At 36.5% G+C, this 130,672-nt stretch overlaps 1 protein-coding gene across 18 annotated transcripts; it reads left to right on the top strand.

Annotated features, from left to right (window-relative positions):
- Window positions 1–22,057: 22,057 nt before the first annotated feature.
- Window positions 22,058–106,302, top strand: LOC108040062 (hemicentin-1). 18 transcript variants are annotated; one of them, XM_044458347.1, is made up of 30 exons: window positions 22,058–22,295; window positions 39,385–39,767; window positions 47,345–47,516; window positions 47,571–47,719; window positions 51,307–51,315; window positions 51,722–51,892; window positions 52,684–52,842; window positions 53,854–53,930; window positions 57,611–57,709; window positions 57,787–57,946; window positions 58,831–58,942; window positions 62,915–63,096; window positions 63,152–63,327; window positions 63,777–63,908; window positions 63,963–64,078; window positions 64,514–64,898; window positions 70,418–70,547; window positions 70,600–70,695; window positions 70,753–70,911; window positions 70,972–71,054; window positions 77,588–77,774; window positions 82,467–82,496; window positions 86,996–87,136; window positions 89,671–89,704; window positions 90,270–90,916; window positions 91,032–91,277; window positions 93,063–93,157; window positions 93,933–95,423; window positions 100,391–101,354; window positions 105,475–105,491. In XM_044458347.1, the coding sequence occupies exons 2-29, from the start codon at window positions 39,635–39,637 to the stop codon at window positions 101,306–101,308; spliced, it is 6,489 nt and encodes a 2,162-aa protein (XP_044314282.1). In that variant the 5' UTR covers window positions 22,058–22,295; window positions 39,385–39,634; the 3' UTR covers window positions 101,309–101,354; window positions 105,475–105,491. The 18 variants fall into 18 exon arrangements, 16 of the variants coding, with proteins under 16 accessions (XP_044314282.1, XP_044314280.1, XP_044314284.1 ...); XM_044458345.1 differs by having other exon boundaries at window positions 100,388–101,354; XM_044458349.1 differs by lacking the exon at window positions 82,467–82,496 and adding an exon at window positions 82,689–82,700 and having other exon boundaries at window positions 22,059–22,295; window positions 100,388–101,354.
- Window positions 106,303–130,672: the final 24,370 nt, after the last annotated feature.

Below are 130,672 nucleotides of genomic sequence, written 5' to 3'. Positions count from 1 at the left end.
GTAACTAATTCCATTCCATTTTTTTTGGACACGGTTCAGCTCCCGATTGCACGGTATTCTTTTTACTATAATAGAATGAAGAAGATTTAATAAAAGTTCAAATGGTTTTGGACAATTAGAAAGTCGACTGTAACGTGGTGTAATTAGGGGTCGCACCTCTGAACGTTTTAGTTAAAGTCTACGCGATTATCAACTAAGTTAAACGGCGCCATATGGTAGCAGGCACAAGGCAATAACCAACTGCCCAAAAAGGGTTATAACCTAAACAGACCAAAACAAAGGCACATAACTTCCGCTTGGCGGCACGCACATGGGGCGCGATGGTGTGGGGGGCAGTTTAAACATTTACAAACACATACGAACTTGCAACACCTAGGCTCCATTATGTTGTGCCTTATCAGATTTGCAGAATTCTACTACCCAATACTTTTTATCACACGCAAAGGTAGTTCTAGCTGCTAAGCAAACAAGTTGAAGGTGCATTCTCATACTTTTTTATATGCTTTAAGTCTAGTACATACATTGACGTTAAATTTTGTACATCCAAGAAAGAGAGCGATAGATAAACAACTGGTATTGTAGTCTTTTCTTGGCCTAGTACTTAGATCGAAAAACAAGTTCGCCAACAAAAAAAAATAATCTTTCCAGGTGACCGAATTTGTAAGAGTACGATCTGGATCTACTGTCCATAGGCTGGGTTTTTTGACGAAAGCCTAGTACTCAGATCGACGAAATCTGTACTTGAGAAAAACTTAGCTGACTGACAGTACGACCGTATCACACTAAATTCTAATGAACTCTCAAAAATGCTGTCACACTGAAAATATTTAACTTTTTCCGCTGGCGAACGGGGTTAGATAAGGGGGTTGATTATTTTGCAACAAAAGCCTAGTACCAAGGATTATTCAATACATTATAATCATTGTGTAAAGTTCAGGCGATAAGTTTAAGCTACAAGCTTAAAATAGTCAAAGTTGTATCTCTTTATTTCAATGAATTTATCTTAATGGTGTAATGGCTTATAAGTTTCAAAATAATTAACAGATTTAAATTAAATCAAGCAAGAAAACGAATTTTAAGGAAATCAAAACACAACATACCCCTTCTTGAAAGTAACGCTGAGATTCACTATCAAATCGTAGCTGAAGGAGCTTAGATACCGTCCTCCGCCGGATATAGTTTAGTAAAACGACCTCTTCTTCACCTACTTTGTGGTAAGGCAGGATCTATAATATGAACTTCATCGCCACTTCTGTCAAAAGATTAACTGAGGAATGTATTCCTTTCTCCAATATTTCGGTCATTTAAGCCCTGTGCCATATTCTCCTTCTTAGAATCTACCAAAACGGTGTTTTAGACTATTCATGGTGAAAAGGAATTTCCTAAACTATTGTCTAATTATTCTTCAGCAATGATATCTCTTCTGCGAAACTTTCCTCTTTAACCCATAGGGTTATTTTAGCGGCTATTAATTTGTTGACTGTTAGTGTACTTTTAGGACAGTCTTGTATAAGCCATTTACTTTTTGCCCTAAGAAAGCAATGCAATAACTGATATTTGATACTGATATTTTCTGTAAGATGAATATTTAGTATAGTTGATAATCGGGACACTTACTTTGCAATTTAAGTTTGTGTTTACTAATTTCTTCTTCCATCAGCTTCGCGCTCTAAAAGTGTTCTGTAGAAAGACACTCTTTTTAGGGTAAGTTCAAAAAGGTTGGACCAGTTTACCAAACAGTGTTTCTTGAGATTTTCGATGCTAATGATTGGCGAGTGGTAGCATCAACAGGATTAAGGGCGGACTCCATCTCGACTGCACGGCTTTTGTAATGGTTAAGATTTCAGCAATCTGACAACTTACAAAAGGCTTAAACTTACGAGAACTTGAGTGAATCCACTGCAAAACCGTCTTTCCACAGTAAGATTTAATTGTGGGAAGCTTATGTTTTTCTTTTATTAAGGTATGTACTATATATGAACACTGCCTGCTCGGTGGAGTTCTGGGCATAGACAAAATCTTTTTCGGATTCAAGCATATTTTACCTAAGATAAATACAGGTGGTTGGCTGGTATTTACTACGATATGTAGTACCTCTGAATACAAACAATGAATGTAGAAACCCTTCTTGTTTTTTAGCTCTATCCACCAGCATATTTATACCCGTTACTCGTAGAGTAAAAGGGTATATTGTATTCGTGCAAAAGTATGTAACAGGTAGAAGGAAGCGTTTCCGACCCTATAAAGTATATATATTCTTGTTCAGGATCACTAGCCGAGTCGATCTAGCCATGTCCGTCTGTCTGTCCGTCTGTCTGTCCGTATGAACGCTGAGATCTCGGAAACTATAAAAGCTAGAAGATTGGCATTTTGCATGTAGATTTTAGGAGTTCCTACGCAGCGCAAGTTTGTTTCAAAATGGTGCCACGCCCCCTCTGACGCCCACAAACCACAAGCAGTGGCCACAGTTTTGATGCTATTATGAAAATTTTAATTGATATGCATTTATTTCGTCAATACCTATCGATTAGCCTAATAAAAGTTTGCCACGCCCACTCTAACGCCCAAAAACCCATTAAACGCTTAAACCTAGCTAGCGCCTACATTTCCGCCTTTCATGGCCCGTGGTACCACGGTAGCGCCATCTAACGGATGACTTTGGAACAGATAGCCAAGGTGCTAATTCGAGCGGCGAAAAACATACAAGAAGGCATATTTATATTAAGTTGTTTAGCTGAGTAACGGGTATCTAATAGTCGAGGCACTCGACTATAGCGTTCTCTCTTGTTTGTGGGATTGTTTCGTCCCAACCAATCTCGTAATTACATTATTTGCAAACGTGTTTTTGAGAAAATAGTAATGTCCGCAATTGAACCAATGGGATTAAAATGGCCATTATTTTCCCAAGAAATTCTCGCTTGGTTGGTACACGAACATTTTTGTATACCCTTGCAAAGTTTGCAACGCAGTGAAAGACACATTTCCGACCCTATATAGAGTATATATTCTTGATCAGGATCACCAGACAATGTCAGTCTGCCTGTTCGTTTCTACGCAAACTAGACCTTTAGTTTTTGACGTTTTTGAATGAAACTTTAAATCGGCCTACTATATTATATAGCTCCCATGGGAACAATCGGAAAAAAATTTTTGCTTCGTTGTTTTTTAACATATATCCATCCATTCAAAGGTATAGTATTTTTCAGTAATTTCATATATATGGTTTTAGTCTTATAAAAATCTGGGGGACTGTGTTATATTGTTTCCATAGGAAAAATCGTAAAAAAGGAAATGAAATTATAATTTTGATCTTGGCCTACTACGGTTTTCGTCTTAAAGTAATCATGAATGAAAAAAAAATTAAACTGATTTTGGCTCTTGCATCGAAAACAATACGAAACTTATCAGGTTTGTGTACTGTTTGTACAGCAAAATGGGGCAAGCACCAAACGTTTTGCGTGTGATTAATCAAAGACTTTGTCAATGTATTTTTGCATTTTTCGTGTATACTTTTTGAAATTTCCAGGTTTCTTTGTTTTTTTTCTATACCCACCAATCTTCTATCTTTCTTAAACTTTTCTTGAAATGATAAAATAGCATTAATGCCAGTAATTGTCAAATCATTGAAGAACAAGTGTATTTTCAGTACCGATTATTCTTAATTCGTCAGCGACGTCCAATGGCATTGTCGTTGTCGAACAAGGCAAATGTCTTAATTTTAAGAAGTGGTCCATATATATATAATGATTGGAACAATTTTAAGCACGTAATTATCTGTATTTATTTAAGCAAATGTGTTCTTTCAGATTTTTGCTATAAGTACCGTCTTTGTAGTTCTGTGATTTGGTATTTTTAAATAGTCGACGTTAACGAAAGATAGACGACCTATAACTTTGCCTGTGGTGCACAGCCATTTATAACTATTAGTTCTTTCAACAGAATTTGGTTTGTTAAGGTTGCAAATATGTAAGACAATCTGTTATAGCTTACCGAAAGATATCTAAGGAAAATCTTTAATCTTGCACAACAGCGTCCTTATTAATAATTCTAGTCTTCCAAACTCAAATTCTTCAGTTTCCTTCTTCATGGTATTATCATCATGGCTGACACAATTCCTTTGCCTCCATTAAGTTATTGAGTTTTACCTGTTGTCATTCTGAATGTGATTAGTGGAGTCATCAAAACTATTCTTAAAATAATCTTTCGCTCTTCGTGAACGGTCGTGTTTTTGTTTTGCATTCCGAATTTTTATTTTCTTGTTGAAACCACCGGAGGTAAAGTGTCTTTAACAGCTTTCACTTCGCTTCCCAAGTGCATCGGGATTAACTAGTGTTTAGAAAAGAAAAAAGTTTGAAACATTATTTCGGTGATGGTTTGTTGTTCTTGTTTTTCTTCCTTTTAATTTCTATCTCTTCGTCGCTGTTGAAACGGCACGCACTTTAACGGTAATATCTCTCTCTACCTCTTGCATTTATCTCTGATGAGTACAAAAACGTTTCGGAGTTGTTGAAACGGCATAACTTAACGTTGTTACGCACCCGACCAATCACTTTCTCTCTCTATCCCGTTCAGAGGTGTCTATTATCGGAGTTAATCGGCATGTCTTTATTGACGGATTGCTTGACATTGCGCTATCCCAAGTAAACCATGTTAAAGACTTCTTAGGACGTTTACTGGACTTGTGATTTATTTCAAAACTTACGCAACCGGCAGATCCCTATCTACCAACTCTAGAGCTGACTGTAGATGCAGGAACGGAGCTGAATAAAAATCAGAAAAGTCTGTTTAACGAGTTTGCTGCTTTCGTAAGGCAAACTTTCATGACTGGTCCGAACTGAGACCGTTTATGTCTTTTACAATGCACTGAACTCCTTCCTTTATCTGTGTGTTTCGTTATACTATCCGTCAATTTCCAATAAACCTCCAAGGTTTACTAAGTTATTGTCCCACCTAAAAAATGTTTAGTCCAGACTTTTTAGTAAATTTAAAATGTGCGGATTACAATCTCTCTTTTCTCGATACCTAAAAGATCGGTTACATATTACCGAACTTACCATTTTTCAGAAGGTCTAAAACAGTTTTTTAATTTTGTGAACACTAAGCGTAAATCAGCCTGTTACCCAGCATTGCTATCATTTAAAAATTCTACGCAAATACTGATCAGACAATTGTCGATCTATTTACCCAGTTTTTCCAGACATCATATGCCATATCCAAGTCAAACATAATTTGTTGTCCAAGTTTAAGCGAAAGCTTCCTTCTCTTGGTTCTCCATAAAGTTAAACAAGTCTATTTACCGGGTCCCGACGTAGTTCCAGGCTGCGTGCTAAGATACTGCGCTGAAACTCTATCTATCTCTCTCTATCTTTGGAGTCATTTGTTATTCCCCTTTATAATAAAGGAAATAAATCGAAAACAAGCAATTACAGAGGTAAATCCAAGTTACCCGCCATCCCAAAGCTTTTTGAAAACCATCATTTTACACTTCTCGCGATCTCGTTTGGCGCCCATTGGAAAAAGGGCTCCGTGCGTAACAAGCATTGCTTGATTTCGTAGGGGCCACTTGTTTGTGGCGAACAAAGTGCATATACATACATACCTCCGAATAAAAAAAAAAGCGCTGGCACTCATCGACAACACCAGAAAATTACAGTAGGACCTCGCTTTTTGTGCTATGCCGAATTTATGGGCTACGTTCGTCAGATTTGATGTTTGGATTTACGTGCTGATGAATATAATGGCTTATATCTGATTTATTTTCCTGTGTAAGCATCTCTTATTTATCTTGTGGTTAAAGATTTAAATTTCTTTGTCTGAAAATGACGCCAACTGAACGTTCTTCTCGTTATACAGCGAAATTGAAAGATGAAGAGTTTCGGCGATGAGTTTAAACAAACATACAAGTTTTCAAAAGCCAAAGTTTTACCTTCCCATATGGTATTTCCTATACACATCATATTATATTCGCACTAATTATATTCTTGGTTACAGAATCCTTTCAGAAAGAAAAAATTAAGCCCGGGGTCCGAAGTACTCTAGATATAAGCCTAAGCCATTTGTCCATCGTCTTGCTTGTCAATGACCACAAGAGGCAAAAATATTTTTATGGAAAATATGAACTCGAACTTGAGCAAAATTTTTTAATTTTTGAAATGGTAACCGGCTTATCATTTTCCGTATGCTTGCGAAAGATCTCTTAAATTATCGTAGGAGTCAATTTAACTAAAGTGAGGCAATCTTTGTGTTTTTTGTCGAATTCTGGATCTGTTTCTACAGGAACTGCGGCTTTATCTGCTTTAATCGATATTGAAATTTATAAATCATAGGCATTGAAATAGATAGCCCAGCGTTGCATCCTGTATGACGTCGTGAATGAAAGATACTTCCCTGTATTCAAAATATGTATGGTTAATTCGTCCAAAAAAAAGGCAGTTATTCATGAATTTTTTACGAGATACGGGTAATGTCAATCAATTATTTTATAACCATATTAAAGTACAACATTTAAACTACGTTTTCACAAATTTTCAAAAAAAAAATGAGCCGTCCCCAGCAAAGCTCCGTAGGCGCTTCCAAGAAAAAAGGTTTTGCGGTTAACAGCAGAACTCGTTACTGGATCATCAGAAAAAACTAAAAAAAAAATTGTTTTTTGGATTTTTGGTAACACTTTAAAGTCAAAAACGTGATTTTAGCCTAAAAATTCGATATATTTGTTATTATAAAATGAAAAATAATAAGTAAAAAAAAACGTGACGTCAGTACCTGCGGATTTAGGTACAGAAATTGTGTGCAAAATTTCAAAACGATTCGTTTAGTAGATTTTGCAGGATCGTGTTCACCGACTTTGAAATTGCAACTTTTCAGGAGTGTTTTTAATGTTTTGGACATCGAAAAATCGAATGCCCATAACTTCGCAAGTTTTACTCGGATGAAAATTTTAACTCAATATTCTTCAAATGTTGTGCATTCCGAAAAAAAAATTTAAAACAAGAGAGGAAAGCTAACTTCGGGCGGAGCCGAAGTTGAAATACCCTTGCAGAATATTCTGTAAATTATATTCTCCAAAATTATTCATATGATGCATTCTTAACACTCATAAAAATCCCAACTTCCTAACTTAAAAAGACACCAAAGTTATGGCATTTCCAATCGTTCAGTTATATGGCAGCTATAGAAATATAGTCGGCCGATCCTTATGAAATTTGATATGTCGGATTGATTGGACAAAAATAAAACCCATAGAAAATCCCAACTTCCTAACTTAACAAACACCAAAGTTATGGCATTTCCGATCGTTCAGTTATATGGCAGCTATAAGATATAGTCGGCCGATTCTCATGAAATTCGGTAGGTCAGATTGATTGGCCAAAAATAAAACCTATAGAAAATCTCAACTTCCTAACTTTACAAACACCAAAGTTATGGCATTTCCCATCGTTCAGTTATATGGCAGCTATAGGATATAGTCGTCCGATCCCGGCCGTTCCGACTTATATACTGCGTGCAAAGGAATGAAGGGTGTGTGCAAAGTTTCAATTCGATATCTTTAAAACTGAGAGACTAGTTTGCGTAGAAACAGACAGACGGACAGACAGACGGACAGACGGACATGGCTATATCAACTCAGGAGGTGATCCTGATCAAGAATATATATACTTTTTAGGGTCGGAGATGTCTCCTTCACTGCGTTGCACACTTTTGACCAAAATTATAATACCCTCTGCAAGGGTATAAAAAGAGGCCAACAAAAAATTTAAATACCATACCCCCCTTAATCACGTACTCGTCGTTCTCTAATTTTTCGAATTTCGGATTTCTGGATTTTTTCGTCCTGCAGCTGTATAGAAAATAGCCAATTTTCCTCGTCAATCATGGTTTTTTATACCTTTTGGTATGCTGTTTTTATCTGACGTGCTTCCTCATAGGGAGCGCAAGTCAGCGCGTCAACGTGGTTCATTTGTTATCCGGCTCGATGAAGAATTTCTATGTCAAATTCTTGCATTCTTAACCACCATCTTGCTGTTCGGGGAATAAGGTCCCGATTTTCCATTGACTTTAATAATATAGCCATTATTGTAGCCTTTAACTCCTAACTAAGGTAGTTTCTCTCCGGCTTTGAAGTAAGCAATGACTGATGCCGTCTGAACTGGTGATCGTATCACATCGTATCTGGTGATCTAAAAATGTGATAGACTTCTTATATAACTCACATTGGCCCATGCTCAAGGTAATTCCGCACTCTTGCGGGACTTGAAGGAATTCGCTCAAGCCTCTTATACATCTTCCTAAATGTTTGGCTACCAATAATTATGTCATCCATATAGTGAATCATGTCGCCTTTGTGTACGCCCTTTTTTTAGTTCTGCCATGTGTCGATTGAAAACAGCAGGAAACGTTCTTCAAACCAAACGGGAGCCGCTTGGCCTCATAAAGACAATCCATGGTGATGAATGCTGTGATTTTTCGGGTTCTGGGATCATTTCGATTTGGTAATAGCCACTGTTGAGGTCCAGGGAAGAAAATAATTTTAATCGCTTCTGCTGACGGTCTTCGACATTTGGTACTTGGTAATTTTCCTCTTATTTAGTATTCGGCGCTAATCGACGCACATTCGATCACTACCTTTTGCCTTTTTGATGAGCACCACCGGGCTGGCATATTCTGATGTGAAAAGTATAATAACATCCTGATCCAAAAGCTAGTCGACCATTTTGCTTAAGAAACTGCTTGACTACTTCTCTTGTAGAGAAAACATCGGCGAACTTCTCCAATAAACCGAGCATTTCGTCTCCTTCTTTGTCGATTTGACTATTGGCAATGCAACATTTTTTCGATGGACAAAAATTGAGTTCAAAGGAGTCTTGTGAAAATCGAATGGCTGAGTGCGGTCGCGAAATATAAGTTTTTTTCTTTAAATTGTTTTATGTTATTTTAAACAGGTGACACTACACTTTTTTTGATGTAGTTATGGTTTCTAGGCAACTATTCTTTAAAGGCATCTGTCCTTCGAACGTAAGTCTTACAATTAAAAAAAAACCAGGAAAACATTGGCAGGTGTTATTTAGCTTTTCGCTAGTTTTTCCATATCTAAACTGATTTTTAAGGCCTTAAGAAAATAAGAGAGAAAGAGTGCTATAACATTAAAATGCCGCAGCATGGAGATGCTGGTCAAGAGTCATTACAAGCATAAGTCGAGACAAACATGTTTCCTAGTACTCACTTGAAATAAATTACGTTTTACTTGTAGGTGACTATGCACCTAAAAAATCGGTAAAGGTACCGTCACCAGCCCACTGGTTCTGCCTCTGTCACTGGATCTGTACCACTCTTATGGGCATGCATATGAATAATTTACCTAAGTAGGTCGCATCAAACAGGAAGTAAAGAAGAGGGAGGTTTCCTTCCCTTCTTCTTCACACTGCACCTTCACCTCAGCTAACGTCTTCAAATTAATGTTTACATTTGAACCCTTGCAGTAGTTAAAACAAAAAACTAGCCTTGGCATCAAGAAGTTAATATGCCCTTTATTCTAACTTAAAAAAGAAAGGAAACTAATTTTGGTAAGACAAGGTTAATACACCCTTTTTTTCCACCATGCAAATCAGTGTTTCTGTTCTCAAAAATTAATACAAAAATTTTAAGAAAATTTACGATTTCCATTTTTATACCCTTGCCCAGGGTATTATAATTTTGGTCAAAAGTGTGCAACGCAGTGAAGGAGACATCTCCGACCCTATAAAGTATATATTTTCTTGATCAGGATCACCTCCTGAGTTGATATAAGCATGACCGTCTGTCCGTCTGTCTGTTTCTACGCAAACTAGTCTCTCAGTTTTAAAGATATCGAATTGAAACTTTGCACACACCCTTCTTTCCTTTGCACGGCCGACTATATTCTATAGCTGCTATATAACTGAACTATCGGAAATGCCATAATCTTGGTGTTTGTAAAGTCAGAAAGTTGGGATTTTCTCTGGGTGTTATTTTTGGTCAATCAATCCAAACTATCAAATTTCAGAAGGATCGGCCGACTATATCCTATAGCTGCCATATAACTGAACGATTGGAAATGCCATAACTTTTTAAAATTTTAATAAGTATCGAAAAATTTTGGAGAATATAATTTACAGAATATTCTGCAAGGGTATATCAACTTCGGCTCCGCCCGAAGTTAGCTTTCCTTTCTTGTTTATTTAAAAAACGAACATTTTGTATAAAACAACTTCTTGAGATTTGAGCAGTAGAAAGAAAGTTACAACGCTCTTAGCCTCGCGCCTTGTCCCCGCCCAAACCCAAACTAAAAACTTTAGACGCAAATATCTCGAATTGGTGTTTTTTGAAAAATGACTGCGGTGATATGGATGGCGAAAAACTACTGAACCGATTTTTCGAAGTCTAATTTATTTACGCATACCTTGATCAGTGGCGGATCTAGGGGGGGGCGAAAGGGGCAAGCGCCCCGGGCGCCAAATCTAAGAGGCGCTAAATCGAGTCCGACTAGCAATATATGTTTCGAGAATTCATATTTTCCCGCGGCGCTGCGCATGTAACGCTCCCTATAGAATACAAGTGTAAGTGTTTTATGATGTGATCAAAAGGAAAAGGGACGCTCGAAACGTCATAATAAACTTTCTTGCTTAGAGAGAGAGAGAGAGAGAGCGAGCAGTATACGTGTTAGGTTATGAGCGCGTTTGTTTACATACATTCCAATCAAGGCAGTGTTTTTCTATAGCAACATTTAATCAAGGTACTTATGCTTCGATGTTATTTATCAAATGTTATTCACTGAACCTTCCAATTCTTGATGTTCTAAAAATATATTACTACTATTTCAAATTGGGCGTGGAAAGAACAAAAATGAAACGAATAAAACCAAGTGGTGCCCAGTTCAAAAAAATCCGGTCAAAAAAACAACACACCGAAACGATAAACGCAAATCATTAGCTGAAATTTATTCTAATGATTTAAATGGTACGGAATTGTATCACGATATCAAAGATGTAATTTTTCTTCTGAAAAGGGCCAATAAATAGGGAGAAAGTCTTGATCTCACTCCAAAAGGAATACTATTGTATATTTCATCGTTGGGGTTAGAGGAGTACAAAACACTTGTGACAGCATTGAAAATTTTGCTGACTCTACCATTGATCACATGGCTTCGTGATCATTCAGTAAACTGAAATTGATAAAATCTAATCTCCGCACAACCATGAACCAAGACAAGCTGTCAAATTTATCTATACTATCTATCGAAAATGAAGTAGCAGCATCACTCGACTACAATGATATTATTGCTGAATTTGCGGCAATCAAGGCCAGAAAAGTTATATTCTAAAAGTAATATTTTTTTGTCTTGCAAAAACACAAACTGACAAAAGAATCGATATGAAATACAATTCTTCAAACATATAAGCTTTTAATAATTAATAACCTATTTACACTTAAAATACTCCTAATGTTATTCGTACAGCAAATAGGGAGGGGGCGGAATTTTTCGCTTTGCCCCGGGCGCCAGCAACCCTAGATCCGCCACTGACCTTGATCAGGGTAAAATCGCTTGCCAATCGGACGTCTATATCTAATAGCTTCCGTAGAGAAAATTTTTTTTCTATTTTTATATGACATTATTGCAGTATAAAAGCTATTAAACTACGCAAATCTAATTTATTTATGTATAACTTATTCTTTTCGCTACTTTTTCAGTTTTAGCAATTTCGGCAAAGTCTGCAAGGGTATTAAAACTTCGCCTTGCCGAAGTTAGCTTCCGTCCTCGTTTATAAATGATGTCAATATATAAGTAATAAGAAGAAAATTTTTGTTAAATTTCCTAATTTGTATATTGCGGAAAAACCGTACCAAGTAAGTCGCCTTGATACGCAAAAAAGAAGTTCAATTTGTATACCCTTGCAGAGGGTATTATAATTTCAGTCAAAAGTTTGCAACGCAGTGAAGGAAACGTTTCCGACCCTATAAAGTATATATATTCTTGATCAGCATCACCAGGCGAGTCGATATAGCCATGTCCATCTGTCCTTCCGTCTGTCCGTTTTTACGCAAATAAGTAAAACAGGAAAGGCTAAACTTTTTCCGCTGGCAAACTCGTTTTTCAATCTGAATACTAGCCCTAAACGATTAACGTCCAATTAGTTCCCAAGAACCTACTAAACAATTATTGTTATGTCTCGACATTATTTTCGGGGATCCAACAATCGGATTCCGGCTAGCTATCGGATTTCTCAAGTGTGAGTATGACCACGATAGTTGGATTTGTCGGCATACAGTAACTATTTTTTTTGTTTTCAGACAAATTACGAAAAACAAAGACTGTTAACCTGCTGTCGATGTCCGCGAAATACACCCCCCATCCTTGAACTGCTGGACCTTTTGTGGCACTCCCCTGACACTGGGCACTGGGTCTGTTATTCATCACCTCACCCCATTATAATATTTCCTTTTCTTTCTTTTCCACTTTAATTTACAAAATTTTATAATTAACATTCAATTCATTTCACAACTTCCTAACCCGGGTACCGCAGGAACGAATACACAACACATAGATAAATAATAATAAGTATAAAAAAATAAATAAATAGATAAATAATAATATATAAATCGTTTCATGAGGTAGTTTGGTATTGTGTAAATGTAGATATTATAAATGATTTTAAGCAATAGGATCATGTAGTTTTATTATGTAAAGAAGTATATGTGCATTGAAATTATTAAAAAATAAAACATAAAATAATTATATTAGGTTTTTGATTAAATTTTTTTTATATTGCTTGAATGCATATTAACAAAAAAATAACAATATATTTTTCGTAAACGTTTAGATTAACTTTAAATTAAATATAAAACTTTAAAACGAACGTAAATTCGAAATACAAGTAGAAAAATTTTTTAATAATTTTAAATATACTTCTTAATAATTTATATGATTTCCTTTCTTAATAAAAATTGATTAATCCGATTGGGCATTAAAGTTGCCCAGTTTTGCAGAGTTGTCGGATTAATTTCATCCCATTCCTTGATCAAAGCCTTTTTGAGGTCACTAACTGTGTCGAACTGGCGGCCAGTTTTGTAAACTTTATTAGAAAGTATTCCCCAAAGATCTTATATTGGGTTTAGGTCCGGGCTGATCGCTGGCCACTGCAATAGCGGTATTTTTTTAGCTGCCAGAAAGTCTTTAGTTTTACGAGCTGTGTGGCCATAAATGTCTCCAGCAAATTCGATGAGCACTGTTTCTAGTAACTCTATATAAATTTCTGCATTTGTTCTAGTCGGTATAAAACAAAGTGGAGGCTACCCAGCATACCCAAATCAGGCCCAAACCATTAATGATTCTCCACCGTGGTTTCGTTTATGGATGACCTGTCGTGGTTGCCTTTTGTCGCGCCAGTACTTTTGACGGGAGTCAGAACCGTCTAAATTAAATTTTTTTTCGTCCGAAAATATAACTTTTTCAAACTCCTCCGTCCAAAATTTGTATTGCTCAGCAAATTGTAGACGAGCGGTTATGTGATGCTTTAATAGCCTTGGTACAGCGTCGCGTGAACCATATGTAACCATTTTGTTCTGGTTCAAAATTTGGTTTATTCGTCTTTTGGATACGTCAAGATTCAGTTGACCTTTTACCTCCATGCTAGACTTGTTGTCTTGAACAGCTAGACGCCGAATTTGTCTCTTGAACCGCTCGCCGATTTCAGTGGGCCTTCCGCTTCGCTTTATTTTTCCATAACTTTCCGGATTTTTAAGGAAGTTACTAATTGTATTTCTGTGCCTATTTAATATGACAGCAATATAAGAAATGGTCTGGCCAGATTCAGCCAGCCCTTTGATCATGCCGCGATCTTCCTCTGACAGATGTAAACCACGTGGCATTCTACCGTAAAATCAAACTTAATATTAATTATTTTATTCCACAAGGACAAACAATCTATTTTACTTACGTTCGGCTATTAAAAAATATTTATAGATCACACTTCTTAGCTTACTCGCTATCAATAACACAATAATCTCAATTTGCACATTTGTATGTATACTTATTTCCTATCAAAAACACAAGTTTCAGCACATGTTATTTAAAACGGAACAACGAACAAGAAAGGAAAGCTAAAAAAATCCCAACTTAATAACTTTAAAAACACTAAAGTTATGGCATTTCCGATCGTTCAGTTATATGGCAGCTATAGGATATAGTCGGCCGATCCCGGCCGTTCCGACTTATATACTGCGTGCAAAGGAAAGAAGTGTGTGGGCAAAGTTTAAGTTCGATATCTTTAAAACTTAGAGACTAGTTCGTGTATTAGAATTTCGCGTTTAGTTTTATCAAAATCGGACAACAATATCTTATAGCTGCCATAGAATCGATGGCAAAATGCAGCCCGACTAAAGGAACAATCGGAAAAAAACAATTCAAAAAAATTATAACTTTGTTGTTTTATATTTTTTATTGTTGTTCCTTGGGATTTGGTAATATTTATTTATTTGCTTCCTTTTTTGTTGTATTTGGCATTTGTATCCTGCGTGCTAAACTGAAGAGGCAAATCTTTCAGTCCGACTGTGGTTCCCCTTAATAAATGCAGAACTTTTCCATCAAAACCTGGCAAAAACAAGTAACACTTAATATTCCGTCTCATAAAAAATTTTAAGATGATTTCCAGTTTGTTATCCGGTTTTTTCAATATTAATTTTAACTAAGTAGTCTTAGGTTCCTTTAAAAATAACTATTATGGACGACAAAAACGAATTTATCTTCTTGCAAGGATACCATTTGAGCTGCTGTGCGGAAATTTAAAAGTACAACACAAATTGCTTTCGGTTTGCTTCCTGATTGCGCAATATGGTTTCTTTGGTAACACTTATCATGAAGGGAGAGTTAAAGCCACTTTTAAAATTTACTGTTTTTCGGACATAAAGCCTACGATTTCCAATAAGGATGCTAGAATTATAGATTGTTTTTTTTTAATTTGAATTGTTTAAACGATTAGTAAAAGTCACAGTTGTATGCGAGATTAGAAGAATAAATTCGTATGAGATGCTTAAAATTTTCTTTTGGACTTAACCCAATTCGCTGAAATTACTTTTATTCTTTGCAGCTAAAATTATCTTATTCTGTCAGAACAATGTTCACGTATTGACGCTTATTTAAAATTGAAAATGGCTATCTCCTTAATATTTTTCATCGAAACCGATATGCATACGTCAAAAAAAGCGCTGTTTGAAAATGTAAGGTTGGAACATAACAAGTCAAATTTCAGACAAAGTGCGCAAAAGTGCTCTTTTAAGCGAACAGAGTATAACATGACCTAAATTATCTATAACATATAATATGTTTTAATGTGCTGGACTTACTTTGTAGATTTATACATAAATAACAATTCACTACTAGTTTTTAGTTTGTTTTAAGTACAAACTTATAAAAGATTGTAGGGACACCACAGTCAATATCTAAAGTTCACGATCGCAAAAACAAACAAAAAAAACCAACCAAGAACCACTTTGATTGGACTGCATTTTTAAAATTGCACATCAAATATTTAATGTTACACTTATTAAAACTTTAAACTTTTTTAGGATAAATCGTATTTAACAGCCCTCGTTGCGTAAAAGGGAATATTATATTCGTTGAAAAATATGTAACAGGTAGAAGGAACGTTTTCCGACCCTATAAAGTAAATATACACATACTACTGTGGGCAAAAAGTAAGGTGAATTTTTAATTACAAATTCGCGGGCTTAAGATGGCGGACTAGTTCTTTTTTTCTTGAGTTGGCAGGACTGTTGATGACATATGGGACTAATTTCATGTCAATGTCAGTATCAGTACTATATTTACGCTTGTGTTCACCGAACGAGCAAGAGTGCATTTTTCGATTTTTACAATGTCTGATTTAATAAAGCAGAGATGTGCCATCAAATTTTGTTTGCGGAGTGAAATTTCGGCTGCGGAAGGGTGTTGATGATGTGGCGGAAGGCCTTTGGTGATTCTGCCATGTCCCAGAAAAATGTTAATAAGTGCTGATGACTTGGAGCGCTCCGAACGACCATCGACGTCAACAGATGACCAACACGTCAATAAAGTGAAGGAATTAGTGCTCAAAAATCGTCGGTTGACTGTAAGAGACCTTACTGATATGATCGGAATATCAGAAGGATCTGTGAAAACCATTTGAAAGCCCATTTGGGCCTACAAAAAGTCAAATCTCGTTTGGTACCGAAAACGCTCAATTTCTGCACTCGTTCTTTGTAACCAAATCGCCAAGAATTCGACGCATATCGTTCCGCAACCACCGTATTCTCCTGATTTGGCTCCGTGTGACTTCTGGCTATTCCCAAAACCACTCCGGGGAATGCGTTTCGAGTCGATTGAGGAGATAAAAGCGGAATCGACGAAGGCGCTCATGGCTATACCGGAAAGGGACTATTTGGCCTGTTTCGAGGATTTGAAAAAACGTTGGCATAATTTTTTGTTTTTCGGGATTACTTTGAAGGGGATGAAATTGATTCAGGAGAATAAATAATGAATTTTCACTTTACAAACAAATTTAGCTTACTTTTTGCCCACAGTAATATATGTATGTTGATGAATAGCCGAGTCAATTATGCCATGCCATCTCGGAAACTACAAGTGCTTGACATTTGGGATTTAGCATGAAGATTCTATGTTTTCTTTCACAGCTCAAGTTTATTGAAAAATGTCCCCTTTAAAAACCTGGTAAAACCCAATTGTCCCCGATCAATTATTTAGATAGTCGGAATTTTGATTTTGTTGCGAGATACACCGCGTTTGTAATTTCAATTATCCTTAAGGAAAATGAAATAAAGCAGTGTTAGTTGCCGAAAACTAGTTGTTGCAGGACCAGCAGCCGATATACAGGTTCAAACTATGGGCTGTTCATTTTTCACATTAAAGGCAAAAAGAATTTAGTTATTAGCGGCAGTTCATATGTCACGTAATCATTGTGGGGTCAGCAGGACGAATTGATTACATGGGGTGAGGGGGTTCAATTCTTACATAAAAGAAAATTATTTAAAGTTTCAAAATGAAAAAGTTATTTACAATAATTTACAAATATACATTTTGAGCATTAGGAGGCAGGTGGAAAGGCACAAGCTGGCGAGCGAGGTTCGTCAGGTAGGAAACCTGGCCAGCCGTCGGTGCCATGCTCACCTGCCCGTAACATAAACAACCCTATGCCTCATTAATAACAGATCCCGCCACCTTGCGTTCCGAGACTGCCATACGCTCGTTCGCTGTTCATCCCTCCTTCTATGAACAGCTGGCGCTCTGTCAGGCCTTTTGGAGACTTCACAAACATTGCTCGTCATCAGATCAGCGCCCAGTAATATAAAAATGTTACTTCTAATTAAAAACAAGAAAGGAAAGCTAACTTCGGACGGAGCCGAAGTTGATATACCCTTGCAGATTATTCTGTAAATTATATTCTTCAAAATTATTCATATGATGTATTCTTAATACTCATAAAAAGTCCCAACTTCCTAACTTTAAAAACACCAAAGTTATGACATATTCAATCGTTCAGTTATATGGTAGCTATAGGATATAGTCGACCGATCCTTATGAAATTCGGTAGGTCGGATTAATTGGCCAAAAATAAAACCCATAGAAAATCCCAACTTCCTAATTTAAAAAACACAAACGTTATGGCTTTTCCGATCGGTCAGTTATATGGCAGCTATATGATACAGTCGCCCGATCCGGCTCGTTCCGATTTATATACTACCTGCAATAGAAAGACAACGTTTGGGAAAGTTTCAAGCAGATAGCTTTAAAACTGAGGGACTAGTTTGCGTAGAAACGGACAGACGGACGGACAGACGGACATGGCTAGATCGACTCTCCTGGTGATGCTGATCAAGAATATATATACTTTATGCGGTCGGAAATGACTCCTTCACTGCGTTGCAAACTTTTGACTGAAATTATAATACCCACTGCAAGGGTATAACAAAACAAGAATAAACACTGTCACATGTGCAGTAGCATTGTTATGTATTTTTCTATACAAAAATAATGCGGATTGAATTCGGTCATCAGACTGCATCTTCTATACTGATTTAATTATTATACCCTTTGCAGAGGGTATAATAAAAAAAAAAACTTATATGATTCAAACGTATATGGATAGTGCGTCTTCCGGATTCTACTGTATATTATTTGCAAAACGTATTATTTCCTTTTTAGTTGAATACACACCTTGTTTGAAAATCTTGTATTTTTTGTGGACATAAAAACAAGTCACTCATCAGAATTTAGCAAAAAATTAAAAAATATATCAATTTTCAATTATCCTTCAAGAATATAAACTTTTTTTGGTGTATTAATATGTAATATTAGTTTAAACAAAAAGGTTCAAAGGGTATAACTAATACCTTGATCCCAATTTTTTATTTTTAAGTAACATTATTTGGTTTTAATTTAATTTCCTGCACAAATGTGAGAAAAAGCAGCTGATCAACTTAAATCTTAAAACAAACAAGAAAGGAAAGCAAACTTCGGGTGGAGCCGAAGTTGATATACCCTTGCAGAATATTCTGTAAATTATATTCTCCAAAATTATTTATATGATGCATTCTTAATACTGATTAAAAATCCGAACTTCCTAACTTTAAAACAAGAGAGAACGCTATAGTCGGGTGCCCCGACTATCAGATACCCGTTACTCAGGTAAAGGGAGTGCGAGGGAGATGGAGATAGAAACTTTGATCACGCATAACTTTTTAACGAATGGTCCAATTTGAAAAATTTATTCTACATTTCGATAGGTATTGATAAACACAATAAAACTGCATTTTTACTTTTCCGAAATATTTAAATTTTTAAAATCGTATATAAGCGATTGAGGGCGTTAAAGGGGGCGTGGCACCTTTTTGAAACAAACTTGCGCTGCGTAGGAACTCCTAGAATCTGCACGCAAAATGCCAATCTTCTAGCTTTTATATTTTCCGAGATCTCAGCGTTCATACGGACGGACAGACAGACGGACAGACAGACAGGCGGACAGACGGACAGACGGACATGGCTATATCGACTCGGCTAGTGACCCTGATCAAGAATATATATACTTTATAGGGTCGGAAACGCTTCCTTCTAGCTGTTACATACTTTTGCACGAATACAATATACCCTTTTACTCTACGAGTAACGGGTATAAACACCAAAGTTATGGCATTTCCAATCGTTCAGTTATATGGCAGCTATAAGATATAGTCGGCCGATCCTTATGAAATGTAGGTAGGTCGGATTGATTGGCCAAAAATTAAACCCATAGATAATCCCAACTTCCTAACTTTACAAACACCAAAGTTATGGCATTTCCGATCAATCAGTTATATGGCGGCTATAGGATATAGTCGGCCGATCACGGCCGTTCCGACTTATATACTGCGTGTAAAGGAAAGAAGGGTGTGTGCAAAGTTTCAATTCGATATCTTTAAAACTGAGAGACTAGTTTGCGTAGAAACAGACAGACGGACAGACGGACATGGCTATATCAACTCAGGAGGTGATCCTGATCAAGAATATATATACTTTATAGGGTCGGAGATGTCTCCTTCACTGCGTTGCACACTTTTGACCAAAATTGTAATACCCTCTACAAGGGTATAAAAAGCTTCAGTGAAACTTTAAGTTTTTTTTTGTAATTTATATGCATTTGTATGATGTTTGTATGATCAAAAACATGAAATATTCACAAAAAAATTCTTCTAAACTACAGTGTGCTGACCAGATGCTGTTTTGGTCGGCTTCGTGCTTCGCCAAAAATAAACAGCGACCTTAATGCGTAGTCGCCCACATTCGTCTATATCTTAACGGCAATAACACTAGCTCACAAAATTTCAGTTTATTTCAATAAGTTCATGGCTGTTTTTTTCAATTTGTTAATAAAATGTTTTTTCTTTCTCCCAAAATCACAAAAAAGTTGTTATATTTTGTGAAATTTTCAGTCTAGACAAAATCTCCAAACAGGAGTTAAATGGGGAAACAATGAATGAAAATAATAAAAAACTGTGATTATATAACAGAAAAACCACAATTGTGTTATAATTTACATTTTCTAAAAATAGACAGTTTCCCTCCAATTGTTGCTTGTACAGCGACAAGCAACGCTATTTGCCAGAACAAAAGTTTTGCAAATTTTGACATATATATATATTAGTTTTTATTTTTCCTTCTTATATTCTAACCAAAAACTTAAAATAAATTTACCGAATCAACCAATTGAATGTAAAAACATGCAATTGTTTGCCTTTGATAAAAAAATATTAGGAGATGTCCCGTAATATTTTTGTTTAAATCATTTATATTTATTTATATTGCATGAAAAAATTGCACATTGTCATAAGTTTTTATTTTTTCAAAATTTAAAAAGATGGTCAACGTGGACAAACAATGCTTTATCGAATATATCAACATTGAATAAAAAGTAGCTTATTGCCATACATTTTTATTAGGTTAAACATTTCAAACATTTCTTTAATTTTCAAAATGTTTTGAACATTTCATATTTTTGTTGTGAACCCAAAAAGCAAAACAGTTCAAAGACCTTCGAAACTGAGTTGACCCTTTTTGACCCAAAATTCAAGAAGCTTACAAAAACCATACATACTAAAATAACATACATAGTAGGTTAGTCTAAAGAAAATTTTAACAAAAATTAATTAAACAAGAAAGGAAAGCTAACTTCGGGCGGAGCCGAAGTTGATATACCCTTGCAGAATACTCTGTAAATTATATTCTCCAAAATTATTCACATAATGCATTCTTAATACTCATAAAAAATCCCAACTTCTTAACTTTAAAAACACCAAAGTTATGGCATTTCCAATCGTTCAGTTATATGGCAGCTATAGGATATAGTCGGCCGATCCCGGCCGTTCCGACATATATACTGCGTGCAAAGGAAAGAAGGGTGTGTGCAAAGTTTCAATTCGATATCTTTAAAACTGAGAGACTAGTTTGCGTAGAAACAGACAGACGGACAGACGGACATGGCTATATCAACTCAGGAGGTGATCCTGATCAAGAATATATATACTTTATAGGGTCGGAGATGTCTCCTTCACTGCGTTGCACACTTTTGACCAAAATTATAATACCCTCTGCAAGGGTATAAAAATGTATACACCTTGTGTATATACAACCATCTTTAAAGTCTCGAAAAATACATTAGTGTGAAACTGAAGGTGGTCACCACCACTTTTTGAAAAAAGATACTTAAAACTTTTAGTAGAAATTATGTGCTTGAATTGGCAGAGTTTAATATTTTCATACATGTTTCTTAATTTTTTAGAGCAAAGGTAAAAAGACAATAAATAAATATCTATTGACGTATGAATAATATTTCCTAATCTTGAGTGCTTTTGTTTGATATTACTGACAAATAGCAAACCTAGCTCCATCTGCAAAAAAAGGTGGATGCCAATTCACCCTCACCCTCCCTAACACTTCTCCATTTTTGCTTCCAACGATTTTTCTCCATTATTAGGCTTTTTTGTACCGACAACAATGCAGGATACCCATAAATAATACCGGAAAACCCATAAACCCCCGCAAAAACATTATGGAAAAAAACAGTATGTTACAATCAAAAAACCATTAAGACAGACAACATCTAATCGTGCCACTATAGCATTTTTTTATTTATTAATTATAAAAAAAATTGTTTTTAACTAGTTTCGATGAATTCTAACAGAATCCGAAGTCACTTAAAATCATTGAAGAATGTTCTCCTATCTATCAAATAGGCTTCAATCATGAGGTAATAACGTGAAGCCCTTTTCAAAATAACATTCTAGTTCTTCGCAATTCACGCCAATCAGTTGGTAATCTAATTACCAAATCGGGCAAGAGTCGTGGGAAATGGCACCCGCAGATTCCCCGTCGAATCAACAGCAACAGCCGCTGAATAGTCTGCCAGAACCGGCTTGCATGTGGCCGACGCACTTGTCCCAAACACTTGTCCGAAACACCAGCAGCTGCAAAGAAGCCGAACGCCGACGCCACTTTAGGGGTTGTTTTCCCTGCCTCGCTGTCGCTTCTGGCTGGCATGTGGCTCTTTGGCGCTGACTGTCTTGCCACCTTGAGGCTTGCTTCAGTTTCATTTCGAACGTCGGACGCCGAGAACGCAGGGATACCGCTCTTGCAAACGACCCGCTGTACCAACCGGGCTGAAGCCATTGAAACGCGTGTGAACGGGAGTCCAAATAAATATTCATAACTTGGGCGGTTGCTTTAAGTGGAAACGCCAAAAAGCCAACTCGAAAGCAACGTGAGTGAAGGAGAATTAAAGCTGAAAAGGAAATCGCTGCCTTGATTACAATAAAATTGCCATAATAACCACTTGTGAGAAAATGAGAGGAAAAATACAGTGCAAAAGAAAACATAAGAGAGAGAGAAAAATGAGCCAGCGAAATAAATATTAAAAAATATATTCCTCTTGTGCTTAATTACTGCAAACAAAAAAATAAATTTGTAACTTTCTTTAAAAATTAAAGCCTACAAAACAGCTCCCAAGCTTATCAATAATAAAATGTTATGAATGTGTTTTAAGACTGTTTTGATAATAATAATAATAAGCTTAATAGTCATAGCAATCAAACCATGGGTTATGTGACAGCAACAAGTAAATTATATATCAAAAGTTTTATTTATTTCTAAAAAAAAGTTGTCTTGGGAATAACTTGGACAACATGTGAATATATTTCGAAATGAGCGAATGCTTTAAAATTGTTCAGTAGAAGCCAAATAGAGAATATTTTTATACCAATGAGTGTACACATACAGGGGGTACATACATATATAAATGTATGTATGTACATATATCGGGCGTATGTGACGGTATATATGCATCAGTGCCGGCCGAACAGAGGTCGAGCTAAAATAAATTATATCACTGGCCGAATCCACTTTTAGAAATAGCGCGCAATGAAATTTTCTTATTTGTTTTTTTATTTTTCCGAAACTTGCATATATATGTATGTGCATACATACAACGTGGTACGTCTGTAAATAATTATAAAAGTACATATGTGACATGCCTTCCATTAAAATAACAAATTCAGATCAATCGTGTCGAAACTACTTATCTTAAATACAATCCTCACAATTCCACCAATGTCCAATGTGTCTCAAAATGTATTGTTCGTCATGCAGGAATCGCACCTTAGGTATAAGAATTACGTGTTAACTGACTGATTTGCACAGCTCAGCCGCTGTCGTATACTTTTACTATGTTTATACGATAGCCGTATCATGCAAACATTTCTTAAATAAATACACGAAAATTACCTATGAATTTACGGCCAGCATTGCCGGCAGAGCTCGACCTGAAAAACTCTAATTGTCTTTACTAAGCCTGTTTTTCCTGTAAATTTTACGGACAGAATTTTTATTATCGTTTCGTGAATTTGTTTGCAACGCATGTAAATGCAGGGAATGTTTTGATTTTATGTATTCAAAAATTTCCTTAAAAAAGAATATATCTTATGAGGTTATATTTAACATAATTGTTTCACTAAATGGGATTGCTCATATTTCTTTTTCCATTGCTTCATCAGTATTCTTCCAAACACATGAAAATATTTGTCACCCCACCCCGTTTTCGAAAAGAGGCGATGATACGACGGAGAAAAGGGTGCATGTTGTGCACATTTTAATTTACGGTTCGGTAACCACAGCGGAAATTTCTTTAATGGCCACATGCGACAACACGGACAATAATGGCCGATGACCAAAGACAAATGCTCTTCGGCCAAATTGGGTGATGCTAACCTGAGGCATGGGTTCCATGAGTAAGCCAAAATGAGTCCAACAGGATGTCCGGGCTGTACTTGACTAATTGCTGACATGTCTGAGAATGATCCACAGTATACTTAAAAGCGGAGTTTGGATATTAAAGCCAGAGAAACCAAGGGTGTTGTTATAGATTTAATTGGTACTATTAAGGACAATGGCGATTTTATAAGGATATGCCAAGAATCGTATACCTTGAGGAAAAGGACATTGTAAAATTAATTAATTTAAATAATACGAATGTCCTACCAGAATATATTATGTATTGATCAAAAGTTATTGGTAGGCTCTATAAATTGACATTTTGCTCTTTTAAATGATTTTTGAAAATTCAATTGGGTTAAACGAAGTTACATTTTGAAATTGGAGGTGATTGAACCAGTGTTGCGAAAGGCAACTTTTCAAGTTTTTATTCAGTTTTTAAATAGAATTTGTGTCTGTTTGTTTATTACAGTTTTACCAATCGCATCGCTACAAGTTCAAAACTTATATTGTGTTTCATTTGGTGCTACAGGTTACAAAAAAAACGCTTTACTTGTAGACAGTCATACATTATAACAAGAAAGGAAAGCTAACTTCGGGCGGAGTCGAGTTGATATACCCTTGCAGAATATTATGTACATTATATTCTCCAAAATTATTCATATAATGATTTCTTAATACTCATAAAAAATCCCAACTTCCTAACTTTAAAAACACCAAAGTTATGGCATTTCCAATCGTTCAGTTATATGGCAGCTATAGGATATAGTCGGCCGATCCTTATGAAATTTAGTAGGTCGGATTGATTGGCCAAGTATAAAACCCATAGAAAATCCCAGCTTCCTAACTTTACAAACGGCCGGGATCGGCCGACTATATCCTATAGACGCCATATAACTGATTGATTGGAAATGCCATAACTCTGGTGTTTATAGGGTTAGGAAGTTGGGATTTTCTATGGGTTTTATATTTGGCCAGTCAATCTTAACTACCAAATTTCATAAGCATCATATCCTATAGCAGCCATATAACTGATTGATCGGAAATGCCATAACTTTGGTAATTATTAAGTTAGGAAGTTGGGATTTTCTAAGGGTTTTATTTTTGGCCAATCAATCCGACATACCAAATTTCATAAGGATCGGCCGACTATATTCTATAGCTGTCATATAACTGAACGGTTGGAAATGCCATAACTTTGGTGTTCTTAAAGTTAGGAAGTTGGGATTTTTATGAGTGTTAAGAATGCATCATATGAATAATTTTGGAGAATATAATTTACAGAATATTCTGCAAGGGTATTTTCTTTCTTGTTATAATTTTTTTTGTGCATAATTAAGTTTTTGGTCGCTGGAATTCTATTTCTATTTCGGCGAAATAAAAATTTGCTTGAAAATAAATCGTTCCAGTACATTACGAACATTAAAAAAAACAAGAAAGGAAGCAAACTTCGGCAAGCCAAAGTTTATATACCCTTGCAGTTATTACAAAACAATTAGCTCAAAGAAGTTTGGTCGACTTAAATCGAATTTTTGAAATTTGAATAGCTTAATCATTGGCCCATTTTAGCCCTTTTTTTTTTTTTGCATGCCTTTAGTTTTGAAAATATGGACTTTTTGAAAATTCTTGAACTTTTTCGAAAAAATTCAAGTTGACTTTTTCCAATTTTTTTTAACGTATTTGCCTGCAAATATGACCATGTTTGCCCATCTCCTAACAAGTAAGAATAAAAAAAATCGTTTGCCCACCGCTTAAAACAGGCATTTTTAACATAAACTGGGGGCAAACCTATTTTTGTAAAGAATGCTATTTTAAAAGACTTTTGCTCAGCCAAGCGCGCAGAATCTATAAAATTATTTTATTTTACTGGAATTACTTGTTATCCAATTTGATTGTAGTTTGACATAAAAATTAACCATATGGTTTCTTTTCGCTTCCATAAAAAATTAGAGATTAAATTTATGGAATATTTGGGCAGAATAAGTTTTGTTTAGCCAACATCTGGTTTATTTGTATGTCAAATTAAAATCATGATAAGAAATCTATACGAACATGGCGCGGTTTTTATAAAAGCGAAAAAGAAACCATAACAAACCATAATTGATAAGAAGCGATTTACAAACACTAAAGTTATGGCATTTCCGATCAATCAGTTATATGGCGGCTATAGGATATAGTCGGCCGATCCTTATGAAATTTGGTATGTCGGATTCATTGGCCAAATATAAAACCCATAAAAAAACCAACTTCCTAACTTTAAAAACACCAAAGTTATGGCATTTCCGATCGTTCAGTTATATGGCAGCTATATGATATAGTCGCCCGATCCGGCTCGTTCCGACTTATATACTACCTGCAATAGAAAGACAACTTTGGGAAAGTTTCAAGCAGATAGCTTTTAAACTGAGGGACTAGTTTGCGTAGAAACGGACGGACGGACGGACGGACAGACGGACATGGCTAAATCGACTCTCATGGTGATGCTGATCAAGAATATATATACTTTATAGGGTCGGAAATGTCTTCTTCACTGCGTTGCAAACTTTTGACTGAAATTATAATACCCTCTGCAAGGGTATAAAAATTGAAGAAAATCGGTTCAGTAGTTTTTAGCCAATCCATATCACCGCAGTCATTTTTCAAAAAACACCATTTCGAGATATTCGCGTTTAAAGTTTTACGTTTGGGTTTGGGCGGGGACAAGGCGCGCGGCTAAGAGCGTTGTAACTTTCTTTCTACTGCTCAAATCTCTATGAAAATTTGGGGAAATGCTCTCAAGAAGTTGTTTTTCAAAATACAAGAACAAGAAACAAAAACAACAAAGTTAGATTTTTTAGAAATATTATTTTCAAAAAACGAACATTTTGTACATGTTCGATTTTGAAAAATTAAAAAGAAACTAAAATTGTATGTTTTTTAATTTTTCTTTGTTCTTTGGGATTTGGTAATATTTAAATATTATGGAATTACGGTTTTAATTAAATTAAAATTGGATAACAATAGCATATAGCTGGCATTGTCCGTCCGATTCTGGAGTATGGGTCTCCCGTCTGGAGTCCACAATACGGAATACATATTGGTCGTAAAAAAAACTTCCTTCTTTTTGCTTTACGGCGCCTAAACTGGGATGTAAATCTTATCTTACCTTCTTATTCTAGTAGACTTCTTATTCGGTCGACTATATCCTATAGCTGCCATATAACTGATTGATCGGAAATGCCATAACTTTGGTAATTATTAAGTTAGGAAGTTGGGATTTTCTAAGGGTTTTATTTTTGGCCAATCAATCCGACATACCAAATTTCATAAGGATCGGCCGACTATATTCTATAGCTGTCATATAACTGAACGGTTGGAAATGCCATAACTTTGGTGTTCTTAAAGTTAGGAAGTTGGGATTTTTATGAGTGTTAAGAATGCATCATATGAATAATTTTGGAGAATATAATTTACAGAATATTCTGCAAGGGTATTTTCTTTCTTGTTATAATTTTTTTGTGCATAATTAAGTTTTTGGTCGCTGGAATTCTATTTCTATTTCGGCGAAATAAAAATTTGCTTGAAAATAAATCGTTCCAGTACATTACGAACATTAAAAAAAACAAGAAAGGAAGCAAACTTCGGCAAGCCAAAGTTTATATACCCTTGCAGTTATTACAAAACAATTAGCTCAAAGAAGTTTGGTCGACTTAAATCGAATTTTTGAAATTTGAATAGCTTAATCATTGGCCCATTTTAGCCCTTTTTTTTTTTTGCATGCCTTTAGTTTTGAAAATATGGACTTTTTGAAAATTCTTGAACTTTTTCGAAAAAATTCAAGTTGACTTTTTCCAATTTTTTTAACGTATTTGCCTGCAAATATGACCATGTTTGCCCATCTCCTAACAAGTAAGAATAAAAAAAAATCGTTTGCCCACCGCTTAAAACAGGCATTTTTAACATAAACTGGGGGCAAACCTATTTTTGTAATGAATGCTATTTTAAAAGACTTTTGCTCAGCCAAGCGCGCAGAATCTATAAAATTATTTTATTTTACTGGAATTACTTGTTATCCAATTTGATTGTAGTTTGACATAAAAATTAACCATATGGTTTCTTTTCGCTTCCATAAAAAATTAGAGATTAAATTTATGGAATATTTGGGCAGAATAAGTTTTGTTTAGCCAACATCTGGTTTATTTGTATGTCAAATTAAAATCATGATAAGAAATCTATACGAACATGGCGAGGTTTTTATAAAAGCGAAAAAGAAACCATAACAAACCATAATTGATAAGAAGCGATTTACAAACACTAAAGTTATGGCATTTCCGATCAATCAGTTATATGGCGGCTATAGGACATAGTCGGCCGATCCTTATGAAATTTGGTATGTCGGATTCATTGGCCAAATATAAAACCCATAAAAAAAACCAACTTCCTAACTTTAAAAACACCAAAGTTATGGCATTTCCGATCGTTCAGTTATATGGCAGCTATATGATATAGTCGCCCGATCCGGCTCGTTCCGACTTATATACTACCTGCAATAGAAAGACAACTTTTGGGAAAGTTTCAAGCAGATAGCTTTTAAACTGAGGGACTAGTTTGCGTAGAAACGGACGGACGGACGGACGGACGGACGGACGGACGACACAGACGGACAGACGGACGGACAGACGGACATGGCTAGATCGACTCTCATGGTGATGCTGATCAAGAATATATATACTTTATAGGGTCTGTCTTCTTCACTGCGTTGCAAACTTTTGACTGAAATTATAATACCGTCTGCAAGGGTATAAAAATTGAAGAAAATCGGTTCAGTAGTTTTTAGCCAATCCATATCACCGCAGTCATTTTTCAAAAACACCATTTCGAGATATTCGCGTTTAAAGTTTTACGTTTGGGTTTGGGCGGGGACAAGGCGCGCGGCTAAGAGCGTTGTAACTTTCTTTCTACTGCTCAAATCTCTATGAAAATTTGGGGAAATGCTCTCAAGAAGTTGTTTTTCAAAATACAAGAACAAAGAAAAATTAAAAACAACAAAGTTATAATTTTTTAGTTAGCTTTCCTTTCTTGTTTATTTTCAAAAAATCGAACATTTTGTATCATGTTCGATTTTTGAAAATAAACAAGAAAGGAAAGCTTAACTAAAAAATATAACTTTGTTGTTTTTAATTTTTCTTTGTTCTTTGGTAATATTTAAATATTATGGAATTACGGTTTTAATTAAATTAAAATTGGATAACAATAGCATATAGCTGGCATTGTCCGTCCGATTCTGGAGTATGGGTCTCCCGTCTGGAGTCCACAATACGGAATACATATTGGTCGTAAAAAAACTTCCTTCTTTTTGCTTTACGGCGCCTAAACTGGGATGTAAATCTTATCTTACCTTCTTATTCTAGTAGACTTCTTATTCGGTCGACTATATCCTATAGCTGCCATATAACTGATTGATCGGAAATGCCATAACTTTGGTAATTATTAAGTTAGGAAGTTGGGATTTTCTAAGGGTTTTATTTTTGGCCAATCAATCCGACATACCAAATTTCATAAGGATCGGCCGACTATATTCTATAGCTGTCATATAACTGAACGGTTGGAAATGCCATAACTTTGGTGTTCTTAAAGTTAGGAAGTTGGGATTTTTATGAGTGTTAAGAATGCATCATATGAATAATTTTGGAGAATATAATTTACAGAATATTCTGCAAGGGTATTTTCTTTCTTGTTATAATTTTTTTTGTGCATAATTAAGTTTTTGGTCGCTGGAATTCTATTTCTATTTCGGCGAAATAAAAATTTGCTTGAAAATAAATCGTTCCAGTACATTACGAACATTAAAAAAAACAAAAAAGGAAGCAAACTTCGGCAAGCCAAAGTTTATATACCCTTGCAGTTATTACAAAACAATTAGCTCAAAGAAGTTTGGTCGACTTAAATCGAATTTTTGAAATTTGAATAGCTTAATCATTGGCCCATTTTAGCCCTTTTTTTTTTTTTTTTTTGCCTTTAGTTTTTGAAAATATGGACTTTTTGAAAATTCTTGAACTTTTTCGAAAAAATTCAAGTTGACTTTTTCCAATTTTTTTTTAACGTATTTGCCTGCAAATATGACCATGTTTGCCCATCTCCTAACAAGTAAGAATAAAAAAAATCGTTTGCCCACCGCTTAAAACAGGCATTTTTAACATAAACTGGGGGCAAACCTATTTTTGTAAAGAATGCTATTTTAAAAGACTTTTGCTCAGCCAAGCGCGCAGAATCTATAAAATTATTTTATTTTACTGGAATTACTTGTTATCCAATTTGATTGTAGTTTGACATAAAAATTAACCATATGGTTTCTTTTCGCTTCCATAAAAAATTAGAGATTAAATTTATGGAATATTTGGGCAGAATAAGTTTTGTTTAGCCAACATCTGGTTTATTTGTATGTCAAATTAAAATCATGATAAGAAATCTATACGAACATGGCGCGGTTTTTTATAAAAGCGAAAAAGAAACCATAACAAACCATAATTGATAAGAAGCGATTTACAAACACTAAAGTTATGGCATTTCCGATCAATCAGTTATATGGCGGCTATAGGACATAGTCGGCCGATCCTTATGAAATTTGGTATGTCGGATTCATTGGCCAAATATAAAACCCATAAAAAAAACCAACTTCCTAACTTTAAAAACACCAAAGTTATGGCATTTCCGATCGTTCAGTTATATGGCAGCTATATGATATAGTCGCCCGATCCGGCTCGTTCCGACTTATATACTACCTGCAATAGAAAGACAACTTTTGGGAAAGTTTCAAGCAGATAGCTTTTAAACTGAGGGACTAGTTTGCGTAGAAACGGACGGACGGACGGACGGACGGACGGACAGACGGACAGACGGACGGACAGACGGACATGGCTAAATCGACTCTCATGGTGATGCTGATCAAGAATATATATACTTTATAGGGTCGGAAATGTCTTCTTCACTGCGTTGCAAACTTTTGACTGAAATTATAATACCCTCTTCAAGGGTATAAAAATTGAAGAAAATCGGTTCAGTAGTTTTTAGCCAATCCATATCACCGCAGTCATTTTTCAAAAAATACCATTTCGGGGACAAGGCGCGCGGCTAAGAGCGTTGTAACTTTCTTTCCACTGCTCAAATCTCTATGAAAATTTGGGGAAATGCTCTCAAGAAGTTGTTTTTCAAAATACAAGCGATACAAAATGTTCGATTTTTTTGAAAATAAACAAGAAAGGAAAGCTAACTAAAAAATTATAACTTTGTTGTTTTTAATTTTTCTTTGTTCTTTGGGATTTGGTAATATTTAAATATTATGGAATTACGGTTTTAATTAAATTAAAATTGGATAACAATAGCATATAGCTGGCATTGTCCGTCCGATTCTGGAGTATGGGTCTCCCGTCTGGAGTCCACAATACGGAATACATATTGGTCGTAAAAAAACTTCCTTCTTTTTGCTTTACGGCGCCTAAACTGGGATGTAAATCTTATCTTACCTTCTTATTCTAGTAGACTTCTTATTCGGCCGACTATATCCTATAGCTGCCATATAACTGATTGATCGGAAATGCCATAACTTTGGTAATTATTAAGTTAGGAAGTTGGGATTTTCTAAGGGTTTTATTTTTGGCCAATCAATCCGACATACCAAATTTCATAAGGATCGGCCGACTATATTCTATAGCTGTCATATAACATAAAGTTAGGAAGTTGGGATTTTTATGAGTGTTAAGAATGCATCATATGAATAATTTTGGAGAATATAATTTACAGAATATTCTGCAAGGGTATTTTCTTTCTTGTTATAATTTTTTTTGTGCATAATTAAGTTTTTGGTCGCTGGAATTCTATTTCTATTTCGGCGAAATAAAAATTTGCTTGAAAATAAATCGTTCCAGTACATTACGAACATTAAAAAAAACAAGCCAAAGTTTATATACCCCTGCAGTTATTACAAAACAATTATCTCAAAGAAGTTTGGTCGACTTAAATCGAATTTTTGAAATTTGAATAGCTTAATCATTGGCCCATTTTAGCCCTTTTTTTTTTTTTGCATGCCTTTAGTTTTGAAAATATGGACTTTTTGAAAATTCTTGAACTTTTTCGAAAAAATTCAAGTTGACTTTTTCCAATTTTTTTAACGTATTTGCCTGCAAATATGACCATGTTTGCCCATCTCCTAACAAGTAAGAATAAAAAAAATCGTTTGCCCACCGCTTAAAACAGGCATTTTTAACATAAACTGGGGGCAAACCTATTTTGTAAAGAATGCTATTTTAAAAGACTTTTGCTCAGCCAAGCGCGCAGAATCTATAAAATTATTTTATTTTACTGGAATTACTTGTTATCCAATTTGATTGTAGTTTGACATAAAAATTAACCTTATGGTTTCTTTTCGCTTCCATAAAAAATTAGAGATTAAATTTATGGAATATTTGGGCAGAATAAGTTTGTTTAGCCAACATCTGGTTTATTTGTATGTCAAATTAAAATCATGATAAGAAATCTATACGAACATGGCGCGGTTTTTATAAAAGCGAAAAAGAAACCATAACAAACCATAATTGATAAGAAGCGATTTACAAACACTAAAGTTATGGCATTTCCGATCAATCAGTTATATGGCGGCTATAGGATATAGTCGGCCGATCCTTATGAAATTTGGTATGTCGGATTCATTGGCCAAATATAAAACCCATAAAAAAACCAACTTCCTAACTTTAAAAACACCAAAGTTATGGCATTTCCGATCGTTCAGTTATATGGCAGCTATATATATAAGTCGCCCGATCCGGCTCGTTCCGACTTATATACTACCTGCAATAGAAAGACAACTTTTGGGAAAGTTTCAAGCAGATAGCTTTTAAACTGAGGGACTAGTTTGCGTAGAAACGGACGGACGGACGGACGGACGGACGGACGGACAGACGGACAGACGGACGGACAGACGGACATGGCTAAATCGACTCTCATGGTGACGCTGATCAAGAATATATATACTTTATAGGGTCGGAAATGTCTTCTTCACTGCGTTGCAAACTTTTGACTGAAATTATAATACCCTCTGCAAGGGTATAAAAATTGAAGAAAATCGGTTCAGTAGTTTTTAGCCAATCCATATCACCGCAGTCATTTTTCAAAAAACACCATTTCGAGAGACTCCGCGCGAAAAAAAAAAAAAGTAACGATGGCAAAATGCAGTGCAAAATCGACATATCTTCATTGTGTTTAATAATATAGACATAGAAATCGAAATGTAGTCGATTTGTAACAACTGCAAGGGTATATAAACTTCGTCTTGCCGAAGTTTGCTTCCTTTCTTGTTTGATTTAAGAGTACTTTTTGAAACAATTTTTAATTGATTGATGTTCATTTGATGAAACTAATGATATGCTGTATTTAAGCCAATTAATACTATTACAGTAATTAACAAATAAAAAAAAATTGTTTTGTTCTAATGCTCTAATGTTTTAATAAACATTTTTAAGGTCATATGTAAATGAATTCACATGGTGTGGGTCTGTGAAAATGTTCAAGATAAATGCACAAATATAAATCTGTCTTCATGACAACACAACCAAATATTTCCCAGCGGTTTTTTGGCTCAGCACTATCCAATTTTATTTTATACATTAGACGATTTATTTAGTTTAGAAACAGAAGCAAACACATATTTGAGTTAACAATTTTTTAACAATATGATACTGTCGTCCGATTTCGTTAAAACTAAAACCGTAATTCTCAAATTGCTAAAAAATATAATATCTTGGAATATATGGATAGATGTTTTTCACTTCATCTAAAAATATGTTAACAGAAAAAGGCTTTTAATCGGGGACTAGTTTACGTAGAAACGAAAAGACCCTCTGCAAGGTTATTCAAATAATAATAACAAATTCTCAAAATGTTGCCATGCCCACTCTAACGCCAACAAATCACAAAACACTTTAGATACTCCGTTCTTGAAATATGCCAAAGCTGGCACTAAAATCTATAAACATTGTAAACATTTTCCGAATCGCACCATTACTTTACAAGTTATAGAATACTTTATGTGTAAATTATGACGTCATTGCATATTTCGACTAATTGAGAGAGCGGAAGAAAGCGGGAAAACAGGTAGCGGAGGGCGGCGGGGCTGCTTGCTCTCAGCTTGTGGTGTTGGCCATGCAATGGAGCAGATGTCCCTTTCTAAAATTGAAATATTTTGTAAGCTGAGTAACGTTTATAGCGTTTCTCCTTGTTTTGTTTTTAAAAAGTTCTGGGCAACTATAGTTAATACCTCCTCTTCACTGTAAATGTTATATTTTATGCTAGCATTATTTATTACATTGTTTCCAATTCCGTTCATAAACACTTTACTCGCTGAGTAAACGGGTATATTGCATTTGTTAAAAAGTATGTAACGGGTAGAAGGAAGCGTTTCCGACCCTTTAATGTACATATGTTCTTGGAAAATAGAGATCTAGCAAGCAGAATTTAGTTTAGTCAATATCTATTGCTCCATTATATAAGAATTTATTAACAATTTTAGGTGTTAATTATACATATTACATATTCAAGAACATTTATTTGTGAGTGTGATAGAAGTGTTAGCGGGAAACGCTTTTAGCTTGTGGTGTTGGACGCAGTTCGGCGACGGGGCCACCTAAAAATGTCGAAACGAACCATCTGCTGTGATCATATTTATTTTGAAGTTGATTAGCTAGGTAACGGGTTTGGAAAAGCGTTTCTTCTTGCTTTAAATATTTTTCAGAACGTACTGGAGTTCGTAACTTACTATAATAACTTTTTTTTAGAGATTCAATTTATGGAATATTTGGGCAGAATAAGTTTTGTTTAGCCAACATCTGGTTTATTTGTATGTCAAATTAAAATCATGATAAGAAATCTATACGAACATGGCGCGGTTTTTATAAAAGCGAAAAAGAAACCATAACAAACCATAATTGATAAGAAGCGATTTACAAACACTAAAGTTATGGCATTTCCGATCAATCAGTTATATGGCGGCTATAGGATATAGTCGGCCGATCCTTATGAAATTTGGTATGTCGGATTCATTGGCCAAATATAAAACCCATAAAAAAAAACCAACTTCCTAACTTTAAAAACACCAAAGTTATGGCATTTCCGATCGTTCAGTTATATGGCAGCTATATATATATAGTCGCCCGATCCGGCTCGTTCCGACTTATATACTACCTGCAATAGAAAGACAACTTTTGGGAAAGTTTCAAGCAGATAGCTTTTAAACTGAGGGACTAGTTTGCGTAGAAACGGACGGACGGACGGACGGACGGACAGACGGACAGACGGACAGACGGACAGACGGACAGACGGACGGACAGACGGACATGGCTAAATCGACTCTCATGGTGACGCTGATCAAGAATATATATACTTTATAGGGTCGGAAATGTCTTCTTCACTGCGTTGCAAACTTTTGACTGAAATTATAATACCCTCCAAGGGTATAAAAATTGAAGAAAATCGGTTCAGTAGTTTTTAGCCAATCCATATCACCGCAGTCATTTTTCAAAAACACCATTTCGAGATATTCGCGTTTAAAGTTTTACGTTTGGGTTTGGGCGGGGACAAGGCGCGCGGCTAAGAGCGTTGTAACTTTCTTTCTACTGCTCAAATCTCTATGAAAATTTGGGGAAATGCTCTCAAGAAGTTGTTTTTCAAAATACAAGCGATACAAAATGTTCGATTTTTTGAAAATAAACAAGAAAGGAAAGCTAACTAAAAAATTATAACTTTGTTGTTTTTAATTTTTCTTTGTTCTTTGGGATTTGGTAATATTTAAATATTATGGAATTACGGTTTTAATTAAATTAAAATTGGATAACAATAGCATATAGCTGGCATTGTCCGTCCGATTCTGGAGTATGGGTCTCCCGTCTGGAGTCCACAATACGGAATACATATTGGTCGTAAAAAAACTTCCTTCTTTTTGCTTTACGGCGCCTAAACTGGGATGTAAATCTTATCTTACCTTCTTATTCTAGTAGACTTCTTTTGATTAATTTACCATCCCTAGCCAACCGTAGAACGATGCTTGATACTATCTTTATTTATAACCTTATACATGGTGATATTGACTGCCCCGACTTGTTAAGTCGGCTAAACTTTTCTGTGCCAAGTAGATTAACTAGAAATTATATTCCCCTAATTTTAAATCATTGTAGATCTAAGTATGCCTTGCATGAGCCTTTCAGAGTATTATGTTCTGACTATAATAGACTTTTTCCTGTAATATCAAATCTTGACTCTCTGCCGCTCCTAAAGCGATTAATACTTGCTTCATTGGCACAAGATTGATCTAACTATTACTTTTTTCCCCGGACCTTTACCTTTATTTTCCTATCTCGCGTCTATCTTATCGCGAATTGTGCCGTACGATACACGGCTGCGCCCCTCGGTCGGTTGGGCGGGTAAGTGAACCGTGGGACTCCGCGCGAAAAAAAAAAAAAAAAAGTAACGATGGCAAAATGCAGTGCAAAATCGACATATCTTCATTGTGTTTAATAATATAGACATTGAAATCGAAATGTAGTCGATTTGTAACAACTGCAAGGGTATATAAACTTCGTCTTGCCGAAGTTTGCTTCCTTTCTTGTTTGATTTAAGAGTACTTTTTGAAACAATTTTTAATTGATTGATGTTCATTTGGTGAAACTAATGATATGCTGTATTTAAGCCAATTAATACTATTACAGTAATTAACAAATAAAAAAAAATTGTTTTGTTCTAAAGCTCTAATGTTTTAATAAACATTTTTAAGGTCATATGTAAATGAATTCACATGGTGTGGGTCTGTGAAAATGTTCAAGATAAATGCACAAATATAAATCTGTCTTCATGACAACACAACCAAATATTTCCCAGCGGTTTTTTGGCTCAGCACTATCCAATTTTATTTTATACATTAGACGATTTATTTAGTTTAGAAACAGAAGCAAACACATATTTTGAGTTAACAATTTTTTAACAATATGATACTGTCGTCCGATTTCGTTAAAACTAAAACCGTAATTCTCAAATTGCTAAAAAATATAATATCTTGGAATATATGGATAGATGTTTTTCACTTCATCTAAAAATATGTTAACAGAAAAAGGCTTTTAATCGGGGGACTAGTTTACGTAGAAACGAAAAGACCCTCTGCAAGGTTATTCAAATAATAATAACAAATTCTCAAAATGTTGCCATGCCCACTCTAACGCCAACAAATCACAAAACACTTTAGATACTCCGTTCTTGAAATATGCCAAAGCTGGCACTAAAATCTATAAACATTGTAAACATTTTCCGAATCGCACCATTACTTTACAAGTTATAGAATACTTTATGTGAAAATTATGACGTCATTGCATATTTCGACTAATTGAGAGAGCGGAAGAAAGCGGGAAAACAGGTAGCGGAGGGCGGCGGTGCTGCTTGCTCTCAGCTTGTGGTGTTGGCCATGCAATGGAGCAGATGTCCCTTTCTAAAATTGAAATATTTTGTAAGCTGAGTAACGTTTATAACGTTTCTCCTTGTTTTGTTTTTAAAAAGTTCTGGGCAACTATAGTTAATACCTCCTCTTCACTGTAAATGTTATATTTTATGCTAGCATTATTTATTACATTGTTTCCAATTCCGTTCATAAACACTTTACTCGCTGAGTAAACGGGTATATTGCATTTGTTAAAAAGTATGTAACGGGTAGAAGGAAGCGTTTCCGACCCTTTAATGTACATATGTTCTTGGAAAATAGAGATCTAGCAAGCAGAATTTAGTTTAGTCAATATCTATTGCTCCATTATATAAGAATTTATTAACAATTTTAGGTGTTAATTATACATATTACATATTCAAGAACATTTATTTGTGAGTGTGATAGAAGTGTTAGCGGGAAACGCTTTTAGCTTGTGGTGTTGGACGCAGTTCGGCAGACGGGGCCACCTAAAAATGTCGAAACGAACCATCTGCTGTGATCATATTTATTTTGAAGTTGATTAGCTAGGTAACGGGTTTGGAAAAGCGTTTCTTCTTGCTTTAAATATTTTTCAGAACGTACTGGAGTTCGTAACTTACGATAATAACTTTTTTTTAGATTTACAAAATTTCACGATATTTGAAACGAAAAATAAAAAATGAATGGGAATTATATTCAACAAGAAAGGAAAGCTAACTTCGGGCGGAGCCGAAGTTGATATACCCTTTCAGAATATTCTATAAATTATATTCTCCAAAATTATTCATATGATGCATTCTTAATACTCATAAAAAGCCCAACAAAACAAAACTTAAAACAACAAAGTTTTAATTCCGATCGTTCAGTTATTTGGGAGCTATATGATATTGTCGCCCGATCCGGCTCGTTCCGACTTATACACTACCTGCAATAGAAAGACAACTTTTGTGAAAGTTTCAAGCCTTAAAACTGAGGTACTAGTTTTCGTGCTTTTATTTAAGTACTATTGAATTATGGTTTTTAATAAATTAAAATCGGACATTTATATAAAATTATATAGGAAAAAATTGTTTTTTGTCTATTTATCAAAATTTGTTTTTGATATATAGTAATTATTCATTAGTTTTGTCAAAATCGGACAACAATATCATATAGATGCCATAGAAACGATAGCAAAAACAGCGCAAAATCGACAAGCTTTGTTATACCCTTACTCGTAATAAAACCGTAAATATTATATTCGTACAAAAGTATGTCCAACAGAACAAAAAAAAGGAAGCGTTCCGACCCAAAAGTTATATATTCTGATCAGGGTCACTATCCGGGCTATATAGATATTGTCCGTCTGATCCGTCTCGTTCCGTCTGATCCGCTGTCCGTCAATAGACTTTCTGAAAGTTTGCAAGCCTTAAAACTGAGGTACTAGTTTTCGTAGATTTCAAGATATCTGCTTAAAACTTTCCCAAAAGTTGTGTTTTTATTGCAGGCGTATCATTAAGCTCCCATAGGAAAAAAAAAAAAATATTTTTTAAGAATAACTTTGTTGCTTTTAATTTGTCTATTTGTTCTTCGGGATTTGCTTTTATTTAAGTACTATTGAATTATGGTTTTTAATAAATTAAAATCGGACATTTATATAAAATTATATAGGAAAAAATTGTTTTTTGTCTATTTATCAAAATTTGTTTTTAATATATAGTAATTATTTATTAGTTTTGTCAAAATCGGACAACAATATCATATAGATGCCATAGAAACGATAGAAAAATGCAGCGCAAAATTGACATAGCTTCATTGTTTTTAATAATATAGGCATAGAAATCGAAATATAGTAGGCTTGTAACAACTGCAAGGCTATATAAAATTCTTATTTTCTTATATATTTGTTGAACACGCCACACAAGGATGGACCCTGTTTTCGTGTATTGTCAAATGAATTACGTATAAAGATTCCAAAAAAGCGGTTTGCGGGTGCTCCATTCTTGTCCAAATCAGGCGTGGCTATAGCCGGTCATAAATTAATCGGGATGTGTGGTCATAGGAGAGCTATTTTTATAAAAATATTAAAAAAAACAACTTTATTTTCATGATTACTTTTTTTGATTACTTTCAGCATAAGCGAAATTTCTCTATGGCTAAAGAGGAAACCCAGGAATAATAACAATTATGGAATAATCAAATAAAAATATAAGACGATCCATATAAATTAAACTCAAGGCTACGCAACGCTATTCGAAACTTTGAATGAGCCAAATCGAAGAAAAGTTCACAGGCGTTAAAAATAAAGTCTTAAAAACCACTTAATACAACTTTGGTTAAGTTTCGTGCGACAAGCTTATCCTACAGTTTGCAACTTTGCGAATATGTTGCTGGGACGTTTAGGAGAGGGTATACGTATACCCAAGCCGAAAAGAGTGCAATTAAGCGCTCCCGTATCCGTATCACTAGTGCTTCTGCTATGTTTGTCTCTTGTTGGTCACACCAGTGCCCAAGTTGGTAAGTCCGAACGATTGTAAATAAAGAAATACCACAACCTAATTGTATACAAAAATCTAATTGGGGAACAGAAGGGCGTTACAATCTCCTTACTGGAACGTCCATCTGCCAACATACAAAACATGAGTGACTTCGAGTAAAAGGAGTTTTCATTCAGGGGGAGTTTATATTTTTTTAAGGGTTAATATACCCGTGCAGCTAATAAATATAAACCATTCTATATTTCGATTTTTATGCGTATATTTTTTTAAAAAATAAAGTTTTTTCGATTTTCCGATCAATTTTTTGATGGTTCCTATATGATATAATCGTCCGATCCGGCCAGTTTCGAATTATATACTAACGGCAACAGAAAAAAATTTTTAGCAAAATTTCGGACGGACAGAAGGTGATGCTGATCAAGAATATATATACTTTATAGGGTCTTAAATATAGTTCTTTAAGCAATTTCAAAAATAAAACCGTTTTTTTTATAAAAAAGAATATATACTTTATTGGGTCAGAAATTTCGCTTCACTGCGTTTTAAACTTTTGACTGAAATCGGGTTACCGGAACTAGAAAAAAGGAAATATTGGCAAAAAAAAATTATTCCTTAAAAAAAATTGTGATTCTAAAAAGAGTTTAGTGTCATCTTCTATATCTGGAAGTCCAACTGCACTGAAAAACCAAGATGTGAAGTCATGCGTATCTTTATAAAGTAATGCTTAGAACGCTAGAAGTAATAACGCCAAAATTATTTTAATTTATTAAGACATTAAAAAATTTCACAAACAAAGCCGAAAGAAAACAAGAAGATTTTTAGATAAATTTGTGATAATGGCTAATTAAAACAAATTACAATTTTGATAAAGTCATTTCTTACACTTTCAAAAGTTCTGGCATAGTCTTAAACGAGAAAAGAAACCCCCGTTAAGCCGAAGCAGCTTGAATTTTGGACTTTAAATATTATTTTCAGACTTGTGTAACATTTCCATTTTTTTATTTGGTTAAATAAAAAATTTTTTATTTCAAAGGCACCATTAATTTTTTGTTTTCTTTAACTTTATTAAAGATATTTTAATTTTAAATGAAAAACATGAAAGGAAATATTACCAATTCCCAAAGAATAAAAAAAAATAAATTAAAAACAACAAAGTTATAATTTTTTTTTGCATTTTTTCCAAATGTTCCTATAGGAGCTATATGATATAGTCGCCCGATCCGGCGCGTTCCGACTTATATACATACTACCTGCAATAGAAATACAACTTTTGGGAATGTTTCAAGCAGATAGCTTTACTACTGAGGGACTAGTTTGCGTGAAAACGGACAAACGGACAGACGGACGAACAGACGGACATGGCTAGATCGACTCTCCTGGTGATGCTGATCAAGAATATATACACTTTATAGTGTCGAAAATGTCTCCTTCACAGCGTTGCAAGCTTTTGACTGCCTAATTTTCTTTATCCAATGAAATTTTGGGCTTTCTCCACACCTGCTGACGGCCATCGTATCGAAAAATATTAAATTTTCTTTCGTCGGAAAACAAGACCTGATTCAATTGGCTTGCCCTAAAAGTCCATGGCTTTTGTTTTTTATTGACCTCTAAGATCAATGGCTTTCATCTAGCTGTACGATTGTGGTAGTTGGCTTCGTGCAGGGCTTCGTGGACTTCCCAAACTCATTCATAACCTCTGCAGCAATCTGGGAAGAGTTTATTTTCGGAACCACCTTCTCTTTTCGAATCACTTGGCTGCGTTCCCGGTCAGTCAAAATCATCGCCCGTCCAGATCAGGGTGTATTCGCCAAACTGGAAGCTCCCTTAAATCGTTGCACGATGATTCGGATGGAAAATCGGCTCATTTCCATTATGTTGGCGATTTCTCCATAGTATTTTCCTTCGTAGACGAGATGCAGGACAATTTTTCTTTGAGCTTCGTTGGATTCCTTGCGATTAATGTCCATTTTTCAAAAATTCAAAAAAAATGCATATAAAAAAAACCCAACACACCAAACTTTCTTTGAAACTTTGATCACATGTTTTTTAACGGGAAGCTTGTTATATATTTTATAAAAAAGGAGGACCAGATCCGTATTAATATAGAAATAATTAAGAAATATATTTTAACTGTGCCAAGACTTTTGTGACACGAAATAGGTTCCTTTTCATTTAAAATTAAAAAAGCTTAAAAAACGTTAATAGAAGAATTAATAGTGCCTTTCAAATAATTGTTTAGTTCAGCGTTACCACTTACGTACCGAGCTACTCTGGCAACGCTACAATACTTCACGAAACTACGCTAATTAAGCCTAGTATTCAGATCGACAAACGAGTATGCTAGCGTAAAAACTTTAATCTTTCCAGTGTGACCAAAGTTTCGAGAGTTCATCAGATTTAAGCGTGCTACGGTCGTACTGTCAATCAGCTGGGTTTGTAGACAAACAGTTAAAATTCAAATATCGTATTTGCGGGATAGGGCCTTTAAAAGATATTAAGCCTAGTATCCAGATCGACAAACGATTACGCTAGCGTAAAAACTTTAATCTTTTTATCAGATTTAAACGTGCTACGGTTGTACTGTCAATCAGCTGGGTTTGTTGACAAGCAGTTAAAATTCAAATATCGTATTTGCGGGAAAGAGCCTTTAAAAGGTATTTGAGTTTTTCCCTCCATTTCTTATAATGTTCAGTGAGAAGCGCACGCCAAAAGATTAAATTTTTTAATCTTTTCGCTAGGGTTCACCCAAAACTCATTTCCGCAGACTGGCAACGCTATGGAATTTTCTGGTATTGTTTTCGTCGATCAGGGGACCGACGTGAAAAAAAGGCCCGACGAAAAGTGAACACCAGCTGTTTGCCTCTCGCTCTCTCTCATGACTGGCGTACGGTTTTCGTCGATCTGGATACTAGGCTGATTAGTCAACTTTCTTTTGCAATCAAATATATGAAATGGTGTTTATGCACAAACTTTGCCACCATTTTATGAAATTACTGTTTGCTTGCAAGTTTGCAGCAACAGACTACGCTTCTGACTTTATGCTTTACCGCGTGATTACAATTGCTGGCGCCATCTGCTTTAGGCATATGTGTTTTGAAATTGGTGAACAGTGTAACAGGTATCTAATAGTCGGGGCATTCAACTATTTCGTTTCTTTTTTTTTTGCAACACTTGTTGCTTCCGTTTTCTTTTTCTGCTTTTCTCCACATTCATGGGAAATGCATCTGCGGAATGCTTTCTGCTGAAAAAACATTTCCCACCTTTGTTTAGTAGCTGACCATAGAATACCATGGTTGGTTGCCTGAGAAAGAGAAATTTTATGAGGGCCCTATTGCACCTGTGGAAAGGGCGTAACGCAATTTTAATTCTTTTTGGGATCTCAAGCTTATTTATCGTGTTATGGTGGAACCAAGAAATATATATATATATATGTTACTGCAAAAAATAGCTTCTTTATGCAGTTTTAAAAGGGACGGCTCGACAGTCTGACTTGGCCAGACCGATTCTTTTGGTCATGCTGATTTGAAATAAATGTACTTCCTAGGTTCTGTAATGTCTTCTTAACAGCGTTGCAAACAGCAAGGGCTAATTAATTTGTAAGAAAATGTCCAATTAATTTAAAGGGAATTTAAAAATTATTTTTCGCTTAATTTGGTTTGACAAAATGTCTAGTCAAAAGAATATTAAAATTTTCAGGGTAATATATATTTATATATACTATATATAATATTATTATACCCTTGCAGAGGGTATTATAATTTCAGTCAAAAGTTTGCAACGCAATGAAGGAGACATTGCCGACCATATAAAGTATATACATTCTTGATCAGCATCACCAGGAGAGTCAAGAGTCGAGAGTCGAGAGTCGAGAGTCTGTCCGTTTCTACGGAAATTAGTCCCTCAGTTTCAAAGCTATCTGCTTGAAACTTTTCCAAAAGTTGTCTTTCTATTGCAGGTAGTATATAAGTCGAAACGAGCCATATCGGGCGACTATATCATATAGCTCCCATATGAACAATCGGAAAAAAATTTTAGAAAATTATAACTTTGTTGTTTTCAATTTTTTGGTTTTGTTCTTTGGGATTTGGTAATATTTAACTATTATGGAACTACGGTTTTAATTAAATTTAAATCGGAAAACAATATCATATAGATACCATAGAAACGATAGCAAAATGCAGCTCAAAGTCGACACAGCTTCATTGTTTTTCGTAATAAGGCATAAAAATCGAAATGTAGTCGATTTGTAATTACTTTCTTTTTTTTATATATACAAATAATATCATAGTTCAATCTAGTGTGAAGGTTGATGTTATCAAGAGCAATATCTACAAATCATAGAGTAAGAATCTATGTAGAGGTAATGAAACCTCTGCCAAGCCTCTTCTGAGAGCCATGTTCGATGCTGACTTTGGTTTCTGACCAAATCTAACATATCCGAAGCACCAGCAATAGTTTTCGCACCAGCCCTTAACAATAAGAGCGACCAGTGAGGCAATAAGTATTTTTCACGGGCATAGGGTTAGAATAAGTGTAGGCTAGAAATTATACGTCGATCATTTCAAATATTTGGAATCACAGCATATTCCTTTTATGACAAAATTGTTAAGTAAGAGAAACTCCATAAGATACTACTTTATCTGGAAACCAATGCATTTAACCAAACATGGGCCTCACCTGGACAATAACAATTCAGCGGTCCAGTTTCGCCTAAGCGATGATGTGACGCAGACCTTGAACTTTATCTATGGGAAAAAATCAGGCAGTGGTCAACCCACTTTTTTTGCGGAAGCTTCAAGCTCACTCAGTGGAAGAAACAGCCATTTTAAATCTAGGAAGTTGCAAAAAAGCGTTGATCATATCTTTTCCGGTCGGTACGTAACCAGCATGTCGTTATCCGCCCCCTTCAAGGTCTGCAAGCGTTTTCTAAAGCCGAAAGTAGCAAGAACACTTAATTCTCGGTTCATCGCCGAACAGATTGTTCGAAAATTGAGTGGCAATCTAGTTCTGAATAACATTGTTTTATTTATTACGCCCATGTCCACGCCGGACCATCCCAAACGCCATAAGCTGCACAGCTACTGCCGAGACAACCAACAGCATCTTGGAACAACTACGCTGACCAACGAGGAGTTAGAGCTCATTAAACGCTATCACAGGAAGGACAACTACACGATTGTCTATTGTACACGGCACATTGAACTAGAGGAGGCTGCTAGAAACACCTCCATCAAAGCTCACATTTTTGAGACAGTTGAGAAACATTCTCAGGCTGGACGTCATACTTGGTATCAGGATAGTGCCATAAGTCTTTCAAACCAATTCGGTAATTTAGTGCCCTTGGCCGTCAGTCCGACAAGAGACTTAGCTGGCTTTCAATCTCTGGAACAGCCCAAGATTCCAGATCGCTTGCAACACCACTTAGGAAGCGATGCAAAAAATCCCAAACGAATGACTAGCGATGTTGAAAACAAATTCAGCACAGGCCTAATTCAATTGTTTAAAATCACGATGCAAGAGCGAGGTGTTGCCCTCTGTAAGGATCATCGGAAGGGAAATCACCAATGTAATAGGACAGTAGGGACCATTAAAGAGAGGTGTACGCGCGAGGCTAAAGGAAGACTAAAGTCGAATGTCACTGGTATAAATAAATATTTTCCTGCTCCAATGCCGACCATGCTTTCGAATTTGTTCTGTTACGGCTACGTCACCTTTAAACAGTATAAAAAGTATGGAGTAAATGAGCACGCTAAGACAAAGGATTCATCTGATCAGACCCAACGGAAAATCATTCGGTCTAAGAAAAGAGCCGACCCTCTTCAGATTAAAAAGCTGAGAAGTACTTCGAGTGGGTCTACACGTTGCGCAGTGATAAGCATTCTTAAAGCCACAAGCCCCTCTGAAAGGAATATGAATGAAATGCCATCGGTTGTAAACGCTCACCTTTCTGCTCGAAAACTTTGTCTTCAAGACCCCTGTAAAACCAAAATCAGTCCAGCCCCTTTGGACAGCAGCGAGGAGATGGCCCTTCCAAAGACAGTTCGATTTGCCGACTTCATAAAACTAACGGTCAGGAAAGGTGTACGGAGGAGAGACCCCCACGGTAAGCACGCCTTTGGTGTCGGTGGGGTCTCTAGTCAGGACGACAATGGAGTGCAAATGTTAAGAAAGCCGACAGAACTCCGGGACTCGGTGGGTCACGTCCCACTGCCATCAATGATCCCAAGCATTGCATCTCTGGACTCGATAATCCATAAGTCCTCAACGTCCTTTGCTAGTTTGATGGGTCCTGCTCTGTTTCCGGCAAATTACTCGCTCGGTGCATGCCTTCAGCTGGAACGAAAGCTGCGCAGCCTCAGCGTGAAGCAGGCTTTCTGCAAGTTCGGCCGTCTGGTGGAGCTGATTAATGAGCAAATCTGCCCTCGGCAAGAGCATTTGCTTGCTTTTTTTCAATTTGCTGAGATTCTAGACTTCAAAATGTTTGTGAGGCGTGAGTACACCTTCATGGGCTGTCCTACGACCACGGAACCGCGCTATCGGATTGAATGCTACGTTTTCGATGATCGTCGCGACTACTTGGCATCGATTGCCCTACTTTGCCGTCAGCTGCATAAGTTTGCGGAACTTTGCCCCAAAGCAACTGGTAACTTTCGCTTTCTTGATAGCGCCTTTGAGCTGACTCACATACCCTCTGTGCTGACCGGATGGTTAAAATCGGCTCTGAATGCAATTCATGCTCGACCGCTCTACGACCTTCTGGGGGAACTAACCTATGAGTGGGTTCAACCGCCACTTACTCTGTTGGCTCTCACTAGTGATAACAAGCAGCAAAACTATTAAAAACTTCAGTCAAAAAATGTCACACAAAATATTATTAAACTGTTAATATACATAATTTCTTAAGTTAAGTTTGCTCTACACCTGGGCTTTTATAATAATAATTTGTTTAATAAAAAATAATATTTAAACTTAGTTTTATTATAATAGATTTAAGAAACTATTATCATTAGTTTTATATTCATTTCTCGGAAAAAAATCCTTAAATTTGTATTTTTATTTTTTTAGTGTTCGTGGAGGTCAAAGTACTTCATTTTTTGTTCTGAATTACATTCACAATTTTCGTTTCCACCATCAATTTTTTCGATTTGTCTCCTTCAGTGCGTGGCAAACGTTTGACTGAAATTATAATACCCTCTGCAAGGGTATAAAAGGATTAAAACAACAGTATACGTATTTTTGCTAAAATTTTAAACCAAAGAATATTTGTATATCCTTGCAGAGGGTATTATAATTCCAGCCAAAAGTTTGAAACGCAGTGAAGGAGACATTTCGACCCTATAAAGTATATATATATAGTATAAAACCTTGTGGTGAAAATGACCCACAAACTAGTTAAAATTTCTGACCTATTTTATAGTACCTTCGCAAGATTTAAAAAATGATTATAACAAGATTCCAGCAGATGGGCATACCTAGATCCTATATTTAAGCTTTGTGTAATGCACAATTACCTAAAATAAAACTATACAACAATAAATACTTTTAAATAAATACATTCTCATGTCAAAATTATCCGTTTTTCCCATTTATTTTCAGATACCACTATTAGTGAACAAGAAAGTCATTCAGTTTTTCTACCGTGTCCCGTTAATGTGGACAAGTGCGGAAAACTGCACTCACTAAATTGGTTTAAGGGCGATGATCGCATTGCTGCAATGCTCTTGGGAGACAATAATGTGACAAGCGTTAATAAAGAATTTGAAGAAAGGTAAGAAGAGATCATATCAAACTAATGGAAAATTAAATGTTTTTTCGTTCATAGAGTAACTGTTGAGCAAAACCCATACAGGCTAGTTATTAAGGACTTGAAAATTGGTGATGAAGATATTTATCTATGTGATACTACATTTTTTATACCAGAAGAAACGTGTGATAACTTCAATGGATATCGAATCGAGTTGAGGGTCTTAGGTAAATTAACCAAATAATAATAACTATATTTTTTTTAATATTATTTATTGCAACCATCAGCTTCTTACTTGTAAAGTATTATATTCACATGGTTCATTCTCTAGAGCAAATAGGCAACCTCAAAAAAATGTCAACATTTTTATACCCTTGCAGAGGATATTATAATTTCAGTCAAAAGTTTGCAACGCAGTGAATGAGACATTTCCGACCCTATAAAGTATATATATTCTTGATCAGCATCACCAGGAGAGTCGATCTAGCCATGTCCGTCTGTCCGTCCGTCTGTCCGTCTATTCGTCTGTCCGTCCGTTTCTACGCAAACTAGTCCCTCAGTTTTAAAGCTATCTGCTTGAAACTTTCCCTAAAGTTGTCTTTCTATTGCAGGTAGTATATAAGTCGGAACGAGCCGGATCGGGCCACTATATCATATAGCTGCCATATAACTGAACGATCGGAAATGCCATAACTTTGGTGTTTTTAAAGTTAGGAAGTTGGGATTTTTTGAATAACCGATCCGATTTTGGCGAATATAATGTACATAATAATCTGCAAGGGTATATCAACTTCGGCTCCGCCCGAAGTTAGCTTTCCTTTCTTGTTTGTAATTGTATACATATACATATACGTAAAAGTCTTGGCCATAGCTATGGCTATGCATAGCTGCCCGGAAAGGGGCCTTTCATAGGTGATTTATGACCTTTTTTATTTCATGTGTTTTGACATTTTCAAGTTTTGACCTTAAATACACCCTAGCAGACAGAATTTCAGACAAAAGTTTGCAACGCAAGAAGAAGCCACTTCATACCCGATAACGTAAAAACATTGTTGATCAGCATTACGAGGAGAGTCCATCTAGGCATGTCCGTCCCTCTGCCCGTTTCAGGCAACAATTCTCTTAGTTTTTTATATGGATGAAACTTTCCCAAAAGTCTCTTTCATTGCAGGTAGTATATATGTCCGAACAGGCCGCATCGGATGACTATATCATATATCTACCATTGGAAAAATCGAAAAAAAAACTCCACAATCTGTGATCAACATAATCACTGTTCACTGATAGATTTCCTACAATAGTTGTGGAGATCGCATGTCATGGTCACTAATCACAATTTATATAAAGTATATATATTCTTGATCAGCATCACCAGGAGAGTGCGTCCGTTTCTACGCAAACTAGTCCATCAGCTTTAAAGCTATCTGCTTAAAACTTTCTCAAAAGTTGTCTTTCTATCATTTAGCTCTCATAGGAACAATCGAAAAAAAATTTTTTAAGTATAACTTTGCTGTTTTTAATTTTATTTTGTATTCTTTGGGATTTGATGATATTTAAATACTATGAAATTACGGTTTTAATTAAATGAAAATCGACAATCTATATCATATAGCAGAACAACGTAGCAGATTTTTAACTATGTGTCGAGACATAGTTTTTTTCAATATATTGTTTATTTTGTTTTATAGCTTGTAAGTGTTAGACCTTACTTAATATATATATATTATTTTTTTTCATTTAAAACTTCAAGCGTTTCACACATTTGAAGCCAATAAAGTTAAAATTTGTATAGATTTGCAACCCTTCATGAAGCAGTTCTGAAATCTTACTTTTTACACGCATAGGCATTAAAAAATGTTCAAAAATACATATGTAATAAATGTTTGTTGAGGTGGTCTTACTTCCGTTCTAGAGAATGAATTTTATTTAATTTTTTTTATACTTTAGTTTTATTATCAGCTTACTTTTAATGTTAGCACAATGAAAATTTATTATTCCTTACAATAAAAAAATGCATGCTCTATTTTTAAGCTGTAATTTAAATATGTACTGTAATATACATGTGTACTGGATAACCAAGTAATACTTTTAAAGCTTACTATTATATTTACATGTCTGCTTATTTGATTTAGGTCGGGAATTAACACCGAAACCGTTCGGTTTCGCCCAACCCTTTTTTCAAAACTCTATTTTTATACCCTTGTAAATGGTATTATAATTTTAGTCAAAAGTTTGCAACGCAGTGAAGGAGAATTTTCAGACCCTATAAAGTATAAATATTCTTGATCAACATCATCAGGGGAGTCGATCTAGCGATCTAGAGTCCGTCCGTCCGTTTGTTCGTCCGCCTCGTCTGTCCGTCCGTTTCTACACAAGCTGGTCTCGCAGACTTAAAGCTATTTCCTTGAAACTTTCCATGTCTTTTTTATTGCAGGTAGTACATCTGTCAGAATGAGCCGAATCGGGCGACTATATCATATAGCTCCCAAAGGAACAATCGGGAAAAAACAATTTTAAAAGGAATAACTTTGCTGTTTTTAATTTTTGTGTTGTTCTTTTGGATTTGGTAATATTTAAATTTAATACGGAATTGCGGTTTTAAATAAAATAAAATCCGAAATCTATAGTATATCATATACTACACTTTGATTTCTATGCCTATACAGTAGAACCCCGTTTATCCGAGGTAATGTGGAGAAGGGTGCCGCGGATAATCGAAAATTCGGACAGCAAGGAAGACATAAGGATTAAAAAAAATTCAATTATTTCTACGTATTTTGAAAGGTGAAATCAAGTTTAGTCGTAGGAGGTATACAAAATGGGAAATGTATTGACATAGTCTAATATTTAGTATACAAAACATGGCTGAATATAAAGGGCAGGTCACTGCTGAGGTTTAAGAAAATCTGTAATTCAGTAACCCGGATAACGCAAAGGGCCGGTATTACAAAAAACAATGAAACTATGTCCATTGGGCGCTGCATTTTGCCATCGTTTCTATGGCAGCTATATGATATTGTTGTCCGATTTTAATTTTATTAAAACCGTAATTCCATATTATTAAAATATTTCCAAATCCCAAAGAGGCCGTTAAAGTGTGCGCACGAGAAAATTGGATTTATCTGTTTATTTTCATCCGTCTTATGCACTTTGCAGTAAGGATGATAGGTTTTAAACTTTAAGTGTTATACGGTTTTTTGACTTTAAAGCTACCTTTAGCTAACTAACTACTTACTTTTATATAGAAGTGGCTTTGTATTTATTAAAGAATTTGACGTTTACGAGGCTTATGTGTACTAGACTGATAATTTGTTTTGTAATTTGTATTCATCCCAGGCTGTAATTTCCAACTTGGTTAGAGCAATCTGTTTTAAAACCAAATTATTATATTATCATTCAATGTACCTTTGACTCCCAACCTCCTTACCGTTAACCATTCTCTTTCTCTTTCTTTTATATTTACACGCGTCAAAACTCATAAAAATATTAATCCAAACTAATTTACTTCTTAAACAAAATACCACAAACTGTATCAAACCGATCGTCAACATCGACTTGGAAACTCCTTGTAATTCGTATAACCCATAACTACATATTATTAACTGAAATTTAAACAAATTGCTCGAAATATATGAAAATCACCAAAATAACAAATATCTCATTTCTGAACCACAATTAATTTTCTTATTTTATATTCAATTGCGAATTTCTAAAACCAAAACTTCATATGGACTCGAATTGCACCCCATTTAAATTGTGATAATTTATTTTATCTTTCTGGTATAAATAAAATATCTACGTGATAAAAACGTAGAAAATATTGGTAAATAAATTTCATAGCTAACCAATATATATATATATATATATATTGGGTGTGTTTAGTTTTAAACTTTCATAAAGCAAATAATCTTAGTGAACTAATTGAGACAAAATAAATAGTTCAATTAAATTATTAATATCTCTTACAAAATTTTTATTTAAGTCTTGAATTTGTTGTTTCTAATTTATTTTACTTTAAACAACAAATAAATCGTTAGTATTAATAGTTTTAGTTTATTTTAAACTATATTTCTTAAACAATTTTGTTATTTGTATTCAACACAAAATCATTTATTATACTTTTTATTAAACATTTCTACCCTCTAAAAATTAAACGGCACTTACATACAAACAACACAAACCGACCAACTTTCTTATATATGCCGGATCTTAAACACACACGTATTTAGTGCCACCCACTGAGGTTGTTATTTTGGATGCCAAAGGCGATCGAATCGAGAACGGCAGCATCGTGGGACCCATGCAGGAACGTCAGTCACTCAAAGCAACATGTACTGTGAAGAACACCCGCCCACAACCAGAGGTGGGATGGTTCCGCGGAACCAAGCGACTAACAACTTGTGAGTATTTATAATATTTGTTTACTTTGTTATTAAAGCTTGAAATCGATTATTAATATCGGATCATTGTTATGACAGCTATTAAATCAGTCATCCAATTCGCCAGATTTACTGTTGCGATTGTGCAAACACCTTTTGAGCTGCGTTGTACCACTAACCATACAACATATGTTGTATGGTTACAAACGTTCTGTATGTCAGACAAAAGATATAGTCATATGCATAAAAACAACAATTTGACAGAAAACAGGAAATTAATTAAAGAAGCTGAAAAAGAAATCTTGAAACGAAATAGATCTATTTTGGCCCTATCGTTTTTATTTTGTATCATTATTATTATTTATTTATTTCATTAATTGAGTAACATATATACATTTAAATATATAAACTGATCCAACATCTTGCAACAAATCGTCTTCTTGAAACACAACGATACAAATAAAAAATCAATTATTTTGAAAGTTAATGAACACATTTGTTGTTATCAAATAAAATTAGCAATTGTTGTAATAGTTTTTTAAGCTTACAGATAAAAGTTGCCCTAAGATTAATCACAATAATAAAAGTCCCTGCTTTGATATTTGACGTTTATTTTAAAAGTCTTCGATAGCATTTAAATAAATATCAAAAGCTTTTTTTTTACCAATAAATTACAGAGTTTCTTTATTATAAAAACGATAACTGTACCTATACCTGGTCGAAATAGAAGTAATTCAAACCCGATTGACACAAGTTGAAATAACGTATAGCAATACCAATTGCTTGTTCATGCTGTATTTTGACTCCTACAGATTCCCCCACTCATGATTTAAACGATGGTCTTTATACGTCAACACTCGAGCTGGATTGGCCATTGTCCCGCGAAGATCTTGCTCAGGATTTTGAATGCCGCGTGACATCTGCAGCCATACCAAATACAACCGTTACTAAATTTAGCGTGGATTTACAAGGTATTTGAATAAAATGGAACCGATAATATAGTTAATTATACCCGTTACTCGTAGACTAAAAGGGTATATTGTATTCGTGCAAAAGTATGTAACAGGTAGAAGGAAGCGTTTCCGACCCTATAAAGTATATATATTCTTGTTCAGGATCACTAGCCGAGTCGATCTAGCCATGTCCGTCTGTCTGTCTGTCCGTATGAACGCTGAGATCTCGGAAACTATAAAAGCTAGAAGATTGGCATTTTGCATGTAGATTTTAGGAGTTCCTACGCAGCGCCCACAAGCCACAAGCTGTGGCCACAGTTTTGATGCTATTATGAAAATTTTAATTGATATGTATTTGTTTCGTCAATACCTATCGATTGGCCTAATAAAAGTTTGCCACGCCCACTCTAACGCCCAAAAACCCATTAAACGCTTAAGCCTGGCTAGCGCCTACATTTCCGCCTTTCATGGCCCGTGGTACCAATGTCTTGGGGTAGATGGCGCAATACAATAGCGCCATCTAACGGATGGCTTTGGAATAGCCAAGGATTTTTAGAGGGCATAATTATACATCAAATTTATGATTGTGTTTCCTAGGCTGGGGTCTTGTGTTCCTGTCAACGTCCCAGACAGCTATCTCTCCGAAAAATTTAAAGACCAGATTAACTTGTCGCGAAAGCAGATCGGTTTTCTCGGCGTCTGTGATTTATTTTAACGAGAAAGCATTACAGACTGCTGTCAGCCACATAAGCTCAAATCTTGATTCAATCTTCTCCATCTGGCTTCTAAAATTCACTGTTATTTTGTAGAGCCGAAAAAGACTTAACAGGGATTCTGGTTACTTGTTAATGTTAGCTTTCAGAAAACCAGCTCTGTCCGAGAATTTTGACAGAGGTACGAGAAATAGGTCTTAGAAGGACAAATAAAGACGCATTTAGTTGGATTTTTACATTTCCTGATAATTCATAAATTTAACAAAATATTCGTGTTTGAATAACAAGCTGTTATTTTTTCTTTTTCTTATAACAGTACGGCCGACAGGTATTGAAATTAATGGAGTGCAACATCATACAGTACAAGGCAGCAAAGTGGTTTTAACATGTGATGTAAGTAATGATTATTAAAGCAGATGAACATACAGTTTGTCGAGTAATTGTTTGCAATATGTAAAATTTCGAAGAAACTTAACTTTATGTTGAAGATTTCGCAATAAAAATTGAACTTTCCGACTTATGTATATGCCTACAACTTTTGGGAAAGTTTCAAGCAGATAGCTTTAAAACTGAGGGACTAGTTTGCGTAGAAACAGACGGACAGACAGGCGGACGGACAGACGGACGGACGGACAGACGAACATGGCTAGATCGACTCTGCTGGTGATGCTGAAACTGCGTTGAGTGTAAGGTGTAAGGGTATAACAAATAATCATCAAATATTAGTCGGTCAATTAATTCTTTGCAACATGCAAGCACAAGGCACAAAGAGACGCATACAAAATCTACGGTTAAGTAAATTTGCTCCCTTTTATTTTCAATCATTCATTTCTATTACAAGGGTAAATCGGCAAAACAATTTGCAGAAACCTTTGATATTAAATTAAGGACAGTATACCAAATAAGAAATCGGCTGCGACATTCCGACTCTGGAGGCCTACCAGAAAAGCTTACCGGAAACGCGACTAAAACAGTTGGCATTGGACTTGAACACAAGTATTTATCACATGTAGCCAGAAAGAAGCCAATGCTTTCTGCTAGCAATATACAAATACATAGAAAGACGTCTTCACTTTTCTATTGCCCACGCTAGCATGCCGGCTGAGGTCTGGGACAACATAATTTTTTGTTACGAAACTAAAATAATGTTTTACTATCACGATGGACCCAGCAAAGTTTGGAAAAAGCCAAACACAGCATTCCATCAGAAGAATATAATACCAACAGTAAAGTTTGGCAAGCTTTCTGTAATGGTATGGGGTTGTATTTCATCCAAAGGCGTTAAACAGATCAGAATTTTTAATGATACAATGACGAAAGAATTTTATTTGGACATTTAAAAAAACGAGTTGACAACAAGCGTATTTAATTTTGGATTTGTTAAACGTCAAAATCCAAATCAACTGCAGTACAAGCTATATTAAGATGATGATCCCAAGCATAAATCCTTGCTTTACAGGACCTGGCTGCTGTATAACAGCTCAAAAGTTATAGATACTTCTGCCCAGAGTCCAGATCTGATCCCCATGGAAAATTTGTGGGCTTTATTATAGAAGAAGGTCGCAAAAAGGAGACCAACCAGCAAAAAAAACCCTAATTAAAAAAAAGAAGGAAAAATCCGGAATATTACGACTTAAATGGCCTTATCCTGTCCATGTCTCGACGCCTTGGTGCTGTACAGGATGCTGCGGGACATCGAACTAAATAGTACCCCAAAAACTTATATAGTTTTTAAGTTATCAATAGTTATTAACATTGTGCATGCGTTTTGAAATCAATTAATGGACAGCGAGTTTTTGTTTTTTTTTATTTTTTACGTTTTTATACCCTTGCAGAGGGTATTATAATTTTGGTCAAAAGTGTGCAACGCAGTGAAGGAGACATCTCCGACCCTATAAAGTATATATATTCTTGATCAGGATCACCTCCTGAGTTGATATAGCCATGTCCGTCTGTCCGTCTGTCTGTTTCTACGCAAACTAGTCTCTGAGTTTTAAAGCTATCGAGTTGAAACTTTGCTAACACCCTTCTTTCCTTTGCACGCAGTATATATATATCCTATATCCTATAGCTGTCATATAACTGATTAATCGGAAATGCCATTACTTTGGTGTTTGTAAAGTTAGGAAGTTGGGATTTTCTATGGGTTTTATATTTGGCCAATCAATCCGACCTACCAAATTTCATAAGGATCGGCCGACTATATCCTATAGCTGCCATATAACTGATTGATCGGAAATGCTATAACTTTGGTGTTTGTTAAGTAAGGAAGTTGGGATTTTCTATGGGTTTTATTTTTGGCCAATCAATTCGACCTACGAAACTTCATAAGGATCGGCCGACTATATCCTATAGCTGCCATATAACTGAACGATTGGAAATGCCATAGCTTTGGTGTTTTTAAAGTGAGGAAGTTGGGATTTTTTATGAGTATTAAGAATGCATCATATGAATAATTTTGGAAAATATAATTTACAGAGTATTCTGCAAGGGTATATCAACTTCGGCTCCGCCCGAAGTTAGCTTTCCTTTCTTGTTTGTTATGATTTATACTGAAATACGGTACTTTTTTATAAATAATTGCCTACTATAACAATGTTACAAAAGAAAAAAATGTGAAAACCTTGTTTTTGTTAATATAATACATTTTCGCTTTAAACCTATCTATGACATTTTTCATTTTGCAAACAATTACTTGACAGAGGTCTCTAAACACGCTAGAAAAAATGTGTAGATTCAATTATCCCAAGAAATGTTTGCAGAGTGTTCAGTTACCGCAAATTAGTCTAAGATAAAATCGTTTTGAAACAGAACTTTAAAAAAATTCAAAATTGATAAATATTAAAAATAATTACCCTTAAAATGTTAACCAAACGATTTCAGCTTTGTATCTTTTTATTAAACTTTTCGACATTTTCTGCGAAAGATTTTCGGCCTAACGTTGCGTTTTTTATGTTACCATAGAAAACAAAATTTGTTTTTTTTTTTCTTAAATATGTATTATGTACAGTGGCTCACAGCTTATTTCGTGCAGACGTAAACCTAAATATCAAACTCATATATATGAACAAGATTCAAGTGCAGGTATGGTTGGAAGTTTTTTGGCATTTCTTAGGGCACTTCAAAAATAAAAAATTCCATTAAATAACACTTAAAAGTAAAAAAAATAAAAAAAACTGACATTTTTTATGTCCAGCTTTTTTTGTGAAGATCATTAAACTTAACTTTTTTGTTTCTACAATTAAGTATGAAGACTTGGCTTGTCTGGAACTGACCTCTCGTGGTCATTACGCCAGCACAGTCCACACACAAGGATCAGGATGATATCTAGCAATAAAGACCTAAAAAGTTTTATCTTGCAAGAATGGGGAAAAATTACAGTGGAAACCAAAAAAAAAAGGAGTTTCCTTCATGGGAAATCGTCTCAGAGGTGTTCTGAACCAGAAAGGAGTACACACAAAATATTAGCTGTAAAATTAGTAACAAAAAGTTAAGTTGAATGAACTGCACGAAATAAGCTGTGACATAAAAGAAGTGAGTATTTTTAGTTTTTTATGTATTATTTAAAGGAGTTTTATTATTATTGAAGTGCCGTAATAAATGCCAAAATACTTTCAAACATAACTGCACTAACATTTTGTCCATATTCCGTATTGTTTGCCACCTATATGAGTTAGAATTTCAAGTTTACTTCTACACGAAATAAGCTGTGAGCCACTGTATATACCCCGTCTTCGGAAGCTGCTGGCCTAATTTAATAAAACATAGAGAGCAAAAGAGAGCCAAAATGTCAAAAACCTAAAAATATATAAAGCTCACTTATACAAACAAATTTAATGGGTTCTCTTTTTGGGTACCTATGCCTTGAAATCAATACAAAGATTTTTTTGATATTTTGGAAAGAAAAAAAGTATAATTTCGATATTTTTAAGCATATACCGATATACTCCGAGATATTTACAATTTTATATCATATAGCTGCCAAAGAAACGATAAAAAATTTAAAATTGTTTTTTCTGGCTATAATATTACTACATTTTGGTTTGAATTAATGTACTATTTTATATTTTTAGATTCACGGCGCTCGCCCAGCTGTAAATCTTACATGGTATAATTCAACTAACCTAATAAGTGCTGATGAAAATGACCTAACTGAAATTCGGATTAAAGCGGTAAAAATACGTTTTATAATCGTTTTATAATAATAATATTAACATTTATATTTCCGCCTAACATTATTTTTCCATAGTTTGAAAAAAATGATGGCACTTATCACACCCAATCAGAACTAATTTTTATTGCAACTCGCTTTGAGAATGACCGTGGTTTTCGCTGTGAGGCTGAAAACGTTGTTTTGCAAATCAATCGAGAAAAACCAATTTCATCAGCTCTAACATTGGAAGTTTTATGTAAGTATATCTACCCTTTTTCTTCAATTCCATGTTCCGAGCTTCACTTCCGAAATAAATTTTTATTAAATAAAAAACTGCAAAGTTAAATTTTTTTTTCATTTTTATTTTTGTAAATTTTTTTATTTTTCTATATGAAATAGATGTCCGATTCTAATTTAGTTAAACCGGAATTCCATAATATTTAACCCGTTGAGGACGGCGTGACCCACCGGTGGGTCACGAATTAATGTTTCATCTGGCTGAACACCCACTGTGGGTCACGCCGGTTTTGATTCAGAACTATTTTTTGTTAAATAAAATAAAGCTATTTGGTATCAAAAGAAATTTTTAAATATATTTGTTAATATTTATGAGTTTTTTTTAAACGTTTTAAACAAAATGGTGGTTTGTTTGGCCCATCCTCGTGTTAAATAATACCCAACCCGAAAGTACAAAAAAAAACATTTAATTTTATTTAAATTAAATTTATGATACCTTTCAACTCAAATATAGTGAAACATGTTGTTTGAGAAGCCTTGCCACTGATATATATGCCGACAGTATCGAATAAAAAAGGAATATTTAAAACCTAAGAGTTTTAAATGTGTATTTACAAGCTTCCTTTATAATATTTTGACTTACAAAAAAGAAAAATGCATTCTACTTTGCTCCTGGCTTTATAAACTAACAAAACATTGAAGTACCATTACAAATTTTTAAAATTAGTCGACTACCGGATCTTTAAGCAAGGGTATACAGGATTAGATCAAAAAAATTACCCCTTTTTTTTTACCAGTAAAGTGAGTCCTGCACTAGTTTTCTGTAAGATTCTTTTGACTTCTCCTTAATCAACACAGCACTGCTTGTAAATATAATAATAATAAAAACGTATTCTTCAATAGATCCCCCGGTTGTAAAAGTCAGTCCATCTGATTTAATTGCCAATACAAGTCAAATAGTTCTTCTTAATTGTGGATATGTTGCAAATCCTGCTTCTCTAACCCAAGTTGAATGGTAAGTACAGACCAATATCTCTGACCAACAGATATTTTCTGCAAGGTTAATAGCATATTTTCATATTTCCACCGGCTTTTTGTCTTATTTCAAGTTTAGGAACAACATTTTGTTATACCCTTGCAGAGGGTATTATAATTTCAGTCAAAAGTTTGCAACGCAGTCAAGGAGACATTTCCGACCCTATAAAGTATATATATTCGTGATCAGCATCACCAGGAGAGTCGATCTAGCCATGTCCGTCCGTCCGTCTGCCTACGCAAACTAGTCCCTCAGTTTTAAAGCTATCTGCTTGAAACTTTCCCAAAAGTTGTCTTTCTATTGCAGGTAGTATATAAGTCGGAACGAGCCGGATCGGGCCACTATATCATATAGCTGCCATATAACTGAACGATCGGAAATGCCATAACTTTGGTGTTTTTAAAGATAGGAAGGGATTTGGGATTTTTATGGGTTTTATTTTCGGCCAATCAGTCTGACCTATCAAAATTTCATAAGGATCGGTCGACTATATCCTATAGCCGCCATATAACTGATCGATCGTAAATGCCATAACTTTGATGTTTTTAAAGTTTAGGAAGGATTTTTTTATGAGTATTAAGAATGCATCATATGAATAACCGATCCGATTTTGGCGAATATTATGTACATAATAATCTGCAAGGGTATATCAACTTCGGCTCCGCCCAAAGTTAGCTTTCCTTTCTTGTTTTTTAATAACATATGCTAAATCGTCTAAATTGAAACCCTATCTTTGAAACACACTTATTTTGTTGAACTTATGTATCGTTTTGAGTTCATTAGAACTGGATCTGGCTTGGGAAATTCGAAGTTTGCCAATTTATTTTTACGGATTAATGCGTAATGGTAAAATCCTAATCCAAGTATTTGCACACTTTTGACTGAAATTATAAAACGCTTTGCAAGGGTATGAAAAGTCTACGTAGGGGGAGGAAAGCATGCCAAATTTTTGATAGCTTTCAACTCAATTATAGTAAACACCATAAAACGAGCTTTGTAAAACATGTTCCTTGAGAAGCCTTGTCACCGATATATTTTCCGACAATATTTAATAGAATCATTTAAATGATACCTAAGGATTTTAAATGTGTATTTACAAGCTTCCTTTAGATTATACCGATAAGCCCTTCGTTCCGATATGCAGACCTTAGCAGGTACTTTCTGAGTACTTATTAGCAATCTTCCGATTGAAATACTATAAAATTTTAAATGGTTTTAAAAACATTTTTATTTTTAAATCTAAATGGTTTTAAAACTTTTGAATGTTACACCAAAAATTACAATTTTATTAGAAATATTCACACACTCAACATTATTTACCACTTTCCAAAAAATGTCATTTTTTACCCGTTATTGCGCAAGTATTATCTTCCGTGAAATTTTTGCACTGAAATCGTGTTTTTTACTGTATGTCTTGCAAAAAATAATATTTAATTTTCCAATTTTTAATTTTTGATCAAGCAACATAAAAATTGAGAGTGACACGCAAATTATTTCGGTTAGAATGTATATGAAGTATATCACAAAAGATATTTTGGAGTGACCCCCGAATAAATTATTTTTCGGTGAGCTTTTATTCCGGCATATGGAATGTGTTCCATTTTGGAAGAAAATCATCCAGTCTAAGCAAAGGTGTCTGAATCTAATAACATTTTCATAAAGAAGTGCTTAGTACTTTGGATCCCAACAACAAAACGAGTTGTTGAATTTGGCTGCGTTTCGACGGAGATCCAATCTTCAGAAGATTAAAATGCGGCACACAAAATAATGGTGCCGACGCTGTTAGTTTGTCGGGCTGGCAATCTGTTTTCAAGGTTCTAAAAGTAACTATTTTTAAAATGACGAAAAAGCGCAAAGGGCGCGCCTATCTGCTTTGACTGTCGACAAGGCTGCCTTTCAAGGAACACATAAATTGACTGTAATCCAGGATTAAGCCAGTTCAAACGATCTCCTTTCGAATGTTTTCTTCGGTCGGGATTGGCCGACTATATCCTATAGCTGCCATATAACTGAACGATCGGAAATGCCATAACTTTGGTGTTTTTAAAGTTAGGAAGTTGGGAGTTTCTATGGGCTTTACATAATATTCTGCAAGGGTATATCAACTTCGGCTCCGCCCGAAGTTAGCTTTCCTTTCTTGTTGGAATTATATTGGTAAGATGATGATTCAAAAGTCTTATAAAATGGGCGGCTAAATACAGGGATGCCAAATTAGTAAGTGCAACGTCGTATCAAGGTGCTTTTAAAGGGCTTTGCCAGTTAGACAAGCGTATACCGAACAATGCCCACCTGAAGGAAGTATTTGAGTTGGGTCAAGTGAAAAAGGTTCTACCAGAATTTGCTGAAACTAGACACTCAGGCTAGCCGGGGGAGCCACAGATTGTTATCGAAATTGCACATGGAGCTTTCAGCGGTACTAATTAACTGGGTGGCAATAAAACTCGCATTTATTGGTGACTTTTGAGAAAAGGTCTAAGTAAATCAATGTATTTGCCCAAATTAAAAATGATTTTGTGGAAACCGGACGACAACAACCAGATTTAGGAGTATGCTTGTTGCACGCCGATGATTGACATGAGCTGTGCCCAGTATTTGGCTATAAGTCTATCGTAAGAGGAAGTGCAAGATCACCTATTGACAGTCAATGAGCTCGAACGTGAAATGTATGTGAACGATGCAGGTCACTTCTTAGTTGAGGACTCTCTTCTCGACCTGCCAACAGAAACAACTGAAAACCGATAGTGTAACTGTCAGCATTTAGTTTAGCAATTCTGGAAGCACTGGTTGCCAGGATGAGCGCTTCTCATCCAATCGTTGGGCTCTCGGTCGGATTATTGACATATTTCATTTTGGACCAGCATAAAATATATATATATATACTGCGTGCAGAGGAAAAAAAGGATGTGTGCAAAAGTTTCGATTCGAGATACTGAGAGACTAGTTCGCGTAGGAACAGACAGACGGACATGCTTATATCAACTCAGGAGGCGATCCTGATCAAAAATATATATACTTTATAGGGTCGGAGATGTCTCCTTCACTGCGTTCCACACTTTTGACCAAAATTATAATACCCTCTGCAAGGGTATAAAAACAATTAAGCTATGTCGATTTTGCGCATTTTGCCTTCGCTTCTTTGGCAGCTGGATGATATTGTTGTCCGATTTAAATTTAATTAAAATCGTAATTCTATAATATTTAAATATTACGAAATCCCAAAGAACAAAAAAAAATTAAAAACAACAAAGTTATAATTTTTTGGAATTCTTTTTCTCCGATTGTTCGTATGGGAGTATGATATAGTCGTATGATATAGTCGTTCCGACTTATATACTACCTGCAATAGAAAGACAACTTTTGGGAAAGTTTGAAGCAGATAGCTTTAAAATTGAGTTTGCGTAGAAACGGACGGACGGACAGACGGGCAAGGTTAGATCGACTCTCCTTGTGATGCTGATCAAGAATATATATACTTTATAGGGTGTATATGGTACGGAAAAGCCTCCTTCACTGCGTTGCAAACTTTTGACTGAAATTATAATACTCTCTGCAAGGGTATAACAAGGGTATACAAATGATACTTTGTGTAGTACTTTTCAAATAGGGGCACAATTGATAGAAATACTAAATCACACCTGCTAAATAGGCACTCAGATATTTTGTGTGAAGATGCTTTTTGAAAATATTTGTATATTTACAAACGCCTTTGGGCCTAAATTAAACCAATTACCCTTAGTGCCATTTTAGTCCATATAGAAAATCACCTTTTTCGTAATGTGTCCTGTTACTTTGTAAATATTTGAATTTCCCAAAACTGTTCAAATTGTTTGTTTGTTGATGTGAACACAAAGAGCTAAAAAGTTGTAAGAAAATCCGGCCATTGGTCGTCTACTTGTCTTTCATCGTGTAAGGAATTTCCTTATATTCAAAACTATTTCTTCTTTTATTCAGGTATCGCAATGATGATTTGGTAAACGTAAATGACACAGATCGTTACACTGGCGGCAATTCGGAGAATGTTGCTCTCGTTATTAAATCTACAGAAAAAGAAGACATTGGAAATTATTCTTGCCAATTGTCAAATAACATTGGAAAAGGAATTTCTGATCAGAAAATTAATCTTGACGTGCAGTGTAAGATAATCTTATATTTTGGTAACAATACTTACATTTCCATTTTCAACTGTAGATGTCCCAAGTGTCGAGATTCTAATGATACCAGAGGGTCCCGTAAAGGAAAGCGATGAATCGAACGTCACCCTTTTTTGCAACATTTTGGATGCAAATCCTTCGATTCTCACCAAAGTGAGGTGGTACGCTAACTCTACACTGCTTAAGGAGCTTCCGGACTGTGAAGAAACAAGAGTAAGTAATTTTGTTATTTTTAAGATCAAAATGGCCGATAAAAAATCTTAAATTTAGCATAATTATAAAGATGACGTTAGTATTAAAAGATAATCTTATTGTTTCTTAAATTATGAAGAACCATACATTTTAGATGAAATGTATTGTTGTTAATATCCCTGTTTCAGTTTTATTAGTTCTTGCGAGAGCTCGAAAAATCTGTTTTAGTGCGAAAAATTACATTTTCAGTGCGTTAAAATATTTCAATTTAGGTTAGGAATTTTACTTGCAGACCTATTGGTTTTTATTTAGGGATATTTGGTTCCTAACATTTGTTTTCATTGGGATATTTAACTTAAAGATATTTAAGAAGAAACATTTCTTATTAGAGATGTAAATGATAATTGTCTTAAAATCCATAAAATACATTGTTTTTAAGCATCTAACAACTTTACTCTATTTATTATTAGGAGGATCTATGCCATATAGACCCAAGCAAACTGTTACTGGAAAGTATTGGACGTGGCTTTTTTTACAATTATTCCTGTGAAGGATTCAATTCTGCCGGCTGGGGTCCACGCAGTGAAGACAAAGAATTAATGGTTTGTTAAGTTAGTTTTGTTAACATTTCTTTTTGCAACGTATTTTTTTAACAGGTACATTATGAACCGGGATCTGCTGCATTATCTCATTTTCCCACTGTCGCTGTAAAGAAAAAGAGTGTGACATTCTCTTGCTCCGTAGATGATCCTGGCTATCCAGACTCAAATAGGTTTGTAAAACAACAAGCCAACCAGAATCACAAAATTACGAAACCCAAACACGCACCACTTATTGATATCTATACCGTCCAAGCACTGCAACAGCACGAAGCGGACGTTGCTTTCGAAACGCTGCTGCTGCATAAACATCAAGAACTGCTCCAAACCAATGCTTCGTCACAAATATCATCACGAACATTAAAAGCCAACGCATCCCACCTAGCTCACGAAATTAAAGAAACTCATGCTCTAATTGATTTACACTTAGACCAATCCCCTTGTACATTACTCACAATCACCACATACATGCCAAAACCGCAAATCTTAACTCTTTACACTGGGGCACAACCAAAATCCGATTCGTACGCCTCTACATCGTCCTATGCCCTTTACCGAAAAATGGGCAAATTTTCGTTTGTTGCTCAAATAGTTTCAAAACCCAACAGATTTCGTTGGCTTCGCGGCGGTCGGGGTCCTCTGCAGGACATTGTGACGAAAGATTGGACGGTGGAACCAGTGGGCCTAGACAGCCGCACCAATTATTCTTGCTACGCATTCAATGAGGGGGGCAAAGGCGTAATGGCTACAGTCAACTTGGAGGTACACGCACCACCGTTTTTTATCAAGAACTTGCCACCCTATACGGGAATACTGCACTCCTCATCCAATGCCAATTTGACCTGTCGCATTGAGTGTGTCCCGCGCTGTGACATATCATGGCTAAAGGATGGTAAGCCAATACAGAAGAACGATTCGCGATATTTTGTTAGGGAGAAATACATGGATTCCTCCCCCGCCACGGGCGATTTTGAAAGCATGCTATCAGTTTTGGTGAGTACGATTTATTTTTATTGAAAATATTCCTAGTCTCATTTTTGTCAACTCTGCTATTATAATTTCAGTCAAAAGTTTGCAACGCAGTGAAAGAAACATTGCCCATAAAATACATACCTTCTTGATCACCAGGCAAGTTGATCTAGCCGTACCCGGATGCTCGTCCGTCTGCGTAGGCAAACTAGTCTTTCACTTGTTAAGCTATTTCTATAAAACTTTCCAAAATGTCTAGACCAACTTGCCTGGTTATGTCATAGAAAAAAGACGGAAGGTTTCATGGAGATAGCTTTAAGACCGAACGGATGGACAGAACAAATGTTGTTAAAGAATATATGAAAATGTCTCCCATCACTGCGTTACAAATTTTGCCTAAATTTATAATAGCTTCTATTTACAAATTCTAAAAAGAACCGATGAACTAAAAATGTATAGGTAATTCTACTTGTTACCGCAAAAGTTAACTGTTTTCTAAAGGTGTATTTTATATATACAGTGATTATAGGATGGACATTTCATGCAATCATTTCATCAAATGAAATTAAAATCTTTGCCTGAAATTACTCCAATCAAGAAAGGAAGTTTATATACCCTGCAGTTATTACAAAACGACTACATTTCGATTTCTATGCCTATATTACTAAAAACAATGAAGCTTTGTCGATTTTGCGTCCTTCCGACTGTCCGCACGTCCGTTTCTACGCAAACTAGTCCCTCAGTTTTAAAGCTTTCTGCTTGAAACTTTCCCAAAAGTCGTATTTTTATTGCAGGGAGTATATAAGCCGGAACGAGCCGGATCGGGTGACTATATAATATAGCTCCCATACAAAGAAAATAAAATAATTCGGCAAGCCGAAGTTTATATACCCTTGCAGTTATACACTGATATAAGAATATATTTACTTTATAGGGTCGAAAATGTATCCTTAACTGCGTTGCAAACTTTTGACTATTTAATTTGTCGTAAATTCATATTTGGACTTCTTATTTGCAAATTGAATGCTTTTAATATCTATTAAGAAATATTTGTTTGACACGACTATAATAAAAAAGACATGAGTTAAGGACTAAAAAATCGTCAAGTTCTTTAGACGATGATAAATATTGCGAGAAGGCAGTTTCTTAGGTTTACTCCAAATAAGAGAAAAGATATGTGGTTTTTTTTAAGTAGAATGTATCTATTTAAAACTGTCCCACGTGGACAATTATTAAATTATATTAAACAAGAAAGGAAAGCTAACTTCGGGCGGAGCCAAAGTTGATATACCCTTGCAGAATATTCTGTAAATTCTATTCTCCAAAATTATTCATATGATGCATTCTTAATACTCAAAAAAAATACCAACTTCCTAACGTTAAAACAAGAGAGAACGCTATAGTCGAGTGCTTCGACTGTTAGATACCCGTTACTCAGCTAAACAACTTAATATAAATATGCCTTCTTGTAATAAATTGACTAGAAATATTAAACATACATATTTATATTGGCAAAACACATACATTCTTAAATAGTATTATGTATATTAAAGTCTAAATGTTTGCACAACACGAGTAACGGGTATAGTAAATAGCTTTCTTTGAAAGGAGTTATCTTTGCCGGGCAATTGCAACTGTGTACAATGTAAATACATACATATGTATCTGATTACATACATACACACATACGCCATTGTTTGACTCAGACCTCCAATTTGGCTAACTAGATTTGATTTGCATAGTTCTTGGGATATAGTTCGGTATTGACAAATGAAAACCATCGCAATTTCCTTTAATAGAAATCCTTATCGAGAATTAACGTTGACGCTGTTGAGCACCTTGGCCACATATCAATTAAAATTTTCATAATATCATCAAAACTGTGGCCACAGCTTGTGGGCGTCAGAGGGGGCGTGGCACCATTTTGAAACAAACTTGCGCTGCGTAGGATCACCTAAAATCTACATGCAAAATGCCAATCTTCTAGCTTTTATAATTTCCGAGATCTCAGCGTTCATACGGACAGACAGACGGACAGACGGACATGGCTATATCGACTCGGCTAGTGATCCTGAACAAGAATATATTTACTTTATAGGGTCGGAAACGCTTCCTTCTACCTGTTACATACTTTTGCACGAATACAATATACCCTTTTACTCTACGAGTAACGGGTATAAACACCAAAGTAATGGCATTTCCAATTGTTCAGTTATATGGCAGCTATAGGATATAGTCTGCCGATCCATATGAAATTTGGTAGGTTGGATTGATTGGCCAAATATAAAACCCATAAAAAATCCCAACTTAAAAAATACCAAAGTTATGGCCTTTCCGATCGTTCAGTTATATGGCAGCTATAGGATATAGTAGGCAATCCGCTGTTCGACTAAACACCGCAATAGAAAACAACTTGAGAAAGTTTCAAGCAGATATCTTTAAAACTGAGGGACTAGTTTGCGTACAAATGGACAGACGGACGGACAGACGTATAGAAGGACATGGCGAGATCGACTCTCCTGGTGATGCTGATCAAGAATATATATACTTTAAAGGGTCGGAAATGCCTCCTTCACTGCGTTGCAAACTTTTGACTGAAATTATAATACCCTTTGCAAGGGTATAAAAACTGGGCATTAGTTTCTCCATTTATGGTAAGTTAAAGTTGCATTGTCCGGTTAGTCCCAAAAGAGGTCAAGAGGTTGGCACAGGAGCAGCCTTCTGGTCCGTTCACTGTTAACCAGCTGGTTGATCGGGATGGTCGTGTAGCCTCTGCATGAACCGCTTGCTGCTTCTGTTAATTTCGTCCTTCACCCACGGGAAGCTGAAAACTTCATGAATTGTGGCGTTGTCGTGCAGAAGGTGAGCGCTTGTGGCGGTGCGGAGAGCTCTGTTCTCGAATGCCTGATGTGGATATTGGGTTTACAGGCGGTGCCCCACAATTGGAAGCCATATGTCCAAATTGGCCTGATGATTGCCTTGTAAATAAGTAGGTTCGGTGACGTCAGCAGTTTATATTTTCTACACATCATGCAGTAGAATACTTTAGCGCAGGTTTCTGCCTGGCGGCGCTTTTTCAGCAGATGCGGTCTCCACGTGAACCTCCTGTCAAGGGTGAAGCCGAGGTATTTAGGAGTGGCTACATTGGAGGGCAGTTGCCACGGCGGACGGAAAAAGTGCGAACTTATCGCCGTTGACGGACATATTCCTCTCTTTGCGCTAGGAGTTAAGCAGGTAGAGTTGCTTTTGCATTACCTGGGAGTCCTCTGATGGGGTATCTGCTACGATAAGGAAGGCCGTGTGGTCAGCATATGTGGCTGCCATTAAGTTGGGGCTCAGCAGGACCGGGAGGTCTTCAGTGTATGCGTTGTACATAAGCGGACCGAGGGCTTTTCCACATTTGACGTAAAACGTAAAGTTTCAGGAGGAGTCAAGAGTGCAAGACTCGATCAAAGGCATGTTTGCCTACTTTTTATTTTCAAAGGCTTCCAGGATGTATTGAACCACGGGATGGTATAGCTCCGGGATTCCATAGAAGCTCCTGAAGCCAAACTGGATCAGACTAGCCTCGTCCATTACCGGCAGTACCTTACTCAGAAATACTTTTGCAAGTATCTTGGAGAGCACTGGCAGTAAGCTGATCGGACGATAAGTGGCAAGATAAACTTCAGGTTTACCAGCCTTAGGTATCATAACTACTTCAGCACGTTTTCATGATTATGAATAGTGCACCATTTGCAATTATTTGTTGAATGTCGCCGAGAATAGATATGAATTTTGGATTGCTTACGAAAACACTGATAAACAAGAAAGGAAAGCTAACTTCGGGCGGTGCCGAAGTTGATATACCCTTGCAGAATATTCTGTAAAGTCCATAGACAATACCAACTTCCTATCTTTACAAATACCAAAGTTATGGCATTTCGATCAATCAGTTATATGCGGCTACAGGATATTGTCGGCTGATCCTTATTTGGTAGGTTGGTTGGCCAAAAATGAAACCCATAGAAAATCCAAACTTCCTAACCTTAAAAACACCAAAGTTATGGCTTTTCCGATCGTTCATTTATATGGTAGCTATAATATATAGTCGGCCGATCCTTATTAGTATGCCTTAATTTTTTTCCGTGTTCAACCAAATATTCTTGGATGTTCGAGCCGTAAGCACTTAGCATACTAATTGTCTTCGGCAATTGTGCCGAAGAAATGTAAAAAAAAGTTTTTTATTTTTAAAAAATTAAAAAATAAAAATTTTAAAAAGAAAATCGAAAGTAAGCAATTAAAATACTTTATTCTTGTTAGTAAGCTAATGGTTGGAAATACATTACCATTTATAACAGTTTATTTTAGTAAGTTAGCTATTCGTTGAATATATATTAAGAGATCGATTGACTGGTCCAAAGTGTTGCAAGTGTTAAACCAAAATTTAACATCATGTGGCTGTAAATGTTATTTGGTAATAGGTCAAGTTTGGTTCTGATAAAAAGTCATATATCTCAGAGCGAAATTTTAAAAAGAACTCAAATAAAATGGTTTAAAAAATTAAATCGACCATTTACTCCACAGAAGAAAGTTTGACATAAAAATCATAATTCTTCCATTCTTAAAAAACCAAATAAAATCGATTTGTCGGCGAATCGTTCCGTTTGAAAGCTTGTAAGCTTTCTTCAACTCCTATCTTAGATTTGAGCGATAAAATTAATTTTAGTTTTTATGCGTGCATTTTTTTAAATACAATTTTTGGAGGCATTTCTTGTATTTTACCTATTTGTTTTTTATTTTTTTAAGATTTAGCATCTGTAACGAACCGACCTCTTTAGCGTGTATGGTTATATAGACGAAAGATCTATTTTTACTAAAATGAACATTGGCCAAAAATTCGTTTACCAAAACCCGACAAAAAAACTGTTAAATTTTTTGTTTTTTAATTTCTGTGTACCTTGGCAAGACAAGTCTGTCCTGTCATAGTACTTGAGGATATCCTTTAATGGGCCTTTCATGCAAATAAGTTATTCGAATTTTAACTGTTTGTCCACAAATAAAGCTGGTTGACAGTGCGACCGTAGCAATCCTGTTGAAATCGTTTTTATTTTTCCGCTGGCGAACTAAGGTTTGGATCTGAGTTCTAATAAGCCTTAATGTTTTAGCCACTTATGTTTTGCAAAAATGTAAAAATAAGTACTCAGATCAAAAAACATTCAAATCGTTTTTAAAGAAAATTTGTCCTTTTTGGATCCGAAAAATACTTAAAGGAATTACATTTTTTTTTCGCTAGTCCTTAGCAAGCTCTATATAACTTTCTCGTATTTTTTTCGCCGATCTTATTATTGGGGTAAGAAAATTGCACGTAAAGTGTCCGCAAGCTATTTAACTCTCGCTTTCTCTCATAGCTGACGAAAGGAGTTCGTCGATCTGATGCTTTTGGTATAATTTTTCAACGTACTCATGTTCGGTTGGATTTTAAAGTCTGTTTACTAAGATTTTATTTTCAGTTGATATTTGGGCATAAGTGTTTTTATTAATAACCGAAACTGCAATTTCAGCACTTTAATATGTCGAATTGGCCTCTTGCCAAGTTCGATATCGAGGCTGATAATGCGGACTATACTTGCGTCTCAACAAATAATACAGTGGGTTCTAGCATCAGGAGTCGCACTTATTTCGGCATCGAATGTGAGTAAAAAAATTACGCTTAGCTATTTAAATTATATACGTTTCGCAATAGACGCACCTGACAACACAACCGTCTCGGAAAACATTGTTTATGTGCAGGAAGATACCATACCAGGACGTGTGATATGCAAATCTCGAGCTAATCCAGGCTAGTTTTTTAAACCATTTAACTTTTTTTATATATCATTACATGTCGCATTTACAGAACCTTCATATATTTGGCTTTTTAAGAACAAAACAATAGCCAATGGAAATGCATTAATTATTAATACTGCTATGAAACGGAACGACAATGGAACCTATACCTGTTTTGCATATAATAAGCATGGTAGTAGCATTGCTGAAACCGTGATCAAAGTGCAATGTAAGTAATGTAGTAAAATACGTAAGCATTTTAATATTATATTCTTGAATTATTTTACAGTTAAGCCACGATGCGAAATCGAAAGACGGGAAATTAATGATCAGGATACTCTTGTTTGTACTGCTTACGGAGATCCCATTGAGGTAAGTTTGATACCAATTAGCTTCTATGCTTGAACTGTGTTACTACTGTGGGCAAAAAGTAAGGTGAATTTGTTTGTAAAATGAAAAATCTTTATTTATTCTCCTAAATCAATTTCATCCCCTTAAAAGTAATCCCCTCCCGATAAAAAAAATTATGCCAACGTTTTTTCAAATCCCCGAAACATGCCAAATAGTCCTTTTTCGGTATAGCCATGAGCGGCCTCTTCGATTAAGCTTTTATCTCCTCAATCGACTCGAAACGCGTTCCCCGGAGTGGTTTCTTGAGTTTTGGGAATAGCCAGAAGTCACACGGAGCCAAATCAGGAGATTTGCCTTCTGCAACATCATCAACATCCTTCCGCAGCCAAAATTTCACTCCGCAAACAAAATTTGATGGCACATCTCTGCTTTATTAAATCAGACATTGTAAAAATCGAAAAATACACTCTTGCTCGTTCAGTGAACAGAAACGTAAATATAATACTAATACTGACATTGACATGAAATTAGCCCCAGATGTCATCAACAGTCCTGCCAACTCAAGAAAAAAAAACTGGTCCGCGAATTTTAAATTGAAAATTCAATTTTCCCAAAATATGAAATTTTAGAAAGTAAAAAAGAAAAATGCTTGTTCAAATGTAACTATTCGTTTTTTTTAGTTATAAAAAAAAGTGTAGGATTTATGGGTAATAATAATGTTTAGCTGCGCCTGAAACTTACTAATTGAATACCTATATGGCAAGTTCCAAAAAGAATTAAAATACAATTGTTATCTATGTTCTTGGCTTGGGGTAACTTTAAAATTAAACAAAAAAGGAAACAAACTTCAGCAAGGCGATGTTTATATACCCTATTACTACGAACAATGAAGCTATGTCGATTTTGCGCTGCATTTTGCGTTTCTATGGCAGCTACATATATGATATTGTTGTCCTACTTTGAAAAACTAAAATCGTAATTCAGTGTAAATAAATAAATAATTACTATATCTCAAAAAAATATTTTGACAAATAGAAAAACAGCAAAATAAAATATTTTGATTGATAAATGTCCGATTTTAATTTATATAAATATTAATAAATATTATTAAGTCCCAAAGAACCAATAAAAATAAAAACAACAAAGTTATACTTTCAAAATTCGATTGTTCCTACGAGAGCTATATGATATGGTCGGCCGATCCAAAAGATAACTTTTGGGAAAGTTTCAAGTTTGCGTAGAAATGGACGGACGGACATGGCAAGATAGACTCTCTGGTAATGCTAATCAGGAATATATGTGGGAAAAGAAAGGAAAACAAGAAGTGGTCATGTCTACAACTGTTCTGCATAAAACATATAAGATTTATTTTAGTTTATTTACGTTAACATTATCTTTACATTATTTTAAATCTGTTGACGTAAGCTTATCATTAGCAAGTCTGTCGATATCTAGAATATCGATACTGCACGAAAAGAATCGTGGCACGAAGTATTCGCTTTTGCTTTCTGTGTTTTCGGGAGAGAAGATGTAAAACCACAAATCCCTTTGTTTTTTCATTTCAAATAAAAATCATTAAATTATATTTGGAGTTGTAATTGAACCAATCACCGGCGATCCTACAAATTTGGTGTCAGAAGTGGGATTTACTTCGAAAAACAACACAGAAGCGAACGTGGCACAAAGATTCACTAAAGTCTGAGTGTGTGTAATTGCGCAGCAGCATTGTTCATCGTGGAGGCGTTTTACGCAGAGCAGTTCACTGGCAGATCGTGTACACCTGAGAGGTGTAGCAAGGTGCGCATCGTGCGCAAAGGTCCTGCAAGGAGGAAGGAGACATCGAAACTTGGCTTTGGGAAAGCGGAATTCTGGTGAAAAAGCCTGGAAAAACAGCGTCAGCGTAGGCACAGGGTGTGTCGTGTCAAAGAAGGAAGGAAGACCCGATTCAATAAGCGTGAGCTCAGTTTGTGCATTGTTTGCAGAAGTGGAGAGTGAGCGAACTGTATCAATATTTTTCAACTATTATATTTAATCAAAATTCATTGTATTACCTAACCACTAAGTTAAGTTCAAGAAATCGTTTTAATTTGTCAAATTTTGTAAACAGAGAGCAATAACGAGTACAGAATGCAGAGGGCAGAAATTTTGTCGTTAAACGTAAACGCATTGAAAGAGCAATTGTCACAGCTAAATTTAGCTACAAGCGGTAGGAAGCAGACATTGCAGGACAGACTTCTTGACCACTACAACATAGCAGCTGAGGAAATCGAGGATGAGGAGTCTGAGTACGGGGATGCGACGACGATGCACAGTTCAAGATCTACACCAGGCGACGGTCGCAGTTCATTTACACTACGCGACATAGAGGACTCCCTTTCTCAGTTCAATGGTACGAGCCAGCCGTCTGTTCACAGCTGGATCCAGGAGTTTGAAGATAATGCAGCAGCAGTCCAATGGAATAGTCTTCAAATGTTCATCTACTCGAAGCAATTGCTAAAAGGAGCTGCGAAAATATTCGTTCGAAGCCAGTCAGGCATTTCCAACTGGTCATCTCTAAAGCGAGCATTAGTCGCTGAGTTCGGATCTGAGGTTTCGGTAATTGAAGTTCACCGAATGTTAAAAAATCGCCGAAAGGGCCCAAAAGAGGATTACAAGGAGTATCTCTATTCGCTCATGGAAATAGGAAAGCCTGTTAATTTGGATGACGCCAGTCTTATAGAGTACTTCATCGAAGGTATACCCGACTCGAGAACCAACTTATATCAGGCCAGGACTCTGCAGGAGCTTAAGGAGCAAATAAAGGTATATGAGAAAATTCGTAGCAGTCGCCCTCAAGTGGTTAATACGACAAAATCTTATATTACCAACGAAGACAAAAAACCAGATGTGACCAAACAGCACTTCAAAAAATGCTTTAAGTGTGGTGATCCTTCACATTTTGCACGAGAGTGTAACCAGCAAATTAAATGCTACAGGTGCGAACAGCCTGGCCATAAGGCATCGAATTGTCCGGTTACTAGGGCAGCAGATAGGAAGGAAGGAATAAGTGCGAACTCAATGACGAACCATATCAGCAGCAGTGGCAAATGTATTTTTAAAGAAATTTCATGTAATGGCGTTCGATTTTCCGCTTTGATCGATACAGGCTGTGATCTCTGCCTTATCCGTGACGACTTGGTTGAGATGTTGGGAAATATCGAGCTTGTTGATGAAAAGCATTGTCTGGTCGGCATTTGCAACAGTGAGCTAAATACGCTTGGCAGTTTCGTAACCCAAGTTTTGGTAGACAACACTTATTTGGACTTAAACTTTCATGTTGCTAGCAGAAATGATATTAAGTATTCAGCAGTCATCGGAAATAGCGTACTGAAGCTAGTGGACTTGATATTCTCAGAGAAGTCGGTAAAATTTCAACCAAAAGAGAAACTGAATATCCAGGAATCGTTTACCACAGAGCAAGAGGTAGAGTCAGAGTTACAGATATTCCAGGAATATCCTGAAATGTGTCTTTTCGCCGAAAGTGAGGAGCCCGAGATTGACGTTGCTCACCTGGATAGACCAATTGCTGAAACTGTGAGAGATTTGATCATTAACTACAAGCCAGAGAAAAAGAAGGACAGTCCCATTCAAATGAAGATTTTGTTAAATGACGAGTACCCAGTCTATGAACGTCCTCGACGCATTTCACATGCAGACAAGTCAATTGTAGACAACCAGGTTGAGAAATGGCTAGCAGAAAAGATTATTCAGCCAAGTTCATCTGAGTATGCCTCACCTGTTGTCTTGGTACCAAAGAAGGACGGCAGCAAGCGGCTTTGTTGCGACTATAGACGGCTAAACGCGAAGATTGCCAAAGATCATTTTCCGATGCCACTTATAGATGATGTCATTGAAAGACTGCAGGGAAACAGCTTCTTCACAACACTTGATTTAGCGAATGGATTTTTCCATGTACCAGTTGACCAGAATTCGACAAAGTATACATCTTTCGTGACGCATGCAGGGCAATTTGAATTTTTATATGTCCCGTTTGGAATTTCAAATTCACCAGCCGTATTTTCAAGATTTATTTATGCAATTTTACTGGATATGGTGCAAGATGGTACAGTTGTAACATACATGGATGATCTCATTATTCCCTCTAAGGATGTAAATGAAGGAATCCAAAAGCTAGAGCGTGTCTTAAATCGAGCTTCAGAGTTTCTCAAGAGAAAGGTTGACTTTTTGGGTTATATCGTTGAAGGAGGGACTATAAGACCATCGGAAGCCAAAACGCAAGCAGTCAAGAACTTTTCGATTCCACATGATCGGAAGAGTATTCAGCGTTTTCTTGGATTAACATCCTATTTTAGGCGATTCATTGCTGATTACGCGATGAAGGCGAAACCACTTTCTGACTTGTTTCGTAAGGAAGTTCCCTTCCGATTCGATGAAGACCAACGCCTAGCATTTGAGCAACTAAAGGTAGCGTTGATATCTGCACCGGTGCTGCGATTATACAATCCAAAAGCTCAAACGGAGATACACACAGACGCTTCTATGCACGGCTACGGAGGAGTTCTTCTCCAAAAAGATCCGGACGATCAACAGTGGCACCCTATCCAATATCTTAGCCGAAAAACGAAACCAGCTGAAGAGAAATACCACTCTTACGAGCTCGAAGTGTTGGCCATAGTCGAAGCTTTGAAAAAATGGCGTATCTATTTATTGGGTATAAAGTTTAAAATTATAACCGACTGCAATGCCTTTGCGTTAACAATGAAAAAGCGCGGCGAAATCCCTTTAAGAGTGTCACGGTGGGCATTGTTTCTCCAAGACTATGACTATGTCATCGAACATCGAAGTGGCAGTAAAATGCGGCACGAAGATGCCTTGAGTCGTGTTTCATGTCTAAAGCTGGAAGACACACTGCAACATAAATTGCAGGAGCCACAGTCGCAGATGAATGGGTTCGCGCAGTAATAGCCGCCTTCGAAAACAGCACTTATGATGACCTTTTCGTAAGGCATGGTGTTTAATACAAGGATCCTGTCAAAGAGTTGATCGTGGAACCGAGTCTGATGGAAGAGGAAATCATTCGTATGGCCCACAAGCAAGGAAAACTCAAGAAGCTATTGACATGACGTTTTACATACCGAACTTGTCGAAGAAAGTAGTTAGAGTGGTAAAAAGCTGCGTCGAATGTATTGTTTCTGAGGGCAAGGATGGTTTCTTAACACCAATTAACAAAGCCAATAAGCCGTTGGAAACATATCACGTTGACCATGTAGGTCCAATGGAACAGACCGGCAAGAACTATAATTACATTCTCGTGGTGATCGATGCGTTCTCTAAGTTCGTCTGGCTCCACCCGACAAAAACTACAACGGCTGAAGGAGTTATCGATCGAAACCCTAGGCGCATAATTTCAGACAGAGGGGCTGCATTTGTTGCAAATACATTTAAACAATACTGCGACGAGAACGGAATACAGCATCTGATGATTACCACCGGAGTTCCCCGAGGAAATGGTCAAGTGGAGCGGATCCATAGGATCGTGATTCCGATGTTAGCCAAGCTTTGTCAGGAAAAACCGTGTAGTTGGTATAAACATTTAGAAGTTGTACAGCAAGTAATGAACAGTACACCCCCAAGAAGCACGAGATTCTCACCTTTTAAGATACTGACAGGCGTTGAAATGAGAACTAACAAAGTATCAGAGCTGAACATGTTCCTTGAAGACGCCGCTATTGAAGAGTTAGACCAGGAAAGAGAAACTATTCGTATGGAAGCGCAGGATAACATTGCCAAAATTCAGCAGGAGAATCGTAGATCCTTTAACAAGACGCGTAAGAAGGAGTTACATTACAAATTAAACGAGCTAGTAGCTATAAAGCGCACGCAGTACGGCACCGGCTTAAAGTTGAAACAAAAGTTCTTTGGACCTTACAAAATAGTCAGGACTTTGCCCCACGGCAGATATGATGTGGAAAAAGTTGGTGACCATGAAGGCCCAGGGAAAACATCAACCGTTGCAGAATATATGAAGAAATGGAGTCATCAGCCTGAATCTGCAGAAGAACCATCATTCGAGCCGAATGATAATTCAGGATGGCCGATTGTGGGAAAAGAAAGGAAAACAAGAAGTGGTCATGTCTACAACTGTTCTGCATAAAACATATAAGATTTATTTTAGTTTATTTACGTTAACATTATCTTTACATTATTTTAAATCTGTTGACGTAAGCTTATCATTGGCAAGTCTGTCGATATCTAGAATATCGATACTGCACGAAAAGAATCGTGGCACGAAGTATTCGCTTTTGCTTTCTGTGTTTTCGGGAGAGAAGATGTAAAACCACAAATCCCTTTGTTTTTTCATTTCAAATAAAAATCATTAAATTATATTTGGAGTTGTAATTGAACCAATCACCGGCGATCCTACATATATATATACTTTATAGGGTCGAAAATGTCTCCTTCACTGCATTGAAAACTTTTGACTGAAATTATAATACCCTCTGCAAGGTTATACAAATTAAATATTACAACCTATTATTTTACATATTTTACAGGCCGATTTTTCTTGGTCAATTAAAGCTGAAAATGAAACAGTTGAAAATTTGGGCAGCGGTGACAAAAACGAATTTGTTGAAAAAAGCTTTTACGTATTGCAAAAGGACTATGCAATTTCCAGGACTTACAGATGTGTGTCCAATAATACGGTTGGTTCTGGACCATTTTGTGAAATTGAAGTTGCTGGTACGTATATTACAAGCTTTGACCTTATAATTAATTCTGATTAGTCAGATATAAACAATTTAATACATTATTTTTTTTATTTCCTAAATGGCAAATCAGGGAATCGTTTAAAAGTCAACAGAAATTTTCAGCAATTGAGGGAACGCCCCAAAACTATCCTTGTTGAATTGTCAAGCAGCTATTATTTCAAATTTTAGAGACTTACAAATTGGTTTATTTTACTTTTTGTTGTTAGTTACTTTCGTATGTCGGCCTAAAAGTATTCTCCTTGAATTGATTTAATAGAAACAAGAAAGAAAGAACTTCGGCAAGCATAAATTCCATCTACCCTTGCATCTGTTTCAAAAATTGCATATTCTAAAGTTTGTTCAGCAATCCGAAGTTTATATACCCTTGCAGTTATTGCAAATCGACTACATTTCGATTTGTATGCCTATATTACTACAAACAATAAAGCTATGTCGATTTTGCGCTGCATTTTGCCATCGTTTCTATGGCAGCTATATGATATTGATCTGCGATTTTAATTTAATTAAGTCCGTAATTCCATAATAATTAAATATTACAAAATCCCGAAGAACAACAAAAAAAAATTGGAAACAACAAAGTTATAACTTTTTTTAAAATTGTTTTCTCCGATGTCTCCTTCACTGCATTGCACACTTATGTGTGTTATAAAAATTGGTCAAAGATTTTTCGGCTTTAAAATTTATGAAGTTTCTTTTAATTCGTATGGAACAGTTGGTAAACATCTGATCAAAATTTGACGATTCTTTTGCTTATGGAAACTTAGAAAGATTCTTTCTCTCGAGCTGAAAACAAAACACGAAAAAGAGTATACTTATACCAAAAAAAGAGAGAACGCTATAGTCGAGTGCCTCGACTATTAGATACCCGTTACTCAGCTAAACAACTTAATATAAATATGCCTTCTTGTGTTTTTTTTTGTTTTATTTTTTTAACATAATGTGAATTAGAGTGACCACAGGAAAAAAGGACAAAAAGTTCAAATTATCAATTTGAATTCGGCGATCTCTTAGTGCTGGCGAGCATCAGCACCAGCGCTGCTTTAGCGCAGGCAGCTTTTGTCCTGCACCAGCAGCTGTGTTTATGTTTATGTTTTTGAGTGCAATAAATGGACTAGAAATATTAAACATACATACTTATATTGGCTAAACACATACATTCTTAAATAGTATTATGTATATTAAAGTCTAAATGTTTGCACAACACGAGTAACGGGTATAGCGAATAGCTTTCTTTGAAAGGAGTTATCTTTGCCGGGCAATTGCAACTGTGTACAATGTAAATACATACATATGTATATACTTACATACATACACACATACGCCATTGTTTGACTCAGACCTCCAATTTGGCTAATCAAATCTATTTGATTTGCATAGTTCTTGGGATATAGTTCGGTATTGACAAATGAAAACCATCGCAATTTCCTTTAATAGAAATCCTTATCGAGAATTAACGTTGACTCTGTTGAGCACCTTGGCCAGCTGTTCCAAAGTCATCCGTTAGATGGCGCCATGAATGGCGGAAATGTAGGCGCTAGCCAGGCTTAAGCGTTTAATGGGTTTTTGGGCGTTAGAGTAGGCGTGGCAAACTTTTATTAGGCCAATCGATATTTATTGACGAAACAAATACATATCAATTAAAATTTTCATAATATCATCAAAACTGTGGCCACAGCTTGTGGCTTGTGGGCGTCAGAGGGCGTGGCACCATTTTGAAACAAACTTGCGCTGCGTAGGAACTCCTAAAATCTGCATGCAAAATGCCAATCTTCTAGCTTTTATAGTTTCCGAGATCTCAGCGTTCATACGGACGGACAGACAGACGGACATGGCTAGATCGACTCGGCTAGTGATCCTGAACAAGAATATATATACTTTATAGGGTCGGAAACGCTTCCTTCTACCTGTTACATACTTTTGCACGAATACAATATACCCTTTTACTCTACGAGTAACGGGTATAATTAACCCTAACGAGAAAGGAAAGCTATTTCGGGCGGAGCCGAAGTTGATATACCCTTGCAGAATATTCTGTAAGTTATGGCATTTCCAATCGTTCAGTTATATGGCAGCTATAGGATATAGTCGGCCGATAAAATTTGGTAGGTCGGATTGATTGGCTAAAAAAAAAACCCATAGAAAATCCCAACTTCCTAACTTTACAAACACCAATGTAGTGGCATTTCCGATCGTGCAGTTATATGGCAGCTATAGGATATAGTCGGCCGATCCCGTTCCGACTTTAATTGTCCGATTTTAATTTAATTAAAGCCGTAATTCCGTAATATTTAAATATTACCAAATCCCATAGAAAAAAAAAAAAAATCAAAGTTTAAATATGTCTTTTTCACTGCGTTGCAAACTTTTGACTGAAATTATAATACCCTCTGCAAGGGTATATCCAGAACATATGATATAGTTGAGTACCTCTACTAAGAGATTCCCCTTACTCAGTTAACCAATTACTGTTTAAAGCCTAGTACTCAGATCGACGAAAACTGTTCGTCGGTCATGAGAGAGAGCGAGAGGCAAATAGCTGGCGTTCACTTTTCGTCAGGTTTTTTTTTCACCTCGGTACTCAGATCGACGATAAAAATGCCAGAAAATTTCTTCGCGTTGCCAACCACCTGGAATGAACTTTTGGTGAACCCTAGCGAAAAAATGTAATCTTTTGGCGTGCGCTTCTCACTGAACATTTAAAAAAATGAAGGAAAAAAGTCAAAAAAACCGGCAAAAGTCGATCGCAGGAGTTTACATGTGAGGAGAAAATAACATTAATACCATCTGGGGTGCCTCTTTTCAGAGCAAAATGTTTCTTGGGTCAAAAATTTACTAAAAAACACAATAAAAGTGCAGCTACGAGCTTTAAATAAGCAAATAATTATCAGTAAATTAAAAAAAACAACTGTTAAATTTAAATTATATTGTTTTTAAATTTCTCTGTCTTGCTGGCTTTAAACAAGAAAGGAAGCTAACTTTGTCAAGACGAATAAATTGTTTTTTAAATTCTGGTATAGTAAAATATTTATATAGTATTTATTTATTATAGCAGAATTACGCTGCTAGATTTGTACAAATCGGACAACAATTTCATATAGCTGTCATAGAAACGATATTAATATTTTAATAAATAGAAAAACAAAATAATATTTATTTCCATTATTATTTTTTTTAATTTTTTGATTTTTTATGGGAGCTATATGATATAGATGTTGTAACGACCTGTTTCTTTATTTTATGCTCGCTACGTAAACGTGCGGCTAGCTCAGAGAGGTTGTGAGTTCGTTCCACCAAATTTATATTGAGGGACTGCCCGTGACCAAAGGTGAACGCCAGAAAAGATTAGGTTAGTGCTGGTTTATTGTTTCTCAAGATATAGCCTTATTGCTACTGTTTTGCTACCCGTTGTCCTAGCTCGCTGCTGCACTGCTCCTGGCCTGCTACTGCGTTCGGCTTGCTGCTCCAGGTGACTAAGATCAGGACGGCTCCACCAAATTATGTTATGCGAACCTACCTACCGGGGCTGGCAAGGTGTATCGCCTAGCAGGTGAAACGGTTTCGCCTTATCGCCTTGCCACCTTTATTGCCTGGCTCCCGGAGTTCAGCCTGGACTTTGTCAGCAAGGTGTATCGCCCAGCAGGTAGAACAAAGTTCTCCCCTATCGCCTGACACCGCGCAAGGACTCCCTAAGTTTGATTTGACCACGACCTAGCACCGTTGGATCTCAGCGTTGTAGCCTCAGCCTTGTAGACTTGTCGTCGTTCGGCGTCTCGACTTTGCGATCTTGATCCTTGGGCACTTCGGTTTCGATTTACTTATTTCGCACTCGCTCTGATTCTCGCACTCGTACTGTCCCGAGCTGCGCTTGCGCCGTCCTTTTATAGTCGCTGTAGGTGCCTTTTTTTTCCTCGCCAAGCTCGGGTCCAAGGTCCACTGAAGTAAGGTTCATTCACGGTGTGTCCTCTTCATCCGGGTCCGAAGTCGGCCAATTCACCGTATGACCTCGTTGCCCTTGCCATATGAGGGTCCAAGGTCCGAATATTTCCCGGTCGACCTGGATGCCCTTCATCTCTCCGGCTTTCTCGCCTCCTCCGCTGTTACTAGGCCGATCTCCTGCATCGGGATTTGTGGGGAGTTTAAGACTCCTCACAATGTCCGATATTATTTTAACGTGATTCTTAAATATTACCAAATCCCAAAAAATTAAAAACAACAAAGTTATACCTTATTTAATTTTTTTTTTCGATTGAGCTATTTTATATATTCGCCCGATCCGGCCGGTTCCGACTTATATACTACCTACAATAAAAAGACAACTTTTGGGAAAGTTTCAAGCAGATAGTTTTAAAACTGAGGGACTAGTTTGCGTAGAAACGGACGAACTGACAGACGGACGTGGCTAGATCAACTCTTTTGGTGATGCTTATCAAGAATATATATATTTTATAGGGTGAGAAACTAGCAAACTTTTGACTGAAGTTATAATACTCTCTGCAAGGGTATAAAAATCACCCGCAAACACTCAATTCAGCGGAAAACTTTGAATTACTAAAAAATTATCAGTTAATAAAAAAATACGTATTCAAGGTACACAGATTATTTCAAATGTATATTTATTCAAGGAAATTGCCATTTAAGTTACATTTATTTTTTATTTTGACAGCTGCTTCACCGCTTATAATTTGGTGGCAAGGTAAATGCCATAAAAAAACTTATCAGCCCATTGTTTGAAATGATTAATACCAAATAAAGTATTCTAACTGAACATTAATTACCCTATTATAGTTGTTAATCTATGCACTAATAATACCCTTAATGTGTTTTTTCATTAAATTGTTTTAATGTTTCAATGCAAAACTAACTGAATGAATAATAAATTATAAAGTGCGGCCAAAAAGTAAGTAAATAAAATTATATTGTACTATGTTTTAGTGTCCCTTAACATATATAATTTAATCAACATACACAATTTTTTTGCTGCAATCGAAAGCTTTCTCTTTTAACTTCCAAATTGTTCTTTTAAAATTTATAAATTTAAAATGTGTTAAATTATTTCATTACGAGACTAACAATAAGTGTATCAAATCTTACCATATTAACCTAACTAACAGTCATTTTGACTGGTACAGAGTTATCCGATCCTCAACACTATTGCTGGGTTGGGAGGTCGTTGCGTCGCAGGCGGGTTCTGCTGAAAACCGGAGTTAATCACCGAGGGAGAGAAGAGAAGACACCTTTTGTTTCTGAATTTCGTCTTTTACTGCGAGGATGCCAAGGCCTATGTGGATGTTATTGTTCCAAACATACCATGGTGCCCCAGTGATAGTTCTAAATATGGGGACGCATATGTCCAGATGGTCTAAAGAGTTGAGTTGAAATGCAGGATCTTGTAGTCCAGGCTTAGAGGTGATCGAGCGTTTATAATCCAGAGGAGTCCGCTGGCTTTTAGTTTTAAGTGCAGCTACTTACATTCTATGTGTCTACGCCAGGTTAATCGCCTGTTGCGGTGGACGCCGAGGTACGAGGCATCTGGAACTACTCAGGATCGCAGTATCGTCGGCAAACGTAGACGTTGTTAGTATCTCGTTCGTAGGGATATCCGCAGTATATAGCACAATTGAGGAACTTGAAGTACTCCAGCTTGAATCATGTATTTGTCCGATGTTGCTGTTCTGCATCTCACTGAAAATACTCGGGGGCAAATGCATTTTGACTTTATGCATGAGACTATGATGTACCGCAGCTGTGCAGTTTCTGCCTGTTCCTGGAGCGCAAGGTCGAGAAAGCGGGTGGCTTCCTTAAGGCGTTGTTTTGAAGATGGCGATCTGCTGGTCTGCCAAGCACGTCGCATGCGCATCTTTTCTCGCACCAGCTGTTAAATTTTATGATTGGATCTATAGTATTTATTTGATTGTACTTCCTTCGCGTTATCCAGGGCTTCAGCAGTGCAGTCGATGTCCTATTCCACATTAAGTTGAGGGGCGAGTTCTATATGAGAACTCACACACTTTTTGTATTGAAGCCAGTTAGTTCTTTGCGACGTCAGCTTGAAAGGGTGTTCGATTATTTCAGGGCTTTGAATTTGTGTTATAGGGCGAGTGGTCTGAAGAAAGGTTAGAAAGCGTTTTGGCACTTATTAGATATGGGAGCTTTAAACATAGTCAAATTTGTTTCTAACATTTATAATTTCATTGTAAAATTATCTTCCTTTGGGAGCCACAAGACGTGATCCCCAGTTCGTATGTTTGGCATTTTAGTCTCCTGCGTCTATAAAACGATCCCCAAGTGAGTTGTAGAAATCCATGAATTGTCCTTCCGAGATTGTAAAGCGAGGCGGGCAGTAGACGGCAGCAAAATATAGTTTCCGTTACTGGATTCCATTTTTATAGATGTGGCCTGCAAGGAGTTTGTTGCAAACCTTTGGTGAAGGTGGTGTTTGATGCGTTCTCTGATTAAGACTCCAGTTCCGCCGTGGGCTTTTCCATCCGGATGATTTGTGCGGTAAAATGTATAACCTCTTATTTGAAAGTTGTATTTGCTTGCGAAGTACGTTTCTAACACGAGCATAACGTCTATATGATTTTCGTTCAGGAATTCTGTTAATTAAAGTTTATGCAGGGAGACACCATTGGCGTTCCAAATTGTTGTGCTACGAACAACTGTATCGGTTTTGAACAAGTATTTGCATTGTCGTTTTCATGAATGACATTTGTACCATCATGCTTTGTTGCATAGTTTCCATTTTAATATTTGGCTGTCCTGGGGCCTGCTGAGAGCTTACTTGGGGAGGCTGGAGTGGATTTTCCATCCCAGATCATAGATCATCAGCATAGGAGATGCCGTTGGAGGTATTTAAGGGACCGTATGAGGATCTCGCAGCTTTAGCGAAGAACACTTCTGGCGTTGTTTGCGATGCAGTATATCCGTTCGGTGCATTTTTATGGCGCGTTGCTGCCACTTGTCGCAAGCGACGGCCCGAAGTGTGTCTCCCGGATATTGGTGCGTTGCACTGGACGATTACGTTTTTGCGACGGTGCAATCGATATTGCAGCTTGTAGATCGGGTGCACATCGTTTTTCTTCAAGAATTTCTGTTGCTCAAAAATAAAAAATATTTTTTTTTTTTTTTGTTTTTTTTATGGGGTTTTTTTTTGTTTATTTAAAAAAAAAAATTTTTTTTGTTTTTTTTTTTATTTTTTTTTTTTTTTGTTTTTTTTTTTGGGGGTTTTTTCTTTTTTTTGGAGGGGGGGGGGGGGGGGGTGTCCCCCAATTAGTTTTGAGGTCAAATAGCAGCTTTGTAATTCTTCAAGAATTTGCTGTTTGTCTCAAGCTTGACCTTGAAGATTTGCTGCGGGGGCTTTTTGTTTTTGTTGAGAATGTTAATAACTTTCTTGGCGGTTAAACCCTTTTATTTTAGGGCATATGTTATCTCGGTGCTGCTAACGTCTGGTTCGATTCCCTTTATTACTGCTTGCAGGCCTTACTGCTTTTCAGTTGATACGTGTAATAATTTGTCTTTTCGTCTGTAATTGTTTGGTGGTCTTCATATTTCGTTTGTACCTTTGATTCATGAATATTCCCTTTAATAAGCGGAACAACATGGAAGTTCCCATTCCCGACCACCACACCTATTTTGTTGACCAGGGCTTTAGAGCATTTCTCCCTGATATAGATTGGTGGAGGCTTTGGTTTCTTTAGAGTATCTTGCGCAGATTTGTTTTCCTCAGCGTCCGCCAAAAGAGCAAATCTGTTGTTATTGGTTCTATCTTGTTCTTCATTGGTCTTCTGGAAGCGATTTATTTTTGTTTTGTGCTCGCTGGATTATTTTGTGGGCTAAGCTTACGTTTTATCTAAATGTAGCGCTCCATTCCGGTCTGTGTGGCCGGGACCGCATTAGAGCTTTCAGAATTTGTTTTATTTGCAGTCGCTGCAATCGTTGACATCGCGATATTGGCCGCTGCTGAAGTTGTTGCTGTTGGATTTGCTGCGGTTGCGGGAAATTTAGCACTGCTAGTTGTTGGTGCGCATTTTGTCGAACTCCATGACGTGGGAGTGGGAGTGAGGAGAGCGGGTGAGCAAGACCGTGCCCTTTGGCTATCAACGGTCAATAGAGCCGAGAGGAGCACTTTAACGACGATTTTTCCACTTCGGTCTCCCGGCTTAAAAAGTAAGATTCGAAGCCGTTTCTTTGGTTTACTGAGCTTCTACGCTCATTCTTTTGTTCGTCGCTCATTTGAGCTGTTTTGCGTGGGACTTATTTATTAATGTAATTATGCACCTGTTTTAATCATGTCACAATTGTAGTTGGTTTAACGTCTCTTCGAAGATCTTGTATTACCCCAGATTTTTTGCTTTAATAACTTTGAATTTTAACAATTTCCGTAAGTTCTGATCAAACTGCATTACTTATGCAATTTATCTTCTTCGCCAGTAAATACGGTTTTCGATTGAGCTAATACGAAATTTGGGGTTGAGTCCACTGTTGCGCATATAGATTGAAATTTGAGTCGCACTTAGATTAAATATCATTTATTATTATATTAAATGCTTTTTTGCTGTAATGGTGGCGTATATTATGCGTATGAAATGAAAAAACTTTTTTGGTATGCAAAAACGAATGGCTTGTGAAACTTAATTCACCTTCACGCTTTGTAGTGTTTACAGGTAGCTTACCAGAAAAAGTTATCTTACAATATAGAGGTGCGGGCAGAGCAAACAAAACCTCTATATAAGTTCTTATTCTATGATCTTGATTCTTACTCTGTGTCGCTATTGATATTGCTTCGCACATGATAGATTTGGTGAGCAATCAAAATTAGCTTAAAACACGGCTCTCAGCAACATTTTGTTAGATTTAATTTCGTTTTATTTTTAATAAAATAAAAAATAAAAGTCTTACCATTCTAGAAAAGATATAGTGAAGTAAATAAAAAAATGGGTTTCGGAGCTTTTAAATTTTTAACAAGATAAACTCATCTTCTAAGATGGTTTTTATCTTTAACTTTTATTTAGGGATCTATAATTTTTTTTTAGTTTGTGTTTGAAATTTAAATTTATATATTTTTTGTTTGTTTAGGCATACACATTATAATACAAATTGAATGCATTTTTTTAGGTGACTACTTTTTTATGTTTATTTTCAATATAATTAAAAATAAATAATATTTACATTATATATCTTTTTTAACGTTAGAACAACTGGCATGGTGGCAACTCTGGGAAAAAACCACACTTATCATATTAATTGCTGCTATATTAGGCTTGTTGCTGACCGTCGTTATCATTTGCTGCATAATTATATGCATTTGTCGTCGTCGACGGCGCCAGGATAAATGTAAGTATCTATGGATAATAAATAAAAAATAATAGTGATATTTCAAAAAATGTGATTTACAATAAAAAATCAGTAAAAATATTTTTAAGCAAATATTTAAGCGAACAACAAAAAAGCAAAGTTGTTCATAATAAATTTGTTGGGTTCAAACTTATATATTTTTTTTATGTTTTACTTAAGTATTTTAGTTGTTCGCCAAAGCATGAAATATTTTTTTTTAATGTTCTCGCATGAGATACAACACGAGCGTAAAGTAGGCGTTCCTGAGATCTTGACTTTCATGTAGCCTAGTCAGGCTTTAGCGAAAAGATTAAAAAATTTAATCTTTTTTGGTGTCTGTTGTCAGAGCAGAGTTTTTCTTAGGTCAAAAATTGACGGCAAAACAAAACAAAAAAACCCAGAAAAATGGTCTGCAAAAACTTTCGGCATATATTATATCTAAATTACCAAATAATTATCAATAATTAAAAAAAAAAACAACTGTTAAATTAAACTATATGGTTTTCTAATTTATTTGTATAGAATATCCTTTAAAGGCTCTTTCCCGCAAATAAGGTTTTTGAATTTTAACTGCTTGTTAACAAGCCCAGCTGATTGACAGTACGTCCATAGCACGCTCAATACTGATGAACTCTCAAAAATGCTATCACACTGGAAAGATTAAAGTTTTTCCGATGGCGAACTTGTTTTTCGATCTGAGTACAGATACACTCGGCTGACAAAATAATTAACTCGAAAACTCAACTCACTTGAAATCGGATGCATCGGTTTTTTTTTTAATAATAAAGCTTACCACTTTATTCCACTAGTTTCCTGTCGAGTCAGCTATTGATTTTTTAACTCGATTGTCCTGCCCACATTAGACTAAATAGCAGGAGATATGTTTTTATACCCTTGCAGAGGGTATTATAATTTTGGTCAAAAGTGTGCAACGCAGTGAAGGAGACATCTCCGACCATATAAAGTATATATATTCTTGATCAGGATCACCTCCTGAGTTGATATAGCCATGTCCGTCTGTCCGTCTGTCCGTCTGTCCGTCTGTCTGTTTCTACGCAAACTAGTCTCTCAGTTTTAAAGCTATCGAATTGAAACTTTGCACACACCCTTCTCTTCTTTGCACGCAGTATATAAGTCGGAACGGCCGGGATCGGCCGACTATATCCTATAGCTGCCATATAACTGAACGATCGGAAATGCCATAACTTTGGTGTTTTTAAAGTTAGGAAGTTGGGATTTTCTATGGGTTTTACATTTGGCCAATCAATTTGACGTACCAAATTTTATAAGGATCGGCCGACTATATAGTATAGCTGCCATATAACTGAACGATCGGAAATGCCACAACTTTGGTGTTTGTAAAGTTAGGAAGTTGGGATTTTCTATGTGTTTTGTATTTGGCCAATCAATTTGACGTACCAAATTTTATAAGGATCGGCCGACTATATCCTATAGCTGCCATATAACTGATTGATCGGAAATGCCATAACTTTGGTGTTTGTAAAGTTAGGAAGTTGGGATTTTCTATGGGTTTTATTTTTGGCCAATCAATCCGACCTACCAAACTTCATAAGGATCGACCGACTATATCCTATAGCTGCCATATAACTGATTGATCGGAAATGCCATAACTTTGGTGTTTTTAAAGTTACGAAGTTGGGATTTTTTATGAGTATTAAGAATGCATCATATGAATAATTTTGGAAAATATAATTTACAGAGTATTCTGCAAGGGTATATCAACTTCGGCTCCGCCCGAAGTTAGCTTTCCTTTCTTGTTTTTTGATACGATGGTTGTTGTCCGTCAACCATATATTGCAAGCAATTTGGTATTACGCTTAAAACAGCTTTGCTGGTGGTGATAGTAGTCTCAGACCAAAACTGTCCTTAAATGTCGGTAATTCCCTGAAAAAATACGTCAACCCTACAGGATATTCACTTTTCCCCATTACTGGCTTCTTATGCAGAAAAAATTAAGACCTTTACTTTTTTTTGAGAAAATTTAAACTGTTTTCTTTAAATATGCCAGATTTCGCAGAAAATCAATAGCAGTTGATATCTAGAAAACGACTAAACTTAGTTGTTATGTTCAGGTAAAACCTTAAGTATGTTATTTATCCGGCCATTAAAATTAAAATATTTTGAGTTACTTAAGTTTTCCCCTTAAAGACTTACATGGGTTTCATAATTTAAAAATGTTTGTTTTATTTACTAATTAAAATTAGTACATAAAATAAAAGTAATAGTAAGAGTTTTAAATGTTTTCAAGTGAGAATTAATATTAATATATTATCAAAAAAAAAAATAATAAAAAAAGGCTTGTTTTCGACTTAACTTCTTAAAAACCTACCACTTATTTCGCTTGACTTCTTAATGTATCTATTGCATATTTACGCTTTGCTTCACAATTGACTGGTGCGACATCATTGTACGCTGCATTAAACGCTAATAAATCGCATGAATCCTTAATTATTTTGTGCTTCAACAACAATTCCACGAACATCGCACATACACAACAACACCAACATGTACAGATCTCACGGAAGTCTCTATAAATGCTACCCAAAGGTAAGTCAGGAATTATTATCTTTTTAATATTGTCAATGACATTCAATAAGTAGCTTACCGCAAATGGATATTTAATACGTATGTATGAATGAATTTAATGCATTAACAACGTATTTCTAGAAATAACTTTTTAAGGACAAACTTTTACACACATTTTTAATTAAATAATGCTTTAAACTTGTCTTTAAATAGTTAAAAAAAAGATACACTTCCTTTATGAGCAAGACTTTAAAGAAATATTTATAAGTTGCTTTAGATTAAAAATTACAATTTTTTATATTCAAACATTTGAACTTCTTAACTTAAGTGTATACTTAAAACTGATTCTGGAAGAACTTGATCTTTCAACAGATAATGTTAAACACAGAGTTCAAAGCATGAACAAAAAATGTGTGCATGCTGTCCGTTACATAGGGTAAACTTTGTTTGCATGTCACCATATGTAACTATTTTTGTTATCATACTTTACTAAATGCTTTTTATTTTCAAATAAATACACTTAATCGCTTTTTTACCCGTAACACATTACCGTCATACGCAATTCAATCCAACACATCACCCCCAGTGTACTATCTAATCGACCGGAAATCACAGAAGCGGGTGGGGGCCTTTCAATACTGGATAAATATGCAGCCGCCTTGGCAAAGCCACCTTCCACGCGATTCAGTGGTAACGCACCAAAATCGCCACCGCGCTGGCCAATTCGTCCTGGGGTAATGCTTCACGTAAGCAGTAATACAAAGGAAAATCTGACTGTAAATCGAATGACATTAAAAGCGAACCAATCTGGCAATGCAGGCAATATGAGCCTGATGTCGGATCAATTAAGTGCGGATTTAAGGAAGAGCCAGGCTAAATCCGATAGTACCATACTTAGCGAGGTGTCAGTGGCTTCAGAAAAAAATGCAGGACCAGAGTTAACTTCTGTTGCAATACCACAATCAGAGGATAAAGAGTCTGGAGCAGAAATAGCACTCTTGGATAATTTACCTGCTAAGACATCAGGGGCTAGTTCTGGCCCAAAAAAATTAAATAATTTTTTTGAATTGATTTTTAAGCCGTCCAAAAAGTTTTCTGGCGATTGCACTCGGGATAGTCAGCGAAGCCATGTTGGTCTATTACAGACCTTTTGGCGTGGACTGGCTTCTAGCGAAAGCCCCTCCCAATTCGGAACTCAGCATCGCCCAAAAGGAATACGCTGCAGTGGAAGTGGTAGAGTATTTTAAAGTTAAGTTCAACAATATTGGTTGCTCCGTAAAATTTATTTTTCCTTTTTTATTTTTTTTGCTCATTGTTTTGCATTGTTGAAAACATATTAATAATATAGTAACCTACAAAAAGGCCAAAGACAATATTATTAAAAGAACAACCGCAACACCAATTGGAGAACCATGTTTAACAAACAAACCCAGAAGTTCATTACACAAAGATGCTGAATCTGCTAATATAGTAACTACAGGCGCTGAAAACATTAACATTTCATTACCATTGCGGGATGTGCATAATAAAATCAGATGGAGCTGTTCCGCCGATTCAACGTTGGTCCCATCTAGTACACTACCTCATGTTCAAAGTAAGAATACATTAAATATCATCATTGTCTAAGTCGCTCATTTCTATGTTAATAATTCATCATTTTTTGTTTATTTGTTATACCCTTGCAAAGTCAGGCAAACGTTTGATTCGCGGCGAAGAAATAATTCCGTCGACAAACAGAACGAATTTCAATATAATTTGGACTATATTATTTTCAAATATTTTATGATATTTGTACCAGCTTTTATTATCCCTCCTTTTTTTCAATATTTTCAATAATGTTATGAAATTTGAACTACCTGATCTGCATAGCGGTATAAAAAAAACATGAGATAAGTATTTTTTCTTTTTAGAATTTACTATATATTTACTTTTAGTTGTTGTTTTTTTAATTTTTAATTTTTTTTTTTATTTTTTGATTTTTGTCTCGAAAGAAATTTGATTTCGATATTATAAAAGAAAATTATCTAATAATAATGAAAGTTTTTAGCAATTTACACTATTCTTCATTGAAAGTATCCCCAAAGTATAAAAAATGATTCAATGAACAATATGTATAAAAAGAAATTAGAAGGAATTTTTTTTTTTATAAAACTATTTGTTTTAACCTCCTGTTATTAATATGCTTACGACCAAAAAGGACAAAGTCAATACTCTTTTACATTTTATTGAGTTTGTCGTCCCTAGATTGAGCTTCCTTTCCCATGTTTATATCCTCTTATTTCATTACATTGTATATTTATTAAAATATTATTATACCCCTGCAGAGGGTAGCCGGCTTTCCGTCCGTCCGTCCGTTTCTACCATAACTAGTCCCTCAGTTTTAAAGCTATCTACTTCAAACTTTCCTAAAAGTTGTCTTTCTATTGAAAGATCGGGCGGCAATATATATATAGCTCTCATAGGAACAATCGGAAAAAAATTGTTTTTAAAAAAGTATAACTTTTTATTTTTATTTATTTTTGTACTTTGGGATTTAGTAATATTTAAATATTTAAAATTAGAACCGGATATCTATATCATATAGCTCTCATAGGAAAATAAAACATTTTATTTTGTGTTAAATATAATATAATATATATAATATGATAGTAATTATTTACTATATAAGAATTAGGTTCTTAGTTTTGTCAAAGTCGGAAAACAGTATAATATAATTGCCATAGAAACGATTTTGAAAAAACTGCAAGGGTATAAAAACTTCGGCTTGCGAAAGTTTGCTTCCTTTCTTGTTTTTATTTAGTTCATATCAATTTTGATTTCAAACTATTAGTAAGCTTAGCCTCGTGTTGGACAAGCTCGTACATCTTAATAAAATGGTCGTAACAACAAGCAAATCGTAAGTACTCTTTAATAAATTCAATCCGGAGATAGTCTTATGGGGCGTAACAAATAAATATTAAAATTAATTTTAAATAAATTGTAACCGAAGAGATCGCTGTCACCCCCGATAGTATATATTTTAAAATTCAATGTGGTTGTACCTCCTTAGCAATTATGTAATTAAGTTACTTTATGTTCTCGTCCGCATGTTCATGAAAAGTTAATTATTTAAGCAGTGATTTGTTGAAGTTTTAAATATAAAATCAATTCATCTTTAAACATGTTTATTAACAATATTAAATTGATTAATAAAGATGAATTTAAAATATACTTTAAAATTACTTTATACATTTTTAAAATTATTTGTCTATACATTTCTTTCTAATTATTTTATTTTATTTTTTCTTCATTTGCTTCCAAAAAAAATATACAAATTCGTGGGACTAAAAATATCGTCGTGATCGTTTAAAAAAAAAATCAACCAATATGCCTCAAACAGTACACGACAAGTCGTCTTCACTGGGGGAACCATTGACGGAACCTGGCGAGTATGAGAATCTTCCGTTTCATGGTCTGCAAACGGCACCTAACAAGGTATTTTAATTTTCATATATTTTACCTTCTTAACACTGCGTAAACATCATCGTTCTCTAGACTTACCTCAAAAAAACGTAATTTTACCAATTTTTGTATAATTTTGTTTACTTATTTTTCGTGATGGTTTAATTTTAAATTCGGAAAATTATTTTGTCATTACCCTAAATATCCTTTGTTTTTAGTATAATTTATAAAATCGTTCATTGTATTTATTACATTCATGCTTAACTTCGATTACACACCTGCATTTATACATTAATTACTTTATATACTATAGCAAAGTTTATAAATATGTATAAGCGCTGCCGCCAATGAATTATCGTTAGGCCATTATACTAGTTCTAGTTTGTCTTTATAAATGTTTTAAATATTTTTGTAAAGGCAATGAAAAATTGTGATTATAGTTTCTTATGTTTTGTATATGATTTTTTTAAGCAAAAACAAAATTAATTAAAGCTGATTTAGTTTCCAGAAATTAGGTGCATAAGCTAAAAAAACACTGAAAAATGTGTAATAAGTACGCATACACGATATAAAATGTATGTAAGCGAATGCAGTTATTAAATCTTTATTGTTGTTCGCTAGCAAACACATTAAAACTGAACAGTATAGAAATATTATAAAACTTATACATTTTATAGCTCCTCAGTTGACTAATATAAAATAAAAATATACACTAACATCCAAACTAATAACGTTTTTTCGCTACTTTGCTTTCTTCATTTTCCAACTAACTAACTAATGCTGCTCATGCCATGGATTCATGTCCCAGTTCTCTACTACCCCTACAAATTTTAATAACAACACAAATGCGGTGCGCGTTGCTCCACGACCCAAGAGACTCAATGGAAATATCAATCAGTCATCCGTCAACCATCAGCAAGATGGCCAGACCATTCAACATCCACATTTATACCAGCAGCAACATTTTGTCGACCAGGATCTCCAACAAACTCAAAGATTACAGTACAACAGCAAGCACCGCCCATCAACTACTGATCAAGTTCAACATAAGCCAAGCAATTGCTTTCCGAACAGTTGCAACGAGTATTACCAGCAGCATCAGCAACAGAATCAAATCCAAATACAAGTTCCAGTAGGTGCAGCTCAGCAGTTGGACACCAATTCCTTGTCCAACATTGATTTGTTAAATGCTGTAGATCTTGATTATATTCCCACCTACGCCGTGATGGACCGACCACCTCCAATTCCACTATCAGCACTGCCTAACACTAACCCCTTTCTGGCTGCTAGGAACTATAAGAAGCACGAAAAAGCAGGTGAAGAGTTGCTAAGGAGTATGCCACGTGTAGGGCACAGCAAAGGTCCACTGGATACGGAGAATAAGTTTTATTCGCTAAAATTCCAAGAGAGCAAGCTAAGAAATAAGGGACATAATGTAAACTCCTTATTGGGATCTACCACATCACCCTCATCCTCCGCTACTAACCTTAACTCTTCGTCTACATGCAAAAGGCATAATTCTTTTGCTGGCAATGTCCATAGCGATGTTGACTCAAGTGCTCAGGGCTTATGCCTCTATGATACACCTGCTTACGAGAATATGGTGGTTACAGACTCAGCCGGCCAAAAAAATGAATCAAAAAATGGCGATTGCAATCGAAATTCTAACCAGAACCTGGCCACCGTTCAGCTGCACACTCAACCAGGCGAAGATAAAATGATAAAACATCATCGTCATAGTCACCACCAGAAAAAAAATGATGAAGGGATCTTTGCTGAGTTCCCGTTAATGGAGCCCGAGTGCATCAGCATTTATCGAAGTGACTCTGGAATATCCAATAGCTCTTACGAGTCCCAATTCCCTATAGCGTTATCACAGAAGCGACAAGTAAAACCAAAAAACGGAAATCTAAACACATCGTCCGGCCCAGCTGTTCGAAAACATGTTTACAAAAATAAGGAAGCTCAGAATAATGTACCGATTCAGGTCGATTCAGCTTGTGATAACCTTTCTACAAAAAAATCTTCTGAAAGAGGGACAGAATTAGTAAATGATCGCACACCGCTTTCAACGTGTGGAACGCCTTATAGTATTTCTGGAACTGCATCCTCCTCGCACTGCAACCGTCACCAGCCTCCAATTCAGTACACTGGAAATGACATGACTAGTCGAGAAGACTTTGAACAGTACCAACTTGGTAACCAGTCAGCAGATTCCATCTCAACGCCAGTTTCAAAAAGTCCGAACGCCACCAGATCGAGAGCAGTGGAGTGCAATAGTGTTCAATCAGCCAACGAGGTGCGTATTAAAATAATGGCACAGTCCCTTAGATATTACAAAGTACTCACATTTTGTTAAACATTTGTTAAACCATTTGCGCTTATTCTTTGAAACTGGAGCAACACAAGCATTTATTTAAGAAACATTTTGTTGATTTTCTTCATCATTGTTGTATGGTTAGTGGTCAAACCAACCCTGTGATTGCGCTGCAGCACAATAGGGATTCCTTGTCTGAAACACGATACAGTTGTCAGGTAGTTTGAAATATGTGCCACCTTTTACTTGCTTGCTTAGTTTGTAGCCCGTTTTGTTTTGTTGATGGTTTTGGGGTCCATTTGTTAAATCGGGGAATTATCCTTGGATCGCTAAGGGACTGGTGCGTTTTGCTCAACCTGGGTCCAACCTGGACTGCTGGAAATTCGAGATGATCTCTTTCGCCCATCTAATATGGGAGCCATGTTGCTTGGAGAAACCACCGTCATGGACAAAGGTGGATCTTGTTTGCCCTCGCGATCTTGGCATTCTGGCAAATAGCATTACAATTTATTTTAGACAGTTTTAGAAGCAAGCTTCGGCAAGCCGGGAACGTCTGCTCACACAAGCAAACTGTCTGGCAAGACATCTTGCAACACCACTGGGTCGACGGCGTCTCCGCAGATGACACCCGGCAGACTTATGGATTCTCGGCCGTGACAGTCACGGTCGTCCTCTGTAACAACACATCCTGATTATCTTTTGACCGGCTGTGACCACACCTGATTTACCCAAGAGTGGAGCAGCCGCTACCCGCTTTTTTTTGGATCTTTAGAAATAATTGTCAATACCCGAAAACAAGGTCCATCCTTGTGTGGCGTGTCCAACAATCTATAAAAAATAAAAAAAAAATAGAAAACGACTACATTTCGATTTCTATGCCTATATTACTAAAAACAGCAGCAAATGCATTTTGACAAAACTAACAAGAGAGAACGCTATAGTCGGGTGCCCCGACTATCAGATACCCGTTACTCAGGTAAAGGGAGTGCGAGGGAGATGGAGATAGAAACTTTGATCACGCATAACTTTTTAACGAATGGTCCGATTTCTTCTACATTTCGATAGGTATTGATAAACACAATAAAACTGCATTTTTACTTTTCCGAAATATTTAAATTTTTAAAATCGTATATAAGCGATTGTGGGCGTTAAAGGGGGCGTGGCACCATTTTGAAACAAACTTGCGCTGCGTAGGAACTTCTAAAATCTACATGCAAAATGCCAATCTTCTAGCTTCTGTCCGTCTGTCCGTCCGTCCGTCTGTCCGTCTGTCCGTCTGTCTGTCTTCTGTTTCAATACCGTTTGCGAGCTCAGTTTAAAAGCTAGCGATCTGAAACTTTCACACTCGTCCTAAAACAAGTGTACGCAGATCAAGTTTGAAAACCGCCCCGATCGGATGTCTATATCCTATAGCTCCCATAGGAACAATCGGATATAACTTGCAAGAATGGAAGATATTTCGCGCAGTGTAAAAGCTATTGACATACATCTTTCCAAATCGTATTTTTTTATGCGTACCTTGATCAGGGTAAAAGCGCGTGACGATCGGACGTCTATATCCTATAGCTCCCATAGGAACAAAAGGGTAAAATCGGTTAATATTTAATGATTTTTAGGATATTTCGCGCAGTATACAAGCTATTGACATGAATCTTTCCAAATTGTATTTTTTTATGCATACATTGATCAAGGTGAAGGCGCGTGCCGATCGGACGTCTATATCCTATAGCCCCCATAGGAACAATAGGGTGAAATCGGTCCAAATTTGATGATTATCAGAATATTTCGCGAAGTGTGTAAGCTACTATCATAAATTTTTCCAATTCTTATTTATTTACGCATATCTTGATTAGGGTAAAAGCGCTTGCCGCTCGGAAGTCTATATCTTAAAGGAGATAGGAAAAATTAATTAATTAATTTTAAGGCTGCGAAAGTATCCCTTTTTTTCTATTTGTATATGACATTTTTGCAGTATAAAAGCAATTAACTTGAAACGATGCAAATCTAGTTTACTTATGTATACCTTATTCCTTTCACTACTTTTTCACTTTTAGCAATTTCGGCAAAGTCTGCAAGGGTATTAAAACTTCGGCTTGCCGAAGTTAGCTTCCGTCCTCGTTTTTAATTATTTATTAAAAGGTTTTCAAAAGAATTCGATGACACTAAGACTCTATTTATTTCACTAGTCCGCCCGATTCTGTAGTCCCATGTTAGACGGCGCCCCAACTGGGATGCAAATCTTTTTTACCTTCTTAGTCTGGCAGATTACTCTTAATTCATTTATCCTCCCAAGCCAACCGAAGAACGCTGATTGATACTGGGTTCATTAATAAAATTAATTGTGGTGAGATTGACATCGACTTGGCAGGTCTTTGACAAATTGATTAAACTAGATATATATATCCTTAATATTAAATCGTTGTAAATCCAAATATGACTTTCATGAGTACCTTCATAATCTTAAATTTTGTCTCCCTGAGATTCGATGCAAAGCTACAAACCATCAAACAAAGCACTATGGGGTTTTTGACCTGTTTTTGTGGCATTAATTAATAACTCGGTCAGTTTTGGAGATATCGACATGAAACTTTACCAATCGTCATTATTTGTCCCTAGGCACATATAGTGTGAAAATCGTTTGGATCAGGAAACAATATCCTATAGCTCCCATAGGAACGATCGGTTAAAACTAAAAAAAAATTAATGAAATTTAAAGAGCTGAAATTTGTTGGTACATGCCTTTAAAAGATGATGATAATAAGTGCAACAAAAGAAAAAAGAAAAAATTTCGTCAAACTCAAAACTCATCGGCAGCCACGGATACATATCGACTAACAATTCGCCAGTTTGTAGGCAAAATGATTCGAATTTGTCCAAATTGACGGGCAACTGACAGGACAAACATATCAAAATGATCCTCATATTATAAATAATTTGTTCATCAAACATTGTATAGCCTTTTCTTGCTCACGCCGGCCCTTCTCGCTATTCCAAACAGCAACCCTTTGCAAAGGGACAAAGATTTTCATTTTGGCAAAAATCTCAAAAATGTTGTTCATTCAATAACTTTGAACCGAACGTCGGGTTTGATGTGTATTTATACCCGTTACTCGTAGAGTAAAAGGGTATATTGTATTCGTGCAAAAGTATGTAACAGGTAGAAGGAAGCGTTTCCGACCCTATAAAGTATATATATTCTTGTTCAGGATCACTAGCCGAGTCGATCTAGCCATGCCCGTCTGTCTGTCCGTATGAACGCTGAGATCTCAGAAACTATAAAAGCTAGAAGATTGACATTTTGCATGTAGATTTTAAGAGTTCCTAAGCAGCGCAAGTTTGTTTCAAAATGGTGCCACGCCCCCTCTGACGCCCACAAGCCAAAAGCTGTGGCCACAGTTTTGATTATATTATGAAAATTTTAATTGATATGTATTTGTTTCGTCAATAAATATCGATTGGCCTAATAAAAGTTTGCCACGCCCACTCTAACGCCCAAAAACCCATTAAACGCTTAAGCCTGGCTAGCGCTTACATTTCTGCCTTTCATGGCGCCATCTAACGGATGACTTTGGAACAGCTGGCCAAGGTGCTCAACAGAGTCAACGTTAATTCTCGATAAGGATTTCTATTAAAGGAAATTGCGATGGTTTTCATTTGTCAATACTCAACTATATCCCAAGAACTGTGCAAATCAAATTAAGTTAGCCAAATTGGAGGTCGTATGGCGTATGTGTGTATGTAAGCATATACATATGTATGTATTTACATTGTACACAGTTGCAATTCCCCGGCAAAGATAACTCCTTTCAAAGAAAGCTATTCGCTATACCCGTTACTGGTGTTGTGCAAACATTTAGACTTTAATATACATAATACTATTTAAGAATGTATGTGTTTAGCCAATATAAGTATGTATGTTTAATATTTCTAGTCAATTTATTGCACTGAAAAACATAAACATAAACACAGCTGCTGGTGCAGGACAAAAGCTGCCTGCGCTAAAGCAGCGCTGGTGCTGATGCTCGTGCTGTATAGCTGCCAGCAGTAAGAGATCGCCGAATTCAAATTGATAATTTGAACTTTTTGTCCTTTTTTCTGTGGTCACTATAATTCACATTATGTTAAAAAAAAAAAAAAAAAAAAACATGAAGGAAGTTGTTTAGCTGAGGAACGGGTATCTAATAGTCGAGGCACTCGACTATAGCGTTCTCTCTTGTTTTAAACTGGAAAATCGGGCACCAACGGGCCGATTTATTTTCACCAATTAGTCCAAAAAGAAGTAAAAAATGAATGTTGTAGCCATAATTTCGTAACTATTGTTATAGTGTGAACGAAGCGTTAATAACGCGTTTCAATTTAATTTTTCAACGACAGTTTTATTAGCTAAGACGTTTTAGCTATTGATTTTTAGTTTTTTCTCCTGAGCTAGCTGATTTTCCAGAAAGTGATAAATCAAAGCTCATGCTGAAGGAGCTGTACAAGTAAAATGATTCCAGGTCATTGAAACAGCGTTTAGATTTAGAGGCAAACTTAAATTTCGATTTTCGAAGGAGATTCAAATAAAGCAAGGCTGTAAACAGGCTAAACTAGGGCATTGTACACCATCAGACCTTATTTCCTAAGTTAGTTCGATTAGCTTGTCTTAAAATGAAAAAAAAATGATACACAACTTGCTTAACGTCGTTCTTTCACATTGCTAAGCGTTTTATAACAAATGAGCATATAACAACTATATAATAATAAATCGTTGAGAAAACTACTTTAGTATTACATTTCGGCTGGCCGAAAGTATATAATGATTTAAATTATAGATCGTAATTTTCCTTTATTTACTTACATGATTTTTGTTACATTTGGGATGAACTCGGCGACACCACCATTACAACGCTTTTTTCAACATACCCCTAATGTTGCATGACTTTAACAATTTTTTATTTAAATAACAGCAGAAAAATCAATCGCTGGCTATTAATCCATTTCTAGCAAATAATGGGGATAAAAACATCATTCACAACAAAAAAAGACCGCGACTGCAAACAATCAGCGACTCATATGAACATTTTCAAAGGCAGCCAAGCGAAATTCAAGCCTACCGTTCAGAAAGAATTAATGTCAACAGAGCTGGCTCTGTGTTCGACTCGGGTAACTCACAAACAACATCAGCAGAGCAAATGCAAATTTTCAACAATGCCGCAAAAACTAGCAGCACAAAGACAAAATATTATGAACGAGTCCTAATATCTAATGAATTACGGCACCAGATGTCTCGATTAGGTTCTTTAACCGCCATCGATAATTTGCCGTCCGTGATTTCTTCAAACGTCCTGATAGGTTCTCCGTCAGATGAGGCCTATGATTGTCTAGTGGTACGACATCCGATTCGCCTGCCATTGCGAAAACATCACACCTTCCATTTCCAAAGCTCACAGACAGCAAACGGTAAGCTACAACAGCTGCGGGAGCAAATGCAACTTCAGCTCCGAGGAAGTCAGAAGTTCGACCAGGATGAGATTCCTTCGGTGCTTAGCCCTCTAGAATTAAATGAACAGCACGCCTTCAAGCCGATTTCACCCACACCTACAATGATAACTCCGGTAGATCAGAAGCCAAGGGATGAGAGTCAAATTGACCTTCTGGTTTTACAACCTGAGTGCGGACATCATGTTAAAGGGGCAGACGATGATGAAGACCTTGGGTACAGTTTCTGTGAAGAAGAATCCATGGTAGACGACGATAACTATCCCACCTCGGACAATCTTAATACTGCCCCGACCAACAGCTCCAGTACTTCAAAAGCTATAGAAAACGCAACTGCAGGTGCCCTTAAATACTTTATGTCGCAAAGCTGTTGTGAAGTACACATTTAGATATAAAATAAATTCGAAAGGAAACAAGCCTAAGTGACGCAACAAGGTATTTTGTATTAATTATATTAAGTATTTAAAAAACACAATTTAAATAAAACTATTTTTACCTAAAAACAAAACCAAAACTTTTAAAAATTGTCAATAAAACAATACAAACTAAAAGTAAAAAAAGTATTAGTTTTAGATTTAATATTTATGAGTTAAGATTTCTTTACACACCTAGAATGAAATTATTTTCAGTATAAATCTGAAAAAGGCCTTAGGAAATTAAAAAAATATGAATTTTAATGCGTGAAGGTCATGGACAAACTCTGTAAAACTCTGTTTTTATTAACTGGTAGTATTGTTATTCAAGAATGAGTATTTTTACGGAAAAATTCAAATTTCGTTATAAGCTATAAAGCAGCTAAAATTCACACATCATAATCTGAGCGTCAAACAACGTAACAAGTCAAACGCGAAAAGTCAAGTCAAAAGTGCATAAACGATAACTAAAAAAGTTATAAGTCTGTTTCCGTGAAATTTAGAAAGATTCTCTTCAATACTATTACTATGTATTTAGCTCTATGAAAAATTGTGTTTCATAATTTTGAGATTATTTCAGAGCCCCTGCAAATCTTTCCTGATTAAATATTAAAAAAAAAAATAAATAAACAAATATATAAGATACACCATTTATAATTCCATTTCTTATCACAGAACAAAATAGCTGAAATTAAATGAACATTTCGAGCGTTAGCTTAAATTTTGGTTTTTGCGTTATCTTTTCGAATGGATCGAAATCAAAAAAATATAAAACTTCATATTACTATAAAAACTTTATCGAAACAGGATGTGAGTCCCGGTCCCAAATGCAAAGACAGTTACTCCCTTGACCAAACCTAAAATACTACAAATTATTAATGTTTAAATAAAAAGGATTACATTTAGTTATTAACTATTTAAATATATATATATATATATATAATATATATTTGTAAAGTCTGGAGTAAAAATTAAATTTTTTCAGCTAATAACTATTTATTTATAACATTAACCACACCTACGTTAAAGTATTTGAAAAGAAAGGGGCAGGTGTTTTTGGGGTTAAGGAGATATTTGTTATCGCCAATTGTTTTGCTTCATTTTTCATGAATGAATTCCTTTTCGATTATTCAAAAGATTTCCCTTCATTCCATGAAAAAATTCCTTTTAGATTAGTAAAAAACATTTCAAAAACCTCGGTGCTCGACAGTTATTTTAAGTACCATCGTGAGACCTTGTAAATATGGTTGGTCAAATCAATATATCAAGAATGGTATGCCAAATTTTTGAATGGAGTTTATTTATTCAGCTAATGAAATTATGCGAATAAGTTTGGAAGCCTTGGCACTGCCTATTTTTTTGTTCAATTTCTATAAACGTGAAACATTTTCTTTTTTGATACCCTTGTATTATATTATTGGAATGCATTTTTTTTCTCATGTCTGTCCGATTATACACAAAACAGTCTCCCAGTTTTTAGCCCACTAAAGTAAAACTTTTCCAAATGTTTCCTGACTATTGCAGGTATAGAAAATAGAATAAAAATTATAAAATGGGATTTAAAAAATTTTCTTCAAAACAATTTTTTTTAATATAAGTTTTTTATTTAAACATCAACCACTAATTATTTACTGGATAAGTTTGAACTAAATATGTGATAGGTACTTTTAAATACAACATACATACTAGGAGCATTTTTTTAAAATTCTTTTCGTTGATTTGAATAATAAGCCAATTTTGCAAAATTATTGTAGTTCTCGTTGTATTTCAAAAGTTGAGTAAATTTAATTGGTAAAAATATTACAATATATGTTTAAAAAATTAACTTTTGGCTATATTTTGGTGTTTTTTTATTTTAACTTATTCTGTTTATTATGCTTATTTAAATCAATAGAACGAAGTTATCAAACTACTAAGTTTTTAAGATACTTGCTGATATCTGGCTCGCTTTTTTGTAAGGAATAAAACTATTTTGGGACAATAAAAATCATTTTTGGAATCTAAAATAAATTAATAAGCTATTGTAAAACCGAAAAGAAAAGGTACAAACATTTGTATTTTGAAATATACCAAAATATATTGTTTTGAAGGAAGTCGGGTATCGCTTAACGCATATTTTTAACAAGAATACAACTAGGCTCAAAAACTGCCATAAATACCCTGCAGTACCGTTCATCACCTTTTAATCGATGAAGCATCACCAAAAATTATTCACTGCTGACGATGAATTACTGATTAAAGAGTGATGAATTACTGATTAAACAGTGATGAATTACTGATTAAAGAGTGATGAATACATCGCATTTTCATCAGTAATACATCACATTTTCATCAGTAATTCATCATTCGATCTGTTCTCTCAAATGCAAGTGCATGTAAAAACCGCGAAAACAACTTCAAAGCAGGGTATATAAAAGCATATCCGACTATGCAAAATATTCACATAACTTAAATTCACTAAAAAAGGGAATCCATACCTTTCATAGCGATCATAATCATTTTATTTTTAAAAAGTATTTTCATAAAATAATATAATTAATAAGAATCGACGACTACAATACAAAAATTATGCTAATTTAATTTCAAGGGTGTATAAAAGTCATTGTGATTTTAATACATTGTGCTCCACCTCTCAGCTCATTTTATGGGGAGAGAGACAGAGTAAGAGAGGGAGATGGAAATTTTTCTGCTTTTCCTACGATCGGCGACTGAGAGTTTCGGCTCTGCCCATGATACAATAACATATGTGTTAACATATATGTTATTGTATCGTGTACCGACTTTGCCTTTGGCTCTGCCGGCGTCGCAGTCCGCTGCTGATGAAAGGGCGATGCATTTTTGTAGTGATGAATTTCGGAACCGCAGGGTATAGTAGTCAACTTCGCACATTCTCCGGGTGCTCATCGTCACTACGCGTACTGCCGTCCAATGTGCTTTGCAATATAAATAAAAGGGTATAAACATTTTGGCTTGCCAAAATTTAAAAAATTCTGACACTAAGAGAATTTATTTATTTAAAAATAAATATCATTTTACCTTATTTCTTAAATATCGTTTTTATCGACCAGTATTATTTAATAATCAAAGGTTATCATTTAATATATATTGCTTATAAAAGTTTATTGGTATAAAGACTTCATTTAGTATACATAAGAAACCTAGGAGATATTTAACATAGTCAGCCGATGAGTGTTAAGTTTGAAATTAATAATGTGGGGTGAAATACAAGCAATGTATTTTTTTTATAAAGGCTCTAAAATCTACTATTGCCTTTTAAGTAATAGAATGTAAAATATCCAAGTTAATATGTATTATTTCGATGTTAAAATAAAATAGAATCATTTCACGTCAAACGTGCCACCCACTTTTTTAAATAAAAAATTAAAAACAAAAATATGATTTTTTAAATAATAAAATTTATAATTTTTGTGTACAAGTATCCTACTTAGACGAACGACGCTGAAGTTTGCATTTTTGTTATTAAGCGTTGGACCGCTAGGTAATATATTTTGAAATGCTGAAAACTTGTTGTCCTGCATCGAAATATATCAATTTTTAATTTTAAAATCATGGGTGGAACGCTTGGTATGGAATGACTCAAGGGAGAGTTTAAGTTAAGAATAAAAACTTTACAAAATTCGTTTGGCGGCACAAATGCTTATATAGACACATAGTATAAAAAAGTAAAAACCAACAATCATTTACTGATAATTTTACAAAAAATAAATGAAATCAATTGTAATTTTTTAGCATCTTTCCGACTTTGAGGATCCTTACAAAAGCAGCAATACCTATATATTCTAAATTTTTATTTGAATAATTGTCCCATAACAAAGAGATATGTGTTTATTGACCCAGTAGAAAAAGGTAAATTTAATTTTTTTGTTAATTAATTGTTGTTAAATATTAAATTCCCATTTCGATTGTCCACTAAAAATATAAAAAATTGCTTTTACATGAGCGAGCACATTCCCAACACATGTTAAGCCTTAAAACTCATTATCAAAGTAATTCAAAACCAGACACAATTCGTTAGTCATTAGCATGAAAGGAGTTATGCATACCATGAGTACCATGCGTAACCCAAGTGCAGACTTTTTAAAACTATCTAACATTTATTATTTATCTTATTCATAAAACAGCCATTAAATACCGAAAGTTTTGATGATGAATTCATTTATGCTGATCTCGAGAGTCAACATTACGGACCCATCAATTACAAGGCGGCTTCATTATACTCCCAGGTAAAAAAAAACAAAAGGACGGGCGCTCTAGATGAGCTTAAATAAAATTCTGGCTTATGTCATAAGCTTTCGCAGTGCATTTTTAATTAAATATATATGGTTTGAAATGTATCATATTGTTCTTTATGATACTTTTTGAAAAAACGTTAAAAAAAATCAATTTAAAAAGAATAAAAACAAAATTAGTTCTGCAGGTTGTCAGTAAGTAAATTTATCAATCGAAAAATTTACAATCCTTTTTAGTCAATATTTTAAGCGTCAACGAGGTGTTATTTTTACGGTGATTTGAAAACATAAATTATACGTGTGTAACTATTAAATATTAATTTATTAAAAATCGTAAATTGTTTTCTTCATACCTCTAAGTTGCAAAGAATAATTTTACAATTACCATAACAAATATTTTGATTGGTATAATCATTTGTTTTTACAAGTGTAAGTATTTATTTTAAAATGAAAATAAAATGTAATAAAGTGTTCAGAAAAATGTAATTAAATAGATCGAAAGAAAGAAGCTTTGAATTAAGCTTGTATAAAAATAAAGGATAGCAATAAACCAAAATTTGTAAAACTGAAAAAAAAAATGTTTTGACACAAACTTCGGATTCGCCGACAAAAATTTTGGTAAATCAAATTGTTTATTATGCCAATAGTTTTGTGAAAAAGTAGAATTAAATAAGGTAAGATTAAATTAGACAAGGAAAGAATAAATCTAATTCTCAATGGGTTGGTGTTCTTATTTAATCCTTTTGTTGTTTCTGGCGGGTACCTTAGATAATATTTGTAATAAATTTCACAGCTTTTCAAACTAAAAAAATTGTTTTTTCCCAAATTGAATATCGCATATGCTCCCCCCAATACAATTTTAAAATGTACTTTTATTATATATACAATACATACGTAAAGATTTCTTTATTTTGCTAACTACTAACTTTTGTAGATCTCTAAAAATCGGATTCAATTTGACAACACTATTATTTTTAACAAAGGAACATAATACTGTTTTTTCGGCTGATTTCAATTAGGAATCGAACCATGGTATACAAAAATAATATTGCCCTCGTTTCCTTTTTTAAGTATTTTGAATTTAAGTCGTTATTTAAGTCGTTAAAAGATACTTAATAATGATAATAATAATATCCTTAAGTTATGGCCCAAGCTAAAAGTAATTAATAATGACTGCCTTTGCGTAATGGAGCAGAAGAGAGAAAAGGCTCAATAAGTGGTTTTCAGTCTGTTATTATATTCAGAAGTTCATGGAAGTAGGTCAGGGATTTTCATGGAAGACAAAAAATGGAAGAACCAAACAACCCAAGCAATAGCAGCTAAAGCTGAGTGCCAAACAAGGTAAGCAAATCTCCCTGAAATTTAGCAAATTTCTCCCTAATACCCCTAAAACTCCCTAGTGTTTTAAAAATAAATGTGTTTTTATACAAAAGCATGTGAAAACTTTTAACTTGAAAGGTTAAGCTCTATGAAAAATTTGGTTTCATAATTTTGAGATTATTTCAGAGCCCGGCCAAATCTTGACTGATTAAATATAAAAACAAAAAAGGGAAGCTAGCTTCGGGCGGAGCCGAAGTTGAAATACCCTTGAAATACCCTTTTATTCTCCAAAATTATTCATATGATGCATTCTTAACACTCATAAAAAATCCCAACTTCCTAATTTTAAAAACACCAAAGTTATGGCATTTCCAATCGTTCAGTTATATGGCAGCTATAGGATATAGTCGGCCGATCTTTATAAAATTTGGTAGGTCGGATTGATTGGCCAAACATAAAACCTATAGAAAATTTTAACTTCCTAACTTTAAAAACACCAAAGTTATAGCATTTCCGATCAATCAGTTATATGGCAGCTATAGGATATAGTCGGCCGGTCCCGGCCGTTCCGACTTATATACTGCGTGCAAAGGAAAGTAGGGTGTGTGCAAAGTTTTAATTCGATATCTTTAAAACTGAGAGACTAGTTTGCGTAGAAACAGACAGACGGACAGACGGACATGCTCATATCAACTCAGGAGGTGATCCTGATCAAGAATATATAAACTTTATAGGGTCGGAGATGTCTCCTTCTCTGCGTCGCACACTTTTGACCAAAATTATAGTTCCCCCTGCAAGGGTATAAAAAAACAAGAAAGGAAGCAAAGGCAAGCCGAAGTTTATATACATTACGATTTCTATGCCTGTATTACTAAAAACAATGAAGCTATGTTGATTTTCCGCTGCATTTTGCCATCGTTTCTATGGCAGCTATATGATTTTTGTATCCGATTTTAATTCAATTAAAACCGTAATCCATAATATTTAAACCAAATCCCAAAGAAGAAAAAAAATTAAAAACAAGAAAGGAAAGCTAACTTCGGGCCGAGCCGAAGTTGATATACCCTTGCAGAATATAAAACCCATAGAAAATCCCAACTTCCTAACTTTAAAAACACTAAAGTTATGGCATTTCCGATTAATCAGTTAAATGTCGGCTATAGGATATAGGTGGCCGATCCCTGTGAAATTTGGTAGGTTCCATTGATTGGCTAAAAATAAAATCCATAGAAAATCCCAACTTTCTAACTTTAAAAACACCAAAGTTATGGCATTTCCGATCGTTCAGTTATATGGCAGATATATGATATAGTCGCCCGATCCAGCTCGCTCCGACTTATATACTACCTGCGATAGAAAGGCAACCTTTGGGAAAGTTTCAAGCAGATAGCTTTAAAACTGAGGGACAGATGGACAGACGGACGGACAGACGGACGGACAGGCGGACGGACAGACGGACATGACTAGATCGACTCTTCTGGTGATGCTGATCAAGAATATATGTATATACTTTATAGGGTCGGAAATGTCTCCTTCACTGCGTTGCAAACTTTTGACTAAAATTATAATACCCTCTGCAAGGCTATAATGAATGAACAAATACATAATAACAAATTCGGAATTAACACTTTGCAAAAAAATATAAATATCCTTATTAACCAAAATAGTGATAACGCGAAATGTGACAGATAGGTCGGCTCCTTACAAGATTCAACTTAAAACTGAAACTTATAAACTACGGTGACGTTTATCAAACTTTCGATTGGGAGAATGAACGCGATTGATAAATTGAGAGTGTCCAAAATGAGAGCAATGTGCATGAGTGCGATCTAGATTTAAGCTGCGTCTGCAATTTTACAGTATTGGGGGATAAAAGCTTTTTAGAGTTTGGGTACATTTGTTTATAACGCAAAAGGATGTTTACATTAATTGGTCACTCGTGGGAGCCTATAATTTGGGGTTCATTCATTTGTTTATAACGCAAGAGGATGTTGATGCCGATGATTTATGGTTCTTTGTTTACTGTGACAAATGCGTAGTGTAAATGTGTTTATGTGGTAGATATGTGGGTGTAGATATGTTACTATATAAGATACACAATGTATAATTCCGTTCCTTAACACAAAACATAATGGCTGAAATTAAATTAACATTTCGAGAGATAGCTTTAATTTTTGTTTTTGCGTTATCGATCTTTTCGAATGGATCGAAATCAAGGTACTAAAGAAGTTACAAATAAAGTCGCCCAAATAAAAAAGTGTATAAACAAAAAAACTTTATATTACAATAAAAACCTTATCGAAATAGGATGTGAGTCCCTGTCCCATATGCAAAGACAGTATCTTACTCCCTTGACCAAACCTAAAATACTACAAATTATTAATGTTTATATAAAAAGGATTAAATTGAGTTATTAACAATTTAAATGTATTTTATTAGAAGTCAGCAAAAAATGTTATCAAATTTAAAACAAAAAGGCCTCTTTAAAATCTAAAAAGAACTACATTGATTTCAATGTTGTCATATTGATTTACGCATTACTTTAAAACATTTTTAACAAGGTTCCTGCCTCGTGACATATTCCATATATTTTCTCTTGTACTTTGGTTTTTCTTCCAATTGGGCGTTTATAATTCCCAAGTGCTGCTAGCGCTCCGTGGAGCAAGACCCACAAGTAAGAAACTAAAGGTTAAGGCTGAACTTTACTGGATCAGTTTTTATGCGTTTCCATTTGGCTAACAACTCATTTGTATACCCTTGCAGAGGGTATTATAATTTCAGTCAAAAGTTTGCAACGCAGTGAAGGAGACATTTCCGAACCTATAAAGTATATATATTCTTGATCAACATCACCAGGAGAGTCGATCTAGCCATTTCCGTCTGTCCGTCAGTCTGTCCGTTTCTACGCAAACTAGTCCCTCAGTTTTTAAGCTATCTGCTTTAAACTTTCCGAAAAGTTGTCTTTCTATTGCAGGTAGTATACAAGTCGGAACGAGCCGGATCAGCCGACTATATCCTATAGCTGCCATATAACTGAACGATCGGAAAGGCCATAACTTTGGTGTTTGTAAAGTTGGGAAGTTGGGATTTTCTGTGGGTTTTATGTTTGGGCAATCAATTCGACTTACCAATTTTCATAAGGATCGACCGACTATATCCTATAGCTGCCTTATTACTGAACGATCGGAAATGCCATAGCTTTGGTGTTTATACCCGTTACTCGTAGAGTAAAAGGGTATATTGTATTCGTGCAAAAGTATGTAACAGGTAGAAGGAAGCGTTTCCGACCCTATAAAGTATATATATTCTTGTTCAGGATCACTAGCCGAGTCGATCTAGCCATGCCCGTCTGTCTGTCCGTATGAACGCTGAGATCTCGGAAACTATAAAAGCTAGAAGATTGACATTTTGCATGTAGATTTTAAGAGTTCCTAAGCAGCGCAAGTTTGTTTAAAAATGGTGCCACGCCCCCTCTGACGCCCACAAGCCAAAAGCTGTGGCCACAGTTTTGATTATATTATGAAAATTTTAATTGATATGTATTTGTTTCGTCAATAAATATCGATTGGCCTAATAAAAGTTTGCCACGCCCACTCTAACGCCCAAAAACCCATTAAACGCTTAAGCCTGGCTAGCGCTTACATTTCTGCCTTTCATGGCGCCATCTAACGGATGACTTTGGAACAGCTGGCCAAGGTGCTCAACAGAGTCAACGTTAATTCTCGATAAGGACTTCTATGAAAGGAAATTGCGATGGTTTTCATTTGTCAATACCAAACTATATCCCAAGAACTATGCAAATCAAATCTAGTTAGCCAAATTAGAGGTCACCATTTCTTGATGTTCTAAAAATATATTTCTACTATTTCAAATTAGTTATATTCTAAAAGTAATATTTTTATAACCATTACTCGTAGAGTAAAAGGGTATATTGTATTCGTGCAAAAGTATGTAGCAGGTAGAAGGAAGCGTTTCCGACCCTATAAAGTATATATATTCTTGTTCAGGATCACTAGCCGAGTCGATCTAGCCATGTCCGTCTGTCCGTCCGTATGAACGCTGAGATCTCGGAAACTATAAAAGCTAGAAGATTGGCATTTTGCATGTAGATTTTAGGAGTTCCTACGCAGCGCAAGTTTGTTTCAAAATGGTGCCACGCCCCCTCTGACGCCCACAAGCTGTGGCCACAGTTTTGATGATATTATGAAAATTTTAATTGATATGTGGCCAAGGTGCTCAACAGAGTCAACGTTAATTCTCGATAAGGATTTCTATTAAAGGAAATTACGATGGTTTTCATTTGTCAATACCGAACTATATCCCAAGAACTATGCCAATCAAATCTACTTAGCCAAATTGGAGGTCTGAGTCAAACAATGGCGTATGTGTGTATGTATGTAAGCATATACATATGTATGTATTTACATTGTACACAGTTGCAATTGCCCGGCAAAGATAACTCCTTTCAAAGAAAGCTATTCGCTATACTTGTACTCGTGTTGTGCAAACATTTAGACTTTAATATACATAATACTATTTAATACTTAATCTTATATTAAGTTGTTTAGCTGATTAACTGGTATCTAATAGTCGAGGCACTCGACTGTAGCGTTCTCTCTTGTTTTGTCTTGCAAAAACACAAATAATAATGTTTTTTCCGTTGTAACTGACAAAAGAATCGATATGAAATACAATTCTTCAAACATATAAGCTTTTAATAATTAATAACCTATTTACACTTAAAATACTCCTAATGTTATTCGTACAGCAAATAGGGAGGGGCGGAATTTTTCGCTTTGCCCCGGGCGCCAGCAACCCTAGATCCGCCACTGTGTGTATGTATGTAAGCATATACATATTTATGTATTTACATTGTACACAGTTACAATTGCCCGGCAAAGATAACTCCTTTCAAAGAAAGCTATTCGCTATACCCGTTACCAATATAAGATATTTAATATTTCTATCAATTTATTACAAGAAGGCATATTTATATTAAGTTGTTTACAAAACGGGTATCTAATAGACCTACTCTCTTGTTATACCCCTAAGAAAAGTATATTTATTCGTCAAAAGTATGTAAAGCTAGAAGGAGCGTTTCCACTCGTGTCTGTCGCATGAACATTCAGACTTTGAAACTATAAACATAAAATTACATTTTGCATTTATTTAAGAATTGTTTCAAAATGGTGCCCCCCCCTTTAACGCCCAATATAAGTATGTATGAAATTTAAATATTTCTAAAAGTAAAAATGAGTTTTATTGTATTTATCAATACCTATCGAAATGTAGATTCAATCGGACCATTCGTTAAAAAGTTATGCGTGATCAAAGTTGTTTAGCCCTTACCGAGTAACGGGTATCTAATAGTCGAGGCACTCGACTATAGCGTTCTCTCTTGTTTTTAAGTTAGGTCGTTGGGATTTTCTATGGGTTTTATATTTGGCCAATCAATTCGACCTACCAAATTTCATAAGGATCGGCCGACTATATCCTATAGCTGCCATATAACTGAACGATTGGAAATGCCATAACTTTGGTGTTTTTAAAGTTCGGAAGTTGGGATTTTTATGAGTATTAAGAATGCATCATATGAACAATTTTGGAGAAAATAATTTACAGAATATTCTGCAAGGGTATTTCTTTTAGCTTTCCTTTCTTGTTGAAAATGGTATTTGTAAAGTCTGGAGTACAATTAAATTTTTTCAGTTAATAACTACTTATTTATAACATTAACCACACCTACGTTAAAGTATTTAAAAAGAAAGTGGCAGGTGTTTTTGGGGTTAAGGAGATATTCGTTATCGCCAATTGTTTTGCTTCATTTTTCATGAATGAATTCCTTTTCGATTATTCAAAAGATTTCACTTCGTTTCTCATGAACAAATTCCTTTTAGATTAGTAAAAAACATTTCAAAAACCTCGGTGCTTTGACAGTTATTTTAAGTACCATCGTGAGACCTTGTAAATATGGTTGGTCAAATCAATATATCAAGAATGGTATGCCAAATTTTTGAATGGACTGCAGTTTAAGGAGTTTATTTATTCAGCTAATGAAATTATGCGAATAAGTTCGGAAGCCTTGGCACTGCCTATTTTTTCTTCAATTTCTATAAACGTGAAACATTTTCTATTTTTATACCCTTGTATTATATTATTGGAATGCAGTTTTTCTTTTTTTCTCATGTCTGTCCGATTATATACAAAACAGTCTCCCAGTTTTTGGCCCACTAAAGTAAAAGGAATAAGATATATGTACATAAATAAACTACATTTGCATAATTTCATGTCAATAGTTTTTGTACTGCAAAAATGTCATACAAAACGAGGACGGAAGCTAACTTCGGCAAGCCGAAATTTTAATACCCTTGCAGACTGTGCCGAAATTGCTAAATTTAAAAAGTAACGAAAAGAATAAGGTATACATAAATAAATTAGATTTGCATAGCTTCATGTCAATAGCTTTTATACTGCAAAAATGCCATATAAAAAAAAAGGATATTTTCGCCGCCTTTAATAATTTTCCCTACGGAACCTATAAGATATAGACGTCCTATCGTCAAGCGCCTTTGCCCTGATTAAGGTATGCGTAAATAAATAAGACTTGGAAAAATGTATGTCAATAGCTTATACACTGAGCGAAATATTCTGAAAAACATCAAATTTGGACCGATTTCACCCTATTGTTCCTATGGGAGTCATAGGATATAGACGTCCGATCGGCACGCGCGTTTACCTTGATCAAGGTATGCATAAAAAAATACGATTTGAAAAGATTCATGTCAATAGCTTATATAGTGCGCGAAATATACCGAAAATCATTAAATTTTACCCGATTTCACCCTATTGTTCCAATAGGACCTATAGTATATTGACGTCCAATCGGCACGCGCTTTACCCTGATCAAGGTATGCATAAATAAATACGATTTGGAAATATTCATGTCAATAGCTTTTACACTGCGAGAAATATATTCCATTCTTGCAAGTTATATCCGATTGTTCCTATGGGAGCTATAGGATATAGACGTCCGATCGGGGCGGTTTTCAAACTTGATCTGCGTACACATCTTTTAGGACGACTGTGAAAGTTTCAGATCGCTAGCTTTTAAACTGAGATCGCAAACGGTATTGTATAATCAATTCTTTTTAAAGGTTTAAATATTTATTTTAAAATGAAATAAAATATAATATGGAATGGATAGGAAAAAGCCAATATTTGTAAAACTAAAAAAATATGTTTGGACACAACTGAAGAGCTGGGGCGTCGCGGGTGGTCGTCGATGGAAGGCAGCTTCGTCGGGCGTTGCGGCTGTTGAACGTAGCCGGGTGGCAAGCTGTGGAATAGACTGGTAAAACACTCGACGATCGCGAGAAAGAAACAAAAAAGACTCGGTGAACTTTTTTCGTATAGCGTGGACCGGCCCGTCGATGTATTTCAGTATCGTGACAAAGAAAGACTAACTTAAGCCTAATTGAGCGCTGCGTTTCAAAGCGCAGTGGAGAGATTCTGGGAGCGGGAAGACGGGAGAGCCTGGAATCGCAAGCGTCCAGTGCGGGAGAGCGGGAGAGCCTGGAGTCGCGAGCATCCAGTGCGGGCGAGTAGGCATTCGCGACGAGGGAAGCGCGGGCAGTTTAAAAGAGGGCAGAGGGGCGTAAACATTCCGCCCCCCTTGCAATCGCTAGCGTTGCAAAAGAAAGAAAAACCCACTTCTGTCGTCTAGGCTTGACTGCAGGCGCCGGACAGGATCCACCCGAATGCCGTCCTCTGGGCCACTGGGAGTCACTCGTCGACCAAATGGAAGCCCGGTCGGATGACCTTGGCGTAGACATCCGCACCCAGGACTACAGAGATGGTTGCCGGCAAGTAGAAGCGTTTGTCGGCCAACGGGAGGTCCCCGTATCTGCCGACCACGGTGTCCGAGAGCTCTCGGATGGGGGTGCGGATGCGGACGTTCGGCTCCACTTTCAAGACCACCTCTAGCTTGAAGCCGTTATCGCACTTCGACCGAATTGTCGCCGTGCAGATGCTCTCGTCGCCGACGGTCGTAGTCGGCAAGCGGAACGCGGACGCCAATGATGCGTCGATGCAGCTCGTCGGCGTACACGGGTCGATGAGGGCGGCCGTGTCGAAGGTCTTCAGCCCGGTCTCCAAAGTGACCATGGCCGTCGGCAGGACATTCACGCTGTCCCGTTGAAGGATGGACGCAAGTGACGGAGCCGGTGCCGAGGAGGCTGAGCGCGGCGGAGAGGCAAGCGCTCTGCGAGTTGGCGGATCTTGCCGGCGCGATCGCTGCTGAGAAGCGGCGGATGCCGAGCGCCTTGCCGGGGCTAGCGCTTGGCGAGTTGGCGGATTATGCCGGCGCGAACGCTGTTGAGTAGCCGACGGCAGGGGACGCTCGTGCATATGGAGGAGCGTGTGGTGCTTCCCGTTGCACGTTTTACATTTGTCGCCACTGCGACAACTCCCGTCGGAGTGCTCGTGGGCGAGACAATTTGAGCAGTACTTATTAATAAGCACTGCCCGAAGCCGCTTCTCTGCGCTCAGCTTTAGGAACCTCTGGCACTTCCGAAGCGGATGGATTCCACGGCAGACTCGGCATCGGTAGGAATGTATACCTCGAGTACGTCTGCTTTCCAATGCCTGAGCGCTGCGTGGACGAGGAACCATGATGTGATCTGGTAGTGAGTAATGGATAAAAAAAAGATGATTTGAAACTGCTTAGATGGCGAGGATTGTTGGGGAATTATGTGGAGGATGTTGGTTGAGGAAGACGGTTGGAGTGTTCTCCTGGCAGAAGAACCACCTTGGTCACGGGACGCTTGATAATCCTGCGTGCCGTGAGAATACTGACGACACGGACATTGCCGTCAGCCCCCGGAAATCGAAAGAGTCGATTCTGCCAAGGCGCCACTCATTCGAGGGCAGATTGTCCTCCTTGACGACTACCATGTCGCCAACGCGGAGATTTGCGGTCGGGGACTGCCACTTGTTACGCTTGTGGAGCTCTTTGAGATCCTCCTCTTTCCATCGAGCTTGGAATTGTTGATGGAGCGCCTTTAAGTTTTGCCACCGATTCACAATGGACTTGGATTCCCCTTTTAATTCGGGTTCCACTATGGACAGAAGAGGTCCGCCGACTAGAAAATGCCCTGGTGTCAACGCTAAGAGATCAGTGGGATCTTCAGACATAGGAGATAGCGGTCTGGAATTTAGACAAGCTTCAATTTTCGCTAGGAGGGTTGAAAGTTCTTCAAAAGTGTACTTTCGAGTAGCGGTGGACTTGTAAAACAAGGTTTTGAAGCTTTTGACACCCGCTTCCCACAGGCCTCCCATACGGGGTGCCCCCGGAGGAATGAATTGCCAGTTGAGCTGCTGATGACTATACGCATCAGTCACAGACTCTTTTACGGCTTGCAGAAAATCTCGGGAGAGCAGGGTGGCAGCGCCGACAAAGGTTTTCCCATTGTCGGACTGCACTTGACGGGGACAACCTCTTCTGGATACGAACCGAGCGAAAGCGGCGAGAAATTTCTCGGTCGTCAGATCGGATGTAGGCTCTAGATGGATGGCCTTTGTAGAGAAACACACGAAAACCAACACATACCCTTTTGTAATTAGGCAGGCTCTGCCTGTGTAATTTTTTATGTCGAAAGGGCCAGCGTAGTCCATCCCTGTGTACGTGAATGGTCGGGAAAAAGAGACTCGCTCTTTCGGAAAACTTCACATCATCTGAACTTGCAATCGCTTCTTATGGATAACGCAGACCTTGCAGGAGTTAATAACGGCCTTTACCAAGTTCTTTATTTTCGGAACCCAGTATCTTGACCGGGTGAGACGTACGACTAACTGGTTACGTCCGTGCAACGTTATGAGATGCGTAAAGTTTACCAGTAGTCGAGAGAGAGCACATTCGTACGGGAGGATTATAGGATGTCGTTCATCATATCGCAAATTTTCGGAGGCCGTTATTCGGCCGCACGCCCTTATAAGCCCTTTCTCATCTAGAAAGGGGTTCAAGGAGAGAATGGAACTTGTCGCGGACACAGGACGCTTTTGAGTCAAGCAGCGATATTCATTAGCAAAATATCTGCGCTGAGTGCTAATGACCATGAGCCGTTCAGCGGCGACAAGTTCTTGGGCTTCTAGATGGACTTCCGGAATCGGCGACTGTTTCCTACATCGCTGGACAAAACGGTGGACATACGCAAGGACCCGTAAAGCTCTATTTAACTTGGAAAAGCGATCAAGGATGTCTTCTGTCGGAATGGACGCAACATGGGCCTTGACAGGACGCCTTTCCACTTCGGTCACCTGTAAGTCGGTGCTTTGGGCAGGCCACTGATCTCGTGTCTTTTGCAACCAAGTGGGCCCATGCCACCAAAGGGTGTTGTCGACCAGTTCTTGTAATGGCACGCCCCGACTGGCCAAGTCAGCTGGATTGTGTTCGGATTGAACATGCGACCAATTGGCTGCCTCTGTGGACTGGGTGATCTTTGTTACCCGATTGGCAACGAACGTTGTCCACTGGCATGCTGGTTTGGCTAGCCATGCAAGCACAATCGTGGAATCGGTCCAACAATGGAGTTTCGAGGACAGCATCGGCATATGGGGGAGGATGGATTCGGCCATCTCGGATAGCAATAGAGCTCCACACAGCTCTAGTCTGGGAAGCGACACAGTTTTTACTGGCGCCACGCGCGTCTTGGCCGTGAGAAGATGCACTAGCGTCATGTGCCCCATCTCGACGCGCACATAGATCGCAGCACCGTATGCCTTTTGAGAGGCATCACAGAATCCGTGATGTTCCACTCGGAATTCTGGGCGGAAGGAAACCCATCTAGGAATTCGGACTTGATCTAGGACTGAGTAGCTTTTAAGGAAATCACGCCACTTTTGGCACAGTTCAATTAAAAGTTCATCATCCCACCCTAGATCATGCAGCCAGATCTCCTGCATGAAAATCTTGGCACAGACCACGAAAGGAGCGAGCCAGCCTCCTGGATCAAACAGCTTCGCAATTTGGGAGAGAACATGTCGTTTTGTGAGTGTAGCTTCGGTGGATAGGTCGTGGAGGGCGAAGAAAAACTCATCGGATGTTGCTTTCCAACGGACTCCCAGAGTTTTCGCCGTGCTTTCCGTATCTATTTCGAGGAAATCGGCATTTAAAAGATGGTCGGTTCCGATATGAGCCAGAACTTCTTTGTGGTTGGAGGTCCATTTCCTCAATGGAAAACCAGCCGAATCGAGGGCACTCTGCAACTCGCGAATGGTGAGGTGAGCCTCTTCTGCAGAGTCAGCTCCCGAAAGGACATCATCGACATGCATGCAACCACGAATAACTTTACTCGCCCTCGGATGGTTCAGTTGCACGTCGGTCGCCAGCTGTTGCAGAACCCGAATTGCCAGGAGCGGTGCACAATTGACCCCAAACGTTACAGTTTTTAGCTCAAAATCTCGAATGTATCCTTCCCTATCGCGGAATAAGATAGGTAGTAACATGCTGAATAGTGGGTAGGAAGGACTTCTCTCATGTGATTGAGGTCGAGTTATTCTTGAATAACTGAGTCGTACTTGGATTTTAACGTACTGTCCCTTTTTAGCCGCTGCTCGTTTCTTAAGAATTGAGCCAGCGCCTGGGATCTGGAATGTCCTAGGGAGCAATTAATGTTCTCAGGATCTCGAAAAGGAAGACTCACGACATACCTGCCGGTCTCGTCTTTTGTGGTGGTCCGAAGGAAATTGTCCTCACAAATCACGTCGGATTCTTTTGCCACTTTTACTGGCAGATCCTCCACCTCCCAGAATTTGGTGAGGAGTTTATCGAGGGACGCTTCATACGTGTGTGCAACTTGCGTGGAAAAGGATGATATTTGATCATGCCTCAGAGCGGGCACTGGTCCTGTTAGAATCCAGCCGAAAATGGTCTCTTGACCGAGAAGCGAGCCACAGATGTTCGCTCGGGTACCGCTTAGTAGAATGGATGGAAGTATATCGGCCCCGATTAGAATATCTATTTGTGCGCTCTCATAAAACTTTGGATCCGCTAGCGGAAGTTCGGGAAGGTCTCGCAGGAAATGTTGCGGAAGCGGACATGAAGGAAGATTTCCGGCTATTTGTGGAAGTTTAACTGCAAGCTAGGCCGGGTCGGAGAACGGATCGTGAATTGACAGATCTTTTTGGTCTCAGCGGAGACCGTTTGATTAAGTCCTGAGACCTGTGCTCGGATAACCTGGAACGGCAGTTTAATCAGGTTGAAGAGGCGCTCAGTGATGAAGGTCGCCTCAGATCCGGATTCTATTAAGGCTCGCGCTTGGAAATTGGAACCTCGATGGCATATATTAATTATAGCGGTGCCTAGGAGGACTGACCTAGTGCCTGCCGCAAAATAATTCTGAAGCGTTGACTGCGTGCCACTGGCAGCCGAGGGACAGAGAGTATTTGGTCTGGATCTAGGCGTTGGCGTTGGATTTGCGCGCGGTGGGGATGGGCTGCCTCGGTGTAGGAGGGTGTGATGGCGGCCGCGGCACGTGAAGCAGTTAAGTGCGCTTTCACAGTCGCGCAACTGATGTGTCCGCGCGAAGCAGTTTAAACACAGCTGTTTTCTTTTTATATATGCGATGCGTTGGTCGACCGTCATCTGGAGAAATTTGGCGCACGTGCGTACAGGATGGTTCTCTCTATTACAGAGATCGCACCCTCTAGGTTGCCTAGGTGCTACCCTTGTCTAGACTGATGTCTGACTAGAACCTGATGGTCGAACATCATCTATGGCTTCTAGGATAACCTAGTTTAATTAGGTTGAAGAGGGGGTTGGTGTTGAAGGTGGCCCCAAATCCGGATTTTTTTAAAGGTCCGCTTGGAAATTGGACTGTGACGCTCCGTTAGGAAAACGTTCAGCTCGTGCCACGTAGGGATCTCGGCTTTGTTATGAAGGGACTGCTCCCATAGGGAAAGCGTAAGCTTTGGGAGTTTGGACGAGCACATATACACCAAGAGGCAATCCCAAGTTTCGACCTGAATACCGGACATTTCTAGTGCAGTAAGGCAACCCTGGATGGTACTTTAAAGTTCTTTTAAAGCTGACCCAGACTCCTGTGTGACGGACGGTACATTGAAAAGTATCTTTAATTGACTGTTTACTAACAATCGCTTGTTTTCGAAACGCTCAGTGAGGTTATCCCACGCTGATCGAAAGCCATCATAAGTAAGGGGTGAATTTGAAACTATATTGTGAGCGTCGCCACTCGTTTTAGCATTAAGGTGAAATAATTTTTCGACAGGAGTGAGCCTGGGATTGTTGATATAAATTGCCGTGAATAGATCCCTAAAGGTTGGCCAACGAAGATAGTCGCCGGTAAAAACTTCGGTATCGCACGGCGGAAGCCGGCAGCCTGACGGAATGTATGTCTGAGAAGGGTCAGCTGGCGTTGGGGAAGGTTGCGGAGTTTGCGCTATCATATCTGCTATCTGGGCGCCGCACCTTTCGTACGCCACTTAATAACTGGGCTTAGAACCTTTGGCACAAGCTGTCCGCTGCTACCTTCTCCGGCTGCTACAAGGCATGCGGTACAGGCATCGTATTCTTTTTTGATGCGGACCCATACCTCTCGGATTTCGTCTCGGCGAATATTGAGGACGGATAACGTAGGAGGGACCGCCGAGGGAATATTTATTCGCGATTCCAATTTTTTATTTCGGACGTTGATGCACTATGATCAGCGCAAACATCATCGGATGTTGCTTTCCAACGGACTCCCAGAGTTTTCGCCGTGCTTTCCGTATCTATTTCGAGGAAATCGGCATTTAAAAGATGGTCGGTTCCGATATGAGCCAGAACTTCTTTGTGGTTGGAGGTCCATTTCCTCAATGGAAAACCAGCCGAATCGAGGGCACTCTGCAACTCGCGAATGGATAAGGTGACTCTTCTCAGAGTCAGCTCCCGAAAGGACCTCATCGACATGCATGCAACCACGAATAACTTTATTCGCCCTCGATGGTCCAATTCTTTTAGAACCGAATTTCCAGGAGCGTTGAACAATTGACCCCAAACGTTACAGTTTTTAGCTCAAAATCTCGAATGTATCCTTCCCTTCGGACGTTGATGCACTATGATCAGCGCAAACAAGTGGCCCTTACGACACCAAGCAGTGCTTGTTACGCGCGGAGCCTAATAGGCGTAAAAACGAGATCGCGAGAAGTTAAAAGCACAATGTAGAAGCGGACAGACTAAGATTACAAATACGTACGAGACTAATACTAATACTAATTTTGTGCTAGGTAAGATAAAATTAATGATTTTAGGCTTGGCAAAGAGTCGGTAGTAGAAATAATGTGGTATAGTCTATTATAGTCGTTACACAGTACTCTAAACGGTTCATGCATATCAAAGTTAGATCTACAAATAAAGACGAGGACGGAAGCTAACTTCGGCAAGCCGAAGTTTTAATACCCTTGCAGACTTTGCCGAAATTGCTAAAACTGAAAAAGTAGCGAAAGGAATAAGGTATACATAAATAAACTAGATTTGCATCGTTTAATGTCAATTGCTTTTATACTGCAAAAATGTCATATAAAAATAGAAAAAAAGGGATACTTTCGCAGCCTTTAACTATTTTTCCTACGGAAGCTATAAGAAATAGACGTCCGATCGGCAAGCGTTTTTACCCTAATCCAGATTTGCGTAAATAAATAAGACTTGGAAAAATGTATGTCAGTAGCTTACACACTACGCGATTTCACCCTGTTGTTCCTATGGGAGCTATAGGATATAGACGTCCGATCGCCAAGCGCTTTTACCCTGATCAAGGTATGCATAAAAAAAATAAGATTTGGAAAGATTTATGTTAATAGCTTTTACACTGCGCGAAATATCTTCCATTCTTGAAAGTTATATCCGATTGTTCCTATGGGAGCTATAGGATATAGACGTCCGATTAGCACGCGCATTTACCTTGATGAAGGAATGCATAAAAAAATACGATTTGTAAAAATTTATAACAATAGCTTTTACACAGCGCGAAATATTCTGAAAAACATAAAATTTGGACCGATTTTACCCTATTGTTCCTATGGGAGCTATAGGATATAGACGTCCGATTGCCACGCGCTTTTACCCTGATCAAGGTATGCATAAAAAAATACGATTTGGAAAGATTCATGTCAATAGCTTTTACACTGCGCGAAATATCATCAATTCTTGCTAGATATATCCGATTGTTCCTATGGGAGCTATAGGATATAGACGTCCGATCGGGGCGATTTTCAAACTTGATCTGCGTACACATGTTTTAGGACGAGTGTGAAAGTTTCAGATCGCTAGCTTTTAAACTGAGCTCGCAAACGGTATTGAAACAGACGGACAGACGGACAGACGGACAGACGGACATGGCTATATCGACTCCCCTATTGATCCTGATCAAGAATATATATACTTTATAGGGTCGGAAACGTCTCCTTCACTGCGTTACAAACTTCTGACCAAAATTATAATACCCTCTGCAAGGGTATAATATTTAATGTAAGAGGAACATAGTTCCTGGTAATTCTATTAGGCACGGAGAAGCTTATGCGACCCAGTAACTCGGGACTCTCCACATCCCCGTGAATAAGTTTATAGATAAAAGTTGTGCCAAGCATCGTTCTACGGTTTACTAAGGATGGTAGATTTATTAGGAGAAGTCTACTAGAGTAGGATGGTAAAATAAGGCTTGCATTCCAGTTAAGGCCCCGTAGAGCAAATAATAAAAAGTTCTTTTGCACAGACTCTATCCGGTCTATATGTACACCATACTGAGGACTCCAAACTGCAGAACAGTACTCCAGGATTGGACGGACTAGTGAAATGAAGAGAGTCTTTGTAACATAGGGATCATCGAATTCCTTTGACCACCTTTTAATAAATCCAAGTACTCCCCTGGCTTTATTCACCATAGAAGTAATATGGTCACAAAACTTAAGTTTAGGGTCAAGGAGGACGCCAAGGTCATCGACATGCGTAATTCTAGACAACGCGCAACCACCCAGCGTATACGTTGCATATTGTGGGTTCACCCGAAAAAATGTCATTACTTTGCACTTAGCGCTATTTAAATCCAAAAGATTTTCACAACACCATGTTTGAAAAGCGTTTAGGTCAGATTGTAAGTCTGAACTGCTAGAAATTTCGTTATATTGCAGGCATAACTTAACGTCATCTGCGTACATAAGGACACGCGACTTTGTCAAGACTAGAGGGAGATCGTTTATAAATAAAGTAAAAAGAAGTGGGCCAAGGTGGCTTCCTTGTGGGACGCCTGAAGTAACTCGGATCAAATCAGAGATCGAGTTTTTAAAGAGGACTCGTTGAGTCCTACCACTCAGATTACTTGAGATCCATGTTAGAAGTTCACATGGAAACCCTAATAAGTCTAGCTTTAATACAAGTAGCGAGTGATTTACTTTTAATCAAACGCTTTACTAAAGTCAGTGTAAACTACGTCAGTCTGCATGTTCTTTCTAAAGCCATTTATTACAAAAGACGTTAGCTCCAAGAGGTTTGTCGTCGTAGATCTTCGCCTTATAAATCCATGTTGACATGGAGATATAATCGATCTACAAAGATGTTGCAAATGGGGTGTAATAGTGTTTTCGAAAAGCTTTGGGATGGCGGATAATTTGGATATGCCTCTGTAATTACTTGTATTGCATTTATTTCCTTTCTTATGAAGGGGAATGACAAATGACTCCTTCCAAATAAGTGGGAAATGAGATGTTTTTAAAGACAAGGTAAACAATTTGTACAGAGGTCTACACAGAGTTTCAGCACAGTACCTCAGCACGCAGCCTGGAACTCCGTCCGGACCCGGTGAATAGACAGGCTTTACTTTATGAAGATCCAAAAGAAGGGAGCTTTCGCTTAACCTCGGACAAAAAATCAAGTTCGACTTGGGTATGGCATTTGAATAAGACGGATTTGGACGGGATGAAACAGAATATGTTGTCTGGAAAAACTGGGCAAATAGATCGGCAATTGCCTGATCAGAATTTGCCGTAGAGTTTTCGAATGATAGTGATGCAGGGTAACAGGCGGATTTACGCTTAGTGTTAACAAAATTATAAAACTGTTTTGGATCTTGTGAAAATTGGACCCTACAACGAGTCAAATAGTTTTTATAACACCGGGCGTTAAGCACGATAAAATTTGACCGAGCCCTTAGGTACCGAGAGAAGGCAGATTGTGAACCGCACATTTTAAATTTATTGAAAAGTCTGGACTTAATATTTTTTAGGTGTGACAACTCTTTATTAAACCATGGAGGTTTATTTGAAATTGACGGATAGTATAACGGAACACACAGATAAAAGAAGGAATTCAATGCATTATAAAAGATATTAACGGCCTTAGCCACGTTAGTGCATGAATAAAATTCGGACCAGTCATAGCCGGATATAAAAGTATTTAAAAGATGAAAGTTTGCCTTACGAAAGCAGCGGATTCGTTTAACCGACTTTTCGGATTTTTTATTCAGCTCTGTTCTTGCGTCTACAGTCAGCTCTAGAGTTGGATGATAAGGATCTTCCGGTTGTGTAAGTGGTGACGTTCTTGATAGGCAAACGCCTTCTGAATTTGAAACAAAACACAAGTCCAGTAAACGTCCTAAGGAGTTCTTAACATGGTTCACTTGGGATAGCGCAATGTCAAGCAAGCCGTCAATAAAGTCATGCTGCGCTAAAGGAAGTAAAATGTTAGAGTTTTCGTCAGGGGACCATGTCGCACTAGGTATATTAAAATCACCTAATACAATTAACTGATCTCGGTCCGACAGTTTTTTGGAAATAGACTGAATAACGGAAAGGTGATTTGCGTAAATAGGGAACTCAGATGATGGTGGGATATATGAACAAGTAATATATACAAAACTACCGGGAAACGATAATTTTATACCTAGGAATTCGATGTCATAAAATTCTTCGAAAGTTAGTAATTCAGACGAAAAGGTGGAGTCGACAGCAATCAGGACTCCACCTCCCCGTCTGGACTGACAATCAAGCCTATAAATTGTGTACTTCGGAGCTAAGAATATCCGGCCTTAACCAGGTCTCTGTACATACCATAATATTATATGGGAAAGAAAAACTATCCGAATACAATTTAGTCAGCTTACTAAGTAAGCCTCTTGTATTCTGATAGCAAAGAAGAAAAGAGGAGGCTAGTTTTTTGGGACAGAGGAGGATGTGGAGGGCGCTGGGGATGGTTCTTTAATGGTGTTTTCCATTTCCCCTGAACTATTCTTTTTTTCTCTTAGCTTCGTACTCTTTTACAAATATGCCCTCGGGCCAGAAACTGGTGGAACACACAGATGCAAAAAGAGCACAAGGAATACCAATCTTAAATGATGATACTTTCCTAGCATAAGAAAATTTAAATTGTTCGACCTTCAAATCATCAACTTGGATTTTGTTACGGATATAAGCCGTAATATCCAGTGATGAGAGGTCTGGGGCGAGCCGTGAAACAAATACATGTTTTAGCTGGGGCACCCGAACACAAGTAACCGTTTTTGGTACAACACATGCAACCCTTTTTGGTACTACAGAATTTGTATCTGTACTACCAGTATCGGTCGAATCGCGGGCAGCAGGTTGCACAGCACCTGCCGTAGAATGCCCACCGACCGCGACTTTTTTGCGCTTTGGGGAATCGGGCTCAGCTAGCATGCGGCTAGTGAGCTGAGATTCAAGCGCCTCGAGCAGGTCCGTATTTTTACGGCAGTTCCGGATTAATTCCGTAACACTGCTTTTTGTGAGCCGCCTAATAGTTATTGCCTGGTTCTCGTATACAATGCATTCATCGCAGTAGTAGCGCAGGCCACTCCTCTTATCGATGGCATCACGAACCAGGCCAGAATAGCCAAGACACTTTGCGTGATAAATTTTATCACATGTATGGCAGGGAATACTTTGCAGTCCAGCCGAGATAACTTTCTTGCAATTTTTTAATGAACAGAAAGCCATTTTCGCTGACCACGGACCACTGTGCACTATAGCGGACAAATCGGACAGTCGATCCGAGACTTCAATAAACTGGCTCATAGCGAGGTCGGCAGCCGTCGCAACCATTTTTGTGCTGGCTCGCGTGGTTGTTTCGATGGAAGAAGGAGCCTTTTTGGGAGGTGGCGTCTTGACCTTTTTATGTGTGGGCGTCCTTACCGTGATTTTTGGTATTTTCGGTGATGGAACAGGGGATAGTTTGTTGGAACTTTCCCTGGACATACCAAACTAGGATGCTGTTAGGATGGAATGTGCGCGCTGATATTTCGGACAAAAATCAGTGAAACAATTACGGACCCACTTATGGACCGGTGGAAATAGGGTATCGACTAGCTCAAAAAATAGTCGATATGCGTGGCTGAATTATTGTTAAAATATTCCCCAGGCTTTTGGTGGAACAATGGAGCAAGAATGGAAAAAAAAATACAAAAAAAAATACCACAAAATAAAAATACTGAAAAATACTGTATTTGATGAGGTATTTGTCGTTTAGTATTTTATAGGGGGTGGTTGGCCGAATTAGGATGGGATTGGATGTCCCCGGCAGTGTTTGGAGTTTATTGGTTTTGTTTTAATTTTTTTGAGTTTTTCCGGCTCGAGGTCAACAATTGAAAAATGTTTTAAATAAAAGTTTTTAATTTTTATTTTTTATTATTTCAAATATATTTCGGTTGCACTTCGGCAACCGTCTTCAGGGCAACTATAATCAACATAAAAACATAAAATAACATAAATTTAGGCAATAAAAAACAAAGCTTTAAAAATTATTACACCTACATAATTTTACACGTCTGCACCGTCGGACGTGGAGATTAATACTAGTTGTTATTAAGTAAGTGTCTGTAAATGTGAGCGCAATTTTCAACGTCTGTTTTGTAGTTCAGTCTTATGCTTGTGGGTGTGTTTGTTATATGTAACATTTCTATGGTGAAGCGTTTTTTGTAATGTTGTTCTTGTTCCAAAATAGTCGTTGCTTCAAAATTTGGTGAGTGACCGCTGGCTTTACAGTGGGCCATAAGTGCTGTTTTTTGTATGTTATTTTTTGTTTATTGTAAAATTCTGACTTTTTAAGGCGTTCTGATAGACTTGGTATATATGTTACGGACATGTATTGTGTAGGTTCTCTACATTTTGTTTTTTGTTCCTTGTTTTGCTGTCTTTTAATTAAAGTTCTAATTAGATGGTTTGGGAAGACGTTGTCCTTTAAAATTTGTCTTATTTCATTTTTGTTTTCTTCATGAAAAATGTTGTCCGAAATGGATGGCATCCGTTGTATACAACTTACCGCTGTACTGATTATCATTGTTTTAGGGTGTTTTGAGTTAAAGTTTATGATTCGTCCTGATGCTGTTGGTTTTTATACCACTTTAGTTTTAGAATGTTCCCCTGTCTATGAACCATTGAATCCAAATATGCTAGTCCTCCATCTTCTTCCTGTTCCAGTGTGAATTTTATATTTTTATTGAAAGAGTTTAAAGCGTCAAGTGTGTTTTGTATTTCGTCTTCTTTTACTATTGCGAATATATCATCCACATACTTCGTCAAAAGTCTTGGTTTGCGTCCTAGTTTTTTCAAAGTGTTGTCTAATAGCTCTTCCATTACTATGTCTGCAATTATTGGTGAAGCAGGGGATCCCATCGGCATTCCTTTTAGTTGTGTGTATATATCGTCATTAAATTTAAAATATCTGTTGTCTTGTATGCAAAATTGTACTATGTCCATAAACATTTTTTTCGGCATATTTGTATGTTCTTTTATTTTTGTCCATTTTTCTCTAATTGTGTCAAGTGAGACTACATCAAATGATATTAATTTTTCATCATCACAGATGTACGTGTTGTTGATTCTTTCTTTAAATTCTACTGAGTTTTTGATGTTGTAGCTGGCTTTGTTTTTCTTTATTTTAAAAAAATATTCGGAGACAAAAAAAATACCTTGCAGTGGTATTTTTTTTAATTTTTCTTTTTATCCCCAAAAGAAAAAAATTGAGTATCGATATATATGTAGATAAATAAGAAAAAAAATACTGGAATGGGCGTTTTTTTGGAAAAAAAGTGAAACCGAAGAAACAAATTAATAAATCAATAAATTAATAAATTGATTCCACTAGTTCCGCGATGGCGACAGTATTTTATATTTCTCCCCTTTTTTTTTTTCTTTTTTTGGAACTGGCAGTAATTCTCATTATTTGTTTAATTTTATTGGAGTTGAACTTGGTGTTTATTAATTTTGTTGGAATTTATTTATGGGATGATTGAAAAACAACTGCCCGAACTTTTGCGGGCTGTGTATTGGTGACGCTGGAATGCGCGGGATTATCGAGCTTTTTGCGGTACTGCAATTCGCGTGTATGTGTAGATGTATGGATGGATAGTGCCCAAAATATGTAAATAAGAAAAACACACTGAGACACAAAAGTTATTTCACGTCGGCTTTAGGAATTTATTTAATATATATTTATTGGATGGCCGAAGGAAATACTTGAGCTTTCGGAATTGGGGTGTAGTTATGTAGAAAAATATGTATAAATGTATGTATGTATATATATCCATATATATGTAATATGGATGTAATATATGTAATATGGATGTAATATATGTAATCAATATGGCGGAAAATTTTATTGTAAATTTTGCCGGCGGGTATGTGTTGTAAATTTTCGATTTATCGTGGACTGTATTTGGATTTTTAATAATGTAAGCAAATATTGTCACAGCGGATGTACAATAAAAAATTAATATCAAAAATATTTGTGGGCCGAAATTGGCGGAACACTTAATTTTTGTTTCACTTTTTTTGTGGGAAATTAATTTGAACTCAATTTTGAAATTAATTTATTTTTCACTGTTCACTGAATTTTTTTTTTAAATAATTTATTTTTCACTGTACGCTTGACTTTTTATTTGCACACTTTAATTTGGATTTATATTTTTTATTTGCTTTGTATATTTAATGGATGTACGGCCAAATGCGAATATGAAACTTGTACATCAATATGCACACGAAAAGGAATTAGAAAATAGGCAATATGGCCGCACGTTCAAAGAGAACGAAGAAATAAAAGACGGAATTTGAATTTTAATTTACTAACTGCCGTCGTCGGATTAAATCGGACTTGGATTTTAGACAAATCGTACAGAAATTCAAACGAATTATGTTTTTCGGATGGCTGACTGTCGACCGGCAGTTAATAAAAAATTAATAATATGGCACTTATCCGGCTCGAAGGACCAAAAAATGAAGAGCTGGGGCGTCGCGGGTGGTCGTCGATGGAAGGCAGCTTCGTCGAGCGTTGCGGCTGTTGAACGTAGCCGGGTGGCAAGCTGTGGAATAGACTGGTAAAACACTCGACGATCGCGAGAAAGGAACAAAAAAGACTCGGTGAACTTTTTTCGTAGGATAGCGCGGACCGGCCGGGCGATGTATTTCAGTATCGTGACAAAGAAAGACTAACTTAAGCCTAATTGAGCGCTGCGTTTCAAAGCGCAGTGGAGAGATTCCGGGAGCGGGAAGGCGGGAGAGCCTGGAATCGCAAGCGTCCAGTGCAAGAGAGCGGGAGAGCCTGGAGTCGCGAGCATCCAGTGCGGGCGAGTAGGCATTCGCGACGAGGGAAGCGCGGGCAGTTTAATAGAGGGGAGAGCGGCGTAAACAACAACCATAAACTACGGATTCGCCGACAAAAATGTTGCTAAATCTAATTGGTAATCCATCTAAAAATGCAAACTATTCCAAATTTTTTTGGTTTTCAAGGTGGCGGCTCAATTACGGTCTGGAGGTGCATCCATAAAAATGGAGTTGGTCCCTTGGTATTAGTCGATGGAATAATGCGAAAGGAACAATATTTGAGCATTTTTCAAGAAAATCTTTCAAATTTTGCTTTTTAGACAGATACCTTTTTTCATAACCGTAGAGTTACAACCGACACCATCTGTGATGCGCATATTTCTTTTGAAATTGATTAACAATGTAACGGGTATTTTTGGTCGTTCAACAATTTTTGTTTATTTAACATTTATTTTATTCTACGTTAATCAGCCAATTATATTAACCATTTTTTTGTTTCACGATTACCTTTGATTTATTTAGGATGAACTTTCGTTCTTTGCCGCCCTCCTAACCATAGATCTGCTGGATGCCTTTCTTTTCAGCCTTCTTCTGGTCATCGGGGTTGCCAATGAAGCAGCTAGGTGGTTCGAGTGGGCTTGAATCCGTGCATTGTAGCGACTTGAGTGATGATTGATTTGTTCCCTCACGGTGGGGATGTGAAGGTTTTTTGTCCTCATTTCTCACATACCAATGGTTCGCAGTGCTCGGTTTTGCAGCCTTTGTACTCGCATGATGTTTGAGTCGGACGCCGTACCCCATATTTGCATGCAATATTTCATGGAAGGGACTACTATTGCCTTGTAGATCAGAATTTTATTTCTGAGGCTTAGATGACTCGCTGCTCTAAGCATCCAATTAAGCTTCCTAATAAAGGGCTGCACGGCCGCATTCAAAACGGCTTATGAGACATTCTTTTGCCAATGAGTTGAATGAATTCGGCTGCGAATTGCAATGAATGTGAGTGAATGTGTGCGCCGCCGCTCTACTCAACTCATCGAACTCACACTTAGAGAGAGCGGATTGAATGCGAAAAGAACCGGGTAAAAATAGTGAGTGTGATGAATGACGCATTGTTTCCTTTTAAGTGAGCTGTATTTACTATTGCGAAATTAAATAAGAGACAATAATACAA

This window comes from Drosophila rhopaloa, unplaced genomic scaffold, assembly GCF_018152115.1.
Source record: "Drosophila rhopaloa isolate 14029-0021.01 unplaced genomic scaffold, ASM1815211v1 contig_164, whole genome shotgun sequence".
NCBI classification, from domain to species: Eukaryota; Metazoa; Arthropoda; class Insecta; order Diptera; family Drosophilidae; genus Drosophila; species Drosophila rhopaloa.
This window is presented reverse-complemented; position numbering and strand designations above follow the sequence as displayed.

Excerpts from the sequence above, each read along its gene's own strand:
- LOC108040062 (XM_044458345.1), top strand. The coding sequence starts at position 39,635 with ATGTTGCTGGGACGTTTAGGAGAGGGTATACGTATACCCAAGCCGAAA. Across the intron at positions 87,137-89,670 it reads TCGACGGCGCCAGGATAAAT|ATCTCACGGAAGTCTCTATA; the intron begins GTAAGTATCTAT and ends CAACATGTACAG. Across the intron at positions 95,424-100,387 it reads GTGTTCAATCAGCCAACGAG|CAGAAAAATCAATCGCTGGC; the intron begins GTGCGTATTAAA and ends TTTAAATAACAG.